At 41.4% G+C, this 144,179-nt stretch overlaps 1 protein-coding gene across 10 annotated transcripts; it reads left to right on the top strand.

Moving 5' to 3' along the window:
• Window positions 1-34,855: 34,855 nt before the first annotated feature.
• On the top strand, window positions 34,856-141,996 carry TMCC1 (transmembrane and coiled-coil domain family 1). 10 transcript variants are annotated; one of them, XM_083602731.1, is made up of 7 exons: window positions 34,931-35,142; window positions 49,419-49,475; window positions 50,979-51,021; window positions 52,604-54,515; window positions 126,906-127,837; window positions 135,313-135,448; window positions 137,347-141,996. In XM_083602731.1, the coding sequence occupies exons 4-7, from the start codon at window positions 53,967-53,969 to the stop codon at window positions 137,659-137,661; spliced, it is 1,932 nt and encodes a 643-aa protein (XP_083458857.1). In that variant the 5' UTR covers window positions 34,931-35,142; window positions 49,419-49,475; window positions 50,979-51,021; window positions 52,604-53,966; the 3' UTR covers window positions 137,662-141,996. The 10 variants fall into 10 exon arrangements, with proteins under 10 accessions (XP_083458859.1, XP_083458853.1, XP_083458857.1 ...); XM_083602733.1 differs by lacking the exon at window positions 50,979-51,021 and having other exon boundaries at window positions 34,856-35,142; window positions 54,268-54,515; XM_083602727.1 differs by lacking the exon at window positions 50,979-51,021 and having other exon boundaries at window positions 34,859-35,142; window positions 53,802-54,515.
• The last annotated feature ends 2,183 nt before the right edge of the window (window positions 141,997-144,179 follow it).

Below are 144,179 nucleotides of genomic sequence, written 5' to 3'. Positions count from 1 at the left end.
GTGATTCATAAATGGAAGCAAATGCCATATTTTTCCGTGTATAAGACGCCCCCATGTATAAGATGCCCCCTACTTTGGGGGACTCCAATTTAAGAAAATGGAGCATATGCACTATCCGATTTCTAACCTTATTTTAGAGTAAAAAAAATACCTAGTCTTATACACAGAAAAGTATGGTAAGTAAGTAGATAAATAAATATGCACCCATTTCAGCAGGGGTAAATTATGAGGCTCATCTAGGAATGCAGAAGATCCCCAGGGGAGCTCTGTCTTATTTTCATTGTACGAATAGACAATAAGTATGTGGCAGGGTGTCTGGTGCTAACTGGAATGAATCTGCTGGAACTATGGATGAACCTCAGTAGCGTATCTCTCATAACGCTCTGGTGCATGCACCGAATCCATCTTTTAAATTAATTGTGTTTTGTAAGCATGTCTTAATTAATGCAGGAATTAATATTTGTTAACAAGAAGAAGAAAAAAAACGCAGCTTCCAACCATTTATTTAATTAACTGTCGCTGGCATATTTTACACAGTGGACGTGGTTGGTAAAATAGGTCTAATTTTGTGACATTCTTCGCCAGCCTGTTTTAGTGACAAAGTACATAATTCAATTATAGTTAACCGGAGGGGGTAATGAAGTGTATAATAAATATTATTCCTTCATTAACGCCTTTGCATTTAATTTAGATAAGTTGCCATTCTTTGCAAATAGAAAAACATGCACCAGCAGTTTTCCCCACCCTGGTGTTTCATAGGATATCTTCTTTCCCATGGCACCCTTGAAAGAACATCTCCCAGATTCCAAACTAGTCCTGCCATTGAACAAAAGTGCCAGGAACAAAACAATATTTATCTGATACACGTGTTAATGTGATTGTGTGTTGATTGCTTATTAATGTGAGGACAAAAGTACTATTTGCTAATCTGATACATTTGCAGCGCAAGTGATTGGTTGTTTTTGTCGTCGTGCTTAGTACAGTGGTACCTCTGGTTACGAATGCTTCTAGTTACGAATGCTGCAGGTTATGAGCTCTGCTAACCCGGAAGTAGCTGCTCCTGGTTGCGAACTTTGCCCCAGGAGGCGAAAGGAAATTGTGCGACAGAGGCGCTCGCGCAGCAGGAAGCCCCATTAGCAAAAGCGAGCCTCAGGATAAGAACGGTTTCAGCTTAAGAACAGACCTCCGGAACGAATTAAGTTTGTAACCAGAGGTACCACTGTATGTCAAAAAAGATTTCACTAATTAGGAGTTAAATTTGGTGCCACTTCAACAACTCAGGGAGATGTCTAGCCATCTCACTCTGAGAGCGCTTATGATGCATATGTTGTTGAGTGAGATATAAATGTCTTTTTTAAATGAAAGACAAAATGCAGGGCAAGTAGGACGTGGACATGTCTCATACTTTGCAGAGGACTGTCGTCTATTTCAAGAATTATCACAGGACAGTCCTCTAGTAGAAGCAGGGGCTTACCTAGGGGTTGGCACCCCCCGCTCTGGCTCAGGGTGACTAGGAGCCCAGCCCCCCATCTGTGAGCTCCTTGAGCCTCTCCTCTTCTGCTCGGGGGTGGGCACAGGGACAGGGGATGCCAATACAGCTCCTTGCCAAGGGTTCAAGGCAACCCGGGTACACCTCCGACTAGAAGACATCTTCTATTACCATGCCTAGTCTTGTTTAAAGATAAACATACCATAGCAAGGAAGATAAGAGCAAGCACACAGGTCACCTCATCAGTCTTCCCCACTATGGTGAGGGGTGTTGTATTTCTGTTAAAGTTACAGTAACTATTTCTAATTTTGCATATGAATTTCTACATGCAAGCCTTATGCATGTGTGATGGCCTGGGATTCAGACTCAAATGCTGAACCTGAGGGATCCCAGCCTGCACAGGATTCCCTGCCTCCAGAACCAGCTGGGGCTGGGGCATGAGCCTGAAGGGTCCTCACCTGTGCTGGATCCTCAGGTGCAGGCACCAGCTGAGTCTGCTCTGGCTCCTGAGGTGATGAAGGACCCATTGCCTGCAGGTGCTCCACTCTCAGCCCTGGCAGAGGAAGCTGAGGTTGCCTCTGGGTCCAGTAACCCTCCAGCCTCTCCTGAGCTGCAGAGGCTCAGGGCAGGACGGAAGGAACTATGTTCCCGCGGGGGCCACTAGGTGGCGCATCGGAAGATGGCTGACAATAACATCTCTCCGACCCACACGAGGTAATTTGGAGGCTATGATGGGGGTAATTAGCCTCCTTAACCCCCCCAGGATTATGGGGGGGGCGGCCCTTGCCTGCTGTGCCCTATACCACCCCCGAATTTGTGGGGGTGGGGGCACTAGGCACAAAGCCCTCCTGTGGGATTCCGGCACTCCTTGATGCCGTCTCTGATCCGCGCCTCTAGTTTGCAAGAATCTTCAAAAGAAACAATTTGGACGAGATAAATTGCACATACTTCAAGGAAAAAGGGGGAGTAAAGACTGCTGACAGAAGAGATCTCTGATAACAAGGCAAGAATAAAATATGAGAAGATACGACAAGATACGGTATTGCAAATGACTGAGGGGGGAGGGGGGAAAAACCTTCCATTCCTTTTTACGTGATTTAACAAGAATCCCCTCCCCTAATAAGTCAGAACTTTAAGGACTTAAGCTGTGATTTAAGGCTGTGTGGAGATAAACTTTCGACCAAAGCAATGTTTCAAGACGAAGCTGGAAAGTTAAGAGTTTTGGAATGACGCAGTTAAAAATGCCGTCGCCATCTTGGGAGGCATTGTTGGAGCTCTTGGGTCTGGGAGGAGAAAGAGAGAAATAGTGCTGTTTACATATCGTGGATTAACTCCTCTGTGGGATTTAAGAGCGAAAAATGCCTGATTTATGATGGAAAGAGTGATGTTATCTACGAAGGAGATATATGGAAACCATCTGGACTTAGATTGGAAGAACGGGAAATTCACACAGGATTATTATATTTGCTTATCGGCTTAAGGAGACTAACAGAAGAGATCGTAAAAGAAAAAGGGAAATTATATGAACAAGATATGATGTGGAAACACCAAGATAAGACTGGATAGAATTATGAACTTTGTCTGGACTGATTGGGACTGATTTGGACACTAACGCAGTAATAAGAAGATGATTTGAATCCCCCTTTGGATCTTGAAGTATGGGTTCCCCCAACAAAATTTAAAAATTTGGCTTTGTAATTTGGAATTTATGTGATGTGATTTAATTTGATGTGATTGGCCAGTTAATAAAAATTATTTTAAAAAAAAAAAGGAACTATGTTCCCGCAGGAGAAGTACTCGTCTCCAGGCCACGAGAGGTGAGTCACCAGAGGATCGGGGCCGCCCTATGCCTTGGGGCAGGTAAAAGCTGGCCAGCCCCAGTCCCAAGTTGTGGGAGCAATATTGTTGGTTGTTAGTTCCTGCCTGAACCCTGTCCTGCTTTCCTGCCTGAGTTCCTGACCCGCCCTGGCTCCCTGCTTGCAAGCCTGTTCCTGACTTCACCTGACTCCCTGCCCTTCACCCAGCTTCAGCTACTACGGACTGCCTTCACATTGCACCTTTGACCACAGACTGGACTTGGACCTCGCCTCTCGGGTAACCCACGGGACCAGCACAATGCAAGTCTTATGGTGTTGTGTAAGTGGTCACCCTAAGCAGCATCAAAAAGCCATTAAGGGAGATGCCAAGTGAATCTTCCTGGACAGGAAGTTCCACAACATGGACGCTACCAAGGCCTTCCCTTTGTGCCTTCCTACCAGCCATACATCTGGTGGTGATGAGACACTCAGGCAGGTCTCTCCTATGTAGATGAGCAGGCTCACATTGGAAGAAGCAGTGTTCTTAAGTACAGCCCGGTTCCAAGCCATTTAGGCCTTTAAAGACAATAGCTCTTCAACATAAAGCCATCCTGCGGTTGTATCAATGGACTATGCATGATTGAAAACCTGCTTCTATGCAAAGGAAACAATTCCTAGCTGTAATATATGCATTTCATTATTATTTTCAAGTGCACACGTCCATTTGGAATTATTCGACATTTCTTCTTGCTTTTCATCTTCAAAATATTTAGTAAAAATGAACACCTTACATATAATCAATAAGGGTCATTGGCATGTTAATGAGTAGTGTCTGGGAGCATGGTAATGATGCACAAGAGGCAAAGAGGTCATCTAGACATCAGAGAACCTGCAGATGGTCTCTTTCTCTCCATTCCCTGTGTGCTCTTTTGCTCCTACCATTTTCTCTTTCATTCAATGAGAGCCTGCATTCCTTTCTTTGATTTCTGCGTCTTACCTTTGATAATAGTCTTCTCCATTTGCAATGGAAATGCAGCGCAGGCAAAGAATTTCTATTTGGAGGCAGATGGGTAGCGAGTCCCGCATCTAATAGGGCTCATATAAACGCGACATGCAAGGGGCAGCCTTTGTCTTGGAACAGAAAACAAAGAAGCAGTTAATTGTTAGCGGCGATAATTTCTAGGAAGTCACTGCTTCACTCTGAAAAGATTATTTAGCACAGAAGAATAAAAAAAAGTTCTATCAACTTTTTTAAAAAACAAAACACCGTCCTGTATTATCTTTATTAATGGGAAACAATTTACTTTAAAAAATTCTTACGACGTCTATGTACATAGCATGAAAGATGGCAGGATCCCCAAGGATGTGCTTCATGAGGAGCTGGTCTAAGGCACCAGGCCTGTTGGCAGACCAGCTCTGTGTTACAAAGATGTCCGCAAAGTGACATGGAGGCTATCAACATTAATTCTGCCAAGTGGGGATCCCTTGCAGATGACCACAGTGCCTGCACACAGACAGTCAGGCCATGTATCCATAGCAGTGACAAGATGAGGAATGATCACTGGGAGGAGCACAGAGAGAAGAAATGTCATGGGGCATCTGCACCAATGAAACTGGATGCCTTCATCTACCCCAGCTGCAACAAAACATGTCTCTCCCATATTGGTCTCTACAGCCACAGCAGGCACTGCGACTCTCCAATGGCTTGATTTTACCCCTGAAGACGCATTCTTCCGTTGTCTCTTGAGGCAGACAGATGCCAACAGCAATTTATTAATTTATTTATTTATTGAAAATATTCTATCCTGCTTTTCACTATGTAGATCTCAAAGCAGCTTTCAACAGTTAAATGTACAACACACAAAGGTTAAAACATGAATTAAACCTCTGAAATGTAAAGAATTTAGAATCCCTTTTTTAAAAATTTGAAGAAAGTAAAACACCTGAGAAGCCTCCAGAGTGCAAAAGCTTTCTGAAATAAAGCAGCTTTGACTAGACATCTGAAACTCAGTCGGGACAGTGCTTATTTAACTTCTTGTGGGAGGGAGTTCCATAGAGTTGGGTCTACAGCAATGTATTTTCCCAGATATCTAAGAGGCTGTGTAGTCCACATTAGATTTCTACTGAAAACTTGCAAGCAGGTCATGACGACTTGCAATTCCCCACTTGCAATTCCCAGAAACTAATATTCAGTGGAGGTAGAGCACAGCCATTGTGGCTAGCAGATATTGATAAAGTGAATTCCCCCTGAGCCTCCTTTGCTGTCCTAGGCTGAGGACATTTTGGAGAAGAGCAACAACACTCACATCAAAAGATTCCAGTTTTCATGGTAGACCTGGGCATAGCCAGCTTGGTTGGAAATAACACTGGAGCTCAGGATTAGGGGAGACCCAGGTTCTCTGGAAGATCTTAAAAAGACTGTCTCCTGGTCCTGGATAATGGACTGTTCCCCAAACCAGCTGGCATCTTTCACTCATGAAGAACACAAATCCACAAGTGAGCATAGAGTTCCCATTTCCTATGAATGCTGCTTGTGTGAGGATGGAAGAAGTCTAACTGCCAAACAGTCTAGCGATCTGATTAACTGAACTATACTTCTGCGCTATCTAAAAATGCAAACTGGTGATCATTCATAAGAAGAAAACTGTGCCTTTCTGAAAACTAGGTTTGCAGTAGTCATAGCAGTGTAAAGAACATGATGCACACAAGCTGTTTATGTCTTTTATTGATCAAGAAAACAACATGCTTAATTAATGCACTTTCTCACCGCCAAATGAAAAGTACACTTGGACTGAATATGAGGTGCTTTAAGTGTTACATTGTAAAAGCCCAATTAAATAGCCCCATTCGTGGCACTTTGTATCTGCTAGCTGTGACCTAGCAGACCCCAGTAAAGAATAGCTCTCAGTGCCTTTCTGCTTTAATAGGCAGATATGAACAAACTTCCTACTTTGCAAGAACACTACTGATCTGCCTCAATAGTTAAGCCAAGAAAGACGGATTGATATTGATTTGATCAAACATCATAACAAGAGAAAAAGCTTTTCCTTTTCCTTTTCCTGCATAATAGTTGTGAACCTGGAGGCTCTGCACAGCCATCATGGCTAACAGCCATTGATAAGCTCATCCTCCTTGAATTTATCTAATCCCCTTTCAAAGCCGTCACCACATTTTGGGCTTGTCCACACTGGAGTTTACTGTGTGTTTGCAGCTGTCTGCATTCCCTTTTAATTTGCAGAGTCCACATGAAATTACCCTTAGCTGTTTCGGCTGTGCTCTTGAATAGAGGAAACTTCCCCCTCCCTGGGCACTTTTGATCCTTCAGATTTGCACGAAACCAGGAAACCGCACAAGCAAATTGACAATTGCCCGACTGTGTGCTTTTGGGCAGGGAGCTTTAAAAAAAAAACGGATGCACACAGTTTTCTGTGTGCATGCCCTGTTGGTACTGAATTGGCATAATAGAAACAACAAACCAGAAGGCAGGGACAAACGTAAAAGGGAACACCTACTGGTATGAACATGATAGAGAGACTGAAGTTACTCTTATCAGGTTCCCTCTTGTTGAACTTATTTTGAAAACTTAAAAGCTCCAAATGGTGTTGTAGTCATTTCTCACAACAGAGTTGTGCTTTTCTGCACCACTTCTGCAATGAGGTGTGGTGACCAGAACCGTACACTTTATGCCAAGTGTGGTTGCACCACAGGTTAGCATAATACTGGCAGTCATGGCCGGCCCACCCATGAGGCCAGGTGAGGTGATGGCCTCAGACAGCAAAATCTCTAGGTGCAGCAGATCCCAATGCCTTCCCCACTTATTCCTGATGTAGATCTTCATTCACCCCTTCTTCCCTGGCAGGGAAAAATAACCGTGTTGGGGTTGCCTTAGGTGTCAAAATGTCTAGGGCCCTCCCTGCTGGTTGTTTTAATTTCAACCCTGCCATAAAGATCTCTGGCACAGAATTCATCTTTATCACATAGCAGTTGCCCACTGCCTCAATGTTTTTATTGATCTCTCCAACACAGAACCAAGACATTCCCCCTGATTATTCAACCATCACAGGACTTAGCAGTATTTAACTGTGATTTGATTATGCCCTGACAGTTCTGCATATATATATATATATATATATATATATATATATATATGTATAAAAGCCTACGATTCTTGAGACATTGTACACTTAACAATGGCCCCCTCTTTGTGTATGTGTGTCATATATGCATAAAACAAGATTGTCAAGAAAATGAGAAAACAATGTTGCCATACTAAGCTCAAGGGAGTAAGATCCATGTAGCTCAATGAGATTTTCTTTAGAGTAAACATGTTTAGAATTGCACTGTAAGCTTCATGTTGCTACCAGGGCAAGACAAAGCTGAGGCAATAATAGTCACTGCCACATTTCCCATCCCTATACATTTACATGGATCCCTTGTTACAAAATAAACCAAATATGCATATACAGTTGTCAGGCGTCAGAGGATCCAAACCCCCCCCCCCCACGGTAGGTTGCCAGGAACGGATAAGACAAGGAAAGTTCCTACCAACTGCTTTTTATTCAATATTCGCAGAGAGAGGCTTAGAAATGCAGCCTCTTGGAACAATGGCATTGTCCCAAGTAAATCTCCACCCGCCTTTTCTTCCACTTCCTCATTCATCAACAGCACACACACACCTTTATGGTTACTGCTTAGGGCCATCTGTCTCCGAGCCCTTTGCTCTCCTACTTTTAAGGCTTGCCAGGTTCTGGGAGATGGTGATTCTGGAATGCTTTCTAGTGATAACGTGTCAACCAGCTGCTCCAGCTCTGCCTCCTCCTCCTCTCCCATTATTTCCCAACTTTTCCCCTCAACTTCCTCTGAGCTGTGACCTCCCTCAAAGTAATTCTGAACTGTCTTCTTCTTCTTCTCTGGAAGGGTCAGGCTGAGGAGGTGGCCTCCACTATTCCTCCCCTGCCCAGTCCCTGACAGTTGCCCTGGTAACTCTGCTATCCATCCCTTCCAGCATCCAGATCTCCCTTGTATGTTTTGCAATGCCTCAGCACTCCCTGGTCAACTTCTGTTTGTCAAGAACTTTGGGACAGAAACAGGAGAGAGAGGCAGATGATCTACAGCAGCGCTGGGTATGCTGCCAACAGCTTGCCTTTCATTTAAGTCTCAGCTGGGCCCCAGCATGATCTGGACCCTATCTTCATCCATAATGAAAGCCATTATCAACTTCTCATGGTCCTCTATGTTTAGATGGGAAGGTTTTTTCTCTTCATGTCATCCTGAAAGACATGCAAAACTGAGAAGGTGTTTACCGAGCAGGGAAGCTGATTTTGTATGAGAGAACTGTAACCGCCTTCGATTGTGGCAGGTTTCTGTAATTAAGGTGCAATTTAAGAGAGAGCGCCAGCCCACCGCCACCTCCTCTCTCCATTTAAATGGCGCAGAACCAAGATTTCCATTTGTTGAGTGAAAATAAGGCAGTCTAACAGCGATATGACCGTCATTTTCTTAAACAGCTTCTGGAAAGAGGAGTGTGTGTGTGAATGTTTAACATTATATATGCCAGCCCAAAACATCTTAGGAGGAAAACCAGGTTTTCCAAACCAGAGGATTATAAAGAAGTCAGTTATAATCCTTGCCTAGCTCTAGACCTTTTTGGGTGTTTAGTGAGGGTGTGTACCAGTATATACCAGAACCCTGAGTTTGTGCTATTAAAGCAGATTAGAGCACACTGTCACCTTAGCATAACAGATCTACCTCAAACAAAAATCTGATTTCTTGATGTTTGCAAAGTGACATGGAAATACACTGAAAAGTGTCAGATGAGTGAACGGTGGGAAGACAGGTAAACATTCCACAAGCAGATCAGGATAGAGGCCGCTGGATGAATGCTCATTTTCATATAACTGCCCTGGAAGGAGGAGGAGGAAGAGGAGGAGGAGGAGGAGGAATGCTCAATAAAGACTGATCACATGCAAACTGTACACATATAGGCCTCCCCATGTAAATGGAAAATATGGTTTCAGACAGCAGGGTGTGGGTCTGTGATTGGGATCATGTTCCCTGTTCCCCCTCCAAAATTCTACACATACATCTGAAAGTAAATAAAGGCTGCATGTATTCAATTGTGTACATGTAGATAGCATATATGCAATCAGGGACTCTGCCAAAAAAGAGAGAAACGGTCCCTGACAGCATACAATGGATGTCAGTAAAGGGACCAGGCATGCCATTTTCTAGTAGGAAGGATGGTGTTGTTGGGACAGCACAGGGGAAACAATGGTTGTGTACAGGAGATGTCAAGAATGTGCCTCCTTTTATGATGCATTGTTAGGGATAATGAACATCTTAATAAAGTACTGGTGTGGAAGAGGGGAGGGAAACCAAGAACTCAACTCTCTTTTGTAGATGTATCCTGGAACTCAAGAAGGGTAAATCTGACTCCATTCTTCATACATTCTCCCATTTCACAAGCTGACCTTGCTAATATTCTGTGTGGTCATCTAAAACCCAGATCTTAGATCTGATCATTCTTTTTTCCCCATAAGATTTTATTAAAGCTTTTCCATACTGCAATAAAATAAAATAAACGAGTGTAAATAGAAACCAAAACAGAGAGAGAAAGAGAAAAGAAAATGCAGAGTCCTCTCTCAAGGATAGCTCCAGAAAGGAGTCGACCCCCCCAGCCCTCACCTGGGAACTTGCCTTTCTTCTCTCAGTCTCTCACCCTGGGAGATCTTCCCCACCCTGCCTCTCACGCAAGGTCCTTCACCAACCAACCATCACCTTCACGTGTGTGAAATCCTTGGGTCCGAATAGTGGCCCCGAGCAGAGGACACCAAAGGAAAGAGAAGAAAAATGGAAGAAAGGAAGAAAAGAAATAAAGAAAAGTAAAAAGGACTTCTGGTTTTCCATCTGTCATTTACATAAAAGAAATTATTCAGAACATTCACTTGATCATTCTGAAAGTTTTGTATGTAACCACAGATCCAAAATTTCATCATGATCCAGTTTGATTGAAATGTCACAACTTGCAGTGCCCACTGCTACTTAACTTTTCGATTTCCGTCTGTCTTCCCTTCTCTAGCAATCATTTCTGCTGTTTTCTTCCCTTACTATTGATTGTCACCATCCCTGTAAATCACTTCTTCCCTTTAATTATGCTCTACTGCTAATCATTTTCTGCTGAAGTTTCCTCCTTTTGGCCCGAGGAAATAAACCAAGTAAGAACACTTCTTCAATAATCTATCATGTTGTTATCAATGGCTCTTAGAGATCTTGCTTTTTCAGAAGCACAACAAACTGAAAGAATAAACGCAACAATAGAAATAATGGATTGGATCCAGGAAGTGTGAGCCCAGTTCCACAAACGCAAAAGGACTTTCCTAGTTCCTCCTCTGTACTCCTTTCCTTGTGGGCCCCCAAAGACTTTCCTGATGATGGAAGAACTCTCTATAACAGTGTGAGGGCACAGGTGGCTGCTACAGGAGGGAAACTCAGCCTCCCTGCAGTGCTCCAATGCCTTATTCACCCCCCAAATCCCCATGGTGGCATCAATGCCTGAGCCCACTGCCAGTCTCATCATAGTCACTTTGGGAAAGCAAGCTGAAATAAAACACAGGTGTGCAGTATCAGCTACCTGTGCAGGGTTTCCTAATGAAGCTGCTGGCCTACTGCAGCTGCCACCAGACTGCAGGCCATTTAGGAGGGCCCACTCTGTGGCAAGGGGTGACCTTATGCCCCAAAGTACAGGGTTAACAGCACCACTCAGTGAAATGATCACGTATTACAACTAACTAAAGCAACTGCTTTGGCCTTAGTGCAGAGAAACCTTTTCAGCCTGAGGGGTGCGTATGGACTTTTGCTGTTTTTGGATGGGATGCAGCCACATGCCAGCAAATCCAGTTTTGTGATCGTAGCAAACGGAGAGGTCTTGTACAATGAACCCACTTCCCCCAAAAGATCAGACTTTTTGTGATCAGGAAATGCACTGGGAAGTATGAGATAATGCTTGTTTTATTTTATTTTATTTTGAAATAATTTTTACAAGTGCAAAGCTACAACAATGCAAAATAGATATCCACATTTAGAGATTTCTCTGAATCCCTCAACTTCCCCTCCATGGGTCCTATTGTCAACATTTTCAACCGCATATTATTACCTAATCCATATGTTGTATCTTTCCATGTTGTCCATTGTATTTGTAACATTACAAGTGTTACTAAAACCCTGTTAATGTTTTCATCTGCTTACAGTGGTCTCCCAAATAAGTTACAAATTTTTCCCGTTCTTTCTTGAAGCTGTTATCTTCTTGGTTCCTGAGCTTTCTAGTCAGTCTTGCCATTTCGGCACTTTCTAACAGCTTAATTTGCCATTCCTCTCTGGTGGTGGAGATTACTCTTGCTTTAATGCACTTTTGTCTAGCCTCCCTTCAAACCAATCAGGATGAATGCTCAATAAACAGGTTGTCTGGAAGCACCCTAAATGGGGAGTCATCCAAAAGCCACATGCCTGCAGTTGGTGGGGCAGAACCAAAAGTGGGCAGGGGCAGAGCCATCACACAAACTCTCTCTTTCTTCCTTCCAGGTACACACACCTATCCATTCAGGCATCCCCATCCATACACACCCCTCGGCCATTCCCTTCCCTTTCTCCCCTTCTCTTCTGCTTTTTTGATTCTCCCTTTCTCCTCCCTCCCTCATTTCACACCTCAGCTGCCTCCCTCCCTCAGCCCCACCCTCCCCCATGCACTTAAAAAGAAGCATCAGCTCCCATTCTTGCCAAGGCTTTAGGGGGCATGTCAAAGTAACTGTACATTTCAGTAAAGAAACATTCCCAAATTCCCAATTGTCTGCAGCATTTGCCCTCAGTTCAGAGGACAGCATCTCTAGCAGTTCCTTTTATAATATACTGGCAGCCTCGTGCACAGTGTGCCTCAGGGATTCCAAGAAACCAGCAAATCAGATCTGTTTTGAAATCAGGGATTGAGACCAGTGCAGTTTGGAAATGTTCCATCCGCCATCTTGATCCAAAATGGCACCCAAACATAGGCAAAATCCAGTTCTCAGGGGAAATCATGCAAAATTTGGTTACAATATCATAGCAGGTGTCCAAACGCATAGCGGACAAACACTTTTAGAAAATATATAGCCGTATAATACTAAGAACAACAACAACACTTTGTTTGAGAGGCACACAAGCTGAGTTTAGAATAATGAAGCCTACATAGAGGACACGGGACAATACTGGCAGGGGTGTGCCTTGTGACAAAGAGATAAATGTGTGGTGAGCTGTCTGACATTCTGAAAGATTAATTACAGACCTAAAAGTCACAAATTGATCAGGGAAAGGGACCAGTGTAATTAAAGGCAGCCTAATTACAGAGGTTATATAATATGGTTTTTCATAGGCTTTGGAGCAGTTTTCTGCTGCTTTGACTACATGTCTGAGAAACGCAAGATTCTTATTTTTAAATGTATATGTATCATTAGCACAGGAGACTAGACTCGATTTTCCGCTTCATCTCGCGAATGTTGTTTTTGTGAACTAGCCATGCATGGTTGCGAGGGGGACGCTTCTATTCAGCTACTGCAGAAAGGCGGTGGAAATAGTCTCCAAAGAAAGAAGCAGGTTTATATTAAGGCAGGGGACGCAGATTTCGAAAAGTGATCTGTAAAAAAGGTGATTTTTTTTGTGTGTGTGGCATGTGGACACCAGCAGCCTTCTAGAATAAGCCATGGGTACTAACACTCAGTGGCGTAGCGTGGGTTGTCAGCACCCGGGGCAAGGCAAGTAATTTGCGCCCCCTAACACGTGGATTTGCGCTCCCTAACCCATGGATTTGCCCTAACCCCAGATGTTGCGCCCGGTGCGGCCGGCCCCCCCTGCACCCCCCACGCTACGCCACTGCTAACACTGGCAAGTTGCTGGCAAGTGCTCTGCTTCTGAATTACAAAAAAGCAAGAAATTGATTTGCAGGCATGGCACAAACTTTACCCTTACACAAGCCTCTGTCCTCCTGTATGTTTCAACAGTTTAGGCACTAAGTCTGATGCTTAATCATAGACCTGTATACAGTGGTACCTCGGGTTAAGTACTTAATTCATTCCGGAGGTCTGTTCTTAACCTGAAACTGTTCTTAACCTGAAGCACCACTTTAGCTAACGGGGCCTCCTGCTGCTGCCGCGCCGCAGGAGCATGATTTCTGTTCTCATCCTGAAGCAAAGTTCTTAACCTGAGGTACTATTTCTGGGTTAGCAGAGTCTGTAACCTGAAGCGTCTGTAACCTGAAGCGTATGTAACCCGAGGTACCACTGTAGTTGGAAGGGACCCAAAGGATCATCTAGTCGAACTCCCTGCAAAGCAGCAAAAGATATACAGATCCGGGTTCAAATCTCTCCTCAGCCATGACACTCACGGAAAGACCATGGGCCAGCCATTATCTCTTAGCCTGACCTACCTCACATTGTAGTTGTGAAGATGAAATGTAGGGGGAGGGGGGAAAGAGAGAACAACGCACTGAGGGGATGAAGATCTGAGGCATGGTCAAAAGTGGCCCATTTTTTCTTTGAGACATTACTAGGATTATCCATGTCCTTCATTTGCTGCTTCCTATGCAAAAGAGAGAGACACAGCACACCTAAAAGTGACATGCAGATCCATCAAAGACTCCAAACTCATAAGCATTTTAAAAAGGAAATACATGGGAGAAAATACACTGAAAGGCAAGCAATCTGGATTTATCTCTCCCCCTACCCCACACTACATCCTGTATTTGTGGCTGAACAATTTCAGAAGGATGAGTGACCTTTCCGTGCATATTCCAAAAGATCCTTCTGCATCACAAATTGCCAAACTACAGGTCCAGTGCTGTTTTGAGTTCAGCAGTGTTCTTCATTTGGAATGGTAGGAGCTGCGAGAATATTTCCTTTCCAACAGCATCTCTATAGCTCACATTCCCAATTACAGAAGCCAAAGCTTCCTCTCAGCTATGCTAGGCTATTCATTACGCTGTCATTTCCTGACAATTCATTTCAAGTCTGTGGAAAACTTTGATTCAAGAGACTCCCAGGAAGAGCAAGGAGAACAACAACTCTCTGTGGAATTTCAACTCTCTGTGGAACATTAGGAAGAACTTCCTGACAGTAAGAGCTGTTCGACAGTGGAATTTGCTGCCAAGGAGTGTGGTGGAGTCTCCTTCTTTGGAGGTCTTTAAGCAGAGGCTTGACAACCATATGTCAGGAGTGCTCTGATGGTGTTTCCTGCTTGGCAGGGGGTTGGACTCGATGGCCCTTGTGGTCTATTCCAACTCTATGATTCTATGATTCAGGCCCACGTTCATGCAAAAGATGGCTGGCTCTCTGTTGTATCAGTATTGTTGTCCGATGCCTCCGTCATCCCTCCTGCATTCTGATGGCCATCACCAAGTATCGCAGGTTCCATCCCATTCCTGACAGGGGCTGTGTGGTTTTAATAGATGCACGACAGGCAACAGTGCATCCCCCCCCATTAGGTAAAAGGTAAAGGACCCCTGGATGGTTAAGTCCAGTCAAAGGCGACTGTGGGGTTGTGGCACTCATCTCGCTTTCAGGCTGAGGGAGCCAGTGTTTGTCCACAGACAGCTTTCCGGGTCATGTGGCCAGCATGACTAAACCACTTCTGGCACAACGGAACACTGTGATGGAAGCCAGAGTGCAGGCAAATGCCATTTACCTTCCTGCCACAGCGGTACCTATTTATCTACTTGCACTGGTGTGCTTTCGAACTGCTAGGTTGGCAGGAGCTGGGACAGAGCAATGGGAGCTCACCCCATCATGCGGATTCGAACCACCAATCGTCCGATCAGCAAGCCCAAGAGGCTCAGTGGTTTAGACCGCAGCACCACCCCACCTTTGCTTGGTAAAAAGTAAACCCGTAGAATGTCTGGTAAAGGAACAAGAGTTGTTCAAAAGGTGTCATCTCCCATGAGAACAGACACGATGTAATTAAGGCTGGCGTCTTCTTTCTAGCCCTGTTTCGAAGCAGGGAACAGGGCTATTAAGTAGGGAGATTGCTGTTGGATGATTTCAGCATCTTAGGCTGTTGTTAAAGGCACAGGAGCAGGGTTAGGATCATGGAATTGTAGAGTTGGAAGGGACCCTAAGGGTCATCTAGTCCAGGCCCCTGAAATGCAGGAGTCCTGTCCACTGCTGTCCCTGGACAAGTTTGAACCACCAGCCTTCTGGATAACAGCCAGATGCACTGACTCCTTGTGCCACAAAATGAAGGTGACACTGTAAATAGCGATGAACCATTTCTCCACCTGTGAGTGTCTGCAATCATATAAGCAGACATAGAGACACACCACTTCATTTTGGATGATTTGGAGGATGGGACGATCTCTGTATTTGGGGACAAGAATGAATTATTCTTCCAGGACATGAGCAGAGGCCTAACCATTGTCAGGTTCCCCCCTCCAGCTTTTCGCTTGGCTGAATTACCTGCAGCAATTAATGACGGAGACACAGCTGGGGATGGAGGGGAGAAATTCAACATGGCTCACATTTAAAGGTGAACTCACCTAATCCACACTTTCTGAAATGATATGAGAGTCTGAACAGAGCCATCCTTCAAAATTCACACCTCTGAATTTTGCAGGGCAGCTCTCCAGCCATGTAATGGATGCAAAAAAATGCCTGTGCTGGGGTAAATTATCCATATGAATGCCTATATGGGTGAAAATGACATACAAAAATGAATTGTTTTAGGGGGAAGAAGAAGAAAACTGCACACAAAAGCTGGTGAATTTTCATGATGACATTTAAAAACCAAATGCAAACTGATGTGGAGAACTGAATTTTTTACTGGAAAACTGAGAAGCTGAAAGAAATTGCAATTGACATACCCATCCCTAGCACACCTGAGCGTTTGTGGTTTGATATAGGCACAGTGTGTCTATGCAAAGAAATCAAACGTTGGCTGCTGCTGCCTCCCAGTGGTTGCAAAGGGCAACCATATCTGATTTGAAGGCCTTTAATTACAAACACTGTTGTGCTTATTTAACTGCTATCATTGCCCCAATACATATATTAAATGTTACTGGTGTGCTGAGGGTATGAACAAGCTGGAACGTGTGCAGAGGAGGGCAACCAAGATGATAACGGTTCTGGAAGTCAAGCCGTATAAGGATGTGATAGGCATCTTCAAATATCTCAAGGGCTGTCACATGCAAGATGGAGCAAGTTTATTTTCTCCTGCTCCATACATAGGGTAGGACCCAAACCAATGGCTTCAAGGAAGAACTTTCTGGCAGTAAAAGCTGTTTTGACAGTGCTACTGAGTCCCTTGATGGTGGACTCACCCTCCTTAGAGGTTTTTAAGCAGAAGCTGGGTGTCCATCTGTCATGAATGCTTTAGCTGAGAGTCCTGCATTTCAGGAAATTGGACCCAATAACCTTCAAGGTTTCTCCCAACTCTACAGTTCTATGATTCAGTTACCTCTTGTTACTCATGCCTCTCCTTTCATCTCTTGCATTCACAACACGAGGCTGTATCCAACTAAGTTCGTAGGCCCACTGAAATGAATGAACCTAAGTTAGCTGTGCCTATTAAGTTCAATGGATCAGCACTAACTCTGGATACAGCCCATGTACTGAGCCTGTTTAAATACAGTGGTACCTTGGGTTACAGACACTTCAGGTTACAGGTGCTTCAGGTTACATACGCTTCAGGTTACAGACTCCGCTAACCCAGAAATAGTACCTCGGGTTAATAACTTTGCTTCAGGATGGGAACAGAAATCGTGCAGCGGCAGCAGCAAGAGGCCCCATTAGCTAAAGCGGTACCTCAGGTTAAGAACATTTTCAGGTTAAGAACGCACCTCTGGAACGAATTAAGTTCTTAACCCGAGGTACCACTATAATTAGGTATTGTCACATCTTGTCAGGGATTGGTCTGAACAGGAGGGCTGGGGAATGCCCCCTCCTCCCCCTCTGCCTCTTTTGGAGGAGGAGGGGGAGTGGGAAGAAACCCCCCCCCCCATTCTCCAGTAGCTGCAAGAAGAGACAGAGACAGGACTAGTTTTATGATAGGACAGAGAACTGCCAAGTTTCAAGGTATTGGGAGAAGGAGGGGGGTTGGAGAACAGATAGCAGACACATCCTTGGAGAACCTAGGAACTCCTCGTTCTCCAAGGACGCGCCGGTCAATTCGGATTCAAGAGGAAAGAATGCAGAGATGTGTGACCCTTGAGACTTTCCGTAGGGACACGGTGTGTTGTTGGGGAAGGAAAAGGAGGGATTCAGAGTGAGCAACGTCATGATGGCATCCAGGACTAGACCCCTCGTCTTGCTCCCTGAATAAAACCATAAATTCGAACTTTCTTGTTTCTTCTTTGATCCTGGAGGCTGGCCGGGGGGGGGGAGAGAGAATCCCTGGAGTCTGACACACCTGGAGACACATGAGTATCCCATAACCTCAATCAGTCTAACTTTAAGAATGTTTACTTGCAAGGGCAACTTCCAGAAGGCCAAGCAGAGCTCTAAGGTACTTTAGGAATGAGAATAAGCACGACTGCATTGTCAAGTCTATATCAGAGTGTGCCATGGAAGCGTGCATAGGGTTGGGCTGTGTCTTTCACTGCATCCCTTTTTATTTTCTGGTTCTTAGAATTCTGAGGTGCCCTGTAATACAAGTATTCCCTGACAATATTATTTCTTGAGCTGGACATTTAGAAAAGCGTGTTAGAAAACATTAGCAGGTTTACTCCACCAGGTGGCACTATAGGGTAAATAATTGATCCCACTCCCAATTTGTCAGCTAGTGCTTTCTTTTCTTGAATTTTTCAGTGGCAAAATGTGTGTTCCCTTGTTATGGTGCACTTCACACATCAATGAATCTGTATTTGGTTTTGAATAAACCAGAGCAATTCTTACCTGTCTGCATTTTCCGACTGAATTGGCCAGAGGGACAAACGGCAAGGGTGTCAAAACTTGTTCACTTGCTTTAATAGTTATTGATGCATACAGTATCGATATATAGAATCGTTCATTTTAGACCGAGCAAGCAGTGACACCTTCCTTTCCATAACCTGCCACTTAATCTCTAGTTACTACATTTCCTCCTTATTATCGTAATCCTAAAGTGTTTGCAGCTCAGCGGTCCCTGGATAATCCAGCAACATTACTTACATTCCATTCATTTTTAAATGGTTTTGCCCCAATTCCGGGCAAATCCTCTTTGAAGGCTGAAACTTGAAAAAAAGATTATAAACCACTTTCCCTTTCATATTAGAGTTTTAAGACCAAAAGTGGACTCTTGGCTAATCGTGATGATTCAGGATCTGGAGTGTTGTCACAATTTTCCAATTGCCTCCTCAATGTATAAACAGCAGTTAAATTTTAGGACCATTTACTAAATACATCAGAGGTTACTACCCTTTTTTCAGCCATCCATCTGAGGGTCATATGGGTGAGTAGGGCCAATGTAGGCACATGGACGTGTGCGCACACACTACACATACAGACTGTATAAATCAGTCAAGTAAGCCAATCAGAAAAGCAAGAACTTCAATTGCTTCCTCCTCCCCACTGCACTCAGGACTGACCCATTCTCACAGCAAATGAATTATCCTCACTGAGCATCACAGGCACAGGCCAATAGCTGCTAAGCCCATTGTGTAAGGATGGCTGTGGTGTGCAAAGCTAAGGCTTCTTGAGGTGGTTTGTTCCCTGCGCTCGTGCAACAGTCCAGGTAAGAGAAAAGTGGTAAACCTCAAGCAAAGTGTCTGCGAATTGACTGTTGGCAACGTTCATTCCCGAAAACCTTGAATTGTAAGATTTAATTTCCCACCCCCTTTGAGTATTGCATGGACAAATGTAGATGAAACTGGTTAAAATGCTTCCCAGATCCATATTTTCAGAAGTAAAGTCGTACCTCGGAAGTCGAACGCCTTGTGATTCAAATGTCTTGGCTCCTGAACACCACAAACCCGGAAGTGAGTGTTCTAGTTTGTGAAGCCGAACGGCTGACACGGGTTCTGCGGCTTCCGGTTGGCTGCAGGACATTCCTGCAGCCAATCAGAAGCCGTGCCTTGGTTTCCAAACATTTTGAAAATTGAACAGACTTCTGGAATGGATTCCATTCGACTTCCAAGGTATGACTTTATTGGTAAATACAGTGGAACCTCAGTTGTCAAATGCCTCCGTTGTCATACGTTTTGGCTCCCAAATGCCAAAAACCCAGAAGTAACTGCTCTGGTTTTCGAACAATTTTCAGAATCTGAACATCTACATGGCTTTCATTTTGAGTTTCCCTATTGTACTGAGGCTTCCGCTTTCAGTTTTCGGTTTTTGAATGTTTCAGATGTCAAGCAGTCTTCCAGAATGGATTACATTTGAAAAGCAAGGTTCCACTGTATTAGCAATATTCCTTGTTAAGTTGGACTGCGTGAGGCATGCAGGCTGCAACTGCTGCTTCCTGCTTCAGCTGAAAATGGAACCGACTTCCTTCGTACCCTCCCAAGCACATTCTCTTCTCCAGATTTTTAATTAAGTTATTACAACTGCAAGGAAAGCCACATGGTGTTCATTAGGAAACTCGGCGTGATGCTGTATCGCTGGGATTTCAACTAATTGTAATGATAATCGGAAGCAAAAATGTTTAATCATTAAGGCTGTTTCCAAGCAGAGCAGCTCTTGATCTCCGCCACCAATGAACTAAGAGATTTGGAGAGTTTGTAAGATGTGAAGTTGCTGAATGCCCCATAGTTGATGTTGGAGTTGCATACAGAAAGGTCAAGTTTGGAGACATTCCTATCTAATTTAAAGGCTAAATTAGATGTAACAGTAGTGTGTCATTTGAAAGTCCAGCTGGGATTTTAAAATATAATAATAGGAGGCTTGGAAAGATATTTACTGGGATTACAGCTTACGGAAAGGGGAGGTTTAAACCTTCCTAGCCATAAAAGGCCCTACCCACCATGTGGCCATGGGGGATGGATTCTACCTGGGCTCCTAAATGGGAAGGAGAGGGTTAAATCTCCCCTTTCCACATGCTCTGGGCCCAATGAAAATCTTTCTTCCATGTCTGTTGTTAAGTGTTTAAAACTTGGACATGCTTTCCAATGATGCATTAGCATCACATTCAGTTTGATTTTAGTTACCCCCTAGATCAGGCATGGCCAAACTCGGCCCTTCAGATGTTTTGGGACTACAACTCCCATCATTTCTAGCTAACAGGACCGGTGGTCAGGGATGATGGGAATTGTAGTCCCAAAACATCTGGAGAGCCGAGTTTGCCTATGCCTGCCCTAGATGAGATGTGCAGCAAAGGCATCCATTCTTGCCAGCTCCACGCTAAAGGGAAAATCCTAAATGGGTTTAAATCTGATCCAAATTCTAAGGCAAACCCAGACTATAGTCTCTGTTGTACAGCTATTAATGGTGGGAAATGTGGGGGGACGGGACAAAAAACTGAGTTAAACAGGGGGAGGCACAAAGTGCTTTATTACAATTAAATGAATATCAAATATAAAAACTCTACTGTTAAATCCTTAATAGCGCAATTCTAATATGCCAAGTATGATGATGATGATTTATTTATTTATACGCCGCCCATCTGGCTGGGTTTCCCCAGCCACTCTGGGCGGCTGTTCAGCCTTCATTGTCTTGAGTCACTATGCTTCTGAATACCATTTGCTGGAAATCACAGGAGGAAACAGTGCTGTTGAGCTCAGGTTATGTTTGCAAGCTTCTGCTGTGAGGACAGGATGCTAGACTAGACGAGCCTTTGACCCGATCCACCAGTGATTTCCAGTAGACCTCTAACAAATTGCAACAAAGTTTTGCCCATTTTAAGGTATTCAAACCAAGAAAGCTTGGGGGAAGACCAGGAATGGATTTTGGGGGTGACAGGAATGGGAGCTTGGATCTGGCAATGAAAATAAATTCCTGAGCTGAGAAAGCCTTTTTTTATTGAGATCTTTATAGAAGAAGAAGAAGACGAAGGAGGAGGAGGAGGAGGAGGAGAAGGAGAAGAAAGCAAGGTACAATAAGGGATGATGAGAGTCCCATGGACTGCAAGAAGATCAAACCTATCCATTCTTAAGGAAATCAGCCCTGAGTGCTCACTGGAAGGACAGAACCTGAAGCTGAGGCTCCAATACTTTGGCCACCTCATGAGAAGAGAAGACTCCCTGGAAAAGACCCTGATGTTGGGAAAGGTGGAGGGCACAAGGAGAAGGGGACAGCAGAGGACGAGATGGTTGGATAATGTTCTCGAAGCTACCAGCATGAGTTTGACTAAACTGCGGGAGGCAGTGGAAGACAGGAGTGCCAGGCGTGCTCTGGTCCATGGGGTCACGAAGAGTCGGCCACGACTAAACAACAACAAAATTTGCTCCAATCTAGCAGTAATGATTCACACCTGAAGTAAAAGAAGATGCAAATCCGCATTGCCATGTGGATTCAGATTGTACTTAAGGTGACATCTGTGTTTGGTGCTACCGGTCATATAGCTGGAACTGGTTCAGTCACCAATGGCTGACCACCACTCCATGCGGTCAGCCACATACAGCCTCTCTAGGAAGAACTGTTTGATGAGCATCCTCCTCTAACTGTGACCTAGTTAGCAGCAAGGTGTCTTGCAGGTACAATTCTTTTGAGGCACACACCAGCATTCTAAAAATACAGGACATGCTGGGCTGAATTTGCAACCACTATAATGCTACAAAAGTCAAAAGTATTACAATAGCAAATTATGCTCACTGGAATGCAGACTGTAACCTATTTAAAGTACCGGGTAGATGAAGGAGAAAGCGTATGATATATGTGTTCCTTACTTGTGAAATGCGTGCAGCGAAGACAATAATCCTTCACTTTGACAGCTGACCTGTTTCTTTCCGATAACAATTTGACTTAGCAGAGAGGAGATACTTCTGATATCCTTTGAGCCGAGAGTGTCCTTCTTACATGTGTATCATACTTAACGTAATGTGTGCCCTCAAAGAGAGTGTCTTGAAAATTTATTAGAAATATGCCGTGATAGCGTGACCCTATGCATATTTACCTGGTCACAAATCTCACCCAGTTTAATAGGACTTACTCCCAGTGTGCATAGATCTACACAGTCTGACTATCTGGGCTAAGAGCAGAAATAATAAAGGTAACTGGGAATTTTCAAGAATTGTGCCCCTTGTGTTTTTTGCATTGCTTGTGACATGGAATGATAACTCTCTTTGGGCCAACTTGGGGATGCACAAAACAAATCCTTGTCAAACACCCCTTTTAACCAAATCCTAGTCCAGGCATCCCCAAACTTGGCCTTCCAGATGTTTTTGGGACTACAACTCCCATCGTCCCTAGCTAACAGGACCAGTGGTCAGGGATGATGGGAATTGTAGTCCCAAAACACCTGGAGTACCAAGTTTGGGGGTGCCTGTCCTAGTCTGACACTAACTGGTACATTTGGGGCAGAGGCACCGAGTTCCACCCGACATTGCGGGGGGGGGCTCATCACGTGTGCATGTCGTCCCATGTGTGACACATGTGTGACATCACACACGTAGGGAGGAGGCCGCAAGACCTGATGAAGCTTGCCACCACCACAGAGAGGCCCAGCAAGGCCCTGCCCCTCAATATTGGGGGGCTCAGTCCTGTCCCCACATACTTGGGGGGCTAAGGTGTGCTTAGCCCCATAGGGTTGGTGCCCATGATTTGGGGTCCATGTTTTCAAATCCATATTTATCGCATTTTCTTCTGGGAATATTCATGTGCAGCCATGTCAAATCAAAGTAAGATGAAGATACATTACATCCTTTCCGCTTCCCAAGATACAGCTTGGGGCTGCAACCCTAGGCTCATCAGGTAGGTCCACTTAGGAGTACACTCAAGAGTTTAGGTCTTACTACCAGTAAATGGATTTGAGGCTTTATACAAATGTTAACATCTACAGTACCAGCCTGAGCATATTTGCTCAGAAGAAAGTGCCTCTGGGGGAGCATGGCCATGAAAGAAAGAAGATGACCGCTTAAACTCTACCAATTTACGAACTAAGAACTTTTACATTGGCCACTAATAATGAATCGTATGTTGTAGATATTACTGCAAGTGTGCGGTGCTATTTTGTGATATACACATGACATGAGACGACGTGGTCTATTTATTTGTAACATTTACTACAGTGGTACCTCGGGTTACAAACGCTTCAGGTTACAAACACTTCGGGTTACCAATACTTCAGGTTACAAACTCCGCTAACCCGGAAGTAGTACCTCAGGTTGAGAACTTTGCCCCAGGATGAGAACGGAAAACATGCGCTGGCGGCATGTCTGGCAGCAGGAGGCCCCATTAGCGAAAGTGGTGCCTCAGGTTAAGAACGGTATCGGGTTAAGAACAGACCTCCAGAACAAATTAAGTTCATAACCCGAGGTACCACTGTATTTGTATGATCCTTAAACCCAATAAAAAGTTATTTAAAAAGAAGAAAGAAGTCCCACTGCATTCAGTGGGCTTTTATTCCAAGGTAGTTAGTGTTTCAGAATTTCAGTGACACAGATGGAAACAAACTCTGGGTTGTTCTTTTTTTAAAAAAAGAAAAACTACCCAGTCTGTTGTCCATTGACATATACTGCAGCTGTATAACATGATTATAAGTGACAGGAATAATCACCCAGGTTTCTAGTCTGAATTTCGAGGGTGGGGGAACTCCCTAAGGAAATCTTTTCATTTCAAGAAAGGCAGGCACAGCCAAAGGCTGGGAAAGTGCAATCAACAGAGGAATCATGATCCCCAGATTCCAAGCTTTCATTTAAAAAATAAAAAAAGTTTCTAGCATTTGTAGAACCTGAGACAGAAGGCAAAATATACAAGCACTAGTGTGTGTGTGTGTGTGTGTGTGTGTGTGTGTGTGTGTATATACTAGGCCCCCCCCCCAGTGCTGGATAAGCTATAGTTTAGGGCCCCACTCTCTTGGGCCCCCCAAAAAAATTTAAAGGAAGAAAAACCCTGGATGTACATTTCCAAAATATAAGATAAAAAACAAATAAAATAAAACCAACATACAGCAACAGTGTTTTGTGTTGTGTAGGACTCCTATGATGTAGGTAATGGGCCCCGCATGCTAGCCTGCTCCCTAAAATATACTAGTTTGCTATTATTATTTCATGTTATAGCAATTTTCTAGAGACTAGGTTATGAGTCTTTGTAAACTGTGTTTCTAAAGGAACTTTTGTTATTGCCAAATGCCAATGTGTTTGCACTATTAAGTTTGTTATGAATCAAAAATCATTTAAAGTTAGAGCTTAATCATTATTTCACTATTAATATACTTCTTCTTAATTGTATTTCACTATTCATATACTTCTTCTTAATTGTATTTCAGTTCAACAATTACTTTGATAAAATACATATTTTGTTATGTGCAAATGGCTTTAGATACCTATCAGGTCCATAAATTACCATATATTCTACATAAAACCAGCGACAATTGTTGCTGGCCCAGGACAGCTGGACATAAAAAGGGCCCCATTACCTTCAGTAGCTTAGGGCCTCATCAAACCTAAATCCGGCCTTGCCCACCCCACAAAGATATCACTGATGAGCTGTGTTTTAACTCCAGCCTAACTAGAGGTGGAATTTTCTCCTGTGTTTGGCAAAACTAATCCAAAGATCAAACAAGAGAGCTGCTGAAGGAATGCAGGTTCCAGTTGTATTGCATTCGAAAAAGGATGTGATCCAGTGTTTACTCCGTAGCTTCCTTCGTGGAATATCAAATTAGGCACTTCATATTCTGTTGGGAATAGAATATTTTCCTGCGTTGGAGACTGTGTGTTTTATTTTAGTAGCATTAATGGCAGCACTAATGCGCTCACAGAAGGGACCGCATTTGCAGAATCTAACGGCATTACCTGCCGAGTAAAATGAACCCTTCCAGGCATTACAGACTATAATTTCATTGCTGGTTTACTAGGCTATCTGAACCACAAATAGATATCTGCTTCAATTTATTCACAGGAGTTAGCAAATCAAATTACAGCTTCTACTAAAACCCTACTGGGGACTTGTTGTTGCGACACACTCTCGGCGGTGATGACGTGTTCCTAATACCTCGAAGGTGGACAGATTGTGCCTTTGCAAGCACTTCACAAAGCAGCTTGCCATTAATCTTGAGAGAGACATCACTTTACTTTGCTTCCCAGGATGACTAAATGGAAATAAATAACCGTGGGGGCTCCTCACCTATAATAGCTGTGCAGAAGGCAGAATTCCAGCATCGCTTTTCTCAGCCTTGAAGCACTGTTACATGACAAGAAAAGTAAAATTGCATTTCAAAGGACAGCTTGCCTTCTAGCTGAGGGAGGGGCACTGTTACATGCGTCCGTAGAAACCCCTATATGTGTCCACCAAACGTATGATTCCTAATACAGTGGTACCTCAGGTTACATACGCTTCAGGTTACAAACTCTGTTAACCCAGAAATAGTGCTTCAGGTTAAGAACTTTGCTTCAGGATGAGAACAGAAATCGTGCTTCGGCGGCGTGGCAGCAGCAGGAGGCCCCATTAGCTAAAGTGGTGCTTCAGGTTAAGAACAGTTTCAGGTTAAGTACGGACCTCTGGAACAAATTAAGTTCTTAACCCGAGGTACCACTGTACTCCATATTGTGAGAGTAACAAAATATTGTGCATAGAGTCAACCATGTGCTTTCTAGTATGTTTTGTTTTTGTAAAGACACTTAGAGTTGCCTGCGGTGAGGGAAGATGTCTAATACACTGTATTTTTCTGTCTATAAGATGCCCCCATGTATAAATGCCCCCTATTTGGGGGGACTAAAATTTAAGAAAATGGGGGGGGGGATATAGCACAAAGTTGTTGAGCTTTTTTTATGCAGGGGATTGCACAGAGTTGTTCAGCTTTTTTTGGCAGGGCTACTGAGGGTTCTTGAGCTTTTTTTGGGGGGGGGTGCTGAAAATCGCTCACCCGCATGCATCGCAAAATCTGCCTCCTGTCTGTCCCCTCGCCGGCAGAAGCTGCCAATCACCCACCCAATTGCCGCAGTGTCAGCCAATCAACACCACCCATTGACACAGCAACCCATGACATGCACAATAGCCGCCGACAGCCACAGCAGCAACCAATCAAACGTCCACCCTATCCACTACCCATGTATAAAACGACCCATGTTTTTAGCTTGATTTCTAAAGGAAAAAACATAAGTCTTATACACGGAAAAGTACGGAATTATTTATTTATTTTATTATGGAAGAGAATGTCTCTGTTTTCATTGGAGAAATGTTGGAGGTATGGTGGTGGTAGTATAGTAGTAGTAGTAATAACCTAAGATCCAGAAGGAGAAGACAAAACAATTACAATATTTTCGATGCAAGTAAGCGTTTCCTTAAACAAATCAATTCGCATACAGATTTGCCAGATGAAAAAATATATATGAAGGAATGAAGAGTTGACATCATAATTCCCAGTGCTTTTTTTCCTGGGGGGGGGATGCAGGGGTACGCATACCCCTAAACATTTTGCGAATCTTTGTACTTTTGTCCATTTACTGTCTCTATTTTTCCCTATTTGAACTCTAAAATGGCGATTTTCTCAAATCAAAATGAGAGTACCCCTAAACATTTTTTTAGAAGAAAAAAAGCACTGATAATTCCCCTTGCTTCCCAACGTGAATATAAAGAGCGTATTTCTGCCTAAACATACTTGCACAAAATCCACACCTTTGATGAAACCTTGTGCGATTCTTTGGTCACGCCAGTGCAGTTGCTTACCAAGCGCATCATGGTAACAGTTCAAGTACAAGAAAGTAGAGGGAAAGCTTCTGTGCCGAGGGAAGATGTTTTTTCTAATCACTTTTAAAAATATTGACTTCGCCCTCTTCGCAGGGAACTTCTGGAGACCTCAGTGGAGTCATCTGTGAAGAGGGATGGCTTGTTAAACCTCTCCAGTACATCTAGGCAGGGAATAGGGGACTCCTAACAACTCTCCGTCCTCTTAACAGCCCCGATAATTCCTTAGGCAAAGTCATGACTTTTTAAAGCAGCAAGATATTGCTCTAAATATATGGTATGAACATGGCCTTGGCTGAATGCCACCCACATTTCCCAAATACAGTGGTACCTTGGTTCTCAAACACCTTGATACTCAAACACCTTGGTTCCCAAACGCTGAAAACACGGAAGTAAGTGTTCCAGTTTTCGAATGTTTTTCAGAAGCCAAACATCTGGAGAAGCTGTCAGCTATTGTTTCCGAGGCGCCTGCACCAATCAGAAGCTGCGCCTTGGTTTTCAGACATTTCGGAAGTCAAACAGACTTCCAGAATGGATTACGTTTGGGGCTTTTGTTTCTGCTATTTATTTTGCATTTTTGTTTTTGAGGCTTTTTCGGTTAATTTGTTTTTGTGACTGTGTAGAACCCAGTTCAGCTACTGACTGATGGTGTGACTGCGGTACATTGTTTATTGCTATCATTTTATGGACCAATGGTCTTGTTAGATAGTGAAATTCATGTCAAATTGCTGTTTTAGGGGTAGTTTTTAAAAGTCTGGAACAGATTAATCCATTTTGCATTACTTTCTATGGAAAGGTGTGCCTTGGTTTTTGAACGCTTTGGTTTTTGAACGGACTTCCAGAACGGATTAAGTTTGAGAACCAAGGCTCCACTACACGTGCATCTCAAGCAGCTAAAAATGGCACTGAATAGAATATACCTGGGGTTGGAAGTAGCTCATGCTTTGAATGTCATGTTTAGAATTGCCAACCGTGGTGCAATGAAAACAACTCCTCCTTTTTTGCACTGTACACCAGCTCTGCTCAGATACCCCATGAAGCAAACGGCATCTGAGTCACCACTTTCAGCTGCACAGATGACGCTGCTTGGAAGCCTTGAATCCATATCCCAACTGTTACCCAGTGATGGTTTCTATAGTGATTAAAGACCAGGGAAGAATGCTGGTTTGCTTAAATGTAGTTTTCCAGTGGGATGCAGAGTGGGCAATTGTTCTTTATTACTAAAATGACAGATCTCACATGAAACAGGAACTTTTTACACAAATCCATGCTCATGTGTGCACTTTGTGTCTAAACAAAGCCATAAGTGTACACGACAATTTAAAGGCCTTTCCGCAGAAGGCCACTGGACTGGTCCATATAAAAGATTTCAAAACCACGTACCTAGCGGTGAATTAATAAATACCAAAAAGCTGCAGTTAACAAGCTCTTTCTGTACAACTAATTATGCAGAAATATGTGGGAAGGTTTTTTCTCTTTTTTTTAGGCTGCGTTAATATTATACTCATTTCCTTAAACCCTTAGCTTACCTTTTGCGTATAATAATTAACTCCAGAGATAATCTGGCTTTTTATTTCTTCTATAGTAATTTTGTGGTACAAGTAGAGAACATTTTAGAGAAAGGAGGGCGGTTGCAAGTATTTTTCTAGAAAGAGCCTTTAGAAGAGGTTAGTGAAAGCTAATTGGTTTGCTGGGAAGAATGCTGAATGGGGAAAGCTATATAATTAAGACTGAGCCTCCAATGGAGATCGCTACCAATAGCTACATTGTGTGGCTGGGTGTGGCTGCTCGAATTGTAAGGTTAGTTTGAACCTTTCATATTGCAGTGTTGTTATACTGGGGAACATGCTGGGCTTATAATACTTAAATCTATGACAGAGTACTTCTGAACTGGCTCATTAGTAGGACTGTTCTTCAGTTGTCAGGTCTGCTTTCTGTGGAAACTAAATAACTTGCTTGACTTCCTGAGCTCTTGATGTCAATTATACATTTCCTGCAAAAGTATCAGTAAGTTGATCTAACGGTAACGAGGCTGCTAAGTGTCCCTTGGATTTCTTCTCTTCCCATTAAACCGTACAGCTTGGTTAAAACATTTCTTCTTAAAACGCACCATTTTAAAATAAAAAACATGTAGCCCCGTATTTGAATCCTTGTCATGACAAATGCCAACGGCAGTTCATCCACTTAGGAATATGGCTTTCTCCTAATTTTGGTTAAACATTAAGAGACCTTTGTTTATGACAAGGCACCCACAATTTCACATTCTTCTAGGCTTGCTGTAACTGAACACAGAGCAGTGCTTATTTTCTGTGGGTTCTCAAGGGTACACAGTGCCAGCACCCTTTATTTCTAGAGGGAAAGCACCGAGACAGAGGTTTTGTGCCATTAAATGCCTGTATGATAGTCAAAGTTCAATTTCATATAGCTTTTCAGACAGCAGGTGCTGCAACCGTCCAACAGTTTGACTTCACCCCTAAAGGCACATTCCACCATTGTCTCCCAAAACAGACAGATGCCAAATAGTGCTGAGCAAGTGTATCTTTTTAATACTATTTATTTATTTATACATACATACATACATACCCCACCCACCTGGCTCTTGAAGATCAGAATCTGTGTTAGAACAAAGGCAAAGCTATTTGCAACAATGAACCTGGCCAAACAATTTAGAAGAAAATCTAAAATGTGTGTTCTTAATTTTTTTCTTGTGGCCAGCATGATTGTCTTCTGAGTAAGCTTGAGATGATAACAGTTGTTGCAGCTGACTTCTCACTTGATCTGGAACAAATTGAAAGTCTCTTTTTGCAATCTCGCTTTGAATCTGCAAATCCACAAAACATGGTATGCTTAAGATGACTTGGTGCATGCCAATTAACATATTGCATGTTTTATGAGCTGATCTCCATGTAATTAGGTGATAAGCATGACTCATTATTGCTATCTTTAGTGCCTTGTTTAGAAAATCTCACAAACTCTTTCAAGTCTTTGGGATTACATAACCTATTACATTCTGGCATAATATATATGGTAGCATTCTGCTCTTTAGCCGCCTTTATTATATAAACAAAAGGCCAGACTTATTGCTGCAAAAACTTAAAGCTTTCTGTATTATGCTATTGTTGCACTGGAAAAAGAGAGTGGGAAGGGGTTAAGTACCTCTCCTCCCTCTGTACCTTATTCTCTCCTCCTAAAACTGTGAGTCCTTAGAAAAAACAAACAAAAAAAATTTCTTTCCAGTAGCACCTTAAAGACCAACTACGTTAGTTCTTGGTATGAGCTTTCGTGTGCATGCACACTTCTTCAGATACAGATTCTTCAGATACAGATTCTTCAGATGTGTATCTGAAGAAGTGTGCATGCACACGAAAGCTCATACCAAGAACTAACTTAGTTGGTCTTTAAGGTGCTACTGGAAAGAAAAAATTTTTTTTTGTTTTGACTATGGCAGACCAACACGGCTACCTATCTGTAACTGATCCTTAGAAAAAGTGACCCTTAGGATCTTGTAACATGTGTTACCCTGCTCAGCCTCATCCCTCAGAGGGAATGGATGCAATTAACTTCAACTTAGTAATTGAGGAGACAACTGCAATTCCAGTGAAAAAACTGCGAGGGATCCTGTGAATTTAACCCTCCCCTCCCCCACTCCTCTGGGGAAGAGGATGGCCACAAGTGGGCAGAGGAGGGTAGACCTCAGAGAGGCCGCCGATGAAATTTGAAAGTCCAAAGTCTGCCCCTGACAGCAGCCATCAAGAATCATTCTAGATGAAGCCTTCTCTGCTACTTCTCTCCATGCTAGGAAACAGTTTCACTTCCTTAATATCTGTTTATTAAGCTACTATTACAGGTATAGAAGCAGGGGCAGTTTAAAACAGATGGCAACTACTCATGTTGTAGCTTTGGAACTACAGAGGAAGCAGAACGTAAGCTTCTCCTTCTCTAGTGTGTAAGTCTGGTCTCCTTTCCCTCCCTGTTGGTCAAAATAAGTGGGAGTCCTGCTAGTTATGGCAAGTTGGAGAGAACCAGGAATGTATGGGAAAAGGTGTAGCAGCCTCATCATGATGATCTAGCAGCCTTTCTCAACCTGTGGGCCCCCAGATGTTGTTGAACTACTACTCCCATCACCCCTAGCTAGCAAGGCCAGAGCTGAGGGATGATGGGAGTTGTAGTCCAACAACATCTGGGGACCCACAGGTTGAGAACTGCGGTGAGTAGACCAAGGTTGTTGACGGCACCAAAACATTCTGTATGGTTCAGACAAAAAGGGCTTGTGAGGATCTCACCAAACTTGGTGAACAGGAATTAAAATGGCATATGGAATTCAACTTAAAGCAGTTGATGTGCATTGGGGGAAAATAAATATAATAAAACAAAATCCTAACCCCATATGAACTGGCAATGGCTGACCAAGAAAGAGATACTGTACTGGGGTCATGGCAGATAGCTTGCTGTGGATGTTGACCCAGTGTGCAGCAGCTGTGGAAAACGGCAAATTCCATGTTAGGAATAATTGGTTAAGAGGTTGAAAATAAAACTTGCAAATATCATAATGCCATTATATGTGTGACTGCTTTTGGAATACAGTGTCCAGTTCTGGTTTCCACACTCCCGAAAGCTTGAAAAATCCAGAATGGTGTAATGGAAATTATTAATGGGCTGGAGCAACTCCCCTATTGGGGCTTTTTAGCTTAGGGAGAAAGGAGTAAGAGAGGACATAACAGAGGTGTATAGAATTATGGGGAGCGGGTGGCGCTGTGGTCTAAACCACTGAGCCTCTTGGGCTTGCTGATTGGAAGGTTGGTGGTTCAAATCCCCATGATGGGGTGAGCTCCTGTTGTTCTGTCCCAGCTCCTGCCAACCTAGCAGTTCGAAAGCACGCCAGTGCAAGTAGATAAATAGGTGCCACTGTGGTGGGAAGGTAAACAGCATTTCCATGCGCTATGGCTTCTGTCACAGTGTTCTGTTGAGCCAGAAGCAGTTTATTCATGCTGGCCACATGACCCGGAAAGCCGTCTGAGAGTCGTATGGTTGGCCACTGTGAGGACAGGATGCTGGACTGATCCAGTGGGGTGGTTCTTATATTCTTAAATAGAAAGCTATTGCTATTGGACAAAAAGAGAAAAGGGGGGGAAACTATTGGCAAGTTTCCAGGTTGGTCATGTTCATGCATGGCTTCAGATGCACATTATAAGATGCTAATGGCAAACAAGTTGAAATGCCTCTGGAGATCAGCTGCTGGGAAGCAACAGCAGCGGAGGGCTGTTGCTTTCATGTCCTGCTCATGGGTCTCCTGTAGGCATCTAGCTGTCGTCTTCGGGAAGAAAGCAGGATGCTCGTTTAGATGGACCACACTGGTCTCATTCTGCACGCATTGGACTCAGCATTTTGCTTAAAAATAAAAGGTCAATTCCTTTTTCTGAAAGGTTACTTGAAGTCAAGTAGCTTTGTGTTTCTGTATTGTGTAACTATCTGGGAAAAATTAATAAGGTATGAACAGAGCTGTGATTTACATGGACAAATGAACTGAGTCAGCATCAGAAGAATGGCTTCAACTTTTATCTGAGACAATCCCTCCCTCCCCCACTTCTGATAAACTAATTGTATGAGACAAATGGATCAAGGGCACTCTTTTCCCCATATCAAATCAGTTTCCACTCAAAGGGGTGCAGCATTCTAAAAATACACAAGACCAGTCACATTGGATAAATATCAGAGGCTCAGCAGAAGACTGGCTTAGGCTTTGTTAATAGTCTTGAAACAAGTTGAAATGTTGTGCAATTGTACCAATTAATACTCTCCACACTCCCACCACACCCATGTCAGGTACAGTAAGTCCTACTAACAGCGTTGCAAGAAATTTAGAATCTATACACTGAAGGCAAAAACACCCCAGTGTGTTCTCTCTCTCTCTCTCTCCTCATCCTTCCTTTGTCCATGACCAAACTGTGAAAGGAAACTTGAGGAACAGATAGGACTGCTTACATGTCATTAAAGGAGGGCACAGATTTGAATATGTCAATAGATACAAAATTCAAAATAGCAGCAATCTGGCCATCTTGAGGAAGGCTTTGACCAGGGTTTGGCTGTTGAGTGTGTGCCTGGTGCTCACAGCTGATGGTCAATTTAAAGGTCCCCGCCCTTTTGTCTTAAGGTTTGCATATTTCAACTGGATCAAACTGCCGTTCAAATAGAGGATGGGATTCCTACCCACCCTAGGAAGAGGTTATCAAATGAGAACCAGGGAAAGTCTGCCCCTTTCCCTGGCAATGGGAGAAAGCTTTAATTTTCAGTGCTTCCCAGGATAGTGAACAAGTTGAAAGGGTCTCTTTTGGTAGCTAACAAAATGAGCAGGGTGGGGACTGAGAATTAGGTATGTGGAGCAAAAGAGGTTTGCTCCTTTTGGTTGCCGAGATCATGGTTAAGAAGTATTAGCTCTTCTGAGCTTTAAACACACACAAATTGGCCAGTGTGCTCCGTGTACTATTGTTTGTTGTTGTCCAAATTTTAGACTAACTAAACATTAGGTTCATAGACTCTTGTGGCTGAATGACAGATTTGCTTCATGCTGCGATGTTGATTTGTCTCCCTCCTCTTCTGACACTTGATTACTTTTCTGATCTGACAAGCTTCAGCAAGAGGCTTCTTTTGCTTGTGGAATGGAATTTCCCCCTTCCCTTCTCCTTGGCCACAACAGTTCTAAAGCCAACTAAGCTTCAATATTTGGGGCTGATTTAAAATACGGTTACCTAAGTGCATGCAATACCAAGTTGATTTTAATGCACTCGTACAATCTTTTGAAAATGTCAAAATGTTATTCAACGTATTATGAGCTCCTGTGTGTGTATTTGGGGTGAGATATTTTTGGTCAAAGGCCTGCCTCCTCTGGTCTACTTTCCTCAACGAATCATGAATCCCTTCACATTAACTCTTTATAGGTGCACTGATTCATGAATGGAAGCCACCATTTTTAGCTCTGAAAGCTTCGGTGTGTAGAATCTCGAGGGATATCTAATACCTTCTATAAAAGCTAGGATTTGAAAGTGTTTAAATTGGCTTGTCACGGCTTTTGGGCATGCATTACAATAGAGTTCATTGCAACAGCAGAGACTTAAGGCAAAACTTTGATTCCTTGTCTTCAGATCAACAGTAACATGGCAGTATCCGAATAGGTCTAGTAAGAACCGGATTCAACTCCACAGTCAACGGTGTGATGTTAGATCAGTCACGATCTTGTTGCGATGATAAAATGGGGAGAACCATGAAAGCCACCTTCAGCTTCTGAGATGAAATACGGGATTCTTATTTTTAAGCGTGCCTTCAGTGCAATCCTATGCACGCCTTTTCAGAAATAAGGCTCACTGAGTTATAAAATGAAAATTACCGGTAAGCGATGGATGACCTAAAAAACAATAATAAACGGAGAGGAGGTGGCAACGAACGTGCAATTTAGACTCTATGTCAGAGCAAAGAAAAACAACGCGTGCGCCTCTGAAGCTGCTTACCATCTCACACACACACCCCCGAAAAAAAACCCCTCTTTCGGACCGAGCACGTGGCTCTGGCGCGCAGCCAAGCGTGTGCCTGCTCCCTGGCAACCGTGGGAAAGAGGAAGCACCATCCGCGCTTTCAACCACAGAGGCCGAACCCGCCGCAGAGGCGCGAGGATGCCCCGCCCCCTTCCCGCCAACCCTCCACCGCATCCCCAGCGTTCCAACCCTCCGCCGCCCTCCTCCAATGTCAGCAGGAGGAGGGAGGGGGCGGGGCTAGCCGCTCGAACGGCTCCTCGCGCCGCCCCTCGAGCTACTCGCGTGACGTCAGAGAGCGAGCGAGAGTTATGTGCTTCTGAGGCTCGCGCCCGCCTCCTCCTCCTCCTCCTCCTTCCCCGCTTGCGCAATAACGCGGCGTCGTTGTCTTTGCCGTGAGGAGGCGGGAGGAGGAGGGAGGGGGGAAAAGAAGAGTTGGCGGCGGCGGCCGCGGCGGCGCTGGGAGCCCGGCTGGGATGGAGGACCAGCCGCCGCCACCACCACCAGCAGCAGCAGCAGGAGCAGCACAGGAGTCGTTGGGGCGTCGCCTCCCGCGACTCCCACAGCCGGTAAGCGACCCTCCAGCAGCAGTAGCAGCGTCTTCCTTTTCCCGACCCTCCGCTTTTCCTCTCTTGCCGCCTCCTCTCCTCGGCCAGGGCCCAGCTGCGCTCCCCCTTCTCAGCGCCCACCCTCAGGGACGGGGTCGCGGGCGAGGAGGGTCTTAATGCACCCCCAACCCCCACGGAGGCCCCTTTCTCGTCAGTTGGGGCCGGTTCTCGTGCTCCCTCCTCCTCTGCTGCTGCTGCCCCTTCTCGTTCCCTCAGAACTCTTTGCGGGGGGAGGGGGCTTGTTTGTTCCTCTTCTTATCCGCCCCCCACCACTTCCAAAGCAGCTCTTCTCTGAGTGATCCCCTCTGCCCCGAAACTAATTGCATCCATGGGTGGAGGAAGAGACGGGCAGGGTTGGGGAAAGTCATGGGGGGTGATCAGTATCCTCAAAGTTAGATATCGTTCTTGGTGGTGATGGTTGCTGCTTTAAGGTTGTGGGTATACTGTATATGTGTACACACACACACACACACACACACACACGTATATGTGTGTGTGTGTGTGTGTGTGTGTGTATATATATATATATATATATACGCACGCACGCACCCTTGCACGGTGCCGTTTTTAATAGTTTCTATTTTAAACCAGGCATACGATAAAGCGGTGCATTGTGTTTTAAACGGGCTTTTTTTATTTCCTCCCCTCTCCCACCACCACCTCTCCCGTGCCTTCAGATTCTGCTTTGCAGCATGCCACCATCGCAAAAGTAAACAGATTTGGGCGGCCGGGGTTGAGATTGCATCTGTGCAGGGGCCGGTTTATTTTTCAGTTGCTGGTCTGGTTTTTCGTTGCTGTTGTTGCTTTAAGTAGAATAGTGTGGGAAAGAGGGCCTCCAACACGATTTGAAGGTGCTTTTTCTCTGTAGTGGGGCCAAGGAGTGGGGTAGTGGTTAACTCAAAAAACTAAGATACTGGCACAGCTGTATTCTGGTTTGTTGTGAATTATTAAAGAATTATTAGGATTATGGGACCAGGACCTGGTGTAAGTGTAGTCAGAGCTGTTGGGAGCAGTGACCATAGTGCTATTAAACTAAACATACTTGTAAATGGCCAGCTGCCTAGAAAATTCAACATGATTACTGTTGGAAACACAAGATGAGGGGGTTGGAAAAAAGGAAATTGAAAAGTGAAGGGGGTCATTTCATTCCAAAATGCTTGGAACGTGTTTAAAAATGCAATATTAGATGCTCAACTTGGGTCTGTACTGCAGATCAGGAAAGGTACTGCAAGGACCAAGAAATTGGATAGAGAAATGTTTTGTACTCTCATAACACTAGAATTTGTGGGCATCCCATGAAGTTGAATGTTGGAAGATTCAGGACAGATAAAATAATGTACTTCATGCAGTGTGTGTAGTTAAACTATGGAACTCGCTCCTGCAGGAGGCAGTGATGTCCACCAACTAATATGACTTTCAAAGGAGTTTAGACAAATTCATGGAGAACAAGGCTATGCTCTGCCTCCGCTATCAGAGGCAGTATGCCTCTGAATACAAGTTGCTGGGAATCTGAGTCCTCCATGTGGGTTTTCGCACTGAGAAAAGGATGCCAGTCTAGCTGGGTCATTGGCCTGATCTTGCAGGTTTTTTATGTGTTCTTAGGAACAGAATTTCACATTGCATCTGAGTGGAAGGAAAGACTGTTTGTATCATGGGATGTATTATGGAACAGTTGCAGATACTGGAAAAACTTGAGTGGGAGGGATTCTTCTACAGTTGTCAGTGTCTTCTGATAGTTTGCTAACCAACAGGCTACACTGTTCCTTGCATTTGTAATCCATTAGGTGTACCATTGATGTGTACATACTTAAAACCCTTGTTGATTCCAGTGATCATGCTAGGGGAGAGCAGAAGATCCTCCTCAAGTACTGCTCCAGAGTAAAGTGACTTCTATTAAATTGGTTACCCTAATTCTTCCTGGTTTGTTGCTCCTTAAGCAAACCTTTCCCTTTTTAAAATAAATGTAATAATATTTCCAAGCAGAATTAGAAGTTTAATAGGTCTCTAGCGTGGGAAGCTATTAAAAGAATTGGAACAGAAAATGTTACCTTGGGAGACAGCTTTGAAGAAGTGATGTGGCATTCAATGATTTGGATTTGATGTACTGATTTGGTTGCTTTAGAGCAGGCATGTCCAACAGGTAGATTGTGATCTACCAGTAGATCACTGGGCATCTGAGGTAGATCACTGGTTGATCATTGGCTCCCCCCAAAGAAGCTGAACAACTGTGGCTCCCCTAAAAAAAGCTCAACATTTTACCTCCTCCCTGAAAAAACTCAACAACTTTGACCTGAACCCAAAAAAGGGGGTAGATCACTGCCAGTTTTTAACTGTTAGGAGATCGCAGTCTCTTGGGAGTTGGCCACCCCTGCTTTAGAAGGAAATAGTTTGCACTGAGTAAAGCAACCTTGTGTTAGGCTGCATCCACACTAGGACTTTACTGTGTATATGGGTTGTTGCTCTGTGTGTGCACAAAGGTATTTATCTGTACATGCACAGTTTTATTGTTACTTTTTTAATTTCTGGTTTTTTTTATATACTAGATCAAAGAGAAAAATGATACACCAGGGTATTTAAACAACCCAAAATGTATGGGTGTGGTCTTAACAATGATGAAATTGCTCCCCTCATCTGTTGTTTGCCATGGGAAGCATAGGAGCCATCTCCTAAGGGATTGTGGGGGCTTCAGCCCCCACAATAAAATATTTGAGGGGGCTGGGCCTCCACAAAGTTGATGGGCATTCCCATTCAAATAGTGTGTGTGCACTGTACCATGTGTTCAATTATGTGGGGCGGGGTTTAACTGGGCCCCCCAAATATTTTATTCAAGTTGGCACCCTTGCTGGGGAGGAAGTTTCTCTTGGTACTAGTATTGTGGAACTTATGATATGTAATTAGTGTCAAGATAAACACAATCATTTTAGCTGTTCCTCCTTTTTTGTTAATCATACAAAACTGGATGGATTTGGATTGTAAGTAATAGTGCTATATCTTCCCTGTGGCCCTAGTTGATTTTATTATCTTTTGAATGTTTTTAAATAGCTGTTTTTAACAGTCTTTTATTGATAATCTTAAGGTTTGTTTTTGTTTTTAGTAAACCACTTAAAGGTTTTGTTTTGTTTTTTACAATCAAGCAGTATATACATTTTGTGAAATTGTGTGTATGTGTTTCTGTGTGAGACAGTAGACTAATTAATTCAAAAGCTCAATGGTCATGTAACTGGTAATCCTCACCCTCTGCATCAGATTCTGTTTTCACTTGACTAAGCATGCGTTTGTGATGTTGATCATAGCACAAGCACTTATTCCTGTGCAAGGAAACACTTTAAGACTGACTTTGAGATGGATCCACATCTTTATAAGAAACGGGGAATCACGCATACCCAGGTTGTTCTTATGACCTCTGAGTTTTACCTAATTGCATCCATGTCTGAGTAATTGGCCTTGCCCTTCCTCTTCCCTTTAAGCCAATGGGGGGGTGTGGGGCACCGGGAGAAAGGGGCAGTCCAGTTGTGTGAGTGGAATGCCACTCAAGTGACATTGGATTTCACCCTCTATATTTAAAAACAAAGCTTTAATTTTGGAAATCCCGTTACAGCAAGGAAGCAACTGATAGTGTTTTAGCAAATATTTTTTAATGCTTGTGATCAGATCTCATAGCTTACCAAATGTGCTCTTTGCTGATATCTAAAATAGTAACACTTGACAACTAGGTTAAAGTAGTGCTGTTGCTGCAACTGTTGGTTAAGGAGCCCAGAACACTTGGAAAATGAAAGCGTTATATATAAATGCTTTCTTTCCCTGCCTAGGTTTTGCTTTTCTCTGGCAGAACAGAGACTAGGACAGTGAAGGGAAAAAATGGTGTGTAAATTGAATGTAATCTGACAACATTTCTTTCCTCCGAAGGAGTGCCAAAAGCCCTTAATGACACATGGTTGCATCTAAATACAAATAGCTAAAAACAAATAGCTAAAATGTAAAGAACATTGGAGATGAAATTAGTTGAATATGCACATGTGCACTGAAGCATTGCAATTCTGATATTCTGGTGCTTGCATAACTGACCTCACTTGAACTGGGCTAGACATTTCTAAAAGATTTTTAAAAGAACTCTGGCTTTCTGTACATATAAATTCTTACAACTGCTTTTCTTGCATGACATGTGGTGGTGTATTGCCTGTTTAGAGCTTAAGATTCTGAAGCACAGTAGCTAAGTATTTTCTGCAGACAAAAGCATGTTAGGGGTGACTGAGTAATGCCTGATCCTATCCCTACTATGGAATTACAGTGGTACCTCGGGTTACAGACGCTTCAGGTTACATACGCTTCAGGTTACAGACTCTGCTAACCCAGAAATAATACCTTGGGTTAAGAACTTTGCTTCAGGATGAGAACAGAAATCGTGCTGCAGCGGTGCGGCAGCAGCGGGAGGCCCCATTAGCTAAAGTGGTGCTTCAGGTTAAGAACAGTTTCAGGTTAAGAACGGACCTCTGGAATGAATTAAGTACTTAACCCGAGGTACCACTGTTTCAGCAAAAAGTTCGTTCACTGTGAGAATGAAGTTACAGGGAACAAGGCAGAGGACCTTCTCAGTAGTGGCACCCACCCTGTGGAATGCCCTCCCATCAGATGTCAAGGAGATAAATAACTATGCAACTTTCAGAAGACATCTGAAGACAGACCTGTACAGTATAGGGACATTTTTAATGTTTGATGTTTTTTATGCTTTTATATTTGTTGGGAGCTGCCCAGTGTGGTTGGGCCAACCCAGTCAGATGGACTGAGTACAAATTATAAAAATTATCATCATCATCAATTACTAAGGAGCAGCTGCCACAAAACCCAGTTATTCCCCAACTGTGAACCAAGGTCACTGCAGAGCTATGGTGATTCTTCATGAATAGGGAAGTATTCATTGGAGTCCACAAGTCACCACCAGCTACTTAACCCTGTGATTCCCATATGCCTCTCTGACAATTATAAGATAGATTGTCAAATGTTCTATGTGCAGGGCTCACTTGAGATAGCTGAAAATCACTGAGGCCCACCAGTCACAAAATAGTGGTTCAAGGACAGAGTCAGTCACAGAATTTTTCTTTTACATTTTTTACTCCCTACCCCAACAGGCCTTTCAAAAGTATCTTTACCTGTCAATTGCTTTTCTTACTATTCTTTCACACTCAACTTGTTACCTTATCCTTGATTCCTGCTTCTTTTATATTAACTTCCCCCTCCTATAACATCTTTCTTCTTCTCTCCCCTTATGTTTACTCCCTGATGATCATGATGAATCAAAATAGCACTGGGTAGGCTGTGGCACTGATGCCAGAAGTACCACTTTTACTTATTTAATTGTTAGAACATTTGTATCCATATTCTGATCTAAAGTTCCAGCAGATAAATTTCCATTTTCTAGAGAGAATCTATAATCTCAGCAGGTAAAATGCCTTCTGGAAAACATATATGTTTGTAAGATGGTAGATTTTGTTCTGAGTTTCCTTTACTGTGCCTTCAGGCCTTGAAATACTGACACTACCTGTTGAGTTTTCTCAGAATAATAGGCACTTCAGACCTTCATTTCTTTTACTTTGGTTCTTGATGCCTGTTTGTACAACTGCTTTATTGTGGCTGAATGTAGGTGAAATCATCTTTAAAGATACGTTGTTTTTTTAATCTATCTGGAATGGCTCTGCAGCTGTAATGGTGATGTCTGCTTATATTTGTGAAGCAACTTATTTTTAACCGTGTCTTCAAATGAAAGATTTATTGCAGCAAGTGTAATATGGTAGGGAAATGAATGTTCTCGCATAAGCTGCATTACTTGATCACCTGATTACAACCCATAATGAATACTTATTTCAGGTTCTGTATCATTTGGCTGAATGATAGTAGGATCTATATCTTAAGGCTGAGGTTCCTTTGGTAGGTATTTTCCGTCCTACCTTTATTTTAACAGATGTACTTAGGTTTGAGGGTATGAGATATGTTTAACACCAGAGGTGGGCCTAGTACACTGTGTGTGGATTGGCCCCACCATGCAACAGGCAAAGGAGAAGGCGAATGAGCAAATGCACATTTGTATCCTCTTCGCAGGTGAGCCCAAGGGTCCAAAAATAAACCTGGAGCTACACACAAGTGGTAATAAGATGTGTATTACTACTACTTACAAAGTAGTAATAAGTGTCAGCAGGTGAAGCTTTCCTCATAATTTTATTTCCATAGAAAAAGCTTAACAGTATGAATTTCTCCACTGCTCTAGCACCCTAAACCATGGAAAGAACTCAAGTTTCCGGTTATGTTACTCTAGATCAGGAATGGGGAATCTTTGGCCTTCCAGATGCCGCTGAACTACAACTCCCATCAACCCCAGCAAGAGAGGCCAGTGGTTAGGGATGATGAGAATTGTAATTTAGCAACATCTGGAGGATCGGGCCACATGTGTTCACACCTCCTGCTGAACTTTTGTCAGTTAAACATAGGCTAGCAATACTGCATTGAGGGCAAGAGCAGACATTGTATTGCCGATCAGTCTCAGCTCTGTCCCCTAAAGTTAGTACAGCAGCAGTGGGCTATTTTTCAGGGCTGATGTAACCCACACTTTCTCAATCATAATGCGTCCCCACTCGCCCTTAGGATATGGATGTGTTAATGATGGGTTTTATTTGTATTTGTATTACCGGGTTAAAATCTCTTTTGCATAAAATTAACCCTGTGTCACAAAAATCATGACTTGTGCTTTTGGGTGGGCATCCTACTGCCCAGTCACACTATACTCCTGGATCTCTCCTGTTAATTTGGGGGGGGGCAACAATTTCTTTTCTGCCAGTGAAAACAAAAAAACAGCTTTCGAGTGAACTGGGCAGTCCCTTAAAATGCACCAGGTCTGCCCTTTTCCATTGTCTGAATCTTAGAGAGAGAAAATGCTAGAGTGACACATGCACCAAGGAAGACAAAAAATGCTTCAAAATGAAGCCCTTCCCTGTTGATTGGAGTCATTTTGAAACCATTTTTCAGTTTTTGACGGATTATAGTTATCTAAATTTCTCACTAGTATTTGCCAGTTACCTCTCTGTGTTTAGTCATTTGACTAAGAACGCTGAAAGTTGGGAGCAGGCTGAACCTTAGAACACAGTTGTTTGGAATGCTTTCTGCCCATTTTGCTTTGTAACTTTTTGTTCTGAAGGTGGCTAGATCTACTTTTAGAAAAACCCAAAACCTCAGAATCTGAACCTCCACACATCACCAGTCTACAACACTGTCCCCAACTAAAATAAGCTACTGGTTGCAGTGAAGAAGAAAGCTTTTATAATGACATTTCTAACCCTCTGCCAAATCTGAAAGCACAATGGTGCTGCACAATGTACTTTTGTTTAAGTAAAAAGATTTTAAAAAATGAAGCTATCCATTGTAATGATGAGAGGTGTAGAATCAAGAATCAGAATCTTTATTTGTACAGAACATTTTCTATGCCATGATATATGGCTGTTTGTTAGGAGAAGTGATGGCATTGAAATTCTTGCCTGTAGTCTTTTGTATATCTTGCCCATGATGCTTAGTAGTATGAATTAAATACCCAGAAATGTTATTCTCTCTTTTTTTTAATAATTTTTTTATTGGTTTTTCAACACATATTAAAAGACAATACAACACAATACATAAACAAACAAACATATAAACACGTATAATTTCTTGTCCTTTTTTTCCTTAAACCTTCTTTCATCAACTTCCCCGTACCTCCCCTTTCAGCATCCCTGTTTTAAATCTTTCCAGCAACCCCTAATTTCAATTACTTGTAGCACTTTCTTTAAATCCTTTTTCTCATATCCAATTGTTTGTCACTGCAATTCTATTTTGTATTACCCAAGACATTTTAACACTCATTAATTTTACAACAGTTCTTAAGATAAACTTTAAATTTCTTCCAATCTTCTTCCACCGTCTCTTTCCCTTGGTCACGGATTCTGCCAGTCATCTCAGCCAGTCCCATGTAGTCTATCACCTTGGTCTGCCATTCTTCCAATGTGGGTAGCTCTTGTGTCTTCCAATACTTTGCTAAGAGTACTCTTGCTGCTGTTGTAGAACGTCCTATCTTTCCTTGACACCAATTGGCCTACCATGCCCAGGAGGAAGGCTTCTGGTTTCTTCACGAAAGTGCATTTAAGCACCTTTTTCATTTCATTATAAATCATTTCCCAGAAGACCTTGATCCTTGGGCATGTCCACCAAAGGTGGTAGAAAGTACCTTCAGTTTCCTTACATTTCCAACATTTATTATTGGGCGTATGATAAATTTTTGCAAGCTTGACTGGGGTCATGTACCACCTATAGATCATTTTCATAATGTTCTCTCTTAAGGCATTACATGCCGTAAACTTTATACCGGTAGTCAGAAATGTTATTCTCTGCCTTGGTATATTTAGAGATTCTGTAAGTGTGAGATATGTATCCAGATACATGCAAAGCCAGATAGATGCCTAATAATAATAATAATAATAATAATAATAATAATAATAATAATAATTTATACCCCACCCATCGGGCTGGGTTTCCCCAGCCACTTTGGGCAGCTTACAGCACATAAAAAATTGTAAAACATTAGACATTAAAAGTTTCGTGATACAGGGTTATGGAATCAATCTGTCAATCAATCAATCAGAACATACACCAAAGATGTATGAGAGCAGATGTTTAAGAGCAAGCAGTTAACATTAATGTGAAATTACACCATATTTTAAGATGGACATGCAATGTATGCATGTATGCATGTAGAAAACATGGAAAGGGGTCCAAGTCACAGCACTACAGCATCTGCGCTGCAGTTTGAATCATGCATGTGGTACCAGTCTACAATTACAATTGAGCATGTAGTGCACAGAAAAGATCATTCTTGGAGCACTACGTGAACTACTTTTGAAAGCTCAGTACAGTGGTACCTCGGGTTACATAAGCTTCAGGTTACATATGCTTCAGGTTACAGACTCCGCTAACCCAGAAATAGTGCTTCAGGTTAAGAACATTTGCTTCAGGATGAGAACAGAAATCGTGCTCCAGCGGCGCGGTGGCAGCAGCAGGCCCCATTAGCTAAAGTGGTGCTTCAGGTTAAGAACAGTTTCAGGTTAAGTATGGACCTCTGGAACAAATTAAGTACTTAACCCGAGGTACCACTGTACAGAGCTAACTTGTCCATAGCTAGATAGCAGCACAGATCTGCAAGGTTCAGGCTAAGATTCTTTGGAAGAATGCCACACCCAAAGTGATTTCTATGAGTTGTTTTACCTTGTTCTACCATATCTTGAAGTATGCTAAGAACACTGAAATTAATATGTGTGTGCCCCCTATGACATTTGACAATCCTTACACTATAAATCTCTTGCTTTGACAGATCTCAGTTGGTCTGTTTTCTTATCTGTGCAGGGCTGACTTTTCACTATGTAAAAGTAACTTTAGTTGCTGAGCATTGTGTTATAAATAGTTGACTGCAAACTAAAAACATAAAGAGCAGGGTTTAGATGATCTTGCTTCTCTTCTCACCTTGCCGTGGCAAGAGCCAGTTAGGCCCCGGTGACCAAAATTATTGGGCACATGATACTGAAGAGGGATGATCCCTGATCATTCTGCTGCTCTAAACATGTGTGAAAGCTTGCTTTCAACCACCTGGCAGGCAAAGAGGCAGCAGAAGATGGCACACAGCCTCTTGCTAGCTGCGAGCTGAAGAAGATTGTATGGTCTCCAACCTCAGTTTTTTTTTAAAGACGGAGCATGGGGTTGGGGAGAAGACCCTCCTTTTGGAGAACTGGCAGGTCCTGGTGACAGCAAACCTTTTTACTTGGCACTCATTGTCACCCTAAATTTGTTGACCTGTGGAAAAGCAGGAGGATGTTGAAAGCAATTTATCCCACAGAATCTTAAATACCCTTTTAGAACTTAAACCTGTTAATCTATTAAGATTTTAAATATGCAAGGTAACTTTTAAAAAGTTGCAACATCTTCCTGAAGAGCATCTGAAATAACGACAGATGAGTGGTGAGCGTCATATGGGAGGCATCTCTCGAGCAAGTCTCGGGGAGTCCCTTTTATTGAATATTACAGCATTGCCACACATGTGCTTATTGCTGATTGGTTAACACAAGTACAAAGCAAAAGGTTGCATATAGGCATTAATCACCGATAGATTAAAGGCTGGGAAAGGGAGCACAGAACTAGACAGGCATGAAAACCTCCTAATTAAAATATAACTAGTGATTGATATAGCAAGACTTAAACCATTACGTTCCGATAGATGTGGTCAACTATGCATTAAGAACAGGGTCAGAATATAATGTTTTCCTGAACTCAATGTGAACTGAACATTCTAAGGTGATGAGGGAACGTCTTAGTATTAGAACGATTTGTGCAGAACGATTTGTGCAGCATGTGCAGAGACAAAGCTTAGAAGCAAGACTTTCCCAACATGCCATAGTCATGTGCAGAAGCAGAGCTTCCCTACATGCTTTCCCTAAGCAGACCTCCCACCGCTGGTGCCCTGCTTCCGTTCATAGACCAAGGTAAAGTTCGCAAACCGGAACACTACTTAACGGTTTTGTGGAGTTCGTAAACCAAATAGTTCGTAAACAGGACTGTTTGTAAACCGAGGTACCACTGTACTTAAGCAGAGGTTGAGCTTTGGTAAAATTGGTTTTGCTGCTTGGATTACGGCCCTAAATTTGAGGCAGAGTTCCTTTCTAAAATGTTAGAAAATACTGCTTTAAGGTGGGTGGGGAATTAAACCAGTGCTTACAAAGTTTTTTGTAGGGCTATGCAAAGTGATATGAGATAGCAACATGATAGGAGCCTGGAGACATTTTTTGGGATGACTTGACTACCTAGAAACTGGGAGATAGTCAGATCACTTTTTAACATGAAGCTGTCACAAAAAGTAATGATTGCCATCAGGTCCACTCTACTGACATTTTGAACTTAAAATGTTCAGTAGACATACTCTTTGGTGTCAAAACCGTTTGGAAGCTGCATGGAAGATTAGTGCAGTGATACATCTACTGTTGCCCACTTGACCTTATCAAATATATTTGGAAGTACATGAAGAATATGAACTCAGGATATTTCTTGGCTAACTGACCTGGATACTTGATATTTTGCTTACTCTGCTATGCTGGTGGTTCAAGGGAGAGGTGAAGAACAGCATTTGGATTATTTCTAAAAATGACTGAACCCCCGCCCACCCAAAAAAACACCCCTTGATTAATTTGTACTTCTGTTACAGAGATTATGTGTTGGTAAGCTTTCCTTCCTCTGCATGGAAGGTAAGAGAATGGTGGAGGAGGGGCAGAGCAATCCACCCCTCTTCATGAGACTGCTGGTCACCTATAACTATCAGTTCTGTTAAAGCAAGGTAGTTTTGTAAATCTCTGGGTTCTCCCAAGCACACTGAGAACCTCTTATTTTTCAATGTCCCCATCTTCGATCCAGTTCTTTTGGCACTTGCCATCTCCGTTTGCTATTGGATGGAGTAATGCACAGTAAGTTCTGCATTAGAAGGAGTGATGCATCAAATGCATTAAGAATGGAAGGAAGCGAAATTCAGCTGGTAATAGTGATGCAATTTGTAAAACACCATCCTATACATTATCTGTGGCATAATATGTCAGACTGCTTTGTTCATCCTTGTATCCTCCTCTTGGAATAATTTTAACTGCAACAATTAGAATGTCATATTAAGGAGCTGGGATTTGGACATTTTAAAATTTAAGCAGTTTAGAAACTTGTCCAGCTGTGAGTAATTCAATACATGGCACAGAGAACTAGAATAGGCCAAATTATAAATCTATACTGTATTTGCAATTTGATGCTTTCCTTTCTACCTTGGTCTCTACTCAAACTGAGGGATAGCTCGCTCAGTAGAATATGAGACTCTTATTCTCAGGGTCGTGGGTTCGAGCCCCACATAGGGTGAAAGATTCCTAAACTGCAGCGAGTTGGGCTAGAATGATCCTCATGGTCCCTTCCAACTCTACATTTCTATGATTCTTTCAAAATAAATGCTAAATGCTCACTTTGTTCTGTCGTACTCATATGCCCATTCACCACTTAAGAAGTAGCTTGCTAACTTCTGGTTACTTAACTTCTGGCTACATCTGTGTCTCTCTAACCCTAACCTCCCCAACATATCAATTGCATGTGGTGCGTGCCAGTGTTACATTAAGGATCCCACAAATCTGGAAGGAGAATGCACAGTGTACAAGATATAATGGACATTAGTTATCGGAGCAGATAGTGACAAGACTAAATTGAAATGCAGCAAGGACACTGGCCTCAACACACCCTTATTTTGATATTTTGGTTCTAGTAGGTAAGAGTTTTCCTATGCAGATCATCTGAATGGCAACTTATTCTGTCCACAGTAGTTAGTTAAATGTTTATCGTCATCAGAAATATGGCAGTGAGCAAAATATGGGAATAAAGCACCAACATGGTATGTGTGCACTGGTATGGCTGAAATGACTGGCAGAATCCGTGACCAGGGAGAAGAATCGATGGAACAGGACTGGAAAAAGTTTAAGGACTATCTACAAAAACACTGTAAAATCTTTGAGTGTCAATAGGATGTGGGAAGTAAAAGCAACAGGGTTTGTGTGACTTTGGTCAAAGGTGTGTGAAAAGAAGAATCTAAGAAAAAAAAGGATAAGGGGTTATGAACAGAACAATATTATGTCATATTTTATAAGATGAGGTATGGATTAAAAAAAATGGAAAATGGGGACATAATAATTAGAATATAACATTAAGTATGGTTGAAACAAGGTTTTGAATTTGCTGAATCTGATTGGAGTAAAGTGGAACACAAAAAAGGGGGATGTGAGGAGGTCAAGACAGAGGGGCATGGAACTTTATAAATTTAAGAAAGAGTGTTTTTCTTTTTTCTGTTTTTCTATTTTTCTTCTTTTCTTTTTTTCTGTCATATATTGTTGTTTTTCTTGAGCTTTATGTATGGAAATGATACATTTTGAAATGATGAATTCTTTGTTTTGTAAAACCTTAATAAATATGTATTTAAAAAAAAAACATGGTATGTGTGCACTGGAAATCAATATCTGCCTGTAAAATCTCCCCCATCTCCCAATATTTATAAACGTGGAAACATCCACAAGTTTTGAGGTTGGAAAGAGTTTGATTCTAAGTTGTTCATTCACGTAAAGGAAAAAGTGATTCCTGCCAATTCTTCCATCTCCAGGCCCCCTACATCATATTCTGCACCATTCCCAAGGGTCTCCTAAACAGGAGCAATCTTTCATTTTCAGGGGGTGTAGGGAGCTTCGGAAGATGGAAAATCCTTGTTCCATGTATGTGGACTTTGTTTCATTCATGGGAGGAAAATTAGGATTCAAGCCAAAGTGCAAGAATCTGAATTAGAGATCCCTGTGTAAGAGGTGCTTTGCCATATGCTGCTTCAATTACTTCTTGCTGATTAAAATTTGTATATGGGATAGTTGTGTGCCTTCCAATTTTTGATGCTTTTATGAAACATTTTTGAAGTTTAACCCTTCAGCTTGATGGGCCTTCTCTGCGATTTGAATTCTCTTTTCCTGCTCTAGTATTTGTTAATGCTAAAAATAATAAATTATAGTGTGGACTCCAATGAAGTCTGTGCAGAGGTGCTCACATAATGGGGCCTGCTTCCTCTCCAGTCTCCCCCCATGTGCCTATAAAATCTGCTCTGAGGGACCCACAGCAGCTGATTTAGGTAGGAGAAGGGGAAGTCCTACAGCTTTAGAAGCAGTCTTCTCATGTAACTTTGGTCTTTTTTTTGTAAAAAAACGGCAAATTAAAAAAGTAATAATTAAAGAATGAAAGGTATCTTATTTATTTTTGGCAGAAAAGCCTTTCAGTGAAGCTTAATCCACTGTTGCAAACCTGTCCCTGAATAGCTTTGAGCATGTGGAAAGTTCAGCTTGCAAATATTCAAGAGTTTTCACTGACTGTGGCAAATTCCCAGCAAGTTCTTTGTCTGCAGAGACAGAATAGGGGCATGGCGGTGTAAGCTGAAGTTTAGCAGAATGTGCAGGTGCACAGAAGTCATCACATTTTTCTACTCCTTCTTTGTTACCTATTAGTAATGCTGAGACCAACCATAACTAGGGGCATATTATTACAGTGTTGGACTTAAAATAACCTCAGTAAGTCACATTCCCTTGATGTGTATGTTTCTTTTCTAAGTTTTGTCTAACTTTTTCTCCCCCAAGCTGCTGTTTGACAGAGGAGCCCCACCAGCCAGTCATGTTTAAGGATAAGTGGTGGAGGTAAGTACCTTTTCCTCCCTATATTTAAGTAGTGTCTTGGCATCTGAGTTGCAATAGCTGTGTTAAGTCTCACCTGAGAGGATGCTAGAATAGTTCTGTAATGTTTGTAAATACGTATGTCCACTGACTGTATATATGGTGTTTTGCAGCTTGTTTCTTCTTCTGCATTAGGTAGCACTTTTGCTGGTTTTTTTTCTAAAACCGGTAGTACATGAGTTCCAGTGAAAGTTGTCCATGTAATAAACTTGGAGACTTGGCCATTGCCATGGTAGAATATTTCAAAGCAATTTAGTGAACATACAGAAATATTTTTTATGGAGAATTTCAAGGGTAAGGGGCAAACCAGCAAATGTTTGGGAGCATGAGAAAAGTTCTGACCACACACAGTAGAAAGAAATAGGAAAAAATTGGCTTTAGTTGCCACTTGGTTCATTAACCACAAATACAGTGCATTTTCTGACAACATGTAGTGACTCTTGAAATAGCTGCATAGTGAGATCCCCATAGGCAAAGCATTGAATGACAAGGGCTGTTGGATTAGCTGCAGAATCTATGCAGTCTTCTCTAGCAGGATGGAATTTCACAAAACTCTAATCTGTGGCACTACAGGGAGGTCTTTAGCTACAGTATAACAGTCATTCACACCATGCATATATGATTACCACCAAGCCAATAAAATATTCATCTAGGTTATCTTTGGCCTATCTGCAGTCCATTCTCATTAGCAAATGTTTATCAGATTAAAACATTTCCCCAGAATCATGGGGGACAAAATCTGCCTGTTTTTTAAAAAATGAGATTTTGAGGAGTCTGTTCAGCCTGAAGTAATCTGACTCAGGGTTTTGTACTTTTTTTTGTTATTACTAAAAATTCTGCCTCTGGCATTCTCCATAGATAATGCAGTTCCCCAGGGTAGTTTGATGCCTGATTCCACAAATTGGAGTGAGCCTGTAGAGAGTACTTACGATGTTATACCATAGGAATAGGTCTGTAATCCCATTATTTGAATGTTTCAGATGTGTGATATAGTTTAAACTTAATGCATATGTGTGACCCACTTTAATTGCAACAAATCTGAGTTTCTGTGCAGTTACTCATCCTATTGTATCCACCTTATAATGGATTGGGGGCTTGCGGGGGTACTAGATGTATCTAGCTTGGAGTTGTGATTTTTATAGAGAAATTTCCTTTTAAGAATTGGAGGTCATTTCTATCCAAATAAATGGGATTCTGTATCTGGAATCATTTCTCTTTCTATGTATCACATGACTGTGGTCACATTCAGATTATCAAATATTGGCTTTATAAGGCAAGATATGCATGAGCTTCAGGCACTCACAGCTGCTTTGCTCCTCCCTTTGGATAAGCAGCGAAACAAGTCAGGAAGCTGCAGCTAACCATGACATCCTGTTGTATCTGATATGAGAACTAGTTGTTTATTAGATTTATATAACAGCCCGTCAGTAAATATTCCCGTGGTGGCTTTCAACAATTTTGGTCCAGGATACCCCAAGGATCACCCTGAACCCTTATATTCTAGTTACAGGTGGGGAGCTGTGTTGGTCTGCCATAGTCAAAACAAAATAAAAAAATTCCTTCCAGTAGCACCTTAGAGACCAACTAAGTTTGTTATCGGTATGAGCTTTCGTGTGCATGCACACTTCTTCAGATACACGAAAGCTCATAGCAATAACAAACTTAGTTGGTCTCTAAGGTGCTCTAAGGTTCCTTATATTCTAGCTCAGTCACTGAGATCATCTGCAGAAACTCATTTAGTTGTTCCCTGCGTTGGTGAGGCTTCTTTGGCAACAATGAGAAACAGAACCTTCAGTTTCATTGGCCCAGTCCTGTGGAATACCCTGTCAATAGAGAGGTACAGTGGGCGCCTTCTGTGCCAACTTTTAAACACATGCTTAAAACTTTTCTATTCCACCAGGCCTATGCAGGCAATTAAGAGTACATCCCCCACAATGGTCTGTTGATGTTGGTTTTTAACTTTTTATGATTTTATTGTGTGATTTTATGTTTTTATAATGTTGTAAACCACTGTGATATATTTTCATGACAGTTGTATATAAATGTTTTTATAAATAAATAAAAACATCAAACACAATTTACAGTAATAGGTAATATCCAATAATAATACTGCAAAGAGCTTCATTGCGCAGAGGCACCATAGAATAATTTACTGTACAGCCTCAATTTAAAATGCACTGAAAAAAGATAAAGAAGGTGTCAGGCGTGGCTCTCTGGGAAGTCTGTTTCATAGCTGATATGCCACTACTAAAAAACCACATCTCCTTAGTTGCTGCCTGCCTCATTTCATTGATGGAGGCACCTAGGGAAGGGTTTCTGAAGAGAATTTTAAGGTGCAGGTAGGCATACAAAGGAGGACGTGATCTTTTCAAGTAACCTGTTCTTAGGACTTTGCAGGTTAAAACAGGAACTTTAAATTGGGTCAGGAAATATACTGGAAGCAAATAATGGTTAATGCCAAACAAGCCAGGATGCAAAAGCCGACTTCAAACTATGGTTTCATATCCTGACTTGTTTGGATGCCAATACCCATATTTTCCAGTTTGGACATCCCATTAAATACTTTCTGGTCTGTTTGCTTACTCACCTGAAAGGAGAAATGGTGCTGTTGCATTTGGATTCCTGACACTTGTGCATAACTTCTTATTATGCCATAATTTGCCTTTTGTCCGTGGAGAAATAAGATTATTTTGATTTAAACTGTTACCATAGAAAAGCATATAAAAGCAGGCCATAAGAACTGCTGCCTTATTCCTAGCTATATACATCACAGAAATATACTACTACACATCAATAGGATACTATATATTTATATAAACTAATGGTGGGAATTAATATTGGAGGCATTTGTTGTATCTTTAAGTTTTCAAATGTGTACGATGCCCCTGCTTATTTTTTGTTGGGTAAAATAGTGGTAGCCCAATTTTCAGTCTATTAACAGAACTTGCAACATGTTACATCACAATGGTAGAATTTGGGATGGCTTTATTTGTAGTGGGTCACTATATTGTGTTCAGTGTCTGTTCAGTGTCTGAGAAGGGTAGCAAAGGGGCTAGAGTTTTTGTACAGACAATATTTGCTTGCTTTTGCAGGATATCTCAATTGGTAGAGCATTAAACTCTTAATCCCAGGGTCATGGGTTCAAGTATTAGGACTGGCAAAACAGACTGGCCAAACCGGATCCAAGATGTGTCCTGATCATCATAATGGTTCTTAATATGTTCTGTTGGATGTTTTCTCCAGTCTAAACATCATATATCTCTATCAACTTCTCTCAAAATTCATGCAGGATCTGCCAAGACTCAGCTTCATTTGTATGGTCCATTTTATCATCTTACACAGCTTATGCATGTGATTCGCACTTAATCACAACAAGCGTACTACAAGGCTGTTCAGTTATTGTTAACTTTATTAATGCTCCCTTTCTTAATATTCAAGTTGCTTTGAGTTCACTTGCTTACTTCCTCAGCTACCTGCCTGTAGTGTGACATAATTATACCTGTTTGCCTTTTCCACTTACCCAAAGCAATATACGTGAAGGAGCAGGTTGTGTTATTTAATATTTTGTTGGAAGCTGCCCAGAGTGGCTGGGGAAACCCAGCCAGATGGACGGGGTATAAATAATAAATTATTATTATTATTATTATCTGTTCCTGTGAGTCTGAACAAGAGCCACTTTTAATGCTTCTGCCATTCTGCTGCCCACGTCTACAAGAACCAGTCATTTTAGACATTTGAGATTCCTGAGAGAGCCTTTGCTAATGGCCTTTGGTACCTACAAAATATTTTAGCGCTGGCAATGTGGAATCTGGTCCCTGCTTCTGGTCCTTGCCTGAAAGAAGATATTTTGCTTTTTTCCATATTTTTAGTTTGTAATAACATAAAATTTATTAGAAATATAGAGCAGTGTGTTGAGTTACATTGCCTTTCCTTAATACCATGGTGATAAGCTGCCAAATCCAGCCTCATGTAGCACAACGCATATTAAAATTGGGGTATGCTTGTTACGGCTCTGACAAAATCTTCCTTGCCTTCCAGTATACCAGCTCTGCTGGTAGGGAGGTATAGTTTCTATATTTAATATAGTATTTGGTTTGCAGTTTGGTTTTGGAATATTTTTTCATAAGCTTTGTGTTCTACCTGCAGTGGAAATGCACTTAATCCCCATGGTAAAAAAAAATGCTTGAAAAGTTTAGGATTGAGAAGAGAGTAAACTAGCTGCATGTTTTTGCAATGTGAATAACCTTAATCTGTGCATGATGTGTAACCCTAGTTTTTTTGTTTTAACAGTAGATAAGCATGAGACCACCGTGGCACAGCTGCATGTGTATTCACTCTTGAAGCAATTGCACACTTTATTGGCTGACAATCTTGGCATTTTTCAGCAAAAACAAATTTTAAGGGCACAGAACATCTGTGTCTGACTTGTCAAATAAACTTGCTTGGTGTCATCTGATGGAGCCTTCTGGTAGTGAACAACTCTATGATGATCCTGACCTTGGAGGAAAGTCTCAAGATCCAGAGACCAAAAGGCAGCATGAATCGGAGCAAAAGCTATCCAAAATTACCCACAATGCCTTGGAGAATATTAATGTGATTGGTCAAGGGTTGAAGCATCTCTTCCAGCATCAACGTAGGAGGTCCTCAGTGTCTCCCCATGATGTTCAGCAAGCTCAGGTTGATTTGGAGCTTGAAACGGAATTGGAAAATCAAAGCACATGTGCTGAAATTGATGGTGTCTCTACCCACCCCACAGCTCTGAACAGAGTTCTACAACAAATCAGAGTGCCACCTAAAATGAAGAGAGGAACAAGCTTGCATAGCAGACGGGGCAAGGCAGAACCTCCAAAGGGAAGCCCCCAAATCAACAGGAAGTCTCTCCAGGATATTCATTCAGGCCGGCCCAGATCCTCATCAACTACTGATGCCCCTACTAATATGTCTGTGCTGGAGATGGCCTCTCCTATCTGTCTAGCTGGTGAAGAGGTTGCATCAGCAGATCGGGTGAGTTCTGTTTATAGCAAAGTGTATTTTCTTGTTGGATGCTGAAGCATTTCTTTGAAAAAAATCTGAGCATTGAATATTGTAGCAAGGGCAATAAGTGTGTGTGTGTGTGTGTGTGTGTGTGTGTGTCTATATGTATATTGCCTTGAAAGCCATGTACCTGAGTAAAGAAGAACATAGTATAATGTTCTTGCTGCACTGGTAATAAGAGAAGATGCAACAGCTTGTTGGCAATAAAGAACAGTAGATGCTGACTTACTTTTTTATTTTTGGAAGTTGTTTAGCTTGTAGAAGTAGCAGAATCTCCCAAGTAGACTGCTTTGCACATAATAATTGATTTTTTTCCTCCAGTAAATCCAGCAATTGGATTAAATTTAAGATGTAAGGATCTGTATGGCCAAGAGGTAAATGGTAGTATGCAATTCCAACTGTGCAATTAGCTGCTGTGTATAGTGTTCTTTATAGTGTGCTTTTTATTGTATTTTATGTTGAAAACTTTTAATAACATTTGATTGAAAAAAAATTATTGAGCCATATTGAAGCTTACTGTTTCATTAGATAAACTTGGTTCTGGGTATGAAATATTTTGGTCTGCAGTATAGAAGGTATGCAGAAAGATCTATGTGACAGTTCTTTTTTGAGGGAGAGGGCAGGGAGTGGTAGTTCTATGTCTTGCTGAAATTGAGGGATGGAACTGTTAGCCCCTAAATCAGTGCAGTCATCTCTGTGTTTCCCAATTAATTCCATTTGGTTTAGTTAATGAGCAGTGTTTTCTGTTCAGATAGCTAATGAAAAGTTACAAAAGGATATGGTGGAAACTTTTAACATCGTAGTGGCTATCACAGCAGGAGACATTGCGGAAGTAAAACAGCAGACTGTTTGAGGTGATGAGGTATGGAAGCCTGTGGGGTAGGGTGCATTGATATGGGGATCATCAGTACTCTTTAACATAGGTGGAGGAAGAAACAGGAAATTAAGCTAATGAATTTAGGAGAGAAGAAGCAAGTGTGTTGCAGTTGGGACAAGGACAGGCTGGAGTGGAACAGACTCTTAAAGCATGGACTCATAGTTGCTGATGTGTTGTGTGTATTATATGGAAGTGTACTAATTCCAAGTTAACTTGTATGTGTGGAGGTTTTCTTTATGCATGCATAGATGAGATGGAACACATCTCTTCAAGAGACAGTAATTATGAACATCAGCCTTGCTTGGCAAGGTAAAGATACTCTGCTCTGTGTTTTGCACACCTTTTTATCAATCATGAAAGTATGGAAATTAGCATTTCCTTGAGTTGCTCTTGTGGAGTGGAGAGGACTGAAACAAAGTCTCATTTTTAAGCATATCTACAACCCAAAAGTAGGCACCCCTCCTCACCTCTTTTTAGTAGCAAAACAAGACTTTAACTGTTAACATTTTGTAAAGGTGGTTGGTTTTGATTGTGAAGAGAATATAAATAAAAAGGCCTGGTCCAGCCAATGAAGGAAACCAGATTTTCTTCCCCCTCTCCATGCTTACGATGTCAGCCAAACATGCCACCAGGAAACTCTTTCCCCTCCCGTTCCCCCTAACAATAAAAAAGGGCCCAGTCTTGCCCATGAATAAACCAGGTTCCCTGCCCTCCTTCCCACCAGTCAAACGTGTTTTTGGGATAGTTTGCCACCACTCTCATTAAAATGTGTGTTTGGGTGTGCATGTGTGTGGCAATGATGAACGTAGAAATTAAACAATGAACTCACATAGATACATTGCTGATTACAAAGACCGGTAGGCTGGCTAGCTAGCCATAGAAAAGAAAAGAAGAAAGGCTTGTGCTTGTGGCTGCTTTAATCTTGTGCTTGCAAATGGAAGAAAAAGTACCTCAGCCTCAGAGAAGAGCATCAAGTAACATGCAGCTGGTTGGCTCAGATTGAAATGCTTTCTTCTGATTGGTTGGGAAGGCTCTTCATAGTTCTTGCCTAATGCTATGAAACAAGGACAGACTGTATCCAAATGTGATAGATTATATTGCATATGAATAATAAGTAACATAAGAGATTGGGCTACAGCTTTGGGGGGGGGGTCAGCTTGGGATTATAATGGGCAGTGCTCCACTTGTACAAAGTGAAGAACTTCCATTGATCCCTAACTAACATGAAAACACCTATATAAAAAGGCAAATTAATATGTGACTCAAACATCTCTAGGAGCAGCCCCAGGGAAGAAGCTACATTATTATTATTATTATTATTATTATTATTATTATTATTATTATTAGGGGGGGAAATCCCCATCAGCTTCTCTGCCCATGTGTAGCTAGTGGTAATGGGATCACTGTCTTCTATAGCACTGTTGCAGTACAGTCATACCTTGGTTCTCGAACACCTTGTGACTCAAATGTTTTGGTGAGTGTTCCGGTTTGCAAACGTTTTTTGGAAGCTGAACGTCCGATGCAGCTTCCGTGGCTTCTGATTGAGTGCAGGAAGCTCCTGCAGCCAATCGGAAGCTGCCCCTTGGTTTTCGAAAGTCGAATGGACTTCCGGAACAAATTCTGTTTGAGAACCAAGGTACGACTGTATATCTAAAGCAGAACACAGTGGTACCTCGGGTTACATACGCTTCAGGTTACAGACTCTGTTAACCCAGAAATAGTGCTTCAAGTTAAGAACTTTGCTTCAGGATGAGAACAGAAATCGTGCTCCGGCGATGCAGCGGCAGCAGGAGGCCCCATTAGCTAAAGTGGTACTTCAGGTTAAGAACAGTTTCAGGTTAAGAACGGATCTCCAGAACGAATTAAGTACTTAACCCGAGGTACCACTGTATGCTCATAAGGTATCTCATCTAATGTTGTAATTCTTAGTTTTAGTTTTGTCTTCTGGGAAACAAATCAGAGTCTATAGGAAACTTTGTTCCTATGTGTCTTGTTATATTATATGAACTGTAGTGGCATCATCAAATTCCTGAAGAGCTAGGTGTAGTCTTGTATTGTCCAAGACAAAAGTTGATTCTGTCCTTCCAAAGACATTATGGCAAACTGGGTAGTAGCAGAGTGTTGAGTGGATTTTGGCCAAGTGAGACATTCCTCACTGTATATTGTGTAAGTAAAATGCTTCATATTAAATTCTGCCGCCCCGTCCCCCCAAATGCAGTTCCATAAAACTTAGTGTGCTAACATAGAAATACTTTTTAAAAATAAAATAAAATATAAAAACCCACACATCAATATGGAACAAAGATAATTTTGCAAGCTTTAGACAGAACCCATCTTGGTAGCCTTTTAAAATAATAATAATAAAAAGAATAGAAAAAGACATTTTGCATTCTTTCTTTATTGACAGTGACATAACTATGTCATGCTATCTTAATTCAGCACAGTAAAGAGTTCTAAACAACTGTGGTATAAGATAGAACTGAGCAGTATTCATAGAATCATAGAATTATAAAGTTGGAAAGGGACCACAAGGAGCATCTAGTCCAGGCTTCCTCAAACTTGGACCTCCAGTTGTTTTGAGACTACAATTCCCATTATTCCTGACCACTGGTCCTGCTAGCTAGGGATCATGGGAGTTGTAGGCCAAAAACATCTGGAGGGCCGAGTTTGAGGAAACCTGCTAGTCCAACCACCTGCAATACAGGAATCTTTCGCTCAGTGTGGGGCTCAAATCCACAACCCTTAAGTAAGATTATCCTGCTGTACCAACTGAGCTTGAAGTGTTTGAAATTCATTTGAATTTCAGATAAAACTTATTCCTATCAAAAATACATATCAAATTGTAGGTGGCTGTTCGCACACTATCTTTAATGTTTTATGGAAAATATGAGATACTTTCTTTGTTGTTCATTGTGTTTTCTGTTTTATGCACTAGCACACATATGAAACCAGTGTTCATTATTGATGCTCGGTACAGTTATACAGTGGAACTTGAAGACCATGAACCATTGACTTTGAGCAAACAACATCAGTTCCGGAAAGTTTGATCAGTTACCTTTAAACTAACCTTGATTTGAGACGGATTTCAGCAGATTAACTGCATTCTATTCCAGCAACAGCAAGAGTCCTGTGGCCCTGTAAATTTAACTGATTTGTACTAATTAAAGCTTGATAAGCACCAGAGAGTTAAACTTTTACCCTAATTGTTATAATCCACTTACTCTTGCTTACAAAGCTTTGTGCAGCAGTAAACTGATTTGCAGCACAATCCTGCACAACTACTCAAATGTAAATCCTGTTGAGTTGAATGGGACTTACAACCCAATATATTTATATTGGGTTGCAGCCATAGGGTGATGCCAAGCTGTAGTCATACTTGGAGCAGACCCTTGAAATCAGTGGACTTATTGATCTCTATGTATTTGGAGTATGGTTAATGTTGGCTGTTATCTGTAGCATTTAACGTTTGAAAAGACAGTATGCTAGGTGATCATGAAAATGGTATTTTAAAGAAATAAAGCCAAAGTGACTCATACAAGAAGTGCCAAAGTGACTCATTCAAGTAGTGTTGCACATAATTGGTGCTAGCAGTCTACAGGAAGGAGCTATACTCTCTATGCTTACCCTTCTGCTGGTTCAACTGGAATGTCATGTTTAGGAAGCTTATATCTGACAACAGCTGGTCAAGGCACATTAATGAAAGAGAACTTGCTGTCTCCTTTCCATGGTGTCTGTGGTGTGGCTGGCTGTTAAACAGTGTAGTTGCAAAGGAAGAACCATGTGGCAGGTTTTCTGATTGGAACAATTGAAGGGCCTTGATCTGGTGGTGGTTGTCCTACGAGTTCCAGAGTGATTCCTTTGGTAATCTAAAATGATGCCATTAGTGCTTATAGCATGTCTCTTCCCTGTATGTGTGTGTAGTATGAATTAATATAAAACTCCCCTATATTCAGTTCTTTGTTTATGTAACACCTAAAATGACATCACCACCACCGCCATTAATAATAATAATATACCACCCTATACCTGGAGGTTTAAAGGGGCACGATCACCTCCCTGGCCAGCCAGCTGTTCCCTTCTTGCTGGTTTTTATCACCAAGAAGGGCAAGGGTCTAGAGCGCAAGTGGTCACCCTGACTAATCTGAGCACCTTATCCACATCTTTGAGTCTTACCAACTGAAACTCATCCAACACAACAGGACTAGACTGTGCTCTGGATACCCCATGAGATTTAATCTGCTATAACAGCAGAGTCAAGGTCTTAGTGGATGCAAGCAATTTTATCCTCAAAATGCTTTGCAAACAAGTCAAAGCAAGCTACTTTTGGTTCTATCACCTCCTTTGGACCATCCTGTAAAAGGCCCCATACAACCTGGAAAAGCGCTGCCAGATGCCATAATGAGGATGCAATGGAGGCAGCAAAGTATACCTTCTTTGCTGCTTTCACTGCCACTAGGTAGGCTCGATAATGAGCCCTTACCGTTGTTCAGTTGCATTCATTCAGATCTTTCTTCTTGCGTTCAAGCCATCTCCCAGCTTGTTTCCTCACCCTAAGTATACTGGGGGCGGGGGCCAAACGGGCTTCACGAAGTGGGAGAGGGAGCTTGCTTACTCCCCCCACCCTTAGTGAGGCCTTCTTAATACTTTTATTTTCTGTTACATACTTCAGTTTACTGTTTACCAGATCCTTGAACAAGCCAGAAGTGTTCTGAGACTTCTTGATTGGGAACCATAAGCCCAAACTTCTGTGCTTGATTTTATGGAGCTTGTTGACCTAGATCAGGGGTCAGCAAACGTTTTTAGCAGGGGGCCAGTCCACTGTCCCTCAGACCTTTTGAGGGGCCGGACTATTTTTTTGGGGGGAGGGGGAATGAACAAATTCCTATGCCCCACAAATAATCCAGAGATGCGTTTCTACTCATGTAAAAACACACTGATTCCCGGACCGTCCGCGGGCCGCATTGAGAAGGCAATTGGGCTGCATCTGGCCCACGGGCCTTAGGTTGCCTACCCCTGAGTTAAGCAATCTGAATTTCTTTTGCTTTTAAGCACAAAGGATTTAAAAGATGGAATACTGTGTCAAAAACTGTCATAACCAGTCACAAATAATCCAGAGAAAGCACACATTCTACTCGTGTAAAAACACGCTGATTCCTGGACCACCTGCGCGACAGATTTAGAAGTCGATTGAGCTGGATCCGGCCCCCGGGCCTTAGTTTGCCTACCTATGACCTAGATGTTGTATTGTCCAAGTATAATGGATGTATTTGTTGTACAGGTGGTTTTTAAACACAAAAATTATAAAATGATGTTCCTCATAGGAGATGGTGGTCACTTTAAAAGAGGGACAGTTATATGGAATTCTTTTGTAGAATAAGAATTCTGCAGACCAGTTTCTGGAGATTCTTTCAGTTGTGATGGAAAAAAAGAGAGCTCTAACTTCCAAATTACTTGTATTCTGGTGAGGTTAAACTACGGGAAGCTTGATAAGCAATCTTAATTATTAAAACTTGCATGATGGATTTTACTAGTTCTTGAAAGGACACTGGGCATGGGCAGTGTGCTGCAGAACAGGCCTGTTTGGTCAATTGAACCCCAAAGCAATGAGTACGTGCTATTTCTTATCCCTGCTCCTTAGAGGTTTATTAGACTTCCTTATTGCCTATAGACTAGAGAAGAAGCGAAGTCTAGAGCATGAGTCTGAAAAGTTTAAATGGCCAATCTCTGTTGGTATAGTGATGTATTGAAACACTAATGAAAGTAACAGAAGAATCATGGAAGAAGATCGGGATAGCCAAGGATCAGAGAGTGATGTAAGTTAAGAGAATATTTAAAAATTTCTGTGTTAAAGTGCTTCTTTCTTTCTTTCTTTCTTTCTTTCTTTCTTTCTTTCTTTCTTTCAAATCAAGCTTTAAAGGTGTCTATTACAAATTACCTGAGCCTATCTGGTGTTTGACTCACATTATCTGCTCTTGAGTGGCTACCATGCCCGCAAATTTCATACAGTTCTGTAAAAAAAACCCCCAAAACATAGCACTGCTGTGTGTCTCTGTGTATACGTATGTGTATAATAGATATATGCAGTGCTTTTTTCCTTAAAAAAATGTTTAGGGGTACTCTCATTTTCCTGCTCATATTGAAATACTGCCCCTCAATGAGGCCAAACTTAGATTCACAAAATGTTTAGGGGTATGCGTACCCCTGGGTCCCCCCAGAAAAAAAGCACTGGATATATCCCTGTAATAGTGAATGTGGGCAGTACAAAGCTTCAGATTTTTCAAATCAGAATTTGGAGTAGATATCTTGGTTAATAAGAGTTCATTTTATTTAAAATGCCCAAATGAAGTGTTGTTGCCTTGTGCAGAGATAGGATTGCATTGTTGTGTGTTGGAGCAAGATAAGAAATGTTTAGATGGCAGTAAGTGGGCTAATTGCATATTGATAAGGCAGTCTCAGAACTGCAAGATTGCATTACAAGCTGACATAAATCTCTGTCTTTGCATTGTGCAAAGAGACCTTGTCTATACTAGGCACTATTACTGGATCAGTGAATATAGGATGTAAAAGTATGGGCTATTAGGAACAACATGCAATAGATGAGGTGTGTGTGGGTAGACTTTCCATATTCTTTCTTGCCAATAAACAAATAGGCCCACAGTAGGAAATATTTCAGACTCTGAGCTATTTAGCCAGTTAAGAATTCAAGTGTAGCTCCATGGTCAAAAGGTAAATGCCTGCACACATGACAAATGCACTCAGAGGTATAATGTTCTCTGATGTGCTGGCGAGGCCAAGGTTTTTATTAGTGTGCAGTTGGAAACAAAATGTGCATTTTGGGGGGGAAATTGTACAGTTGGAAAGCTGATAATGCGCGGCTGGAAAAGGGGGTGGTGGTTAGACACATTAGGCATATGCGTTTATAAAGCACTTAAATTACAGGCAAAATCAGGGGCAGCATGTATGCAAATTATATAAAGGTGGATTGTGCTCAGTATCCATACTTAAACTGTCCAACCATATTGAAACACCTCCTTCTTTTGGGCTGGTATTTCCTTTTCTGTACATTCGTCTCTGGGAAGATTACCAGTATGCTTTGCTGTATTTGTACCCTTGTATTCTTTTTTGTGCCTGCTAAGTTGCTGAACTAAGGCAGATTGATAAATGAATCATCACTGTATTGTAGATAGGAACTACGGACTCCTGTGGAGAAACTGCCACTGATGCAGAGTGTAAGCAAGAAGTAAAGCATGTTCAGCCTCTCTCTCCCCTCCTCCTCCTCCTCCTCCTCCTTCTTCTTCTTCTTCTTCTTCTTCTTCTTCTTCTTCTTCTTCTTAAGTGTGGAGTGACTGGTGAGGAATTTGTTCAGTTGGAAAATTGTTTAAAAAAACAAACAAAAAAAACCTAGGCTAGACCTCAACTTGTACCAGAACTTGGCTTCAGAACCAATTTCAGTTGTTAGCTATAGTGTTTGTAGAGGGGGCAGAGAGAGAAGTGAGAGAAGTCATGCAGCTGTGCATATATAACATTTGTTTTCAACACAAACTAAAACACTTCTGTTTCAGCAAGTATACCCAATCATTTAATTTTATTATGTATACTTTTTCTTAAAGTTTGTGACTTATATGTCTATTTGGAAAAATATTTGAAAGCTGTAGCTTTTGTTAAGACAGTATTGGATCAGAGGAACAATGGCTATAAATAGCAAAACAACGGGGAAGCGTGTTTAAAGATATTTCTCACCCCTTGAAACAGCAGTTTCTGCATGGTAAACTGAATATTTTGCTGTGCAGAATTTACTACCGCAACCTGGATGTGAAATATTATTTACTTAAAGCCATGAGGCAGTTGACCTGAATTCCATTTCCTAGCCTCAGAACATTTCTCTTAAGTGACTGCTGTTCTCACAGAAGAAAAATGAATCGGAGAGACTTCTCAAACTTTAACATTTTGCCAATAGAGGGTGCTGTGGACCTTTTGATCTCTGTATTTCAAAAGACTAATGTTATAGCTAATGTAGAATGGTAATATAGCTAAATCGTGACTTCCAATATTTGGTTTGATAACAACTCAAAAATTTTGGGGAGGAGAAGTAATTATTTGCCAACTCACATAAAGGCAGAATGTAAATATGCCTATGCATTTCTCTTACGTTATTTGAAAGCTGTAGTCAGTTTTCCATTTTTTTTGGAGGTAAGTCATTAAACCAAGCCTGTATATATTACATAGACCATGCCCCACAACACTTTGGGTGAGCCAGACTCAGACTGAAAATATCCACCCAAACATCATATAGATCTGTGTATTTTAAAGAGTACTCATAATATCAACTGCTGCATTGCCTAAAATATCAGTTAGAGCTCATATATAGTTAATGCATATCCTTGTGAGTAATAATACTTAACTTTTATATAGAACATTTCAGGTGTTCAGAGTGCTTCACATAATCAAGTGTTACATTGAGATTAGATAAAGAGGCTTTTGCTGGAGTAAATGGCAGATCACTTCTTTGAAAAGCAGTAACTTCAAGTCCCTGTCGGGGGAAAAGTTGGGATATAAATAAATATAAAATAACAATAATAATAATAACAACAACAACTGAGGAAGATTTATTGGGCAGCAGAGGCAGTATGTTGATTCTTTCTGCTTTTCTTTCCTCTCTGGGAACACAGGGTAGAAGCATAGCAAGTTAGCCTCTGAAGCTGTTCTCCTGCTCTGGCCAGCTATTGGAAATGCTGTTGAAACGGAACCAATCCCTTTCCTTCAAAGTTCAAATTGCTCTCCGAAGACTCATTAACATAATCCCTCAGTGTGCAATCTCTGCCCAAAATTATTATTTTCAGTTTTGCTATGAAACTTAGAACCCAGCTTTCATATTCTGTCCACCTGCCAACCTAGCAGTTTGAAAGTGCACCTGTGCAAGTAGATAAGTAGGTACCGCTGTGGTGGGAAGGTAAATGGTGTTTCCGTGCGTTCTGGCTTCCATCACGGTGTTACGTTGTGCCTTTACCTTTTACCCACCTGGAATACTCTTGCAGTATCAACATTGAATGAATTTTCGTTTACACTAACTCAGTAACTCCTTGGATTTATTAATTTATGCAACACACATAAATACTTTAACGAGCTTGCAGTATAGCCTGTGATGTCTCACTCAAGTCTCAGTTATAGTATGCTAATTTGATTTAGGCTGCAATCCTGTGTGCCCTTAATCCGCTTGCAGTGAATTAATTGGAATCATGTAATGCACCTCCCATAACACGGACTGAGTTCATTTTGCACACTATTTGTTGACAGTGGTTACCCTACATTCCTCTTCTTTCAAGATTCTTGTAGTTTTTGAAATTTTAGAAGTAGAGCGTTTTCCACTTCTGTAACTTAATTGCTCAGCTTTCTTATTTAATACAGCATTAATTTGTAACATTTAACAAGGACTTCCGTTGCTTTTTATAAATGATAATAAAATGGACAATTATTATAAACCTAGACAGCATCTTAAAAAGCAGAGACATCACCTTGCCGACAAAGGTCTGTATCGTTAAAGCTATGGTTTTCCCAGTAGTGATGTATGGAAGTAAGAGCTGGACCATAAAGAAGGCTGATTGCCGAAGAATTGATGCTTTTGAATTATGGTACAGGAGGAGACTCAAGAGAGTCCCATGGACTGCAAGATCAAACCTACCCATTCTTAAGGAAATGAGCCCTGAGTGCTCACTGGAAGGACAGATCCTGAAGCTGAAGCTGAGGCTCCAATACTTTGGCCACCTCATGAGAAGAGAAGACTCCCTGGAAAAGACCCTGATATTGGGAAAGATTGCGGGCACAAGGAGAAGGGAAGACAGAAGACGAGATGGTTGGACAGTGTTCTCAAAGCTACTAACATGAGTTTGACCAAACTGCGGGAAGCAGTGAAAGACAGGAGTGCCTGGCGTGCTCTGGTCCATGGGGTCACAAAGAGTCGGACATGACTAAACGACTTAACAACAACAAAATTTGTATACCGCCCTTCATCTGTAGATCTCAGGGTGGTTCACAGCCTAAAAACACATGATAAAAAAACACAAAAGGCATTATAAAAGCAAGAACAGAAACAAACCAATAACACCCACTCCCCACCACCACCTGCCACAAACACAGTTAAATGAGTATATAGGGTGTCAATCACATTTTCGCCTGGCTCCTAAGGGTGTATATTGAAGGCGCTTGCCAAGCCTCCCTGGGGAGAACGTTCCACAGATGGCGAGCCACTGCAGAAAAGGTGGCAGTTGTGTGTTTATCTCCACATTTCAGTTGTCTTAACTGTAGTGTGTGCATCTGTGTGTACTCTGTATTCAGGATGTAGAAAAATTAGACATTCATGGTCTATATAATACATATTCACTTCAGACTAGTGATTTAGCAGCATCCTGTGTCCTAAAGATGGCCAATTTGGATTGCCACTTGGACCACGAGACTGTAAGTGTATTGGAAGCTGGCGTTCTATCATGCTCTGTGAGACAGGGATTGTTTTCTCATCTGTTTGCCCATCGTCCACTACCTAGGCAGTGTTGGTCTTACCACCAACTTTTGAAGTACTTTTAAAAGAGTCAGCAAACATGTGAGTGGGGTGTTTGAAGCTGTAGACTTTGTGTACTTGGACTTCCAGAAAAGCCCTTGACAAAAGCCTTTGCCAGAGTTCCTGAGTCAACTTACTAGTAGTGGGATAAGACAATGAGTCCTTTATGGATTAGTAACTGGTTAAACTATAGTATGCAGAGTCTGAGTAGAAGTCAGTGATTAGTTCTCACAACAGAAGGAACAAGACAGATTGCCAAGGAATCTGTACAGTGGAACCTCTACTTACGGACGTAATCCATTCCGGAGGTATGTCTGCTGGTTGAAACGGGATGCTAGAAGAGGTGTCTTGTGTGCGTGCGCATTCGGTGGTAGCGCGTTTCTGCGCATGCGCAGATGTCAGAAGCCACTTCTACACATGTGCTAATCGCGGGAAACCCGGTGTCTACTTCCAGGTTTTTCCGCGAACACAACTTGGAACATCCGCGAGACGAAGTGTATGTAAGTCGAGCTTCCACTGTATTTGGGTGGTCACTTTTTAACTTACTTATTTGCATAAGATACCAAATTTAGGATGATAAAAATAAAAAATGGCTTATGAAGAGCTCCAAAATGAGTGAACAGGCAAATACAGTTCAATGTAAGGAAGTGTAAGGTGATGAGCATTGGTGTAAAAAACTTAAATTCACATATAAAAAGTAGTACCTCACATTACGTAAACTTCAGGATGTGAACGCAGCAAACCAAGAAGTATTTTTTCAGGTTTTGCCGCATGCACAAAAGTGCTCTACTGTGCCACGCGCATGCGCAGAACAGGCACCTCCGGTAGCAAAAACCTTGGGATCCGAGTGGCACTCCGGAACTGATCCCGTCCGCAAGTGGTGATACCACTGTACACAGATCAAATATAAACTGACAGCAGCTAACCAGGAATTGGATCTTGTAGTCCTGATGGGTAGCTTAGTTAAAACATCAACTTAGTGTATTGTGCCTTTGAAAAAGGTGTACGTATAGTCAAACCTTGGTTTTTAAACGTTTGTTTTTTTTTTAAAAAAATATTTATTAACAGTTTAAAGACTATACAGTAAAAGAAAAAAAAATTCAACAAAACAATACAACACAATACAAAAACAAAAACACTACGTAACACTAACACAAAACATTAAATTAACAGAACAAAACAAACACAATTTAGAACACATCCAATAATTTCAATATCTTAACTTTCATTCACTTGTTTCCATGACCTCCTCACACCTCCCTTTTTGTATTCCACTTCAATTAACTGTTTCAGCAATTCCTTTCCATCTTCCTCTGTTTTCTGTCCTGTAATTTATCTTAACTTATTCTAACCTTATTTTTTCCCTTATTACATTAAAAATCTATTTGTACTTAATTCCTTATAACATTTCTGCTAAAGCCATATAACTTCATTCCAACATTTTTCTAACATTCATTAATTTTACAGTATTTCTGTAAATAATCTTTAACTTTTTTCCAATCTTCTTCCACCGACTCTTCTCCCTGGTCTCGGATTCTGCCAGTCATTTCCGCCAGTTCCATATAGTCCATCAACTTCATCTGCCATTCTTCCCGGGTGGGTAAATCTTGTGTCTTCCAATACTTCGCAATGAGTATTCTTGCTGCTGTTGTTGCATACATAAAAAAAGTTCTGTCCTTCTTTGGCACCAATTGGCACACCATGCCCAGGAGAAAGGCCTCTGGTTTCTTCAGAAAGGTATATTTAAATACCTTTTTCATTTCATTATAAATCATCTCCCAGAATGTCTTAATCCTTGGGCATGTCCACCAAAGGTGAAAGAATGTACCTTCAGTCTCATTACATTTCCAACATTTATTATCAGGTAAATTATAAATTTTTGCAAGCTTGATTGGTGTCATGTACCACCTGTAAATCGTTTTCATTAAATTCTCTCTTAGGGCAATACATGTCGTAAATTTCATACCTGTGGGGTTTTTAAACGTCTTAGGCTGCCAAAAGTTTCAAAAACCGAACGCTGAAAACCTGGAAGTGAATGGTTCCATTTTTGAACTCACCTCGGAAGTCTAACAGCTTCCGATGCGTGTTTCTCAATTTTCCCCATTGAATTACTGACAGCCCTTTGATCCTCAGTTTTCGAACATTTCAGAAGTCGAACAGACGTCCCGAACGGATTATGTTCAAAAACCGAGGTTCCACTGTACTGCATGTTAGGAATCATTAGAAAATGAACTTTTTCTTGATACAAAACCAAGAGAAATCTAAGATGTAGAGTTGGTGGAAGATTCAGGACAGAAAAAAGGAATACATACATTGCATAGGTCAATATGGAATTACCAGTCGGTTAAATGACTTTAGAAGGGGTTTCAACGAATTCATAGATTTATGGTATATGTGATTACTTGTCACAATGGCTGTTTCCTTAAGAATCAGAGGCAGCATGACTCTGAATACCAATTGCTGGGGGAAAGCAGTAATAGAGGGTTATTTTTTCCCTGTGGACTTCCCATAGGACACTGGGGGAAATGGGAATCACCTGAAGTAGATAGGTGTTTGCTCTAATGTAGCAGAGCTTCTCTTATGTATCTGCCACCACAAGAGTGTTGCTGCTGCAAGAGGCAAGCAAGTTAGTGACACTCCTAGCAGGCCTCTAGACTCAATGCAACTTTTGAGGGAAGAGCAAGGAATTGTAGATGAGGTGGGCTTAGACATCATCCGTGCCACTTCTACTTTCTACTACTGGCAAATCCTATTGAAAGTTTAACTTTCTGGCAAGGACAGTGGCCCAGACTGTTTCCGGGACCCTTTCCTTGGAGAGTGGCATGGATGGCTCTCCAAACAGGGCCTGCAGGTTAGGGAGGAAGGGTGGCAGAAGATAGTGGGGACAGCAGAAGGCAGCAGCAGCCAACTTCAGACTGTGCAATGTGTTGCATTGCTTCTGCTCTCCTTTGCAATAGTGTATGAGTGCAACTGTTCTAGACTTAATTTCTACTCTGTCACCTCATTTTGGGGGGTGAAGAGGATCTGAATAACCTGTTTGCAACATGAAGACTATCTGGAAGCACCTTCAGATGGACTGTCTGTAAATATTGGTTGCATATGTCTTCCTTAGGCTGCTGGTATTATTAGAAGCCTCATTACTATCTTTATCACTCTCCTTAGGCTTCATGAATGTTGATTGCCTGAGTCATTGAAATCTGTTGTAGGTTTGTTATTCTGCCTAAAGCATGTTTCAAAATAATGCCTTGCTGCATTTCGTTGAACTCAAAGAAATGGAGCTAAGAAATGGTGTGCTGATGCTCTGTGAATGCTTTATTTATAAAGTGTGCTCATTTTACACCCAGTAAGACTTTCTGGATCAAAATACTTGGAATCTGTTTCAGGAATAACTGTGAGGGTGTTGTGGTATTAAATCTATGGCAGTCTAGTGAAAGTAGCCTAATGGGTTTTGTAGCATTGTACAGTCATACCTCATGTTACATCCGCTTCATGTTAGGTTCTTTCAGGTTACGTCCTGCGGTGACCCGGAAGTACCGGAAAGGGTTACTTCCGGGTTTCGCCGCTCACACGTAAGTGCAAAATGACATCACACACATACGCAGAAGTGGTGAATCACAACCCACACGTGTGCAGACGCGCCACTGCGGGTTGCGCTCTTTTCATGTTGTGAATGGGCCTCCGGAACGGATCCCGTTTGCAACCAGAGGTACCACTGTATCAGTCTTTTGGAATCTTCACTTAATTTGAAAGCAGTGCACCCTGGGCCAGATTCAACCCAGTAGTTGTCCCAGTGGAAGCCATTGCAACAAGTCCTGCTAGCACATCAGGAGTTCCATCAGCTGTGCATCCCCACACCCTCCTCAAATTTGTTTGGGAGAGTCTGGAAAACCCCCTGAGCAGCTTGTGGGGGTGAAGGGAAATAGTTCCATCTATCCAGAAGAAATGCTTGCAGATAGAACAATCCCCTCAATGCAATGTTGAACTCATCCCACTGCATTTAGGTAGGTGCTTGTCAAATAACACAATTTCCTTGGTTTAGCTGTTCTTCTTCCTTCTCAGGCTGCTTAAATGCCCTATTAAAAAGTATCATTTATTTATCTGAAGCTTGAACTATTAACCTTTTAAATACTCTCTGTGCCTCTCTGTAAACCTGTAATGGTAATGTCTAGCTAACTAGTTTAGAAATATGTAATATAGTGGATCTTGATAATTGAAGTTTAATATGTACCCTGATTTTAGAAGAAGAAGAAAGGCTGAGATCCCTGTTTCTGAAAAAGGTAAATCTGTATTGTAATTGATGAAAAAGCATGGTATAATCCTTTGCCCGAGTCCACTATCAGATGCATGAACTGGTCATGTGTATGCAGAGATATGTGATTAATAATAATAATAATAATAATAATAATAATAATAATATGAACCCAACATTGAAGGAAAGAGCAAGATTTTGCTGGTGAACGAGCAAAAGTAGATAGGAAAATAGAGTGACCACTCTGGTTTTTTGGAAGGGACAGTTTCTGGATTTGTATGTCCATTTTGTGGCCTGCTGCCATTGATGACTATCTGATTTGGATATAGGTGATATCTGTAAGCAAGAATAGGCCTACCACTCAGGACCTGGAAGAAAAAGAAAGAATACTTCAGAAGGGACTATAGGTTGTTGTTCTGAAAATGTTTTGGCATAAAGTGGTAGATGACAAATGGAGCTTGTAGTCTTTTTCTGTTAGGATTGATCCTTTAATAGTTGATGCCCATCTGGCCTTCTTGATCCATACTTTGAAGTGACCCCAGTTTATTTCATATTGTGATTCTTCTCCTTCACGTTCCCACTCCCTGTGAATTCATTTCTCATATATTCCCTATATATATATATAGATAGATAGATAGATAGATAGATAGTGTGGGGCTGTTAATTGCTGTACAGTGGTGGTATATAGTAATCCTGAATAAGTAGGATGTGTATGTAATTGGAAGACAGAAGTAAACAAACTTTAGTGTTGAACAGAACAAGGTTCAAGCCAAGTTATGAGTAACTAGTTCATGCAAGCAGAACCATTGGTCAAGAATTATGGGAGCTGTAGTCCAAAATATCTGAAGGGTACCATGTTGGCTACCCCTGCTCCAGTTTATTTACTGTGAAATGAAATCACATTGTTTTCTGTAATGGGCACCGGTGGCTAGAAGATGACAGAAGCCTGGGGCTTTGCATCTAGGTGGCTGATAAGGAACTGGGGCTAGGTTTCCAAAGGCATGTTTTCTTCTTGTTGGGCTAATGCTGCTTCAAAGGCTAGCATTATTTGGGTGTTTGCTCAACTAGTGTGCTCACTACAAAATCACCATAATAGATTTTATATTCCTAAAGAAGTAAAGTGGCTTTCGGCTTGTAAAGGGTGCCAGAAGGTATTGCTTACTTTCCAGTTTACCCCAAAATTTCCATTTTATTTGCAGGGGAGGAGGGGGAACAGGAAAAGGCTTCAGAATTTCTGGAAATTTTGCACATCTAGTGATGGCTGTTCTGCATCCTTTCAGTTGTACCTGGATAGCATCTCTTTCTTTGTATGGTGCTTAGTTTTGATGTGATTTTTATATTAAACAAGCAAAAGCAAAATCCTGTCAACCCAAATTAAAATCAAGTGGGTGTTTGGCATATTCCATGCTTTTCATATTTCTAAGGAGACACTTGATGATATTACAGTGATGAAATATCTTTTTACAGTGAGTAAAACTAGAAAAAGCACACGTATTTTTCTTGTCCAGAATACTTGTATGTAATCAGTGGCAACCTGGTCAGTCAGGTCATACTTTTATTACCTGTGGTCAAAGGCCATTGCAAAAATTCAAACAGGCTCAAGGCCCACAACAAATCAACGTTTGCAAATACAAACATTGCAAACCAGAATAAAGGATAAAGAACAAGTAATAAAACAAAGGATAAGAAAGCAATAAAATGAATAATCAAATTATAATCAAAGTGCTGTATCACCATGATAATTTATAGCTACCCCTGAAAGCACCTTTCCATTCATCCTTTTTAGCAGCCAGTGCAAAAAGACACATTATAAGTCAAAGTCAGTATCTGACAATAGATAAGACTTATTTGGGGTGATGGTTTTTGAGGGTAATCCCAATAAATCCAAATAAAATCATACCCAGACACTTAAAACATGATTTAAAGTACATAGGGCAAAATATGTGGGTGATCTTCCATCTCAGTGGTTCAGCAAAGACAGTTCCATTGAACCAGAGGAATCCAATCAAATTTGCCATCAGTTGTAGTGGCTGGCATAGTCTGAAAAGAGCTGTAAAGATCCAATACTGACCATCCTCCATAGCTCAGTTTTTATAAGTGTCCACCTTTCAGTCACTGACGTGTATCCACCAGATAGACACATGTCTGCTGGAATGCAGTGGGCTTCCATTGGTGTTCTTTATATTTAGCACAAAGTACAAGCTGCACTTCCAGCTGGGATCAGCTCCACTTTGGACCTCTGATTAAACAGTGCTGAATGTAAACCTTGCTGCAAAGAAGGAACAGAATGCACATACAATGTCAGGTAAGTAATAGGTGGACATGGCTGGCTTCACCTCTGCCATAAGGCCTGCCTGAGGCAAGAGTCACCAAATAGGGAACTCTGCAATGAACTACCTTCATTCCCTGGTCCTGTCCACAGAGCCTGCAGTAATTTACACCACCAGAAATGCAGACAGAATTACATCCATCCCATGGGAGTTGATGGAAGGGCAGAAAACGAAGATTTACACTGCCACCATCCCAGTTTGGGCCACACAACCCTCTCTCCAGGAGCAGTTAGAATGCAGTTTAATTTGTACAGTAGATACCGTATTTTTCGCTCTATAACACGCTCCCAACCATAACACGCACATAGTTTTTAGAGGAGGAAAACAAGAAAAAAAATATTCTAAACGAAACAGTGGATGTATGATTTTTGTGGTTCATGCTGTGGCCACAGACATGTGATCTGACGGTGAGTTTGGGGTAGCCCAATGCAAAAATCCTGAGGATCCACGTGGATCCGTACTTTGTAACCACGTTTTTGCACCACTGCGGCCCCAGGCAACAGTGGGTGCTTGATTTTTTTGGTGCATGCTGTAGCCATGGACATGCTATGTGATCTGATGGTGAATTTGGGGTGACCCAGTGCAAAAATCCTGAGGATCCATGTGGATCCGTGTTTTGTAACCACGTGAATGAAGGAACTCTCAGTAATGTATGACATCTCCAATACAGTGATGAAGGAAGAGGGGGGGGGAGCTCACACTTGTCCTAGGCAAAGCAGCCAACTCCTATAGGCCTAGGTGCCTTCACCCCCCCATTAAAGTCATCATCCCCCCATGCTGATGGGCATTGCCATTCATATAAGGTACCAGTGTGCATGCACTTTGTCTTGAGATCATTGCAGTCTGTGACCTGCCCCCCCAATATTTTATTGAAGTTGGAAGAAGGAGGGAGGGAGGGAGGGAAGAGAGATGGAGAGCTCACATTTGTCCTAGGCAAAGCAGCCAACTCCTATGGGCCTAGATGCCTTCACCCCCCCCCATTAAATATTTGAGGGAGTCATCCCCCATCCCCCATTGTGGTATGTGAGTGGGGCTTACCTGGCTGTCCCCCCAATATTTTTTGAAGTTGGAAGAGGGAGGGAAGGAAGAGAGAGGGGGAACTCACATTTGTGGAGCTGCCTTGCCTCGAACGGGAGCAAAAAGAGGAGGAGGAGACTCAGGGACAGGAGCCTTGTAAGCGGCTTTGTTTGAATTTACCGGTGAGGTGCTGGGGGAGGGACGGAAGGGGATGCCTCTTTGTCCCTCCTTCTGGCTCATTGTAAAGAAAGCAGAGTAAGAGCCGCTTACATTTGTGTAAGGGAGAGCCATAGAGCAGGCAGACACTGAGAAAGAGAGGCTGTCTCCCTTTCCCCACCTTGGCTTTTACACGCTGCGTGCAGCTCTTGCTGGCTTCCGAGCGCCCACCTCGCCAAAAAGCCATAGAGGAGGCAGACAGGAGAAAGAGAGGCTGTCTCCCTTTCCCCACCTTGGCTTTTACACACTGCGTGCAGCTCTTGCTGGCTTCCGAGCTGCCTCCCTTCTCCCACCTCGCCAAAAAGCCATAGAGCAGGCAGGCAGGAGGAAGAGAGGCTGTCTCCCAACACTCAGCTGTTGCTCAGCTGTTGCCGGCTTCTCAGCCAGCCAAGCGGAGGAAGAGAGGCTGCCGAACAGCCAGCAAGAGCGGTTCCTCCTGCCTGCATTCGCTCCATAACACGCACACACATTTCCCTTTACCTTTTAGACGAAAAAAACTGAGTGTAATGGTGCGAAAAGTACGGTATATGCACTAGCCTAAAATACATACCATATTTTTCCATGTATAAGACACCCCCAATTTTGGGGGACTTCAAATTAAGAAAACACCCCTCAGCATTACCCGTGTATAAGATGAGCCCCAATTTTAAACTTAATTTTTTGGTCAAAAAACCTAGTCTTATACATGGAAAAATACGGTGATTTAGAACTTTAAAATAGTTTAAATGCTCATGATTGCAACATTCTCATGATATTATAGCTGTCTTTTGAAAAAGAAAATAAGGTATGCAAGTAAGAGTTCTCAAAGGTAAATTGGGCTGTGGATTGAAGCCTGTAATCCTGTGCAGGAGTGAGCTGCACTGAACACAGTGAGATGTGCCTCCACATAAATATGCATAGACTTGGGTTTCATGGGGGTTCAAATGTAAAAAAAGGTTGGAAGGGAAAAGTTCTGGAATTTTTTCTTTAGTTCTACTTTGGATCATGAAATACGCAGAGGTAAGATTGCATGTATAATGCAAGCAAGTACAATGTGAAACCTAATTATCAACCATTTGAATTCAGTCCTTTCCCAAGCTATAGTTGAAAAATGTTAAGCATTGTTAAACAGGTTATACTGGACTTACTACTTCTGTGTTGCTTCAAAGGTTAATGCGGAGACAGTTGCTTGTTCCAGCAGCTGTTAACCCCATGCAGCGTTAGGCAAGAGAATTACACCCGAAATGGGTTAGTAGTAAATTGTAATTCAACTTCATGTAATAAAGCATAGGATACTTGTGTTCTTGACATTGCTAAGTAAATGAATTGAAGTTAAAAATAGGGGTTTGACTTTTGCTGCCCAACTCCCCATGGGATGCTGAGTCCCCCAACTCCATAATCGGTCAGAGAAAAATGGATGAAGGCAGGATTCAGTGGAAAGCAAGGCAGATATTTATTTTTCTGTTGCGACAGAGTTCCCTCCCCTCCTTCCAAGGAGGGAGAGCCCATGACCAAAAGTTTGCAGGAACCTTTAAAGACTTTTGACATTGCCCAACCCCCTTAGTCAAAGACCACCCCAAAATCATCATGCATACATCATAGGAGGCAGTCTACAGCAGAAATCCTGTCTGCCGGGATACCTGATAATGGTCACTGATTGCATTACCTGGACAGCCTGGCCATTCTTTCGTGATGGTGAATACTTTAGTTCCTGAATCTAGGTCACAGGCTCACCCTATTCATACACAAATACACCCTTAAGACAGGATTTGTAAGCGAAAAGACTATGGGGAAGGATTTCCCTCCCTTACTGCAGAGGAATATTTGAGGTAATGGGGAGTGTCAAAATGGCTTAAGGATTGTTCTCCTCTACTATTTCAGACACTTGGTTTATATATTTAGACATGTGTGTGTTTATGAATATTTATTATATATTTGAGACCTTAGAATTCTTATAACAGTATATAAAGCTGAACTTTATGTGCTGCTTTGTTACTGACCATATAATACTCTGGTAATTTGAGAAAGTGAAGACCTCCGTGTCCAGTGCCAACCTGACCATGACATGGTATGAAGTCCCCACAACAGTGGGCAGAATGGAGAATGTCAAACTTTGTAGACAGCTCTCAATCCCCTTGCTGGTTGTGTGGTACTTGAATGAAAGGGAGGCAAAGTTGCCTCTTTTCAGATATACAAGGCAGAAAAGTACTTTGTGTGACAGACTGGGTCTGATGTTTCCCTTCATGCTAGGCATCTCAAACAAGTGAAAGAACTGCTACTTTCCCAGTCAACTTGTGCAAATTGTGTGTGCTCCTCAGTCCTTCGGTGTGCAGAAGTTTGGAGTTGGTACTTGATATTCCTACATCACACAAATCTTCCAGAAAGTGAAGAAGCAGTCCAACTTCCTCTTACACTCTCTACACCAAGTAAGAGTAGCTTAGATGCTCTCCTGTTGTGGATGGAGATGAATGGATGGCAGTCCTTGATGCCTCCAATGGTGATAAAGCTTGAGTCAGACCTGTCAGTGACTCAGCTGATCAGATGCATCACGAATGCAAGAAACTGGTCAATCGACAATGGTGAAGATTTTTAGAAAAACCAAGTTATACTGTCTGTACTTGGATTGTATCAAAATCTAACATGGAGTAAGAAGCTATCACAAGTATATCTTTGAAACAACCTTAATGATGAACTCAATTTTTATGCAAGAATGTCAGGAAGGAAAACAAAATTAGCTTCCATGGCTGATACAATAAGATGTTTGATGGAAAAAGAGTGAATAGATATAGGGTTGTCTTCAGTGTTTCTGTTTTCTAATAAGGCTTGTTGATTCAGCGGGAGTATTTTCTTTCTGATTCCCTCTCTCCTCTATATCCTTCTGTACACTTCAAAATCTGACCCAGAAAGTATGTGGGACCTTTGAACAGTCTGGTAGGTGACACAGGAAGCTTTAGGAGAAAGAGGAAACTTGGGGGAGGGGGAAAGAAACCCCTTTACTAAAACAAAATCTTCCACAAATGGAAAGACAGCATTGGGGCAGGGGGATGGGACCATAGAAAATGCATGTAAAAATGTTTCCATGTGTTTAACACCCAGGGATGTTAAATTACAGTGGTACCTCGGGTTACAGGCGCTTCAGGTTACAGACTTTGCAAACCCAGAAATAGTACCTCGGGTTAAGAACTTTGCTTCAGGATAAGAACAGAAATCATGCTGTGGCGGCGCGGCAGCAGCGGGAGGCCCCGTAAGCTAAAGCGGTGCTTCAGGTTAAGAACAGTTTCAGGTTAAGAACGGACCTCCAGAACGAATAAAGTTCTTAACCTGAGGTACCACTGTACTCTGGAAGAGTTAATATTTGATCTTTGGTATGCTTTGCAATCAGTGTGGTTAGCATGGTCACGATGGCTACACAGTTCAGCCATATTTTAAGATTTGTCCCTGCTGTTTTCATTCTAGATTTCTAGAACATGCAATGTGTTTCAGTTAAAAGATTTCAAATTCTTAGACCACGTGTAATAAGCTTCCATACCCATTCAGAGGTTCTTAACATAGCTTCTGAGCTACACATGTTGGAGGTGGCAGGGAATGAGTTAAGGATGTCATCCTCTCCAGCTTTGAAAACCCTTTATTTGTATTGCATCAGTGCCTAAAGCCTAGACTAGGTTGGGCCCCATTGTGTGATGGCTTATTAAGCAAACACATAGTAAATGACCCTGCTTGAACTAGTGCTGCAGAACTATATGTGGGTGCTCTGTGCATGCAAAACCAAAAAGGCTGTAATAATTCTGGATGATGTGCACATGCACTTGTGTAGTAGTTGGAAATGTAACCTGCACCTCATTCTGCTGTTCTGTCTGCAGTCTCTGGTCTAGCAATTTGCTACTTGCAAGTGGTGCGAATGTCACTGTATGCTTACTTCCTCAAGGGCAGACAGAGTTGTGGGGCACAGACATCAGTCAAAAGTTCCAGTTCTTGAATTCAGTTTTCCAAGTGAGATTTTTGTTAGGTATAGTTTGAAGCAACAGAGTGAAAAGATTTAAGCTGGTGGTAAAATATTCTCCTCTTTAAATATTTTCTCTGGCGTGATGCTGTCTGGGCTCTTGTGAGTGCTGCAACAGACCTCTGTTTCTTGTTAATCATTTGCTGCTTTTTTTAGCCCCTTGAAGCAAAGCAAACACCTCTAATTTGCTTTGGAGTTGAGCAAAGTTGATGTCATTGCTGTAGTATGTGTGGTTGTACCTGATGATTGCTCAGAGAGGTGAGACCTCAGCATGTGAATAAGAGGAAATGTGTAGCCAGTAGTACTAGGCACAGCCCTGCAGCTGCTGAGCCCAGAGTAGGAGAGAGTCTTGCTTCCTCTGAGCCATTGTTAACCATCTATCTCCCCACCCCCACCTACCCTCTGAGGCTTGAGCAAGCTAGGCTGCATTTTGCAACAAGGGTAGAAGCGTAGATCTTGCATGTGTTTTTATAAAGCTGACACCCACAAGAGGGAGGCTGCTTAAATCTTAGTGAGGATTGTTTTGGCTGTTTACCCTCTTACCGGTACTTCAGGCACATGCCTGCTAACCGCACCCTGAATTAACTAGAGCAGCGAGTCAGTCCGGTCCAAGGCTCAGGTGGTTCCGCGGCAACATTTAGCTAATGAATCTAGAGAGGGGGGTGGTCCATCTGTCAGGACCCCTCACAGCTGACTCACAGGAAGTGTTAAAAAAGCTTGGCACAAGGGTGATCAGCTCCAGGATTCTGCCCCTCCTCTCATTCCCTGCTGTCTTTGCCTGCATGTTTCACAAGCTCGTTTTTTGGAAGAACAATGAACTGATTTGAAGTTTTAAGACTGGGAGGGTTCCCCTTGGAGTTCGCCCGTCCAGTAGTCTGCAGGATGTGTTGCTTGACACAGTTTTAGACAGCTGTCAGTCTGTCTTCTTTGCTCTTTGCTTTTCCCTTCCCATTCCCCTGGTGGATTGCTTTGTCTGGAGAAAAAAGGTGACCATGGTCCAGCGCTTCAGCCTCAGGAGGCAGCTATCAAAGGTAGGTTACTTCTGCCATCAAGATCTGTGGGACTGTCCTCATTATCACATTTCTCTCGTAGAAGAGAAATCTCTGCTTGCACGGAGGAGGTGGGCGGGGGTCTGGTGTATGAGAGGAAGCAGCTCTGCCTTTTGTTCTTCCCTCTAACAGACACAAAGGTTTTTTTAGAGCAAATTGTCCACTGGCAGACAGGGTTTTTCCCCCTCTCTGCAAATCCAGAGCTATGGACTTTGGTGAGCCTGCTGCTCTTTTGACTTCATATCTAGCATACTTGTGTGATATAGAAGAAACAAGACTCATATTAATATACCACAATGTGAGCTCAATGGAAAAAGCAAGGTGGAATGGAACACATGGACTTTCTGCATAGGATAGTATTTGACTGATAACCACCTAGCAAAGCAGAGGGAAGCTGCTGCTGCCTCTTCAAAAGTATTAGTCAGGAAGAACAAAGGAATTGTTCTAAAGAAATTCTGGTGCTTAATATTTTCCATCGCTTTTGTGTGTTAAGATGGCTTTTTGAAAAATGGGTATTTTTCCGAATTTGGACATGTAGATAAGTTTATTCTGTAAACCTATCCTTTAGTTGTTTTCTTTTTAAAAAAAAATCAGAAAAGGTTAAAAGCTGAATAAAATGAGGGCCTTAAATACCTTTTGGATAAGACAGAATTTAGTTATGAATCAAATACTATGGACATCATCTGAATTATAGGGTCTTGGGCCTCAAGCTTTATACCCAGTTTGGATTTATTGAAAAAAAATGAAACAAACCCTTATTCTGTACCTCTTTCACTAAAATGCCTGTAAAGGCTTTCTTTTTTGTGTTAAATGCAGTGATCAGCAGCTGAATGCTCCATTTAGGTCAAAATGCACTCCCCGCAGACAGTCTATCGGGAAGCTTTAGGGTGTTGCAATGAACTGGCATTCCATATGACCCTTTTCAGAGTTCATCAGCATTTTTGAAATAGCAAAGCGATGAGCATATCAAATATCAATATAAAAATTGGGAGCTGGCAAGTGGAAACAGACCCATTTTTCTCCCTCCCCTTGCATGTGTCCACACACACACACAGCCTGACTTGATTTCCCCAGTGCTAAATTATTTACTTGCAAGTAATCCCAGAAAGTATGCTAAGGATATGAGCATATAGATCATATCAATACCGAACCTTCCTTCCAAGTGTTGTTACAAAAGGAAATAAGCAGTATCATTGAAATAGTTAAAATTGGTTTATGCCTAGGTCCACTCACTCATCTGAAATAAGCTGTAAAATCTGATGATCATTGTTTGAGCACTATTGGGAATGTGAAGTGGGTGTGTTCAAATAGTTGTATGAAGACTCTACTGTTGTTAAATAATAAAATAATGGCATTCAATGACTTTACATGGTTTCTGTAGCTATGTTCTTCCACAAAAGAAACCTATTCTCACTGACTTCTGAATCTTACATTAAGTCAAGGGAGGCCAGTTTGTGGCCTTAAGGTTCTATATAATTTGATCCCAGTATTATGGTTCCCCATACTGTGCAGTCATAAGGGCTAAAAACTTGCTTTTTAAAACAATCTAAACTGCATTTCTCAATGGGTACAGAACACATGCATTTCTGTCATGTATTCTATACCCATTATCACTCTCCATGGATCCCCACCCCCACAGATTTTGGTGCATAAACAATTTGGGCTTCTATGGGTGGGTGGTGAGTTGGATGGTATCTGAGGGTTGCTCCTTCTGATTTGTAAGTGGTAGTGTTTGAGGATTCTTCAAATTTGGAATGCATTTTCCCTGTGAATGAATTTCACATGTACATTGAATCTACATTCTGCAGTTATTGCAAGGTACAAGACCCTTGTGCCCTGTTCATATGATACAGTATGGAGTAGATCGTATTGCCTTCCTGAGTCTGTGTCAGGGCAAGCCTTTGCTGCTAATAATGCCAATAATGTGGTAATGCAGCAGTTCCAACCTAATGCAAGAGTGCCTGGGAGAACATCTCAGTGCTCAAAGGTTCTCTGATCATAGGAATGTACACAATCAGTTGCACCTAATTATCCCTTATAGCATACCATCAACTATACCAGCGTCAGTAATTTGAGCATAGTTATTAACATTTTCAACAGCAACACTCCTGGTAGCCAAGAAATATTTTGCAGTAGGAAAAATACTATAATGCTACTAATAGGATATGGCTACATGTATGGCCTTTCTAGTGTAGCACTCTTTTTGCCTTACCTCCCATTAGTCTTAAGTTAACAGTTTAATCACAGTTAGTTGCATTATTAAGTTGCATTATGTGAACAGACTGGCAAAATGTGGCTGAAAAAACATCATCACTACATGAATATAATGTGTGTACTGTGTGAATACACCCCATGTGGAAAAGGCATTGGTCACCCATTTATATCTGTTGGTATTCTTCAGTTGGTGTTGTTAATTCAATTGCAGTAGAACGCCTGGTAGACAATTACAAAGGTCTATCTGAAATGAAGTATTACTATCCTTTTTTAAAAACATAGTTTGTACTACGTTCAGACAATGAACTCAAAAGTTTAACCTCTTATAGATATGATGTCTAGTAACTACATATGTTTATGGGCTAATAGCCGTAAATAAATAAATTGTAAATTGTAACTACATATGAGGAGATACTATGTGTGCCTGAGACTAACATACGTTTTCTTTATACTCTGATAAAGAAAACTGCATCACTTGGAAGCCTGCATGCTCTATATTAATGGAGTTATGCAGGATATTGCTTTATATCAGCGTTAATATCCAGGACACTCGCAGTATCTAAACTTCAGTTATAGTAAATGAGTGTTACTAGGTAGCCAAAATAGTTCTGCAGAGAAAATACATCTTCGTTCCTTTCATCAACAATGTTAGAGCTTACTACAGTGCTACCTCGGGTTAAGAACTTAATTTGTTCTGGAGGTCCGTTCTTAACCTGAAACTGTTCTTAACCTGAGGTACCACTTTAGCTAATGGGGCCTCCTACTGCTGCCGCGCAGCCGGTGCACGATTTCTGTTCTCATCCTGAAGCAAAGTTCTTAACCCAAGGTACTATTTCTGGGTTAGCGGAATCTGTAACCTGAGGCGTCTGTAACCTGAAGTGTCTGTAACCCGAGGTACCACTGTACTTCCAGTCACAGACAAATTCAGAAAAGTGAAGATGGGAGTAATGAATTTGCAATATGAGCATAAATTAAATTTGCTTAACTTCTGATCAGTGATATCATCCCTCCCCCCAGTTAGTTCTTACTACTTTTATATCATGAAAACAAGTTGGACTACAGAAGTAATGCTCCAAATTGCTTAACTGTGCTTAAGCTCCCAGGAAGTCAGGTATATTCCTTAGTATATTAATAAGATTCAGCATTTTTATACAAAACAGTCAATTATTTTTATAACAGAGTTTTTAAAAAATGAAGTTACTCAAGGGCTACTGAAAGCTGCCCAGAAAAATAATCTCAAACTTTGGGTGAAGGCGGGATGGGGGTCAGACTAAAGTTTAAAATGGCCTTAGAGAGCTCATGGAAATTGCTTTCATAACTAGAGCAGTTCATTTAGCAGAACATCTGACCACCTGTTTTACATAGCAGTTGTAGTGTATTCAATATTAGTTGTCTTAAACATTTCATTGTATGTTGTTGCTGGCATTGGACTCCCCTGCCCTCTTTGCTATGGGAAAAAGTTATATCTCAGCTCAGTGCTTTCCCCTAGCTGGGTGGGGCACAGGAAGGGAGTGGACAAACTCAAGTCCCTCTCCTGATTTTGGCTGGACTAGAATCCTGAGAAGGCATTATCATCTGAATAGCTGAGGGTAAAAATAGTTTATTTCATAACCTGCCTGAACTATATAGGTAGGATAATTTGGAACATCTGAGTGAATATCACAATAGGCAACTCATTTTGGGAAGCAAGGGAACATCAGTCATGCCACAACACAATGGATTTTATTTATTTTTTCTTCTTAATATATGTGTTGTCTTAACAGAAATGTCAGGGAGGTAAGACTCAACAACCCACATAGTAGACACTTCCTTTCCCCCTCCTTCCATTCTGGAACAAACTTGTACTAAACAGTAAACACTTATGAAACTAAGTATAGGTGTGTCTCCAATTCACATGTTCTCTCTTCCTCCAGTGTAGCTGAAAGGAGGAATTTGGAAACTTTCACTTCTGTTAGATTAACACAGTTTGCCATGTCATCCAAACCTGACAAACTGTGGTTGTTAAGATCTAATAGTTGATTGAAACCACTAGCTTCAAACCATGGTTTGAGAAGGTGGCTTGGTTCAGCAAAAAGTACTGTGGTTACACAAAATTGTGGCAAACTTTATTGCATCAAACTGTTGGTAGTCTAAAACAGAAGTCGAAGCTTCTGATAATGTCCTTGCAGGTGTGTCAGAGAAGAGAAGTCCTTGTAATGCAAACCCTTCCACTTTGTAGGCAAGCGCTTCTTTGGTTACCTTTATGCTAATCCATTGGGAGCATGTAGGGGACCCAGACTGTGTATATGGTGTGTATAAGGAATGCTTAGTTGTAGTGCAGATCTAATAAACTTTTTTTCTGAAAATAAACAGCTTTTTCTGAAAAACCTTAAAAAACCAAATATTTGATTTGATGTTTGTCATAAAAGTTTCCTCCCTACTATCTCCTTAAATGGAAATCATATGGGCAAATGAACTAGACATGAATTCTACCTTGGGAGTTGAGCTAAAAAATAGGCCAGACTGCAGTGTGTGCAGTAACGCAACACCTGTCTCCTTGAAGAAAAAATTGCTGACAAGCATTTACAGTATTGTAATTGTTTTTGCCAGCTTAATGAAATATTAACAAATGAAATGGTAGATGGCTTTCCTAACTAGGGAAGTGGTTGCAGCTGTTAGTCTGACAGCTGCTGCCATGTGCAGGTCAGTTGAAACCACCTGTCCATGACATCTGTTCCATGCGGTGAACTGTTTTCCTTGCAAAGTTGCTCATGCTACATGGCTTGCTGCTACAGCATTACAGACCATGCAGAAGTGACCAAACAGCATGTAATGCCAGTTCCTACTCTGGTTTACTGCATAGAGCAGCCTCCTGGTAGCTTTTGTATTTTCTAAAGTATCACTGACTTAAAGAACATAGACCTTTTCTTTGTTAGTGTCAGATGACCAGTCTTTTGGACATGTTTCTTGGCAATGAGTATGTCATGAATGCTAAGCTGATTAGGGAAGCACTTCAATATTTTTCCTGGAAAATCTCCTCCATTCTTTGTCCTTTAAGATATTCTCCTATTACTCCTTTTGTAACATTAGATCACACTTAGTAATTTAAGTTGCTTTGAGTAATGGTGTTTAATGACAAATGGATCTTATAATAAGGATGGGTGAGATCATGGTTCATATGCACTCCCAAAGTAATCACTTCTATGAGGTATAATAAAATAACATAAGCTAACAGCTTCTAGTTTCTGTAGACAGAATGGTGTGCCCTGGCCTACCAGTTCATCCTCATAAGCTGATTGCCAGTTGTGGGTTTTTATGTGGAGGAGGGAGGGTGTAGAGAGGAGTTACTGTAGTACAACACAGAGGCATAACTTTTGGTTCATTTAATTGGAATGAAAGGTGAGTTATCTATAAAAGAGAGCTTTATGAGCTATTCTCCTGAGTGAATACTTGTCCCCAAAAGTTTATACGCAGTACTAAGAATATGAATCTAGATTTGGGATGTTCCAGCCATTCTTCTGGGGACAATGAGCTTATTTAGCTCTGTGGGATGCTTTCCTGTAAGTCCCCGTAGTAATTGGATTGACCTTTAGCAATACACAGGGGTGCTTCATTTCTGTACTCTTGAGACAGCTGAATTTTTTGAGGTTTATTAGGTGTTTGCTTGAGGCTGTTTCTACAAACAGGCCCAGCAACAAGTCTTTAAAATACATAGTTGTTATGTATTCTTTATTCTCTTAAAGCAGGGTGGTCCAACTTTTATACCAGCCACAAGGTGGGCCACAAGAGTACTTGGACATGGAACCCATGGGCCGCACGCTGCCTTGTTCCATGGGAGGGGAGGAAGGAGGCCAATATTTTACACCCACTCACAGCCCTAGGGCAGTGGGTATCAAGCCTTGCCAAGGGCTGCCAAAAGAAGGAAGAAAGTAACAATTCGGCTCTTGCATAAAAGTGGGTCAACTTAGATGTGGAAATCTCAGATACTGTTTAGTGTACTACCAAGATTCAGTGTTTCCCCAAACCAGCCTTCACTAACTGTCCTGGCTGGGAGTGATGAGAGTTGTAATACAAAACAACATTCTGGAGGCATTTGGTTGGCAGAGGTTGTCCTAAACATAGAATCGGCCTCCACGGTCACTTACAGACACACCGTTAATACCATATTCATGGAAGACGATCTTAGTCGGCTCCAAGCGATCTCCAAAAAAGAAGAAACATAAACAATAATATATGGCTGATGTTCCTCTGCCGAAGGAAGGCAGAACAGGGAATTTTTTGAGATGCTTCATCTCTTTCCAGGCCTTCCAGAGCAGGCTCTCTTTTTTGGCAGGGGTGGGGAAGGGAATGGGATTGCAGGGGTAGAAGAATGATCAAAAATTGTCTCCCTCACTGAAGGTCACCAATTGGATACCACCAGTTTTCCCCTTTGTGCCATCCCTGCATGTGAATTTTAAATTGTAAAAGAAAACAGAACTAAATCCTTGGAGAGACTAGAAAGTTCACAAATCATGTCTCTTTCCAGGGCAATGTATGAAATATATACACAGTGTTATTAATTTGTCATACAGAGTTACAGGCAGGCAGCAGATGTTAAAGTGCCCTCCCTGTCTACCTGGGGTATACGATCTGTTGTTTTTCCTTTCCCACTGGAGGTATACACTATGTAGGATAGTAGTAGTATTAAAGACAACGAGGAATAACTTTTACTTGGAAATTTTAACATATTACGTTAAAACTATGATTAAAAACTATGAGCAAGATGCAGGGAGGGGCCAGCTGGCTGGATCACTTCCAGTTCAACTGTCTCCTTGACAGCTTTCTTGATTCTGATGTATTTAAGGCTGTCTGTGGGAGAACTGGTGGTTACAGCATAATTTACCCTCATTTTGGGAGAACAGCAGGCTTCATACATCCGGCCCCCAAATTTTCAGTTACAGGAATACAATTTGGCATTCTGGGACTTACTTCAACTATTCTGGATGGTAGACATTGTGTGGCATTTTCTGCTCTGTTCCCTTGGAATAATGAACTTGAGAAATGCCTATTGGTGGTGGTGGTTGTTGTTGTTATTTTATTACTTTTATATAGCACCTTTATGTTCCAAGGATTTAAAGGTGGTGTACATGATTCTCCTCCTCCCCATTTCATCCTCACAAAAACATTGTGAAGTAGATTAGGCTAAGAGATGGTGTCTGGCCTAAGGTCACTCAGTGAGCTTCATGGCTGACTGGGGTTTTGAACCCTGCTCTCCCAGGTCCTAGTCCAACACTAACCATTATGCCACACTGGTTCTCTTTTTGTCAAACACCAGGGGCATAAAGGGTCTAGAATGTGTCTGATGCTCTTGTCCTCAAACATTTCTTTTTTAAATAGGAGTGATTTCATCAGTGGTATTCAGTACCTCTTAGTTCAGGAATCTCTTGTGATACTTCCATACAGAGTTTAAAAAAATATTTTTAGCTGGCAGCTTCAAACTTCTAGGCACTTGCGCAGCATGAAGAATCACTGCATATGGAATTTTGTTCTGTTGAGATGAGACACAGCTATTTCTTGAATGTCAATTCTAGCTTGTATGGAACTGATCACATAAGACCAATGGGGACCCCAGGGGTCCACGGCCCCATCCTTTGCCTCCTCCCAACTATTTTTCGTCATTTTTGCATGATAACACCACAAATTTTATTATCTGTTTTAGCGCTATGCAAATTTTCAATTTAATGGCAAAAATCGGTTTTGAAATCACACCACGATAACAATTTTTACCCAGCATCGTGCAGCGATATATTGTTAAACGCACATGGGTGTAGCCAGGATTTTTGTTGGGGGGGCAGGCTTTTGTTAGGAGGGGCATCTTGTCATCCGGAGGAGCCCTGGATACCTATATAAAACACCATAGCCCCACACTCACATACCTGGGAGTAAGGCCCATTGAACTCAGTGTGGCTTTCTTCTGAGCAGACACTTCATTATTTACTAGATGCAAGTCAGCAGCACCAAATGACCCTGCTTAGCTAGGATGTCACCTCGTGCCTTGTAGAGCTGGGCCAATGCTGTCGATGGGCCCTGTGACCTTCATCAACATCCACTAGGTGTTGGGGTGGATTGTACCCTGCACCTTGCAGACTCAGGCCCAGGCTGCCAATGGGACTATCACTGGCGGCAGCAACAAGTAGCTCTGGCTTGCCCAGCCATACCCATTGCCACCCCACCACCACATTTTCGTATATTTATCTTACATCTTACTATTTATGTGGAAATTGCTCAGTTTGGTCATGGACTTTTGATGTTTGTTTATTGTTTACGACTATTTTTGTTACATTTGTAATTATGTATTTTTTATGTTGTAAACCTCCTTGAGCAAGGTTTGAACTACGGAAAGGAGGCAAACAATTTTTTTAAGCTATTTGTTTGCAGTAAACCTAATATTCCTTACCTGGTAGAATGCCATAGGTGTATGTATAGCAAATGGACTTGGAGGTTGTTGTCGTCGTAGTAACATTTATATCTTTTCAGTTGCATATTAATACCTCTCTTAGTGTCAGATTAATCAGTGGGAGCAACTGATTTAGTCTTCAATTTATATTAAATTCAAATTCTTCAATTTATTGAAATGATTGTAGTTGTATGTAAATAGCTTTCATACTTTTAAGTGCAGTAAAGGGAATTGATGGTTGCTCTGAATTGAGGTAACTGCACATTTATTTCCTTGTATTTTTGGATTTAGTGCTCTTTTAATTGTTTCGCATTTGGACTGCACACTAATACCTACTTATATACTTCACACTCCCCCTCCCTCCTTGTATCCTAAGAAGTACAGGTTTTTTCCAGCGAGATTTTTCCATTGGCACTTTGTAATGATTTAGTAGGTTGATAATTAACTGAGGTTAATACTTCAGCAAATAGAACCATTCCTCATCTGCTTTGTCTTTGTAAAATTGATTCAAGTGTAATAAGCACAGTTGCAATCTCTGTGCTTTACATATACTGTGGCATATATACAAAGCTGCCAAAACAGCATTTGTTTCATGAAAAGTAAATATTCTGTTAACTAGAATGACAGTTTTGCATATGGCTTACAAGCATCATCATCATCATCATCATCATCATCATCAAGGAATGTTTATAAAGACATTTGAATGACTGTTCTTTGAGATGCCATTTGAATGATAGCATAAAGAAATGTAGTTTTATCTGTGATGGTTATAGCTTTTTAGGATTGTGTTGTGAACATGAAGTTTGTCTTTTCTTCTCCAAAACTCTTTTGGAGGCTATTGAATTGCATCTTTCTTTCCAGAAGAGGAAAGTTAGTATAATTGCATTTTGTGCTACTATAAATAGTAGTAAATGTTTACATTATGAAGCTATTATTTCTATACAAAGTGCATATTCAGTCCTTTCCTGGGCTTGTTCATTGTTCAGTATTCTCTGAATTACAAAGAGTAATTAACACAGACAAGGGAGTAGAGGCCACATCGAATTGTTTGAGATTTGATTGTTTGAAATCCAATTCTTCATTTCAGTTCACATACTGGAAAATTTTGACAATACTTAATTCTATTGCAGGTTTTTTATCTAAATCCAATCAAGAGTGGAATTCTCTTTTGAGACAGCTGGTTTTTTTCCTAGCTCATGTTTTTCCCTTATCCACCTCTCACCTTATTTCCTGCCTTATGGGTTGTCCGCAAACTGGTTTTCTATTTTCCTATAATTAACCCTTGAATAGAAGTTAAGCCAGGGGTCAGCAACCTTTTTCAACCGTGGGCCGGTCCATCGTCCCTCAGACCATGTGGTGGGCCGGACTATATTGGGGGGGGGGGAATGAACGAGTTCCTATGCCCCACAAATAATCCAGAGATGGATTTTAAATAAAAGAACACATTCTACTCATGTAAAAACACGCTGATTCCCAGATCATCCGTGGGCCGGATTGAGAAGGCAATTGGACCGCATCCGGCCCACGGGCCTTAGGTTGCCTACCCCTGAGTTAAGCAATCTGAATCTCTTTTGCGTTTAAGCACAAAGGACTTAAACGAAGAAATACCGTGTCATAACCAGTGACAGTGTAGCAACTGGGAGTGATTTTGCTTTCTAAAAACATCTCTGTCTGATTACCTATCTAAGATTCACTTTCTTCTTGGAGGAAAGGTGAGATATAAATATAATAAATAAATAAATAAATAAATAAATAAGTGCTTGATTGCATTTTATTCTACACATCATGAAACTGATGTATAGTAGGCTGTTAATAACTGAAGTTCTGTGTCTGACTGTAGCTGCCCAGAAATGCTATGGTCTAAGTTCACTTTATGAAAATTGTCATAGAGGAAATTTAAAAAGTGACAGATACTCAGGGTCCTCATTTAGACCATTAGTGGAAACAAACTGTATCCAAAACATATACAATGGTACCTCAGGTTACATACGCTTCAGGTTACATATGCTTTAGGTTACAGACTCCGCTAACCCAGAAATAGTGCTTCAGGTTAAGAACTTTGCTTCAGCATAAGAACAGAAATCGTGCTCCGGCGGCGTGGCAGCAGCAGGAGGCCCCATTAGCTAAAGTGGTGCTTCAGGTTAAGAACAGTTTCAGGTTAAGAACGGACCTCCGGAACGAATTAAGTACTTAACCCGAGGTACCACTGTAGTTAGTTTCTGCTAATGGTCTAAATGAAGACATTGAATATCCTGCTGCTCAGATAATGTTCCTTGCAACTTTTTGTGATCAAATTTTCTTTCTGTCCTTGGCCATCTCCCCACAAAACAATGGAAATGTTCCAGCACAGTGATCTTACATGATTCACTATTTTAAAAATTATTTGTGCTGCTCAGATGCTTACCTATATGTTTCTTGAGTGGTCCTTTGAGTTTGACTTCCGTAAATTTTTTTTGCAAGGAATCTTGATAACATATACCTCATGTGTGCTGCTACATGTGCAAAGGTGCAAAAGTGTTGAATGATGTAAGATTTGCTATCTACTCTATTCATAAACATCTACCATTTACTGATATTTATAATAAGTGTGGTATCCAGACAGATGATATCCACAGAGTCTTGCACTTGTGGATCAACAAATCTTTTAAGATCTCTTGTTCTTTTATGTGCAATCAGCAAACTCTTTTCACCCAGAATATCCACTACTAACTGCCAGTGCTTTCAAATAATATTACAAATATTGTTGATCACACAATCTTAGATCAGGCTGCATGGAGATTAGGTTGCTATTGCAGGTTGATATTGCAACCCAGATTGCTAAATATGTATCCTTACTCTTACTGAAGGCCCATTTTTGTTATATCTGTGACTCACTGTGGATACCTTCTGGTAGATGGAAATGGAATGGCCAGACACCAGGCTTTTTCTTCACAACCTCTTCTTCTGAAATTACACGGATGGTACTTTTGTTAGGTGTTTGGAAAGATTGCAGTTTAGAATGTAATTACGTATGATGTCCATGCTGTATATGGCTTGCTTGGCATAATTTGCAGTGTGCACAATTTTAGGTTACTATATTTTTCTGGATTGCTTTTTGCAAATTGTCTTACTTTCCAAGCAAAGCCTATTTCTTCTGATACTCAGCACAGATACTTTGTAGCATGCAGCCAGTTTATTCTTTGAAACTATGACTGGTTTTAGTTTTAGAATGTTTCCTTTTAAGCAACTTAATGTGTAAAAGAAATAACCAGAATAGATACTTGTGTTCTAATCTGCACTCCATAATTTAGTAGCAGTAGCTCCCACCACCCTTCAAACATATCTGAAGACTTAACTATGTACAAACACTTTTGCAACCCGTATTAACCACCATGGTACAAAAGGAATTATATTCAAAAGGAATGAATTTCTGGTACTTTGAAACAAAATATAGCCTTTAAAAACTGTTTCCCCCCAAAATTCAAAACTCCTTGAAACATAATAACATAAAAATCAACAATAAATTGTTCTATATATAAGTGTTCTAAATAAGTGTTCTAAATAGCTAGTCACAAATAGCTATGAACAAAAGTCCTCTAGATGAGGTGGGGGCCAAAATCCTTGCGTTCAGATGGCACATAAATTGAGTAGGACAGGTATGAAAAGGTGGAAAGCCTTTTCAGCTTGAGAGTTATATTCCATCAAGTGCAACAGCTGTGAGAAAGGCAAATTCCATGTTAGGGGTAATTAGGAAAGGGATTGCAAATAAAACATTGAATATAATAAAACCTTTAAACAAATAATATGGTTGCTACTACACTAGGAATGCTGTATACAGTTCTTGTTGCTGCACCTAAAAAGGATATTGTAGAGCTGGAAGAGAAGGCAACCAAAATGAGCAAAAAGCTGGAGAAACTCCCCTGTAAGGTAGGGTTGCCATATTTCAAAAAGTAAAAAGCAGGACACCCCAACAATTGTTGACCAGAATTTTTCTCTTGGCTTGCCTAAGATCCAGGGCAAAGTGCCACATTTCGGAAATCCCCCCCCCATGTCAATTCTGCCTTTGAAATCTTGGTAATGTCTGGGAAAATCCGGATGTATGGCAGCCCTGTTGTAGGGAAAGTTTACAACATCTGGTGCTTTTTAGTTGCTCCCCAGGAGATATCATGGAGTTCAGCCCCCCCTCCCCCCAAAAGTGAAGACTTAAACTGGGAAATACATTTGAACAGAATGAACCTTGTTGCATCTTAAAGGCTTAAGATTTATTATGATGTAACTTTGCATGGACTATAGTCCACTTCGTCCGATGCCACTGGACTCTTAGTTTTACTGCAACAGACAAACACAACCATCCCTTGGAAATTATTTGAGCATCAGGTCTTCTTTACCCTGAAAATCCAAGAGGATTGATGGATTCTAATGCATGTCTTCATTTCATAATACCATTTAATCGAATGAGAAAATGTGGTATTATGCAGAGTTAACCATAGTTCTGCTAAAAATACACTCTAAACATTCTCATGCACAGGGATCGCACATAGTGTGCCAGTAATGCATCTTTATTGAGACTTGATTACACTTTTGTGGCTGAGTATTAGATATAAATAATTGCTTATGACATCTCTAAGAAGTGGTGTAGCCTCAAGCTATCTCTTAAAGCCCTTCCAAATGGATGAGAGGAACAAATTATATCACAAGAAAACAAAATATGCACAGACAGAAATCATGCATTAAACATAGGGTGCTGCAATCACAGCTGCTTTCATAGCCTCTTCAAATTACTGTTTTCCTTGTGTGCTGTAGGGGTAGACTAACATCACAATACAGGTTCAATAGTACAACTTTTGCAAGTAGATTTAGTGAGAGCTTATAGTGATGGGCATAGATGAGCAAATGTGCCTACCAATACTGAGAGCCTAAGGGGCATTTCATAGAACAGTAGCATTTGTCCGAACTACACCAGCCTTTTCTACATCAGACGTGTAGATTATGAATGGTAGGTACACATTCCAGTACATTTCATTTATCATGTTTATTTCCTGCTTATTCTCCAAGAACTTCCAAGCGAGTGCATGGACCCTCACCCTTTTATCCCCACAACAACTGTTAGGTAGATTAGGCTGAGAGAGAATGTTTGGCTTCTTCTGTTTGTCCTGCTGTATCAGAGGTGGTGTTTCCTGCAGCAGACGTAACTGTTGTATAAAGTGTGAGGGAGCTTCAACAGACTTAAGATAATTCCATGGCTGTGCGCAGAGGGGCACTAATAGTGTTGGAAGGGCAAATGGCAAAAGTGTCATTGCAAACTAGAACAGCCCTCTAAAAATAGGAATTTGTTTTGGACATGGGCCTTCAGAGGACCACATAGTGGATAAACTGTCCCCTACATAATAAGGCATTCCTCCACAATAAATAGATGTAGGCCCCAAGTTGGTCTTATATCCTTTGTGGTGTATTTTAGCTCTGATTAACACAGCACCACATTCCCTCATAATGTGGGAAGACCAATATTTTTATATGAAATAGAATGAATGCACAGACACCAACTTGGTTGGCTTTATAAGAGGATTCAACAATTCCAGGGAGGAGAAGGTTATCAATAGCTACTAGCCACGATGCCTGTTTTAGCTCCATTGTTGGAGGAAGTGTGCCTCTCATGTGCTGAGAATCACAAATGGGGAGAGTGCTGGTGCTCTCAGTTCCTGCTTTGAGATTTACCACGGGCATCTGTCTGGACTCTGTGAGAACAAGATGTTGGGCTTTTGGGCTGCTGTTCCTACATTCCAAAAAAATTTACTCCTCTAAGTATTTTTGAAATGATGACATAGTGAGAAAGAGAGATGAAGCTTTGTTTTAAACTAACTCTGGGAAGTGCTGTGTTAACCCAGTGTAGCAATTCATAGCCAACAAGTATGTAAACTTTTCAAAAAGTTCATAAAATGATGTAAGCTTGCTGGAGGGAGAGGTGGCTGTTATTCCCTGGGTATTGCTGTGATGTCATTAATGACAAGTGCCAATGTAACATGCCCGCACAGCATTGCAGAAGCAAAGGATATGCAGCTTGGAGAAAGTCACTTCTTCCTAGAAACAAAACCCCAGGGCTGGGAAAATACAAGATCCCTGCAATTCAATTATAAGCTGGAAGAAATGTTGTTTATATATAATGGGTAGTAATTATGTTGGAAATTTAGTACAGTGGTACCTCGGGTTACATATGCTTCAGGTTACATACGCTTCAGGTTACAGACTCCGCTAACACAGAAATAGTGCTTCAGGTTAAGAACTTTGCTTCAGGATGAGAACAGAAAAAGTGCTCCGGTGGCGTGGCAGCAGCAGGAGGCCCCATTAGCTAAAGTGGTGCTTCAGGTTAAGAACAGTTTCAGGTTAAGTACGGACCTCCAGAATGAATTAAGTACTTAACCTGAGTACCACTGTAAAGCCCTAATTTTCACTACTAAAAGGCAGATCCATTGGCCTCAGTTGAATAGTTTTGCCATTAATCTTAATGTAAAACCTTGGTTGAGTGACGTGATATGAATGCCCAGTACTGTATATGTCAACTACATTATTAGTTGTATTGGTGTGTAGGACGGGGTTGTTGAGCACTGTGGAAACCAAATACCCACTTTCTTTTGACTGGAAGGCTTGGTAAAGAATGTCTTTCTGCAGTTGAAAATTCAGTTACAAACTGCACCTGAGATAATCTGTATGCAAAGACTTCAGATTGGCTTTCTTTGTACTTGCCTTTGAGAACTCATTTAAAGCAAGATACAGTGGTACCTCGGGTTACTGATGCTTCAAGTTACGCGTTTTCGGGTTGCGCACCGTGCCAAACCTGGAAGTACTGGAATGGGTTACTTATAGGTTTCGGCGCAGAAGCACTAAATTGCGACCCGCATAGACGTGACGCTGCGGGTTGTGAACATGCCTCTCGCACGGATCACGTTTGCAACCCAAGGTTCCACTGTACCGATTATTTCTTCTGTTATAACATTGGAGATTTAAAACACTATTTTAAAAAAATCAGAAGTTGAATAGATTGTAATTTGATACTGGCTTTTTAAAAAACAAGAAATTGCCTTATAATCAACATAAAGTATATACTATGCACAATCATCTTTTGTTGCTTTCATTAGTTGTTCATCCTTCAAGTGGATTAGTGTCTTTTGGCATATGTCTGAGGTAAATTTTACAACAGAAATCAGAAAAGATACATTATTGTAAAAGCATCGCTTCAAATAAGTGTTTTCTCCCTTTGCCATCACAATTTAAATTGACTTTCTTGTTGCACCAGTCTTCGCACCCACTGCAAGTACAAATGTGTGCTCCTATACACAAGCTACTGTTTGAGCAGAACCAATGAAAGTAACCTCCAAGCCATTTCCATAGAGAAAGGCTCAACAGGATTACAGCTGCCTCTAGTAGAGTGACCACATGAACTATAAATGAGAGCTTCCCATGTGCTTGGACGCTGGAATCCAGTTGGCATATACATTTATATCTCACTTTTCCTTCAAGGTAGCATATATAGTTTCCCCCGGTCTTATCCTCAAATCAACCCTGTGGAGCAGGTTAGGCTGTGGGAGAAAATTGTGCAAGGTCACCCAGTGAACTTAATGGTGGAGTGAGATTTTCAACCTGAATCTCCCTTATTCTAGTCCAGCTCTCTGACAACTGTACCACATTTGCTTACTTGGTACCCTTATGACTTCACCCCCAAAGGTGCACTGCTTCATTGTCTCCCAAGACAGATGGATGTCAAACAGCTAGAAGCTGACTCAAACCTCTAACAAGCTCATCCTGCTCCATGTTAGCTTTGGGGTGCTTTGAGAACAGAACAAGATAGTTCTTAATGAGATTGCAGCACAGGTGTGCCCTTTGCACACATGAAGTATCAGGCTGTACTTTATCATCATTCACTCGTATTCACTGCAACTCTGCCAATATCACATATCACTCCTTTCCAATCTGCTGTCTAATTGCCTGAAACAACTTGTGTATGTTCAAACTGCTGTTCTCCTTTTATGCATAATCCACGTCTTGGGAGATGCCATTCTGCTTCTTTCGAAGCCTCCATGGACCTAGGTTGCTACTGTTTAGGCTGCTGGCTTGAGTTCTTAAACATGTTTTATGCCTAATTACACTTAAGAGTTCTCTCCCTTGCTTTTCCTTTTCAGTAAGTGATAGGTTTACTCTTGTATATCCTAAGGAGACAAGTTGATTTATATTTTGGTGGCTTGTAAAGAGCCCCTGCTTTCATTTGTTAAGTTGAATTGGCCAGTGAAGCTCTGTCTTTGAAGGGCGGGTCTTTCAGAAGCGGTTGATTTCTTAACTTCTAATGACGTTTCTTTTGGTGGAATACTAATACTGTAAAAGATAAGTAAACCCAAAAAGACTTTTCTTCTATAAATCACAGTCAAAATTTAGAGGGCCATATATGTAACTTGGCAAGTGTGAGATTGTGACTCTGCTCTTCAGAATCTCATATTCAGCACATAATTTGGCATCCTAAGAGTTTTTCCAAAATGTATCTAGACTTTGATTGTGGAGAAAATATTGCAGGTCTGCTAATGTTATATCTTGACAAGTAAGAAGTTAGAGGGAAAGGAAGACAAGGCGTGACTTTCACTAACCAATAAATGAAGTCTTCCATATCCTGTTCAGCTGTTTGTTTCTCTCCACTCCCTGCCTTAGTTTCCGTTCATCTTCCACCCCACTTAAAACCACCTTCCCATTAATCCCACCATCCTTTATCTATTTATATTAAAAACAATCCAAACAAAGGAACAAAACAAAAACAGTTGCTGAAAAGAGTTCAGAATTAAAGGTTCTTAAACTCAGAATTTGAAATATGTACAGCCCCTGGTACATATATTTATATCATTTTTCTTTCTGTCTTTTTTCAACAAAAGCAACGGCTAAGGCTTTTATGATTTTCAGAGTGGTGATATATGTAACAGTGAGAGAGTGACAAGAGAGTCAAACCCTTCAGGACTAGGGATGTCTGGCAACCTTGCTCTAGAGACTGATCACTGTAGCTATATGTTCTTCTTGAACAATTCAGCTACTTCTGTAGTGCAGAGCAAGGATGTGCTTTGAAACATTGGCTGGGAATTTTAATACAGCAATGTAGATAGAAGCATAATTATGCCAAGAAGAGGACTGGAGGAACAGAAGGAGGCTGCATTTAAAAGCCATGCAGACCAACCCTGCAAAAAGAGAGGTGAGTTGGAACTGTCTTATTTAAAAATGCCAGCTGTTTTCCCTTCCCCTTCCCCTTCAATCTTCTTTTATGCCTTACTTAAGAGCTAGGGCTCTTTGCTGTGCCATCTTTGCCTGTTTCCTACCACTTCTTCCTTTACCCTCTGTCAAGTCACAACTATATAAAGACCAAATAATAATAATCCAAATCCACTGGAATTCCAAACTAGAAACCATATTATTTATAGATATTCTCCACAAACCCTACATGGACGTACCCTCCTACGCTTTGCTGATGAGACAGCAAACATGAGCAAACATATTTAAACATGAGGACTATGCATGGGTGGGTGAGTGGGGCAGCTCAACCATCTGGTGTGATGTGGGCAACACATCAGGCTTTCTCAAACTCCAGATGTTTTTGAGACTACAATTCCCATTATCCCTGACCACTGGTCCTGCTAGCTAGGGATCATGGGAGTTATAGGCCAAAAACATCTGGTGGGCCGAGTTTGAGGAAGCCTGGTCTAGATTCAAATGGGCCACAAGCTGAAAATGGAAACTAAAAGTGCAGGCAAGCAGTTGGCTTCAGATGGCACACAAGCCTGCATGTAGCACTAAGTCATGGTTTAGTGTTACAAGGATAAGATAACTTGCCTGTGAGTCCTGGAAAACTTGTTCCCTGCCTTGTAGGCCTTTTCCACCTCACCTGGGGGCATGGGGCCCTAACTGACTCCAGCTACAAATATGTAGCTGAGGCTGCTGAATTGACTCTTGGGCTGGGGTGTTGTTTGGGGGATTTTGACTGTGGGGGGTGTTGGTGGTGTTAATGCTCTTTTTTGGATCTTTATTACATATATTATTGTGATGTATGTGAATTTTTTTCAGTTTGGTTGTGTATTTTTAATGTTTTATTTATTGTTTATGACTACTTTTGTTATGTTATCATTACATATTTTGTAATCTGCCTTGAGCATGTTTGAACTGTGGAAAGGTGGGAAATAAATAAAATTATGTATGTATGTATGTATGTATGTATGTATGTTTAAGACATAATGGCCCTCTGTGCCTCCAGCACAGCCACAAAACGGAGATTGGAAGTTTAGATTAACCACAATGTAGTATGTTGTCCAAACTCTAAATTGTTGTTAGTTTTAAACTGATTAGTGGAAACAAATCAGCTTTGTAAATTATGGTTGATTAGTTTTCCACTTACCAGTTAGTCTTAACTGCAGTTTGGGTTCAGGTGACGCAGCAAGCTGTGTGGTTCATCTGAAGTGGAAGTAAACGCTTCCAAACTCATCTGTAGCCACACTGGATGGGGAGAGCGTAAGATGTGAGCCCTACCTGCTCTGGATTAAACCAAAAACTTTCTGTATACAAAGCATGTGCCCTGCCTCTAAATTTACAGCCCCACCTCTAATCCCATATAGTAAACTGATGTAAATAAATAATAATACAATAAGAATACAATTCTAGTAGGAAACCTCTTTGTGTTTCTACTCTGGGCTTCAGCAGTAGCTATCATAGGCAAATGAGGACTATTGGAGAGGGGGGGGGGGTGTTTCCCTGAGAAAGGAGTTTTAAATTTGTGAGTGTCTCAGCAAAATTTGGGCAGTTGAAGAACTGGGTAGCCAGTTCATTTGCATTTGTTGCCTCTGTTGTCCATGAGAATAAAAGTCCAGTTAATAAATGCTAAATTGAAAAGTGAGCTCATTCCAGAGCTTAGGCACTCAAGCAGAGTCTCCAATATGCTAGCCCAAATTACAGTTTTGGAATGGCTCCTATGCCTTTTTAACAGAGATCCAATATGCAGAATGTAGCAGGAAAGCTCAGCTGCAGACTGCAGTCCCAAGCCTCGCCCACTAAGGATTGCATCACTTTTCTCTGTGGGACAATTTCTCTTCCAGTATTTTTGTATGTGAGGCAATTGTTAAAGATATAGGAGCTTTGCCTGAAAAGTTGGCAACATTAGTCATATACCTCATAAATGGAATGTGGAAGTGGGTCTGCTGTAGCTGCATGAATATATATATTTTAATAAAGCTGTCACTAGAAACTACAAATTCTAATAACTTTTTTAAAAATGTGTCAAGTTTGGCCTTTCTAATGTGTATTATTTCCACCTCTCTCTTACTGTTTCATACTCTGCTGTTTGTTTCAATTCATCTTTCCCTTGGGGGTTGTGCTGCACTTGGGAATAAAGTTAGCTTAACATTTGGCCAGAAAGCTCTAGCTGCAAATGAATATCTTGGCAAATGTGTTTCAAATGACATCTTGTTTTCCAAATTCTGCCTTACGTGAACTATTCATCTTTATTGATATATATTTCATAAGTTTCTGCTTATGTTTCTTAATTAATATTTGAATAATCATGCAAGTTCTACTCCAGCCATCACTTACTGTCAATGCAAGATTTCTTACTAGTTCTGTTAAATAAATGCCTGCTTAATTTATATGAGAGGCTGTGGACAGCACAGGTGAATGGGGATGTTTAGTCCCTCCCCTCTAACTGCTATACACTGTTGGTGAAAGCAAGAAAATAGTGTATGTGCCAGCAGAAAAAAAACAATTGTCCATAAGTAAGCATCTGTTAACATACATTGTTCCCAACTCACTCTCTAGAACAGCCGAAAGGAGGTTCCCTATAGAATATATGTTTTTTATCGAAGAGCAGTAATGATGACTTTACAAATGGCTCAAAATTCACCACAAATTATTTAGTATGTGCTCTGGTGCAAAAACCTTTACTGTAGCTCTGTGCAGCTCTGCTGCAAGCTGTTCCATCCCTCCAGTCTAACAGCCCTAATTAACCAGATGGAATTTTTAAACTAATAGTATAGTAACTTGAGGAGGCTTGTATCTGATAACGTAGTTTGGAGACAAGGCTTTTTGAGAAAGGGTTCCTGCTTCCTCAGTACCTTTTGGTAGTGAAAATGATGTGATAGTCAGATACAGAGTATTCGTTAAAGTTGTGATAGGATCTTCATAAGCAATCAGCTTTAAAAGACTCAAAATTATTGTCAAGAGGGGTGCAGTGATTAATTTTGAAGGGAATAGGTGTCTGGGTTCATGCTTGGTGTGAACTCTGTCGATCTGTCCTGGAAGGCATCCAGTGTAGGGTAGCTTATTGGTTGAAATACACTTTTCTTTATTATTTCATATCTACTTCCTTAACATGGAGGCAAAGCCAGAAGTAGAAGGCTATATTGTGTTAAAGTATATTTTGTATTTTGTCACACTGCTGCAAAAACAGAGTCTCCAGTAAGGATTTGGTTAATACAGATGGCTAGAATTTGTCTACCTGTTCATACCAAATTTAAATTGTGTGTTCTGGCAAACTAGTTGTCATAAATAAAACCAGTGTATAATATGTATCTAACCTATTGCAGGATTAATTCCAATAAATTGTTTTTAAAATGTGTGGCCAGTATTTTAGCTAGTCATTTGAACTAATTTTAAGGGTTTTCCCCCATCAAACTCAATCTGTGATGAAGAGCCTGAATAGCTCAATTGGTTAGAGTGTGATGCTGATAATGCCCAAGTTTGCTGGTTCGATCCCTGTATTGCAGGGGTGCCCAAACCTTTTTCAGAGGGCCAGATTTGATCACGTGAACAAGTGAGCATGCGTGAGGGCCGACCAAAGCTGTTGAGCTTTTTTTAAGGATTGAAGTTGCTGAGGTTTTTTTTTAGAATTTTATCCCAGGACATATACTGCCATGGGGGCCACATTAGGCCCCCAAAACAGACTTTGAACATGCCTGCTGTATGGGATGACTGCATATTCCTGCATTGCAGGGGGTTGGACTAGATGATCCTCAGAGTCTTTTCTACAATTCTATGTTCTTTGTTTCTATGTTTACATTGTCATGAGTGCATTGGATTTATTACAGTTGGCTGAACATTTTAAATTTGATTGATTTTAATGGAAGACCTGTATGTGCTTTAACTCTGTGACCAAGGAACTGAAAGTTTTACTTTGGTTGGATCATGTGTTCCTGGGTTGTATTTGATCTGTAATAGACAAAGTACAGTATTTTTTAGCTACAGATCAAGAATAAGCTTGATAGTATAGAACTTGTGCACCTTGCTTATTGCTTGTTGAAAAGATTATTTTTATTTTTATTAAGCCACACCTATTTTAAAGGCTTCTTGCATGATTAATAATAATCTTATTTCTTTTGGGAGCCTTAGAGCCTTTCAGTAAGGCCTCTTATGCAAATTCTGAAATGATGTGTGCCTTTTATTCCCATTAGTATTGTTACTGGGTATTGAGCCATATATGTGCACATTACATTAACAAAAGGGACAATAAATTACACTGAGATTTAACAATTACGCAAAGGAATAATTACATAGGTGGAGGCAGTGAATAGTGGGGGTTGAATGCAACTAAGTTGTTGCACTAGGAGAAGCCAGCACAATGAATCCTCTAACAGGAGTCCTCCTGCCCCCCCTGAAAACTGTTTGGGAGGGTTGGGAGAAACCTCAGAACAGCACACAGTGTGAGGAGGGGAGAGATTGTTCCATCTGGCAAGCAGAAATACATGCAATGCCTGAATGAGCTCCTTAGTGCAGCATTGAATCCCACCCTTAGACTAGAGCTCCATCTGCTGATACAGAATCAGTGGTGTAGCGTGGGTTGTCCGCAACCGGGGCAAGGCAAGTAATTTGCGCCCCCTAACCCATGGATTTTAGGACTCGAGTGCCAGCGCCCCCCCCCCCGATGTTGCACCCGGTGCGCCCGGCCCCCCCTGCACCCCCCACGCTACGCCACTGTATAGAATTAGTTCTGCTTTAGACAACTGAAGGAACCCTTCTTTAACTTGAGAAGGCTGTTTTAAGGTGTTTTCCTGATTTGTTTGAGTGTGGATGTTTCTAACATCGTTTCAGTATTTAGAGTTTGTAATTTAGCAGCTGAACTGAATGAGTGCTTGCATGATATGTGTTATTATACTTGAATTCAAAACATCACTTCTAAATTCAGTGGTCTTTTTAAAAAGTCATGTTTTTTAGTTACAGGTAGGTAGTAATGTTGGTCTGCGTAGTCAAAACAAACAAAAAAAAATTCTTCCAGTAGCACCTTAGAGACCAACTAAGTTTGTTATTGGTGTGAGCTTTCGTGTGCATGCACACTTCTTCAGATACACTGAAACAGAAGTTACCAGACCCTTATATATAGTGAGAGGGTGGGGAGGGGTATTACTCAGAAGGGTGGTGGAAATAGGTGATTGACTGATAGGTGTGGTAAACCTGTTGGTGACTGTTTTTTGGAACATTGATTTTTTAAAAAATAATTTTTATTAACAGACCAATCAAATCAAATCATATCACATTAATTCCAAATTACAGAGCCAAATTTTAAATTTTTTTTGGGGGGGTACCCATATTTCAAGTTCCGAAAGGGATCCAATCATCTTGTTGCTGCCGCTTTAATATCCACAGTTCTGTCCAAATGATGTTCACAAGTCTGTCCAATCCTTTCTTGTTGTTTTCCACATCTCTTCTTGTTATTTTCATATATTTTTCCTTTTTCTTTGTGACCTCTGATAGTCTCTGCAAGCGAGTTGAAGACAAATGTTTTTTGGAACATTGATAAGGTGGTCCTGATTTATGGGCTCCAAAGGAGTCCTTTGTCATTCTGTGAAATCATGATGAAATTGAATGACCAGTTGAGTTGAAAACATAGGTATGTGTGCTGAAACACATGACAAAATTTAAATTAGAAATCTTCAAGAGAGAACACTATGAATATCGAGAACAGTACCAAGAATCTGGTTGGCACTAATCTTTATTTTCCTGTGCCTGTTCTGTTGCAACATATTTAATTTTGTAAACTGTATTAAATGCTTTTTTAAAAAGTGGGATAAAAGTAAACTAAACACTTGTGCCTTTAAATTTGGTCCTGAAGACTTGGCAGTAAGCATTACTCTTTTTTGGTTATGGGGTGGAGAAGCAGGTTCATCAATTCTCACCATGGTTTTCCGATCTAACAAGAATAGAAACTGGCTAAAAATATTGTTCTAGAAAGAGATGGAAGCTGCTCTGATCTTGAAGTAGTTGAATTTAACAAGCTTGATTCATTGTCACTAGCTGCATAGGCAAAAAAATTCCTTGCCGAAAAGCTCTCATAAACCGAGGTCCTGTGAGTTATTATAGTTAATGTGAATATTATAGTTAATGTTAATGTTGCTGGTAGATACATCACAAAATCCATTCTGGTTTGTTCCTTGTGGCCCAGGTAAGGCCAAAGCAGACACTTTTGAGCAGCATGCCCCAATGTACTACTCCTTCACACTAAACCATAGTTTACTGCAGGGGTTATCAGCATGGTACCTGCCTTCCATTGTGCCCACAGAGCCACTTCCCCACCACACCCCTCCTACCCATGAAATTAGGCTTGAAAGAAGCAGTCTGTTTTAGCCAATAGACCAGGTTTCAGTATGTGATTAGTTGCAGGGTGGCGGGGGTGCCCATGACAGTTTATCCAGTTTGCATATGTACCTATGGGACCAAAAGGGGCTATGACCCCTGATTTAACATGATGTGCTAACACAGTCAGTGTGTATTGAGGGGCAGTTAGTAGCAGCAACATGGAGGGTTAATAATAAATGCAACAGTCAAATTATCATGAAAGATCACTCAGGCAAGTTCAAAGTCTCTCTTAAAAAGAAGATAAGGTAGCCTGCTATCATGAGGCCATCAAAGGACAAGTAAAGTAAGTTTCCCTATGGAGAGAGTTGCATAGTTTTGATGCCACTGCCCCAAATTACCACTTAACATCCTTTAGAAGACGGAGACACAGAAACCCAGAACTCCAAGTGTGGGTGTTGATGGAGGCAGGTATGTTCATATGGGATGGGGGGGAGCTGTTTCCAAGTCACCACTATTAAAGCTAAAATGTAGTCTGTAGTGTAGCTTTTTTGCCTTCCCTCTGGGTAAAAAACAAACGTGGTGTTGTTCTTCCTATATCTGTAAGGAAGAAATCATCCTTGCTTGCAGTTCTGTTACCAAAAAAAAAAAAAGGAACTCCAGCTTTGTTTTTCTCTGTCAGAAGCTGGGAATATTTTTAGTGGGCTTCGTGACACAGCTGAAGATTGTTCATGTGACACACAGAGCAGTTTGCTTGTTAGGAGTCGCCCTCTCTTTCTGGAACATCCACTCAGAGCTCTGCCAACATGCCTAGGGTGCCCCTGCTTCATATTCTATTCATACTGCATTGGCAGGACAGAATTCAGTCTAACAAGGCTAGAGCAACATTCTGCTTAACCTTACTCTCTAGGACAGCATGTTCAAGCTAGGGAGAAGCCTTCGGCTTTACTGCACGTTCTTTTGCTTGTTTCAGAGCCAGCATGGAAACCTCGACATCTTCTTCTGATACAGTATGTTTTGTTACCCTCCCTTCTTTAGTGGTGCTTTTGCTAAAGTTCTAGTGAGAGAAAGCTCAACATGCGGATAGGCATTGAATACATGCAATGAAGCATTCCTTCAAAAGATGCTCCATTCATTTTTGAAATAGCTGCTGTCTGCTATTTTTGTGCATTCTGTCGTAGACTTACACTAAAGTCCTGGTTATCCAGGCTGATTGAGAGCATGAAATATGTCAGAAATATATAGCAGGCATAAACCATATTCATCATGTAGAAGGATTCGAAAGTGGGAGGCTTGGATGAATGACTTTACCCATACCTTTTCTATTGTGCATGCCTGCTTGGTCTGTTTTGGAACTGTAATGAGATGGACTTGAAATGGTTTTATGGTTGTTGTTTTTTGTTCCATTTGTGTCATATAAATAGTGCCAGTAATAAATGGTGTGTTTGTGCACATTTCTTTTGCTTGCTTTTATGATGGAAGAATAATTGGGCATCATAAAGCTGCCCTTTTCTATGAAATAAATCATAATACAAAAGGTTCTTGTCCCTTTTCATCCTCATTAGAGCTGTTTGTAGTTATGCAAAGTGATTTCCCCCCCTTAGGGCTTTGAGGTCAGTCTTTGCTTTAGCAACAAACTGAAATTCAATCTGCGTGAACATGTTAGAATTTCAGAAGGGTAAAGCATAGGTTTGTCATTGAGTAGCATTTATATTTTAGTTAAAACAGAGTTTGCCTCTCTTCTGTCTATCTAGATCGTGCATTTATTGGTAGTATTAACAGGCAAATATGGAATGAGGTACTTTGATTATGAAATTGGAATGTTTGGTCCTCACTGCTCTTAATATAGTAAAAGTTGGTTTCCTAATCAGCTTACGTTAGATCTGTTAATATTCCTTAACACAGCCATTTGAATGAACTTAAGAAGTCCTCCCACCTCCGTGACTCCAGAGAGAATTTATTTCCTTTGTCCTATGGTTACTCTTTCCTTGTTGTTTGAGTTTGCAGAAAGTTTTGGTTTATTTGATTGTTTTTTTGTCAGCATGGCTGAATCACAGTTTGTTTGCTCAGAGGTTATAAAAGTTCAGTGGCTTGTGGCATTGTGCAGCTTTAAAGTCAGCTACCAGTTGTATCAGGAGATGCAAAAAAACAGGGGGGGGGGATAGAGGAGTAGTTTCAAATAAGAAATCCATAGGAATGAAAATAAGAGAATGACATACTGTATTTGTTCTCTGTGCTCTTGTTCCCAGAACAGAGCTGCTTTGTTGGGGCTTAAACAGTGAAAATAGAGAGCATTTAAAGTTCCTTTCATTTGCTGTGGAATCAGTGATAGGTAGTTAAAATACAATGCATAATCGTTGCAAATTAAAGATGGGTAGTAAGAGATTAAATTGGGAGAATGTAACTGTAATACAACAAACATCTCCAAAGCAGATTAGTCTGATTATTAGTGACTTGCTCAAGACCAGTGAATTTTGTGGTCCTGTGGGATTTTAACCCAAGTCTCCCTTGTCAAAACCCAACACTCTAATTTATCCATAAGACCACACTGATTCACTGACATTTGCTTTCTAGCATGATCATAAAGTGATGCCAGTCACCACCTCTCAGTCACAAGGGTTCTTATGGGGATTGATAGAGGTGGGGGGGGGGAATCAAGTATACCATTTTGAGCTTCTTGGAGGAAAAAGTGGGATATAAATGCAGTAAATAAAGAATAATAAATAATAAATAACACTTGGCAGACAGGAATACATTTGATTCTCAGTGGCTCCCACTAAGTTCTGTGGAATAAAGTGAGCAGGTTACAGTTGGCAAGTCTGTTGGAAGTGGCACAACCTGTTCTTTCATCCTGTCCTGCCAGGAAGCAGTTCAGCTGGTTCAGTGATGTTCTTGAGTATATTGGTTGCATTTCCACCCATATAAGTGGCTATAACTTCCTCTCCTAAGTATTGTGCTTAGGTGCATTGTTGTGGTTTCTAGAGGCACCTGGTTGGCCACTAGGTAACGCAGAATGGTGGACCTTTGTCTGATCCAGTGGGACTCCTATGTTGTGGGAGCAAGGCCTGTTCTTAATGCTTGCAGCCTCCATTGTGAGGAATCTTAAGGGCCAGGTAGTGGTGATGCAATATTGGTTGTGTAGAAACAAAGTACTGTATTGCAGTTGTCTAAATTTCTGGACCTGTGAAGAAAGCACCCAACACACAGGCATGTTGCGCCTCTTTTCCCCTAGTGGTCCCTACAATATACTGGCCACACACCCTGCAAGTTGATTTTGCCATCAGCCCAATTTATGTAGGGCATATACTTCATCTCTTATATTCATATCTGTCAAATTGTTTTGCTGCTTTTTGCGATTGCCCTGCTTCATGGATAAAAACCACCCAAGCTGGCAGTTGGATCTCACGTACTGAAGGGACAGCATCCATCACTGCACTTGAGGACAGGCGGCTAGCTTAGGGGCTCAAGGCAGGCCACAGCTCCATCCTCCAGCACCTCACTGTTGTTCCTGCCCTCCAGCATACACAGCCTGAGGTAGCTGCCTCATCCCACATAATGTTAGGGCTGACCCTGAAATCAGTGGTATAGTTGCTTATCCTAAGAACACCAAATTCATTATTCATTTCTACAGCTGCAAGTATCTACAATTCTTCTCTCTAGATGAGGTGGTTAGCAACAAGCAGTAGGATTTGTTTAGGGCCAGGCTTTATAATTATCATTATTTATTATTTACTCAGTTTGTATACTGCACTTCACCCAAAAATCACAGTGCAACATGAAGATTGAGCTAAGCCCCTGGGTGAACTGGAATCTGAATAGACACATTTCTCTTGCTGAATTATAGCTTTAGCTCATAAATGCTACACATGTAAAGATTTAGGTTACATTTGGTGTTAGTGGAGAGGGATTTATATATTTGCTGTTAGTAGAGTGGGTCATACAGTGTTCTGAAATGACATGCATTCCCCCCCCCCCCGAAATGTATATTGCATATAAAGAATGGCAGTGTTTTTAAGTGCTGCCTTTTGTATTTTATAGATTTTTTTTATTTGGTGTTGCATAAGCATCTGAGTGCTTTCATTTTGGAGGTGGAGAAATGTGGTGTACATCCTTAAAATAAATAACAAGTGCTGTGTACACTAGGGGCTTTCTTTAAATGGATTTTTGCTTTTTCTAGCATGTCACTTCCCTTCCCCCCTTTTCATTCCAGAGCAAAAACTGTTTTCACAACTATAAACATAATTTTCGTTAATACTGCAAGTATGAACATCTTTAAAATGTTTCCAGCATATGTTTAAAATTACCTATAAATTAATTTATGTAAAATCTATTTGATCCACACATTTCTAATCATGTAAATAATCATAATATAAATAAGTATGCATTAACATTTGTGTTTGTGGCAATCTAAGATAAGAGATTTATCTAAAAATTCACAATCCATCTATGAATACAGATTTCACACATGTAATGTTTTATCTTCATCTAAGAGTGCCCTCTGCAGGCTAAACTATAGCCAAACAGGAAATGTAAAGCATGCTTGATTTATTCAGTGTATTGATTGGTAAAGTGTGTTTTGTACCCTTAAAGGGGAAAAGAAGCTTGGGTGGGGGCTATTTTGAGCATTAAAATATCTGATGAGGATGTAAGGATCCATCTCTTTCCTATGCTATTGTTCCAGTTGCAACATCTCAAGGCTGCTTTTCACTAAATATCTAGTTTGGCCAAGTTTATATGCATTGTAATTTGAGCTAATGCATATTTGAACTTCTTAAATGCATATTTTGGATACTATACAAGGGGGAGGTGGAATGCTAGGAGTGCATTCCCCAAATGTGGGGACAATTATAAGCCATTTTAAATGGAGCAAAGAAAGTAGATAGAATTGGGGGGCAAGAACTCCCAGTCCTACAGTCCATCACACTCAAATATCTCCTCTGTTTCAGTTCTCTAGCAGGAACAGTACTAATGCATATATCCATTGGACAAAGTCTAGTGTCTGCAATAAACCCTGATATGCATGCAGACTGGGCTAGGAATGTTAGGTTACCAAACTGGAATAAATTAAATATGGATTAAAATATATGTGTTACCCAGTGTGTTCTCTAGCTTTTGCTAGTATATGTGCTGAAACAGACTTTGTTTGAGTGGTTCTGTGGTCAAACAGAGATCCTTCTGATTAGTAGACATCTCTATTGCTATGAGGGTGGCAAACCACACACCACAATTAAACAGCACTGAACCAGTGTTTGGTATCATTAAAAACTTCAGGTGCTGGGGAGCAGTTGGAATTTAAAAAAATAAATCTCTCAGTTATTAGCTTATTTATAATAAGTTCATGTGAAGCTCATCAGAGGTCCTGCCATTAACCTTGCCTCCATTGCTACGGGTTTACATGCTCTGTAGTATAGTAGGCTAGACTATTCTGTTGTGGCAAGAGTCCTGTTTTCTTAAGTTCTCTTTCAACCTAAGTGATACCAGGGTTTAAGCATCAAGACTCTAGGTGTAAGTGGTCTAGCCTGGGTTGCAAGCCCATTAGCAAATGTAGACGGTAAGTAAGCATTTCACATTCTGAATAAATCAATATAACTGTGTACTTGATAATGAGGCAAGCTTCCTGTTTGTAGGTAAACTGGTGAGGACTTGAGTGAAGAAACCCAGCTGAACCACTGACAGGGTTCCCTGAACCAGAAATGAAATTCTCCTATGTTAGAAGTCTTTTCTTTCTCTATGTAGTTTCATAGCTGTCAACTCTAGCTGTATACCTAAAAATAGTAAATCTGCCAATGATTTACTTGAAAGTTATTCATCCTAATTACTACCTTTTTATATTGCAAGCTAATTTTTGTTTGTAAAAGATAAGCAAAAATTAATCCACAAGTGATCATATTGAATGTGTAGTTGTGCAAAACAGCCATGTTTTGTAAATTGGCATAGATGTATTTGCCATTCAGACGTGAACTTGGGGCTCCATAAATCCCATTTTATCTTGTGGGAAATTAAGGTTCAGTTTAAGTATTGCTTTTGTCGTGTGTTTGTGTGTGTGTGTGTGTATTCAGCATGCTGTAGAAACTACTGACATATCTTCTTGGCTAAGGAAAGATACAAACTGTTGCCTTTGTTTCCAGAACATGTGACAGAAGTAGAAGCACTTAACCAAGTGTATATTTTTTATTATGCTAGATGTCTTAACTTGTATTCAGAGTTCATATAATGAACTATGACTAATAAATGGGGAAAAAAATGTTGTTGGCATGCTTGCTGTGAAGCAGATCTCTATTATCTACACTTTGAACCCCTGAAGGCAGTAAGTGTTTAAAGCAGATTAATTACATTAAGGTTATAAAAAATACTTGATCTTCGATAACATGGTATCTCAGCTGAAGAGCCTTGCCTCCCACAGATATCCTTGGTTCTTTTCTCATGTAAACCATGACACCTAGTCCACACATTCAATGGTCCTGTATCCAGATTTTGGGTTGGGCCCCAGCTTGACGGTAAAAGCAGTTTGATTGTAGAATGGACTCCCTTGGAAGGTGGTGGACTCTCCTGCATTGGAGGTTTTTAAGCAGAGGTTGGATGGCCATCTGTCATGGATGAACAATAAGACCATGCAAACATATGGTATAATATTAAGAAATATGCCCACAAATGTGTGTTTGGCCTAAAGAGAGGTCCCAGGTAAGAAAAGCCTGAAGACTTCAAGGTGTATTTCCTGGAACTTTTCACAATGAAAGATTCCAAAGGTATATACATGCTAAAGGTAAAGGGACCCCTGACCATTAGGTCCAGTCGTGGCCGACTCTGGGGTTGCGGTGTTCATCTCGCTTTATTGGCCGAGGGAGCCGGCGTACAGCTTCCAGGTCATGTGGCCAGCATGACTAAGCTGCTTCTGGCGAACCAGAGCAGTGCACGGAAACGCCGTTTACCTTCCTGCCAGAGCGGAACCTATTTATCTACTTGCACTTTTATGTGCTTTCGAACTACTAGGTTGGCAGGAGCAGGGACCGAACAACGGGAGCTCACCCCGTTGCAGGGATTTGAACTGCTGACCTTCTGATCGGCAAGCCCTAGGCTCCGTGGTTTAACCCACAGCACCACCCGTGTCCCTTATATACATGCTAGTCTATGGAAAAAAAAAAAAAAACCAGTGACATTGTAAAGATACCAGACTTAGATAAAAGCTTTCATTGCAATAAATCTGCTGTTCTTTCGGGTGTCTCAAGATTCTGGTATTCTCCCTGGAACTGTAAGAAACCGATTTGGTTAATAAGCAACTTGTATCATGTAGGTTGAGTTCATCTCCTGCTCATAGAGAGTGGCAAGCAAAGCAAATAATGTAATTGTCATGGTGATGAAATTTCAAGAAGAGATGTGACTACTTTTGTCTGAGAAATTACTAGGGTTGGTTCTAAGTTTCCTGTTATCATGATATCCTTGTTTGGGGTGTATAGGGTGTTAGGGAAGGAGTACTAACTTTGGTGGGGGACATGTTGTGCTCCTTTGGGGTACTTTGTCCACCTTTGGTCCCCACGCTGCACTCAGCTCTCACCTGTGGTGATAAAATTTAGTATTTTGTTCAGAGTTAGAGATAGGTATCATTGGTTCTTGCAATCACTGATAAAAACTTCGCCACTGCTAATTTTCTAGCATTTGTCTGGTCTTCCAATAGGAACCTCACATAGTGAGCCTCTGATTTTCCCAGGAAAGGTACCAGCAAGGGCAATATTAGTTCAACCCTGGCTTGCTCGTATTTCACACAGTGTAGCAAAATACGTTTTATAGCATTGATGTCTTGGGCACACGAGCAAAGTCTGTCCTGGTAGGGAACTCTCTCAACCTGCCATCCAACACTGCAGAAGGAAAAACGTTTAGTCTGGCTTTGGTGAATAACCTTCGATAATTTGGTACTGTAAAGTTTCTAATGTAAGGTGTTAACTTAAAGACATGCCTATATTGTACTCCTACAGCCAATGGACTACAGAGTGCCTGCGATCGAGATTGCAAGTCACTATGTGTATTATCCCATAATCTTTGCTTTAGTGTCTTTAGGGTACCTTCATAACCCAGGTAAAAAAGATGGGGGGGTGACAGACCATTAGAGGTGCCTTTTCTAGCCCTGGTTTTCTGCCATTTGCTGACAAACTCCTCTTTGGACAGATGTTGATACAAACTCTTCCATAGATCAAACACTGAAATCCTGAGCCAATGTTTTAGGGCAGCCCACCATGCTTTAGTTGAGATTGGGCATTCATCAGATTCTAATAGAAGTATGGAGTTGGGGACGCAGTTAGGGACCTGTAGCAGAGATCGTAAAATTTTTGCCTGAAAGCTGTCTAGCGTAGGCAGGTCCCCATTGTGCCAGACATTTGCAGCATAAAGGAGTTGGGAAACAGATTTTGCATTGAAAACCCTTAAGGCTGCTGGAACATACAATTGCTCTTAAATAAAAAGGAAACTCAAATAATTAAAGAGATGGAGCAACTTCCCTATGAGAAAAAAACCCAGCATTTGGGACCTCTTAGTTTAGAGAAAAGTTGCAATGTTTAATGTAGACTGTGACAGTGTATGTAAGCGAAATTTTCCTCAATGATTAGTGTTTTTGCAAAGAAAAAGACTATAAAAACATTTATTATTATTTTATTTTTTAAAATCAAATTATGTTCCATGCTTTTTAGGTGCCTTATATGGTTTTCATGTGTTGTGGTTTTTTTATTTTTATTATGGCTAGGGGCCTCAAAAGCTGGAACTTGCATGGGCCTCTCTAGACCTCTAAGAGGGCCTGGCCCAGTGGCAAATGGTGATGGGTGAACCCCCATCTGCACATGCATTAGAAGGCATTTGGGAGACAGGTGTGTTTTATCTGCCACTGCCGTAAAATATGGTTACCCTCTATAGGGATATTCTTCTGTCTGATTCTGAATATTACATATAATCTCATCCTTCAGTCATATCCCCTTGATCTTAACTTGTCTTTATTATAGACAAATCAGAGGTAGCCAGTGTGGTTCCCTCCAAATACTGTTACGCTACAATATGTACCATACCTGGTCTTCAGCCATACTAGCTTGAAAATTGTAATCCAACAGCATCTGGAGGGCTACCCCTGGAATCAATGTTTTGCATAAAATGAACTTATAAAATTATTTTAGCTGACTTTACTCTCTTCTGCATGTTGTTCACATTTTGAAATTTAGTATCCCCCTTTTCTCTCCTCTTCTGGGTGTTTATTCCTTGCAACAATATATAAAGAAACAGTCATGCATATCATTCCCCCTACCCGTACTGCTGTTTTCTTCCATTCATAGTGCTTTTCCCCAGTTACATAACAAGCTGCCTTTTGAAGGGCCATGCATTCCACAAATAGTTATACACTTTTATGTATGCACACAAGTGCACTGCATGAAAACTGGCTTATACAGAGAAATCCTTTCATTTGGAGAAACATTCTCTAATATATTGGAAACCAAACTACAATAACTGAACTATTTAAGGATAATAACTAAGAGGGATTTTTTTTTTTACAAATATTCTTTTAGTGACCTGAAGGCTGCATTGTTGGCCATAGGTATGCATGCTATTCCCCCCCCCCCAGCCCCTTCCACCATCCAGCTATGGTCTCAATTGAAATAGGTTTTATAAGAGGGGTTCTTGTTTGTTGGCAGCGGGGGCTGTGTTGAAAACAGGCGAAACCAATTTAGCCCAGAACTTATGTTAAGATTAATATGCAGTCTTCAGTGTATACATGATCAGTTTTTAGACTGCCAGTATACTTTCATGTACCACTGAAATATTTTTGTTCTTTGTTATAGATAAATGTGGTTTATAAGTACATGGATAATCATATATATGAATTTGCTGGATAAAGGTTTTGAGTTCCAATATAACAATTTCCACACTCTTCTCTCCCCCCCCCACCTTGCACCAAATTGAGAGGAATAAGCAACGGAATCTGTCCCCATCAAGCTTGAGGAAGCTCTACATGTGACATTAACAGGCACTAAGTTGACTTACTGTCCTGTATGTGAGAAAGAATCCTCAGCTCACCAAATTCATTGACGAATCTATTCTTCCATCTCTGAATTATTCTGCCAGTGCTTTGGAATGCAGTATTTTCTTTAGCTGGCCTACACACACACACACACACACACACACACACACACACACACAATGTTAGACTTGTGTCATGTTCAACCAATCCCAATGCATCCCTGGAGAGAAACCCATAGAAATATTCACCATGTCTGCTTTGAGAGCGTCTATTAACTTTAAATCTTAGAGTACTAATTCTGCTAGCATTGTTTTGGCAAGGACGTTACACTGCTCCTTCCTCATTTGTCTAAACTTCTTGGTTCCAAACAGACTTGGAAAGGAGCCTTGGTTAACTGCAGGTGTTATGAGCATCCAACAAGTTTTGAGCTTACAGGTTTCCAGCTTATCTAAGAGGAGATTGGAAGCTTTTGCTCTAGTTTTTTTTTATTATTATTATTAACTGCAGCTTGTTGTTTCATTCAAACCTGATAAACTGGTTGACCTTAATTATTGTAGTGTAGTCTGTGGGTTATGGAGCTGGTTTGTTTCAACAAAACATGGCTAAGAGTAACCAGTTTGTCAGGTTTGGATGAAACAACAAGCCACAGTTAATCAAAACTGGAAGCCAAAGCTTCCAGTCTCCTCTTTATAGCTTTGCAAGAGTGTGTATGTGAGGGAGCACATGCAAGCCTTAGATTCCTTATGGCTCCCTTTCATAATGATAAACCATACTTTATTGTGATGTCTCAATTGTCCCAGTGTGCAATGTAGACAGTTACAGTATCTCTTTGAGAGTCTTCGTGGGTCACTGTGTATCAGACAATGAATCTCATTAGAACAGGAATGAACTTCTTCCAAGTTGCCGTTGCCTACTATATGAGTTATCCTATAAAATGAGCATGTTGAGTTCCTTCCCAATGTTTTGAGATAAGTCTTTGCCAGGTTAAAGATATCAGGAGCTTGACTACACAGGTGCAAGGTTGGATCTCCTGCTGGAAGGGGCAGAGGAGAGATGTTTTTTGTCTGTTCTCCTGAAAATCTGCTTCAGACGGAGGGGAAACTGTCCTGGACAATGTAGAAGGTGGTACTGGGGTCTGTAGGGGGAAGAGAGAACAATAGGAAATCTCCTTCCCACCTCTAGATTGGTAAATCTAGATCCAGCTCATGTCCAGACTGTTTTACGGCAGCAGTGTTCATAATGGAAAGTTGGTTTTTCTACAGTGGCAATGTCAGATGATCTGGAAAGTTGGAGTCTCTACCCAAGTTACCTTAGTTAGCTTTTTATTTTTAAAAAAATAATTCATATTCTGTCCTTTCTCAAGGATATCAGGGTGGCTAAGAATAAATTCCATGAAAAACCCCCACAAAATCATAAAACTACATTCTACTGATTTCACAACCCAACATCATGCATAGTATTGGGACAGTGTCTTAATCTGGCATCTCTATTGGGAAACCTCAATCACATATCACAATATGATGAGATGCTTCCAATGAAGGAACAATGAGCAAGTTGTAAAATTCTTGAGTTGCATTTCTGCATTCAAAACTTCTCTACCACTTGTACCAACAACAGTGTCCTCTATTTTGCATTCCACTCTTGCCCTTAGTCAGGTGCAAAGATCCAGTTTACCACTGCAGGGGAGCAGGGCTACATTAAATTAGTTGACTGGGTTATGTGAATGAATTTCTCCTGAGATCTCATTGATTAGTTGGGAACAACATCTTTGATGCCCCTTGAAAGATCTGCATTGATGGGTTGAAAAATATACCCACGTAGTTCCTCACTCTAATTAATGCCAGCCTTGATAAAGTTTGTTATGCTGTGGGTTGTCTGAACCTTTGGTTTTTCTGGTGTTTCTGTTTTGCTTTTCCTACGGCAAAGTTGTTACCTGGCTCAAAACCACTTGAAAGATTTTCCCTCTAACTGTCCTTGCATCCAGGTCCTATACACCTATGCACCCTGGCTCCAAGGCGTTGCAGAGCTTGTAAACTTGGGGTGGGAGGAGGAGCCAAAGGCCTGGGTAGCTATCATAAGTTACTTCCAACACCCAGGGGCAGAGAAGCATATATAAGGAAAGTGAATTGTAATTGACCTGGAGCTGTAATGGGCATAACAGTTGTGTGCTCTGTAGCTTTAAATTTAAGTGACGGTGAGCTTGCATTTTTTAAAATGTTCTCTGCTGAAGGAAAAGCATATACCATGCGCGAGCTCAGTGTAACTATTCATTTGCATCAGTGATAGTGGAGCACACAGGGCTGCTTGTTTTGGCAAATGGTCTGTTTATACAGCAAGTGCCCAGAGCTCTTTCAGTCTCACAGATGTAGGGAGCAGAGTAGTTGGTCTGGGCGACAGTCCTAGCAGTACCTAGCACTGAGCAGGGCGTTGCAGACGGGCCATGCGGCAATGTTTATGTGGTGTTGCTGTACCTGTGTGTGCTGTGAAAATCATTTCAGTGAACCTGGCAAGGTGAGATCCTGCAGAAAAGCATTTCTGCGTCTGATTTGGCTGCTCTGTTTACAACTCCAGTGGCTCATTAATAAGCAATATTCTTAGATATGCTCCTCCCCCCTCCCTTGCTGGCTTGGCTTTTTATAATCCTTGAGTCATTTTTAACATCTGCAGTTAAGAAGCTTGGAAGCGTAAGAGCTCCCGTCTGAGTGAGTGTTAATCTTGAATATAAATGGCACATTCTTTATGAGGAGTAATATTAGTAAAATTGATGTGTCACATAGCTGCCTAGGTCAGCCACATATTTTGATGCAAATGCTTGCTTTGCTTTTCAGTTGTACAATGTGCATTTCATGGGAAGCCTGAACATATTGCAGAATCATCCTTGGTGTTGGAAAAAGCAGCCTGTATGGGCACATGCCTTTATCATTAAACCAGTGACCTTCAGAAATAAACTTGCCATCTTTTTAGGTTTTTATAAGCTGCCACATCAAGCATCATATTCCAACATGAATAGGAACAAATGTGGAAAATCCCAGGTTTTCTATGCATCTGCGTTTCAGTAAATGGTGGAAGTATGAGAGGCACATGCTTATTAAGTTATTAATACCTCTGTTATCCCTCAGGTTTGGTATGCAGAGGAGAGTAGATAAAATGTTTACATTACACTTTGATAACTTCATGTTAAAAGATAGTTGATCCAAGAAATTCCCCCTTCATTCTTATTCATATGTGGAACGGGCACTCTAGGAATATGAGCCAGAGCATTTGGTTACAATAAATACATGGTAGAAATGGCTGCAGAATATTCAAGCAGGAAAAAGCACCATTCTATTGGCTCTGTTTGTTTATATTTTGGGTAGAGAGTGTCTTCTATTAAACAAGATCAATTGTCCTTTCTGTGAACTAGAAAAAGGGGAGATGAGGATCTTTACTCTTGAGGATCTGCCAGGAACTTTATTGCTCTCTATAATCCTGGAAAAGAGGTTGATCTGCCCTATGCAGAGCCCCTTGTCACCACAAAGTGAATGTGGAGCGGTTAGACTGAGGGGCCAATTGTAATGGCTTTAGGGGTTGCTCATGCGTAAGTTACCGCCGCTCTGGGCTTGGTTGCCTGGTTAAACCGTTTCTGTCTGGACAGCCATCCACTCCGTGGCTGTTCAGTCGCTAGCAGAATCCGTCAGTGGGCGTTTCTTGAACCTCTTCCAGCAAAGAAGTTCTTTGACGCCAAGTCGCCGCCTACTTTCCCTGCGCGGAAGTCTTCTGCGCAGGGTGGGTGTGGGCAGCGGAGGACCTGTGCTGTCCTCACTGGTCTCCTGCGAAGAGTCCTGGAGCCTCCTCTCTGCTTCCCCCATCGGCCCCCCTCTATCCCTGGTGTTGCGCTGATTTTCTTCCCCCGCCGGAGACCTGCCTCTCTCCCTGCTTGGCCCCTCTCCAGCATTGCTGTGGAGCCTCGCCTCCTCCGCTAGTTCCGATGGCAGTTCCCTGACACCAATGTTTGTGCTCTGAGGTTAAGGCCTTGTGGCAGCAGAAGTAGCATTCCTCACTGCACCTGCAGTGGAAACAATCTCTTAACACCTTCCTGATGTTCACACACATATATATTCCTGCTTCTTCCATATTTACTGATTAAGTGAAGCGATAAAGCGCTAGAGAATTAGGTGGCTATCACTGTAGGCACTTCTTTTTAAATATTTGTTGTTTGTGGAGATGTCAGTTAGAATCTATTAAATCTGCAGGAAGTTTGTGCCACACATGTGAGTATGTGTGTCTGGTGTCGTAAACTTTGTCATCCTATTAATATTTATTTAGTCACTGTTCGTTTGCAAATTTCATAACGTGTTTGAGCTGGCCTACAATAATAACAGGAAATAATCTTAACTTTAAAGGTGAGGTAGCGTCTACTCATTGTCTACTGAAGTGAAAGGATGGGAGCAGGAGGAATGAATCAAATAATTTATTGCTGTATTGTATCAGCTGCCTTTTTAAATACTTGCATATTTTTACCCGTCTCTACCAATAGAAATAAACATTTAACTGCTAGTATCTTAATATTAATAACCTTGCTAATCCTAGACCAGGTCTTTTGGTGGGAGGCTTAATGCCTGGGTTTAATCAGTGTTAGACTTTAGAACTGGTATGTTAAAACAGGATGACAGATCCTTCTGTCTTCAGATAAGTCTGTATGAACATGTAAGACCCACTTCAAAGCCCCTGAAATTAGCATGTGAAGAGTTAATGAACCTCGGAAAACTTCCCAAATTGTGTTTCTGGCACCCCCTTTAATGCTAGGCAATCAACCCCTGTAAAAGCTTGTTTGAGGTAATAGCCTGGAAGTAGTGAGCGGTTAGCAGAACAAATCATCAAAGAACTAAGTGTGAGAATGCAGATAGTGGGGCCTCTCTCTGTGTTACAAAAGACCTGGTCTTGGGTTAGAACATGTGGGATATGACCATTCTCTGAAAAAGGCAAGGATGCTGCTGTGTCTATGAGAGAGACAGAAACTTCCGGGGGAGGAAGGCTGGGGGCCCTTCCATTGTAGGCTTCAGATTATATATGTGTGTAAATAAACCATACATCATAAAGACACCAGAGTCTGTGTCCCCCTGGGTTAAAGTGTTCCTGATACCTCTGGAATCTCACACCGCTCAAAGATAGGGTGGCATATAACAATATTTTCAGCATTAAGCTGCCCAGATCCATTAAGAGATGACAGAAGTGGTGCTAATAGTCTCTAAGCAGCAGATTTAGTAATTCAAAACTGGAGTTCTTTATACAAGCCACACAGTCCATGTGCACCATGTTTTGACTCTGGATTCCCAGTGGGTTAGGCCCTTGCAGTTGGACTGTCTGATGAGTCATGATGAGTCACTGTTCCTTTAATTAGAACATTCTTAACTGGATTATTACACAGCTAGTTACCCATCTGCCTTGATTTATCTGTGTCTTTTGTAGAATTTTTGAACTGCATGTTTCTACCAGGGCATGAATCCTCTTGCACACCAGTTGCATCTTAAAATGCTTCTTGCGTTTAACAGCAAGCTAGTAAGAGAATTGCTTAAACAAAACATTAAGCTTTGCTAGTGTTTCTCATTTTGTGTCATATGACCTAGGCTTATAAAATCAGTTATGTTTGGATCACAGACAGCTTTTAGTCTAGCCACCTGTGAAAATTGCTGGAATGAAGAAACTTTGGTATTACTACTATTGCTGCTATTATTATTTCTTCCATCTATATCCCTCTAAAGGTGCCTAGGGCAGTCAACAGCATATCATTAAAGCATTCTAAAATAAGTGACATTCTCAGCCAATGATTTCAGAGTTACCAGTGACAGTATCAAGCATCAGATGCCTGGGGTAATTGATATTCCTGCAAGCCAATATTGAGGCGGAAAGATGTATCTCACCAGGGAGGGCTTTCCACAAAGGGAGAACCACCACTGAGAAGGCCCTGTCATGAGTCAACACGAATGAGTCTGTCCACCTGTGGTGGAACAACCAACAAGGCCTCAACATGCCAATCGCAGGTTCCAAGGTGCATGGACAGAGGCCAGACTATCCCAGCTGAGGAAAAGAGGCTTAGCCCTGTGCAAAAGGCTGGTCCAGTCACAAGGGTTATAAGGTTATAGTTAGTGGTGCAGCTAGGTAATTTGGTGATCCCATTCACATTAATGAGATATGACTGTCCTGAGAGAAAGGAACGCCTAGAACAGAGGTTTTCAACCTTTTTGAGTCCACAGGTCCCTTGACCAACTACATTCTTTCTGTGGCACCCCTGTGGGGCTCAGGAGCCCAATTATGTCATCCCTTGCCTGCAGAGCTGGCAGCCTCTCACCTTTTCTTGAACACCCTCCTTTGTGGAGCGTTCCCTCGGCCTCCTCTCTTCTCCCATCTGCTTGGGAGTCCTCCGGTCAGCCGCTGCTGCCACTCCTGATCTCTGAGCTGCACCTCCCTGCCCCAAAGAGAGGTGCCTTCTCACACTATCCCACAGGGGCCTGGGACTTGTCTGTCCATTCCGTGTAAACCACATTGAGGGTTTTTTTCTTTAAAATATAAAGTGGTATAGAAATGAAATGAATAATAATGGTAATAGTAATAACAATGGTGATTAGACATTCCATTGTGGCAACTGTAACCTAGGTTTAAGGTGCCATTTGGCGATCAGCTTATATATTTTGAGTTTCTAACACTGATGAGTGTGTGTGTAGAAACTAGCCTACTGCACAGAGTTAGAATTAACATTCAGTGTTGCCCCACTCTTGCCTGTGGCCCTTGAAAGGCTGGCCAGAAGGGAATGTGGCCCTCAGGCTGACAGAGGCTCCTCACCCCTGATGTAAAGCATATGAGCTGCCACTGATCTGTTGCTTCCTGCTATTATCCTCTCAGGTCATTATTAACCTATTTTCCTCCCAGCTGAGCTCAAAATAAATGAAAATAAGCCACCAACAGGGAGAGTTAGGGGCATTTTCAGGAGAGTTTGGCACACACACACACACACACACACTGCTTGGTTCCCCACATAGAGCCTTCCTTGCATTCAAGCAATCTTGACCGATACTTATAGTTCGATCCAAGAGTTCAGTCATTTAAGTTGTGGTTACTGTATTCTGCTTCTATGAACCTTAGCATTAATGTGTAGGTGCTGTTTTAAAAATCACTTTTTAACAGCAGTTTTAAATGTTCAGATACGACTTCTGCTAATAGAAACGCCAGCTTGCTATCTAGAGTAATCAGTACCAAAACAGAGATATGAACTTGCCAGCATGCTGAGTAAACAGTGTTATGTTAAGGATGATGTCAGATGAGAGGAGTTGTCAGCGGAATTATATGTATGCATCGTAGCAGGGCACCAATAATTTCCGGTGGAGATACTGAACAATAATCCACATGGTGCAGAATAGCTGTTGGCTAGCTCATTCAGGTGTCTTTTAAGGACCTGATGCAGTCAGTCATAGTTTTTAGTGATTTCTCTCGGCTGCATGTCAAGTTAGGACATTTGCTTTACTGACATGCAGATTTGCAAAGTACTCTCAACTCTGTGTACTCATCATGAATCATGCAAGTTCTTATACAGGGCTTGGATTTTGGGTCTCTCTAAACACTGGATGGACAACATGTAGTTAAATTACAATTGTGAAAGTGCAGAATTCATAGAATCATAGAATTGGAAGGGATCCAAAGGGTCATGTGTTTCAACCTCCTGCGATGTAGGAAACACAACTAAATAACCCATGACAGAAAGCCATCCAATTTCTGTTTCATTTCCAGAAATACTAATGGATAATAACTGCGGAGCTTTCTTCTAACAAGCAGACTATAAACATGATCACTCAAGGTGGAATGTGCCTCAAAACAGAACTGGGTTATAAGCTATCTGGTGCTGAAAAAATATCCCAGTTTTATTATTTACTTATTTATCAAAAATATGTTTAGGGTGCTTTTCTGGGCAAATAATCATCCTTGCAATCAACAAAAAGCAACAAAATTTTAAACTACAACTCAGCAACACTACATATTTTTTGTTTTAACAGAGCCAGAAGAAATGTAGTTTACCCATAATTAGGGAAATGGATTTTTTCCTTTAAAGCATCAGCAAAATCTGTCATGCAAGTTTTGGTAATTAAGATTGCTTATCAAGTTTTCCATAGTCTAACCTCACCAGAATATAAGCATTTTGGGAATTAGAGCTCTTTTCCCATCACAACTGAAATAATCTTCAGAAACCGGTCTGCAGAATTAAGAAGAAGAAGAAGAAGAAGAAGAAGAAGAAGAAGAAGAAGAAGAAGAAGAAGAAGAAGAAGTAGTAGTAGTAGTAGTAGTAGTAGTAGTAGTATATGTCTCCCATCTCACTGAGTTCCTCCAACCACTCTCGGTGGCTTCATACAAATTTAAACACAATATGACATCAAACATTAAAAACTTATCTGAACAGGGCTGCCTTCAGATGTCTTCTAAAAGTCAGATAGTTGTTTATTTCCTTTTCATCTGACGGGAGGGTGTTCTACAAAGCGGGGGGGCGAGCACCAAGAAGGCCCTTCGCCTTTTATTCTACAAAAGGATTCCATAGAACTGTCCCTCTTTTAAAGTGACCACTACATCCTATGAGAAACATTCTTTTATAATTTATGTGTTTAAAAACCAGCTGTACAACAAATACACCCATTATATATGGATCAGAGAACATCTAGGTCATCTGCAGGACTTGTATTTACATGGGATTTCAAAGGGAATCTTCAGGCCTTGGTGAAGGTTGGTTACTCTTGCTGCTGTATGAAGGCATCACCTTACTCCTGCTCTGTCTGGGTACAGGGCAAACTCATCACTGCTCATCTCTGGGCCCAAATACATACGCTTCTTGTGCTTCCAACACAGCAGCACCAAGTATATGGGGCAGAGGGGGCTTCAGCCACTTCAATATTCTGGGGCAAAGGACTCAGCCCCCCCCCAATATTGAGGGGGTTGCCACCCCCGCCATCAGTCCCCTTCCCTCTGCCCTGCTGGGTAAGTGCTCAGCAGCCAGGCAGGACTCGCGAGGGTGAACATCACCCTCCGCATGCCCCATCCCTCACACACTCTGGGTACAGCTAGTAGCTAAACCCATCAAGAAACACACAGCCAATACTGTTAACAGCTTCCTCTTATCTACAAGGATTTTAAAAACCTGCTTTGAATAAATGGTGCCTCCAGTCTGCAGTTACTATAATAATAAACATTTTTTTAAAGTGTGCTGCTCAGTTAATCAGGGTTGCCTTTTAGTCTGTATTGTTTCTGGCCGGTAATCCAGATTATTATTTTCCCCAAGCCCTGTGAACCATGTTTGGCAGGTTGGTGGAGCCTGTCATTAATCTGATGTCACAATGATGTGAGGTGACCCTATTTTGCCCACGTGAAATCAAACTATGCAGGCAAATTATCAGTGATCAGCACTAATCAGATGATCATTGGGGCTTTGTAGGTGTGCCTGCAAACTCCCTATTGGCTTGAGCCAGGCCTTTGCCTGCCTATTTCTGATGTCAGGTGTAGGGCAGGTGGAGGTGGCTTGGCCAAAATGCCTTGTGAGGCAAAATGGTGAGGCCTTACGGGCCTAACTAGGTATGTGGGCCAGAGATTCCTTAAACTTGGTTTGCCACTGTTTCATGGTAAGACATGTTCAAAGCTGTGTTCCTCAAGGGCTGCCGTAGAAAATGGTCCAAAAAATTCAAATGATGCAGAATGTAACTGATAAGGCTATGTGTGTACGCCCATCTACAACCTGCATTACAGTGTTTACACTGACTGTCAGTTTGTGTCCAAGCCCAATTCAAGGTGCTTATTGACTGCTAAAGCCCTACATACCTGCATGGTTCAAAGACTACTCCTCCCTCCTTGTGTGATGCGGGTGCCTATTAAGATCTTCAAGCAGGCTGTCCTCAAAATTCCAGAGAGAAAATCACAGTGACTGGAAGAAGTAGGGCCTCCCCTTTAAAGATCAGTAAACTCATTCAACTAGATTTGGAATGTGCATGTCTTTTTTCGGAGCCCTGCTTTAAAAGTCAAAGCATGCCAGATAACATGCTTTTTGGAGTTCAACAGAGTTAGAATACCTCCATCGCCTTCCCTCACTTGTCTCTGAAACCTGCCCTATAGTTGAAATAAGGGTTATTGGAATGAACTTACAATTATCAAAGCTGTAAAATGAAATACAACTGGTAAGTTCAACGTAAATAGTTATTAGCTAGTGTTTAAGAGCCAAGTTTGGCAATGCAACTTACTATATAGCCATACACTGTGACATCAATCCAAGGCAGTTACTCCCTGGATAAAGACACAGCTCTGCTCTTGACCCAGTTTTCTGATATCTGAAAGCACTTGCTGTTTGTATAGATGGGTCAACAGGTGCACATGCATAGAGAAACTTCATTTTCTTGTTCACCACTCTGTGCACAGTTTCTGAAAAAAACCTGAAACTGTAAGGAGTAGCACATTGTCAGACTAATTATAGTGTCAATTGCTATTTCTCATGAGAAATTTCAAACACACCTTCTGGATCACACCAAAGGGCCACCTAGACCTGCATCCTGTAGGCACAGTGGCCAACCAGATGCCTATAGCAGTGGTTTTCAACCAGTGTGCCGTGGCATTCTGGGGTACCCTGAATCATGGTCGGGGTGCCGTGGCCAACAGATGTTTGTGCAAAACATGTTTGGGCAAACAGATGTTTGTGCCTGAAGTTGTGCTTTTACTATCTCCCTCTTAACAAACTCCCAGCCATCATGAACTCCCTTTTAGTACTACTGTCCATGGGATCTCACCCAGCACTTCCCTAAGTTTTATGAAGTCGGCTTTCTTAAAGTCAAGAAATTGAGTCCTAGTATGCTTGGCTGCTCCTTTCCGCTGTATAGTAAACTTCAGAAGAGCATGATCACTCGCGCCTAATGATCCTTCCACTTCTACCCCACTAACCAGGTCATCAACATTGGTTAGGACCAGATCTAAAATGGCTGTTCCTCTTGTTGCTTCTCCCACCTCTGATACATGGCCATGGTAGCATGACAATAGTTATCAAGGACAAGACTATCAATGGCTACCTAAAGCCCTTTTAAAACCAGCTTTATTCTTTACATGCACATCAATCTCTGACTTTTGTCTTCTGGGTTTCTGGGGGTTTTCCTGTTGTTATTCTGTCTCTCACAGCTGCAGTAAACCTACCATTAAAATTATGGACTGGTCATTTCTTCATCAGAGGGCAAATGGGCAAATTTAGCAGGGGATCAAATACTTTTCCCCCTCACTGTATGTGTAACCCTTGTAAGTGTGCCTAGTGTCTAGTGTGCCATGCGCTCAGTTGAGGAACTGAGATCATTCATTGCTTATCCTGAGCAATAAAACTGTTTACACTTGGAAAGCTCCCCTTTCAGGAAGCAATTCAGTTTTGTCAAAAAGTAGGATCAATATTTACCCACTAGCTGAGAGTTTCAGTTAAAGGGCTAACTAAGGTTCCTAGTATCACCTGGTCTAAAGTTTTTTAAAAATTGATTTCAGCTTCACAGCCAAAGATTTAACAGAAGAGGGCATTAAAAAGAGTAAAGTCTGATAGCACACACAGAAGCTACATGTAAAATGAAATTTGCTGGCTATGTCGAGTTTGCAAACTGCAAAGAAAACTCAAGGTCCAGGAGCAAGTACTCGTTGCAGTAGGTTTGTGTGTGTGTGTGTGTGTGTGTGTGTGTGTGTGTGTTTGTAGATGAGCCTTGCCCAAGAGAGTGCCTTATTTTGGTACATCTTAATTTAAGCCTTATCTACAGCACTTGGGGGACGCAGGTGGCGCTGTGAGTTAAACCACAGAGCCTAGGACTTGCCAATCAGAAGGTCGGCGGTTTGAATCCCCACGATGGGTTGAGCTCCCGTTGCTCGGTCCCTGCTCCTGCCAACCTCGCAGTTCGAAAGCACGTCAAAAGTGCAAGTAGATAAATAGGTGGCGGAAAGGTAAATGCCATTTCTTTGTACTGCTCTGGTTTGCCAGAAGCGGCTTTAGTCATGCTGGCCACATGACCCGGAAGCTATACGCCGGCTCCCTCGGCCAATAAAGCGAGATGAGCGCCGCAACCCCAGAGTCGGTCATGACTGGACCTAATGGTCAGGGGTCCCTTTACCTTTTATAGCACTTGGGCAGCCTTTATCTATAGTAGGCATAGTGCAGTTTATTTTTCCTACCTACATCACCCCCTGGTGATTGCTGCTAATGGGACATGCGGTCAGTAGTTAAGGGTTGTGACCCCTCAGAGTTGTGGAACATAAATGTGTACATATTTAACTTCCTTCCATTTTTAAAGGAGGGGATTACTAATACTCCCCCCCCCCCAAGAAAATCCTATAGTGCTTTCAATGTCTACACCACTTGAATTTAATACTGGGTCAAGTCACTCTTAAACCATTCTATTCTTCATTTTGTTTAAATAGCTTAACTTGCTCCATTGGCAGAACACACTGTGAAAGTTGGTGTGGTTTAAAGATTGCCCCTTCCTCCTTTGGTGCCTTCCACCTCAGATGATACCTTTTGGCTCCAACTCAACCCTTTGCATGGGTTCTCAACTATGTGTGATAGGTAGGGCGGAATCATGTTTCATCTGCTGGCAAGTCTTTACAGCTTCCTTTGTTTTCTCTGGACTGCTTTTAAAGAGAGAGAGAGAGAGAGAGAGAGAGAGAGCGCCTGTGTGTTAAGAGTCCACAGCTCACATGATGTCATGCTGTTATTTTTCATGAACTAATGCCTTCCCTGTTTGGGGAGGAGCTGCTGAGTAATTAAATGATTCATTGGTTTCTGTATTAAGCCACCTTCCTTAAGACTTCATTTTACTGCATGCAGCGAGTGAGTGTAGAATAGCTTTCAGCAGAGCTATTGTAGGCATGTTGCTCCTTTGTTCAAGTCATGCACTGGGAACAGCTATTGCGGCTCAGAAAAGCCAAGGTAGGTTAGAGAAAGGGGGATCCTTTCTTTCCCGTTAAAAAGAAAAAAAACAATTGTAGTCAAGTTTTTATTAAGGGTTTACTTATTAAGAGTAGTCAATATGTTGAGAAAGTTTAATGCTAATTTCATTTTCATGTGACTTTTCCCATTGTAGACATTTTTAAGGCTTGGCTACATACCAGTATATTTTGTTTGGGAGAGTTTCAGCATCTCTGGCTGCTATGGAATTTTTGTGCTCAGTAAATTGATGTAGATTTCAGACTCGGGTGGGTACATGAGAACAAAGGTGAATCATCCTGGAAGTTTAGATACAGTCATGATATTGATACCTCATAGTGTTGAATGAACCTTACTTCGGATGCTCACCTATTCAGCCATTTGCACAAGCATACTCCTGTTCTAGGAGATGTGGCCCCCACATTCCAACTGTATTTTTTATTTTTTAAAAAACTTATAGGCTGCTTTTCAAACAAAGTTTCACAAAGTGGTTTACAACAGATTGGGATCCGTGCTGGCCCAGGATCGTATGTGGAAAGAAAGCATGAACACACAGTCGCACAATAAGAGACTGAATTTACTTAAAAGGTTTATTTGCTATACATACTATTACTGTGCTTGCTATGTGTGCTGGAAATATAGAGCTTTTGGAAGTATCACATTACTCTCTCTGTTGTACAGGATAATACATATGACCCACGACAGTTAACTCCTTTGCTCTTCACTTTATTGAAGCTAGCGACTGGATGAAATTTCTTGACCCTCATCCTTTTAAGTTCTCCAAAAACTGGAGAGGCTTGCTGGTATTCTTCTCACTGATTTAGAGGTTTCACCTGAACACTGAAGAACAATACCTAAAGAAACAAGATAATAATAAGAATAATAAGTATATTTTTGCTTCATAAATGAAGCAAAGTGCATTTTGAGTGGAGGCTGCATGGTATTAAAGCAGTTTGTAATGTTCACTTTCTTATTCTTTCCCCAGATTGAGCGATTAGATGTAAGCAGTCTAGCACAAACATCCAGTGCAGTGGCCTCAAGCACAGAGTGCAGCATCAACGCAGATTCCATTGATGGAACGCCAGATCCTCAGCGCACAAAAGTGGCCATCACCCACCTGCAACAAAAAATACTGAAGTTGACTGAGCAGATCAAAATAGAGCAAACAGCTCGGGATGACAATGTGGCAGAATACCTAAAACTGGCCAATAATGCGGACAAGCAACAGAGTGCCCGCATCAAGCAGGTATTTGAGAAGAAGAACCAGAAGTCAGCCCAGACAATCCTCCAGTTGCAGAAGAAGCTAGAGCACTACCATCGGAAGCTGCGAGAGATCGAACAGAATGGTATCCCTCGACAGCCCAAAGATGTATTGAGGGATATGCACCAGGGGCTGAAAGATGTGGGAGCAAAGGTCACCGGCTTCAGCGAAGGAGTGGTAGACAGTGTTAAGGGTGGACTTTCCAGTTTCTCCCAAGCAACCCATTCGGCAGCTGGAGCTGTCGTCTCCAAACCCCGGGAGATTGCCTCACTCATTAGGAACAGGTTTGGGAGTGCAGACAATATTGCTAATCTGAAGGACTCCTTGGAAGAAGGTCAAGAAGATGGGACTGGGGGGAAAACTCTAGGTGTTCATAATTTTCAGTCAAGCCCAAAATATGGCAGCGAGGACGATTGCTCCAGTGCCACATCAGGCTCTGTGGGGGCCAACAGCACCACAGGGATCCCTGTGGGAGCACCAAGCTCCAAAACGAACACTCTGGATATGCAGAGCTCAGGGTTTGATGCAATACTGCATGAGATTCAAGAGATCAGAGAGATGCAAGGACGGCTGGAGGAATCTTTTGAGAACCTTAAGGTTCACTATCAGAGGGATTATTCCTTGATAATGCAGGCTCTGCAGGAAGAAAGATACCGGTGAGAATTTCAGTCTAACTTTTCACTGATACTACTGATGTTAAAGCACACCTAGATGCATGCATTCATTCAGCGCTAACAGTCTCACAGGTATCAGGCAGCACCCATAATATATATACACATACACAATTGTCCCCTTCTACATGTGCAGGTTTCTTCTTCCAGACCTTCACCTCTTTCAGCTTGCTACTTTTCACAGCACATGCATTCTGGGTGTCTGTCCCAGTTTTGGAAACCAAAGTAGCCCTGTGGTACAGTTCCCTGCCCATCTCAAAATCCTCATCCTGATGGATGAGGGATTTTTGAGCACAGCCTTTTCCAGTGATCTACATAGAGGGAGAGGGTGGAAGCCAGAGGGTTCTAGGAGCAAGAATGTTCTATGGCTGCAAAAAAAAAAAAGGAAAAAAAGGCCAAAGCTAGGACTTTACTCTGTAAGCTGTGAGCCAGTGCAGTAGTTGTAATACTGGTCACCCAACACTTAACAAAATGCACTTTTCAGGCTTCAGTGCTGTGCTTCTCTAAAAGTATGTGATAGCTTCAGGGCCACCAAATCTTGGAGAATACTTCACCCTGTCTAGTATTATGATATTGGTAGTTGCTGTTCTTTTGTTGCCTCCAAAAAGTTGTACCTTGAGTTACATATTAAAAAAAATATAAGTCAGATATTTGGATTTGTTGGTCCATGATTCCATATTGAAATTGGGAGGGCCCTAATTATACAATATTATGCTGATAGTATTTGTTCAGCCTTAGAGCAAGCATGAGTGGGCCGTGTTTTATTATTGAATAAAATAACTTACTGTATAATTTGGCATATGGGTCTTAGGATATGATATACCTTTAGGTAGCACTAATTGGTTTTGACTGCTTTTTTGCCATTTGCAGACAATGAAGCACAGAGTGTATATTTTTTATTCCCTTTGTTGTATTTGTAACTTTGAGGTTATATCTGCTTCATTGGGTTTAAAGATAGTGTTAAAATATCATTATCCTTAAGCAATCAAAGAGATGTTTAACTGATTGCAAAATAACAACATTATCCCAAGAGTTCTTCCTCATCACCCTTCTGTATCACATGAAACTAGCTTTTAGACATCTTGGTATACACTCATTAGGCCATTGTTACCTGTTCCCAGAAGTGGCTCATAGGATCTCAAGTCTTTCCTAATCCTGCTACTTAAGGTGATTTTAACTAGTAATGCTACTAATTAAAGCCACAGTTTCCTGCATGCAATCTGTGTTCTCTTCCACTAGCTGTGGCCCTTTCCCAGATGTTTTTTTTCAGATGTTCCTATGACTAGACTCTTTTTTTCCCTAGGGTGAGGGAATGTATTCATGATTTTTAAACACTCACTTTGCATTTGGTTGTTGTAACGTACATCTACACCAAATTTCTTAAACTGGTTTAAGCACCATAGCCCCCAATCTTGAGAATTGTAATTTTCTAATGCTGTAAGATCTCCAACCCCTCTCTGCTATTCTTTGTTTTTATGTGCTAAACTAGTTCAGTTTATAGTTGATATCTGTAGCATTAAGCTGCAAGGAGGAAAAAAAGCACACTTGTCAAATATATATTATCTCCTATGCGCTATAAAATGAGAAGAAGGGCCTAGGCTTAGTAGTAGAGCACCTCTTTTACATGCAGAAGGTCCCAGCTTCAGCCCCCAGCATCTCGGGATATGACTGGGAGAGACCCCAGTCTGACCCACTGCCAGTCAATACTGAGCTAGATAGTCTGACTCCGTATAAGGCAACTTCCTATGTCAGTCACACGTCTGAGTTAGGTGTGTGTGTGCAGAGCCCCTCTGTCAGGAAGATTCTGTAGCTAGACACAGAGTTTTGGCAGATGGTTTATAAGGAAAAGTTGCTTATATAAATAGTTACGTTTCCTATCAGAAAGGAGGTTAATTGCATTCCTTTACTATAAAGCTAAAATCATACTGTCTTCCCTCTCCCTCCTTCCCCTCAGTAGTATGGAAGTTCCCTTTCTGGCAGCTTTTGTAGCTGTTACTGCCATTAAAGCATTGAAGATAAAACAAAGAGCATTGCGTCAAAAGATTTATTCGTTAGCTCTCATTGCCCTTTTTACTGTGTAAGGTTCCTTGCTGAGGGATTAGTAAAATCCACTTTAAGACACCCAAAAGATGGTGCTCTCCCTTGGCCTTGGTGAAGTGATAACTGATGCCAAGAAAGCATATGATAGTTTGCTGAAGGCCATAGGTGGAACCGGTATGGGAGTTCAAGGCAGGCATTTCTCCGTTCTTGTGTTTAAAAAGTATGAAAGTCCCCAGTATGAAAGTCAGGGGGTTACACCAAAGGGTTCCGTTTCCTGTACGAAATTTTATTTCTCTAATGCAGTGGTAGCCAGTGTGGTAACCTTCATAGATGGTTGGACCTCAGTTTCCTGTCCGTTGGTCATGCTAGCTGGGGCTGATGGGAATTAGAGTCCTGTGATCGTTAGGGGACACCGTGTTAGCGATCCCTGCTCTAATTAGAGTAGTTGGTGTTGCATGTAGTTTATTTATCATTCCCTGTTTGTCTGCAGCCTGCCTTCTTGCTGATGGTAGTGTAGTTAGTTGCCTTTGTTCGCTGAGACTTGGTGCTGCTAGAGCTGTCTCATCTTCTGATTTCCCCCCTCCCATTCCACCCGGCCAGCATTTTTTGATGACAATATGATTTCTGCAAGTCACTTCTGCCCTGTGCTGTAGTGTCAGAAGTTATTAGAAGCCTTGGCAGAAGCTGTGCCTCCTGTCCATTGGGCAGTTGATGTGGCCTCATAGTCCAGACTGATTAGCCGCTCCTTTTACTTCCCTCTTTGGTAATCCAGCTCTATCTGCATGTCTGTTCTTTTTGCAATCGATCCTTTATCAGTGAGACCAAACTCCAAAATAGCCTGTTGCTTAATAGCTTTGAGAATATAGCTGATGTTTACTTGATAAAACAGGACTTTATGTGCTGTCATCAGTTTCTACTGAGTCTCTCTTGTTACAATTTATGCCTGAAGCTTTCTTTACAGAGCGAAAAATAACTTTAGATAGCTTAGATGCACTCCGTTCACTCACAGGCTGCCAGTCTTCATGGGATCATCTTAGAAGCTCAATTAGTGTGTTGTGCTGCATTTGTATTTCAGTTTAATCCCTTTGATCTCCATTCTGTTGCTGTTTAATTCTAGTCTACCAAGATAGCCTTGAGACCAGTCATTTAGTGCTTTGCTGGCTTGTGATATGCAGAACTTTGTTTTGGAGACTTCTCTTATAGTCTCAATTTGAAATCATGATGTAAAAAGTGATGCATATTATGTGGAGCTTTAGAACAGTGGGTACTTATGCTAACCACAAAATATACAGGCACATCCTGTACCACACACACGATATTTTTTATTTTATTTTTGTATACAAGGGTGTGCATTTGCTACTTCATTTTTTTTTTTTTTATAATATATTTATTAAAGTTTTCAAATAAAGCATATATTAGATAAGCACTTATCATTGTTCATTTAACATCTCTCAATTGTTACATGGGACTCCCCCACACCTCCCGCATACACTTACATCATTATTAAATTAGTTTCAAACAAATTATCATTTAATTCATCTTAATTAGTAATCTTAATTTGGTTTGACATATAATTCAACCTTAAATCTAATTTAATGGTAGACAATTGTCTGCACTGGCATCCAATTCAGCACTCAGCCAAATTACAATATTTTTGTAAATAAATCTTAAATTTCCTCCAGTCTTCTTCCATCCTTTCTTCTCCCTGGTCTCGAATTCTGCCGGTCATCTCGGCTAATTGCATATAGTCCATCAGTTGCATCTGCCATTCTTCCACAGTGGGTAGCTCCTGAGTTTTCCAATTCTTGGCAATTAATATTCTTGCTGCTGTTGTTGCGTACAAAAAAAATGTTCTGTCCTCTTTTAACACACTCTGGCCGACAATACCCAGGAGAAAGGCCTCTGATTTCTTAGTGAAGGTGTATTTAAACACCTTTTTTAATTCATTATATATCTTCTCCCAAAAGGCCTTCACTCTAGGGCAGGTCCACCAGAGGTGAAAAAATGTTCCTTCATTTTCCTTACATTTCCAACATTTGCTATCAGACGAATGGTATATTTTAGCCAGTTTAACAGGGGTCATGTACCATCTATACATCATTTTCATCACATTTTCCTTCAACGCATTACATGCAGTGAAGTTCAGCCCAGAGGTCCACAACCTTTCCCAATCTTCAAACATAATATTATACCCAATATCCTGCGCCCATTTTATCATTGTTGATTTTACCATTTCGTCATGTGTGTTCCATTTCAGCAGCAAGTTATACATTCTTGAAAGTACCTTAGTCTTAGGTTCTAACAGTTCAGTTTCTAACTTTGACTTTTCCACTTGGAATCCTAGCTTTTTGTCATTTTTAAACACTTCTTTAATCTGAGCATAGTGTAACCAGTCTCGCACTTTGTCTCTCATCTTTTCTAAACTCTGCAATGCATTTGCTACTTCAAAACAGATGTCTAGCACAGTCAGTAAGAGCATGAGACTCTTAATCTCAGGGTCATGGGTTCGAGCCCCAAGTTGGGCAAAATGATTCCTGTTTTACAGGGGGTTGGACTAGATGACCCTCATGGTCCCTTCCAACTCCACATTCTACGATTCAAGTGAAATGCTGGGTTTGAGACCTCTTACTGCTAGATCAAAACAACCAGCTTAAAAAAATCGTTATGGCATGTTCCAATCAATTTGCGTCTTGGGTATCCTATAGATGTTAAAGCAGTGCTGCAGGAGCTTCCCATAGCAGTGCTGTGACATCTAAAGGGAGCATTGGATGTTTCATCGTTAAAGAGAAAATTGGGCACCCCTTCAGAGGCAGCAAGCCTTCTTTGCACTGCAGCAAATTAAAATCGCCCCCAACTATTAGATCATGGGCAAATATCTACGTATGCTGCGGAACCCAGGCAGTAAGCACCCAGAGTACTGCAAAAATGTCAGTTAAAATTCAGAATGTTAAGGGAGTTGCAGTACATGCATTACCTACTCAGCAGTAAGCCCCATTGAGCTCAAAAGAACTTAAATGTGTGTGGGATTGCAGCTCTGAATAACATCACAGTGCTCAGCCCATATACCTTCAGTTCATTTAATGAATTGATATTGCCCTTCAGCAGGTATATCCAAGGCAGAAAAAAACAAATATGTTATAAAACAATCAATACAAGAGAAGGATTAAAGTATCTCATCAGATTCAAAGCATGGGAAAATAAAATGGGCTGTACCTGGCACCAAAAAGACATTAATGCAGGCCCCAGGCAAGCCTCTTAGGAAGAAAATTCCCTGAGTGAGGCACCACAAATAAAGGAATGTTTTGATAGCATGGTAACATGTTACATATTTGGTATTATTCTTTGCCCTCTGATACAGGGCCTTGGAGAGAGCTGAAAATTGCAGAATTTTTTTTATAAAAATGTCCTATTGGCATTTATAACTGATCCCCTTGGTACTGTTTCCAAAAACACAATAATCTCACAATATAGGACACAATAAACCCAAAATACCACTCTATATTAGTAAGCTTCAGTGCCTGCATGCTCTGAGGGTGCTGTAGGGTCATTGAGGGTTTCTACTCAAGGTAGAGGCTTGCTGCCTTTAAAGAAAAATACTGACAGGTTGGACTAACCCCTGCCTTTTCTGCAAATCCCTCCCCAAACCTCCCTAATGAAGATTGTACATGTGTCCATTCCTCTGCTGTTGAAGAGTATCACTGGTAGGAGAAGGTAACAACGTGGTTTAATTGGCAAAAGGCAGGCAAGCATGGCTAGTTTCTGTCCAGTGAACAGAAGACATTTCTGGGCAGGAAAAGGGTAAGGAGGCTCTTCCACATCCAGAGATTACAAGGTGCCAGCCTCCTTAAGGTTCTCTTACACGCTATGGTGAGAAGATGGACTCAGTGCCAAATTTTGTTTTTTAGTGTCAGTTTGTCTGAGCCAGATTTTCCTTCTATCCTTTATACTCACTCGCTCTGTGAAAGCACCTGTGATGCAGAGATGTTGAGCAAAATCACCCTTCCTTTGTCATGAAGCTATCACCCATAGGTGAGAGGAAATAGCGTGCTTAGCTTGGAAAGAGTGTTTTCTTTGGTATGCTTCCCCCAATCCAAATTCTGCCCCTGGACCCTCTGAATGTTTCAAAGATGTTGAGCAGAATCAACCTTTCTCCACTGCCAAGGCAATGTGGCAAAGTGTTCCCTTGTAAACTATGTTCTCCAGTGAAAACTGCATATAAACCTACTCAACCTTTTGGGATCCACTTCTCAACTAATGCTACCTTTTAAGTACTATTCCCTCCCCCGACCCCCTTTATAATTGCAAATATAAGAGTATCACACCAATTGCTAACTCTGGACATGTATTTTTTTCCTCCATTTTAGTATACATACCTAGGCAGCATATATTTGCATAGAGGGGAGGCAGCAAGTGAGGCTGTCTCTTAAAGGGGCTGCATAACAGTAACAGTGTGCTGTCATGAAAAGGAAACCAGCCCCAGAAATAAGAAAAGGCCCTTGTCATGCGAACATGTTTGGACAGCTCTGTGGCACTTCCTACAATTTGAGATGCCCTTATTTGAGTTCATTATACTGGGTGCCTTTAAATTTATGCTTAGAAGGCTATAGAAAGCCCACTAATATGTGCTGTAATGTTGGTGTGAAGTGATTCCTGGCCCAGAAACCATCCATAATGTTTTGTACCAGCTGCTGCAGCAGCCTCAAAACAGTCACGAAGGGCAGACTTCTATAGAATCTGATTAGAGTTTAAGAATGTTAAATAGCCCTGTCAGAGCAAGAATACAGTTGATGAGGCAACCCAGGATTCCTTTTGAACGTATATTATTATAGTTGTGCAAGGTTACCTACTTACGTTTTTCCCACGTGACATTATGCTCACGTGCATAATGAACAGCATGTGCATGTGAACAGCAGTAAATTTAAAGCCTGATGTGAAACTACACAAAGAAAATCGAAACCCTTGAATTCCAGGATACACTTTCCTATATTTAATTTGTTTTGAAATTTAAACCTTGCTTTTCTTTATAAGCTTAAAGCTGCATTTTTAAAAGTCCATAAAACATGCAGAATCTACAGGACTTTCAAATGAGGTAGATTTAGCTGCTTACCAGTGAAAATCTCAGTTTTACCGTCTTAGAGCACTTTAACACCTACACGGGTGTGGGAATATGTATTAAGTTTCCTGCCATCACACTGAATCCACCAGTCTTTGGTAATATGGCGCCCTGAGTGAGGCCAAAATTTCGCATCCCCTCAGCTCAGTGCCCTGTTTGGGGGAACTGTCCACACCACCCTAAATCCAGCACTGCTACCAACTCTGGTTTTCAAAATGGTTGGTCATCTCTTTGAGCCTGAGTTTGCAAAGAAATGCAAAGTAGATACTTTTAAAATATGTTTGACGGCCATATTTCTCTGTTCTAGATGTGAACGGCTAGAAGAGCAGCTGAATGACCTGACTGAGCTCCACCAGAATGAGATCCTTAATTTAAAGCAGGAATTGGCCAGCATGGAGGAAAAAATAGCTTATCAGTCTTATGAACGTGCCAGAGACATCCAGGTTGGTGAAAGTGACAAGCAAATTGAAAATGGTCAACTGATTATATTTTTCTTAACTATTGAGCTGTTTCAGTTTCCACTTTAATTCCCATTAACAGTGGAATCAGATTTTGTGCCCTGTATTCTGAATTACATTTATCTCATTGTTTTTACTGCAGGAGTCTTTGTTAACAGGAGCCAGTTAACCATCTACAGTACTCTCAAAAGTTCAAATGAGAGTTTGCCTCCATATTTGAGGGAAGATATAATAAAGCTTTTCCATGTGTGTTGGTGCCAAAATGCTGCACTGTGAAGCATAAGAGTTTTTTTAATAGTATTTTCCCCAGTTAGCTGATGGCAGGATGTGTCTGTCACTAATTTGAATCCTATCTGCACAAATGTTGAATTAAAAACAGTAGCTGGCTTTGTATATCCTCTCAGGCCTTGCAGGAAGCAACCTATTCCATTTTTCTTTCCCAAATAAGGATGTGTTTTGAGGGGGAAGTTTTTGGTCTGGGTATGTCAAGTATTTGAAATTCAGAAGTCTGAAAAGTTGAACTTGGAGAGTTGCAGCTGCAAAATAAACACCAAGAACAAGTACCCAAGCCCTTGCCTGACCACAGTGAAATACATTCTTACTTGTTTCACATTCACCCAAGTTATAAAGCCAAAGTAATCCCTTACAGGGTTGTTGTTATTATTCCAGCTGGGGGAAACAGTGTTCAAAATTCTGCCACATAAACTGTCCAGGTGTGTAAATAATATAATAATAATAATAATAATAATAATAATAATAATAATAATAATAATAATTTATACCCCGCCCGTCTGACTTGGTTTCCCCAGCCACTCTGGGCAGCTTCCAACAGAATAGTAAAATACAATAATCTATTAAACATTAAAAGCTTCCCTAAACAGGGCTGCCTTCAGATGTCTTCTAAAAGTCTGGTAGTTGTTTTTCTCTTTGACATCTGGTGGGAGGGCGTTCCACAGGGCGGGTGCCACTACCGAGAAGGCCCTCTGTCTGTGTAGGTTTAGGGTGTTGATTTTAAATTAGAGAGGTGCATTCAACCCCTTCTGGTTCAGTGGTAATTATAATAGTAATAAAAATGGTAATCATCATCATCATAATAAACAATTTTCACTAGCTGTACTGTTGCTACTTCAGCATAAATTAAACATCAGTGTCTGGAGCACTTATATTATAAACTGCCACCATTGTTGGAGTTTACTTGTGGAGACACAAGTATTCATGCTGGGATGTGTGGGGTGGTGTTCAGGCAGGTAGCTGAAATTGAGCTGGGACCTAGCATTAGTCTACCTTTCCTGAAGAGCTATGTCTCTTCATTCAATCCCAGAGTTGCACTGTTTATAACAGTGGCCTGTGATATGAAAGCATGAAATGGAAAACAGGTAGGATCCACTGTCCTCTACTATTGCTGAGGCTGAATCTATCATGCCACCAAGGCTTGTGAAAGTACTGTTGTAAATGCAATAAGCAACTTGCATTGTGGTTGGATCTGCTTGTTTGCATTGCGAATTGCCTGTATGCACTATGCAGCACGAAGGGAATTTTTGCTACAGGACATGAATCCAACAAGTGTTACTCATATCCTGTGCAGTGTGAGTAAGGCTGCAGGAATGCCTGAGGTATTGAACTCCCAAACTTTATTTAGACTCAGGATATGCAAAACCAGTTCTTCACCCGTGTCCTTGGCACCTGATCCCACTGTCAGCAGATTGGCGTGATTCCAACCAAATGTGTCCAGGAACCCACAGCAGTTTTTGACCCATTGGAGTAGGAAGCAATACAGAACAAGGCCAGCCTCTCTCCCTTCCCCATTTTTGGATGAAACCAACATGCATATGCATGAGATAAGGTGTTGTGCAGTTACTGATTCATTCTCTTACTCTCAACAGGAGGCACTGGAGGCATGTCAAACCAGAATCTCAAAGATGGAACTGCAGCAGCAACAGCAGCAAGTTGTCCAGTTGGAAGGTCTTGAAAATGCCACTGCCAGAAACCTCCTGGGCAAACTAATTAACATCCTCTTGGCTGTCATGGCCGTTCTGTTGGTCTTTGTCTCCACCGTGGCCAACTGTGTTGTCCCCCTCATGAAAACTCGCAGCAGGACGTTCAGCACTTTATTTATAGTGGTCTTCGTTGCCTTTTTGTGGAAGCACTGGGACGCCATCACTGGCTACTTGGAACGGTTCTTTTCTCCCCCTAGATGATGTCGAGAAGAGCTGGCTGTTGCCCTACCCACTCCGGTTTGCTCTGGCAAGTGAGCATGGCAAAGCTTAATCAGCCACTCCTTCCTCTGCTGAAGTTTTAAAGTGTCAGAGTGTGAATTTGTTTACAGTTAAAATAACATTTTCTCTCTATGAGACACATTGGCAATAGTATTTTTTAGATTTTATTCAAGAGCTCTTTTTGGCAAAAAAAAAAAAATCCTGGATACTTTTTATGTAGCATGGTTCTCTTTGGATGCAAATAAGTTTCCTTAAATGTACAAAAATAAAACACCAATTTGGAGCACACCAATGGGCAATTTAAATTATGGCAAACTACTGTACTAAACCTGTTGGGGGAGAGGAGAAGACAGTTACATAAAGCGTAATAAAGATTAATCTAGTGCACAGTGACACCGTGACGATCCCGTAATGCTACTGTGAAACCTGACCACATTCCATGTCCGAATGTATAGCTTCAGGGTGGCTTTCTCTAATGGAAGACCAGTGCAATGCATGGAAGTCCCTGGATCTGTTGCTGAGTTGGCCTCTTCTGCTAACCACCCTCTTTCTGCAAGGCCTATTAAACTTTTTGGCTAGCTATATGAAGTGGACGAGTTATGCCAGACATAGTTACTGCACAGTTGTACTACAGTATTTTGAAGTAGCCCTTTAAATACTTTAAGCAAATGCCCTTGGTCGCACTTTTACGGTTTTTTAATATATGTATAGTCACAGATTTAAAAATCCGAATGGCATACTTGAAGAGTGTAATACTCAAACTCTCAGTGCTTCCTTATTGTTTCTAATAGGATTTTTTATTATTCTTATTGGGGGTTGTTTTTGAACTTAGTGGTGGGCAGGGTCATCATCTCTCTCTCTCTTTGTTTTCCTTTAAAATAAAGAAGTGATGTTCTGAAATGAAGAAATGTGTGAATAAGTGTGAGCTGTCTTATCCTGAAACAGTTTTGGAGAAGGCAGGAAACAGCTTCAAGTGCATCTTGAGTGCAGACCTATTCAGGTGTGATTTGTATTCTCCCTAACTTGCAGCATCACAAAGAGAGCTCTCTCTCCTCCCTCTTAGTCTTCGCATAGTGTCTTTTTCTTTTAAAAGGTGTGGCGGGCAGGTCTGTTACATATAGAGAACTGAATACTTTCCAGTAAAGGAGTAAAGAAATCCTTGTCTGACGTAAGGAGAGATGAAAACTAACTTTTGAAACTGCCAAGTGAGTGAGCTGAAGTTCTGCTCCGAAAATAAAATTGGTACTTGGAAGTCGTAATCTCACGGATAGTCCATAGGTTTTATATTTTCAGTTTAGATTCTTGCATACCAAAGCTAGGCTTGTGGCTGAATAGCCTACATCCAGTCAACTTCAGGTCTGTTCTGAAAGTTGCCCTGTATCTTTAACGGAAGGGTAAACACTTAAGGAAACATCAGATCAAAAGGCCAATCCCTTAGATATTCCCAGATTTAATTTACTGTTCAAATAAACCCCTGATAATGGAAACCAAAGTTATCCTGTTAGCAAGCTGGCAGTGTTCACTGTTGGTGGGGTTTTTTGTGTTTAGAGCCCTTCTGTGCATCTTGTTCTCATATAGTATTTGATGGAGAGAGTCTCCTTCCCTCTATAAGTAATAATATATTGTACAGCTTTACTGACTGATGGTTGTACATTACCAAGAAATGGGGGGAAGTGTAACTGCCAATGGCTTGTGCTGGTTCATTCTCCACCCACATTCATATTGACTGTCAAGATTATGTCCCAGAGGGGGAGAGAGAGAGAATGTTGTCCTGGGCAAGACATGCAGTTAGGGGAGAAGTGTCATAAGAAATGACCGCTTGTTTCTCTGCTTTCCTTTTTGGAAACATGTGAACTGGTCCTGGGACTGGAACAAGACTGTGACATGTTTCTTTCAGGAGCCTTTTTCTTTTTTACACTGGCCAATAGGGTTTATATCTCTGGAATTCAGATTCATTCTTAATTCTGGCTCACTGTACTCATTGTGAAACAAGTTCGTTGTTTTTTAAAAATCTGTTTTACATCGTTGGAATTCAATAATTTATTGTAACGTACCCTTGGTCAGTATTGCATCTTAAGAAATTAACAATGCCCAAGTGACCTGAAATAATGTGGAATATGAAGTCCAGGAACTCTTGCTGTTAGGGCTTTATCCTCTAGAACTGCGTAATCATTTCCCTTGCTTTCCTGAAGGGGACTTGATTTCTGATTGCTATCTTCCAGCAGCGAGAAACCTTCCCTCTGCCCTAGTCATGGTTCAAGAGATTCAGCGTATTACTTTTCAGATTCACGGCTCTTTATATACTCAGGTTCCTCAATCTAATAACATTACACCTCATTGTCACTGAGCAAATATCTGCTTGTCCTTCTAAGGAATTGCCAGTTTCAACAGACTCAAGCCAAAAAATAAATAAACAAACATTCCTGTTTCCCTAGACTTGCAGATACAGAATGAATTTGTTAGTATTCCCATTCCCATTTATACTGATCTGCCATGACAAGAATCTCTCTTAAGTTTATGCCCACTTTACTTGATATAGCATCCGACTCTCCACCCTTTCTCAATTTTCATGGTGTTTCATTAAAAAAAATACTAAAGGAAGCAACAAGGGCAGGCTTTGGTCTGCATTCTGAAGTGCTTGAAATGAGCCTCTTCCAGGAACTCGTATCCTGGCATCTCCTTCAGGTTTTTGATGGTACTCTGAATTCACTGTAGATTTGTTTAGCCCAGGATACAAACCAATACAAAGTGGATGATGAATGAGCACTTTGTTACTCATTACTCATTAAAGTCTAAAAGGAGGGGGTGGCGCTTAATTCCATCCCCTGTAAAAATGCATTTATGGTTTCTGAATTCTGAGTGTACCATAAACAAACTGTCCTGTTTACCAGAAGGAAAATGATTGATAGAACCCCTGATCTCCAGGACTGTTCTGTGAAGGTCTTTTGGCTTACAGTTATAAGTGATTCTCAATACCATCATATTTCTGAAAGATTGCCAAAAGTGCTTTGTGTTGTTGAATCTTATCTGTCAACTCTCCTAACCTGACTCCTGTCTTGTCATTTTGCCATTTGTATTTTTACTTTATTTTATTTTGGTTAGCAGATCATACATTTTCTCCCTACCATTGGTCTGAAGGGCTGTGGCTGCATCAAATTGTTTAAGAGATGTTAATTATTTCAGAAATGTGAACTAGCTTTAAAACTCCCATCCCATTTGCAAGTGCTGTGTTCTTTTTCTTGAAGGTGAAGCATTCCTGGATGACTTGTTTAAAGGCAGTGTCTGCCAGTGAATGAGTGTGTGTGTGTGTGTGTGTGTGTGTGTGTGTGTGTGTAACATTACTCTTACTATTACTCTTTTTACTGCTGTGGACCTCCTTGAGTTACAGAATTATTTTTCCATATAATTTCTTATTTGGAGAGGGTGAAGTGTTTAATATATTAATCACATATCAGCTGATCACAAAAAGGAATAAATGTAGCAGACTGCCTTGAAGGAAAGATGTGATATTTTAACATGCTTACCATGCTTCATGAAACATTTTCAGTCCTACTCAAGAGTAGATCCACTGAAATTCATGGGCATAAATTAACTATGCCTGTAAATTTCTGTGGCTCTGCTCTGAGTACAACATGGTTGGAAAGAACCCTATTTGCCTTTTTTTTTTTTTTACTAAAGTGAAAAGTTAACCATGTTTTGATTTTCTTTCATACCTCCCACCATTGCATATGATGCCTCATATGTTCTGAGCGTATCCTCAAGTGATAACATTGTGTTCACAGTGATTACTTAATTAGTTTATTCCAACTTTGTGGACACCTAAAAACCTGATGTCGTTGAGGAGGTCTGTAGGTTCGTGCATTGGCCAGCTGGGTCATGATCTTTCTTCTACATGGGGTGGGGGTAGGACTTGTAAGAAATGAAAGCTGCAAGCAGTAGAAACCAAGAAGCCAGCTCCTGACGGAGGGAGGGAGGCGGGTGTTTTGCCCTTGCTGGATTGCTTGCCAGTTTCTAAGAGAATTCTGAATGTGGCTAAAAGAGGTCTGTGTGTCTGTATTGTGTATGCCAGGTGGTACCGTGCATCAGTAGGCAACTGACATAGCTGTAAGTGTGGTTTTTTAAGAAGTATAAAACTAAAAACTCACTTGCACAGGAGGAAGAGTTACAGAAATGACACTTGTGAACGTAACACTGTAGTTTATAGGTATTTTAAGCTGCTAATTGTTGAGAGGGATTGACATTTGTCTTGTCTGATCGTCACAGGCTTGTCTGTGGCTTACACTGTATATAAAATTAAATAAAGACCTCAGATATTAAGTGCTGCGTGACTTCAGTGTTTCTAAAGGTTGTCTAGGGAGGGCTTGGGCAGGGAACCAACGCAATGGTGTGACGATATTCGAGCTATCAACCGCTGTTTTGGTCCTGTGAGGGAAAGGAATATCCAACCCGGAAATGGGGGAGGGAGCCAAAGTAGCATGACGAAAAGTTGATTTTTGTCAAAGTTTGTGTGGCCTTTTCCTTTGGCCATGTGCTTACATTATCAAGTCCTTTGACTGCATACGAGGCTGCTGTCTAGCGAGTCAAAATTGGTCCATCTAGTTCAGTACTGTCTGCTCCGACTGACAGAGGCTCTCCAAAGTCTTAAGCAGTGGTCTTTTTCCCAGCCCAGCTGCCTAAAAACCTGTCATTGGAGATGCCTGAAATTCGAGCTGAGACCTACTGTATACAAAACAATGTGTTCTGTGCTGCCCCAGCAGCGGGTTTCAAACTTTCCACCTCCCAGGAACCCTAACCACACCTATCTGTCTTCCAATAAACTTCTTCACATCATATACCAAGTGATTTTTTTTAAAGTTGCACGCTCCAGTCACATGAAGCCCTGTTGGTGGCCATCTGCTGTGCTATGTGCATACCCAAAATTCATGTGGCCACACAAATGCTCCAGAGCACAGTTGGGAAACACACACACACACAGGATAAGTGGTACAAAGGATAAGTGGTACAAAGTTTTCCAGTGTGGTTGTCTACACACAGCCCTTTCCAACACTGACTCTTTGCAATAGACCTTGGAGGGCTGGGTAGGCAATGAAGCAGTCACATGATCGTGACTTGGAGAGAAGGAACTCAAAGCTGCATTCGTTCAGCTCAGACTTGGTGCCTTAAGATGGTTGGGGGAATCCTAAGATGGTGGTGATCGGCTGCATCTCTGGGATTCGGCAACGAGTCTCCTTGCCCACAGGGGAGCTTTAAGAGGACCTTGGGTTAACTCAGGCAAACCGATGTCAGCCTACACTATCTCTCAGTGTAATTTTAAGGCTGAAATCTTCTTGGAGATCCTTGGAAAAAGGAAAGGATGTACATGTCACAGGGGGATTTTATCTAGGGAAGACTTGCCAATACAGTGGCTGCTACCATCTGTGTTTATCACACAAGATCTATGCAACACTGGCTAATCTGACAGCCTTTTCCATCCTAGATTTGGCATACTTCAGGACCTGCCACATTTGTCGTCTTTCCTCTGGCAAGGTAGATAGACCGTTTACCTTTCTCTCTATCCTGGCTGTAGCTAAGAGAAAAGAGACACGTGAGATGGAACCTTGGAGTTAAGAGCTGCTCTCAAGTGACAAGAAGTGCTAATTTAGGATTCAAAATCAAATTGTGATTGGTTATAATAGGAATTTCAGAGAAAGCATGTTTTGGCAAAATGATTGCATCAGGACACAGCCTCACTACGTATGGATCAGGTATCCCAGAACATTGCACCCTCTCCAGCAACTTGGGAAAAGCTTATGATTCGTATGGGGAAACTGCAGTGGGGTCTACTGCCACTTAAACATAATTTTCAAAGTATTTTCTTGCTCTTGTATCCTCTTGGATAACCAGATGACGGTGGGAACAGTGGCAGGGCAGGGTGCCACTTCTCACTTTGCCTCAAGCTGCGAAATGGGACACACCACCCCTGGTCAGCCAGATAGGACCCAGTTTCACAGGCTATCTCATTTCATTTATTTCATAAAATGTATACACCACTTAGAGGGACGCGGGTGGCGCTGTGGTCTAAACCATAGAGCCTAGGGCTTGCCGATCAGAAGGTCAGCAGTTCGAATCCGCACGACGGGGTGAGCTCCCATTGTTCTGTCCAACTCCTGCCCACCTAGCAGTTCAAAAGCACATCAAAGTGCAAGTAGATAAATAGGTACCTCTCCGGCAGGGAGGTAAACGCCATTTCCGTGTGCTGCTCTGGTTCGCCAGAAGTGGCTTAGTCATGCTGGCCACCTGACCTGGAAGCTGTCTGCGGACAAACGCCAGCTCCCTTGGCCTATAGAGCGAGGTGAGCACCACAACCCCAGAGTCGTCTGTGACGACCTAACGGTCAGGGGTACCTTTGGAAGACATTTACAAAATGTGCCTGGCTGGATGTTTGAGCCCTGTGGGGTGGGTGTAAAATCCATTTTTATTTTAAAAAATAAAACATAATGTCCATTATATTCTGAAAAACA

This window comes from Podarcis filfolensis, assembly GCF_964270895.1.
Source record: "Podarcis filfolensis genome assembly, chromosome: 2".
Classification (NCBI taxonomy): domain Eukaryota; kingdom Metazoa; phylum Chordata; class Lepidosauria; order Squamata; family Lacertidae; genus Podarcis; species Podarcis filfolensis.
The sequence above is the reverse complement of the archived record's forward strand: the minus strand, read 5'-3'. Positions and strand labels throughout refer to the sequence as shown.

Excerpts from the sequence above, each read along its gene's own strand:
- TMCC1 (XM_083602727.1), top strand. The coding sequence starts at position 53,967 with ATGGAGCCTTCTGGTAGTGAACAACTCTATGATGATCCTGACCTTGGA. Across the intron at positions 54,516-126,905 it reads AGGTTGCATCAGCAGATCGG|ATTGAGCGATTAGATGTAAG; the intron begins GTGAGTTCTGTT and ends TTCTTTCCCCAG. Across the intron at positions 127,838-135,312 it reads CTGCAGGAAGAAAGATACCG|ATGTGAACGGCTAGAAGAGC; the intron begins GTGAGAATTTCA and ends TCTCTGTTCTAG.